The 121,896-nt window shown below is 39.1% G+C and overlaps 1 pseudogene; it reads right to left on the bottom strand.

Moving 5' to 3' along the window:
* Nucleotides 1-1,073: 1,073 nt before the first annotated feature.
* Atp5pf-ps3 (ATP synthase peripheral stalk subunit F6, pseudogene 3) lies at nt 1,074-103,243 on the bottom strand (annotated as a pseudogene).
* Between the last annotated feature and the right edge of the window lie 18,653 nt (nt 103,244-121,896).

Below are 121,896 nucleotides of genomic sequence, written 5' to 3'. Positions count from 1 at the left end.
GGTCTGGAGGATGGCCCTGAGTGAGCTGCGGGGAGATGTCTTCCTGCCAGACGTCCCATGAATCAGTCCCATTAACTCAGGCTGGTTCATGCACTCCTTTTCTTTATGGCTTGCCAGTCCTGCCTGGACAGTGTTTCCTGTGCTCCTTTATCTTTATGGCCTGCTAGTCCGGGCTGCAGGGCTTAGCCCTGGGTCTGTGGCCTTTTGGGGTTTATTCTTTTAATTTTATATTTCTAAACCTAGAATTCGTATAATTCTCTTTTCAGAATCATTGGGTCAATTAAATATACTATCATATCATCTCCTAATGGTTATATATTGACTTCCTCCTTTCCAATTTGTGTCAGTTTGACCTCAATTTGCTGTCTGATTGCTCTGACTGGACTTTGAGTACTATATTGAATAAGTAGGGAGAGAGTGTGCAGTCTTGTCTATTCCCTGATTATAGTGGGATTGTTTCAAGTTTCTCTCCATTTACCTTGATATTAGCTACTGTTTTGCTGTATATTGCTTTTATTATGTTTTGATTTGGATGTTGAATTCCTAATCTTTCCAGGACTTTTATCATGAAGTGGTGTTGAATTTTGTCAAATGCTTTCTCAGAATCTAATGAAATAATTATCTTTCTTTTTTCCTTTGATTTCATTTACATAGTGGATTATGTTTATGGATTTCTGTATATTAAACCATCCCTGCATCCCTGGGATGAAGCCAGCTTGATCATGATGGATGATTGTTTTGAATTGTTTTTGGGTTTGGTTTGCAAGAATTTTATTGAGTATTTTTGCATCGATATTCATAACGGAAACTGGTTTGCAATTCTTGCTCTTTGTTGGGTGTTTGGGTGTTTTAGTTATAAGCATAATTGTGGCTTCAGAAAATAAATTGTGTAGTGTTTCTTCTATTTCTTCTGTTCTGTGGTATAGTTTGGACGGTATTGGTATAAGGTCTTCGATGGAGTTATGATAGAATGCTGCACTGAACCCATTTTATCCTGGGTATTTTTCAGTTGAGAGACTTTTAGTAACTCCTTTTATTTCTTTAGAAGTTATGGGAATGTTTAGATGGTTTATTTGATCCTGATTTAATTTGATATCAGGTATCTGTCTAGAATATTTTCCACTTGATCCAGATTTTCCAGTTTTGTTGATTATTGGCTTTTTTAGTAGGATCTGATGATTTTGTAAATTTTCTCAGATTCTGCTGTTATGTCTCCCTTTTCATTTCTTAACTGTAAAGTGAATGTTTATTTGAATATTTTAGGTTAGTTTTACTACTAATTTATTAGAAATTGCCACATGGTATATGTTCCTCAAGACTGGGGTTTGTCAATGACTTCAAATTTGGGATCCTCAAAGATGAAGGTAGGAAACTTATCCATCTCTCCTTTACCAACATTTGTTTAAGGTTAAAAAGCTCTCTGTCCAGATATTGGTGATACTCTGGGCCAGTATCAACAGGTCCTCCAGATGTCTGTTGCTTTGTTTTGACCTCTTTAATCTTGTCCATGAAGTTTCTGTACAGGATCAAGTTCCTTATTAAACACCACAGCTATAACACCAATGTTCCTCCTCAATTGCACAGAGACTACTGAACAAAGGACAGAGGAGAGCCTGAAGATCCTCGAAACGATCTTGGTTTAGTCTGTGGTACTTGCACTGAGTCCCAAGTTGTTAGAGTCACCACCGCCACTACTGTTCAACTCCTCCCTTTCATTTTGTTAATTTGAATACATTCTTTGTGCCCTCTGGTTAGTCTGGTTAAGGGTTAATCTGTCATGTTGATTTTCTCAAACAACCAGCTCCTAGTTTTGTTGTTAATTTGTTTAGTTCTTTTTTGTTTTCACTTGGTTGATTTCAGCCCTGAGTTTAATTATTTCCTAAATCAGTGTATTTGATTCTTTTTTTTTTCTAGAGCTTTTATGGGTGCTATCAAGTTGTTAATGTATGCTCCCTCTAGTTTCTTTTTGGAAGCACTCAGAGTTATTAGTTTTCCTCTTAGCATTACTTTCATTGTATCCCATAATTTTGGGAATCTTGTACCTACATTTTCATTATATTCTAAAAAGTTCTTAATTTCCTTTCTCTTTTTTTATTTCTTCCTTGACAAAGCTATCATTGTGTAGAACATTGTTCAACTTCCATGTGTATATGGGCTTTCTGTGTTTTTTGCTGTTATTGAAGAGACAGCCTTTGTCTGTAGTAAGATGATATGATACATGGGATCATTTACATCTTCTTGTGTGTTTGTTTATGCCTGTTTTGTGACTGATTTTATGGTCAATTATGGAGAAGGTACCATGAGGTGCTGAGAAGAAGCTATATTCTTTTGTTTTAGGACGAAGTGTGCTAAAAATATATGTTAAATCCATTTGGCGGAAAATTTGTTAGTTTCTCTATGTCTCTCTTTAATTTTTGCTTCCATGATCTGTCCATTGATGAGAGGAGGGGTATTGAAATCTTCTACTATTATTGTGTGGTGTGCAATGTGTGCTTTGTGCTTTAGTAAGGTTCATTTTATGAATGTAGGTGTCCTTGCATTTGGAACAGAGGGACTCAGATTTGAGAGTACTTCTCAGTAAATTTTTCCTTTGATGAATATGAAATTCTTCCTCTTCTTTTTGAAAACTTTTAATGGAAAGTCAATTTTGTTTGATATTAGAATGGCTACCCCAACTTGTTTCTTAGGACCATTTGCTGAGAAAATTGTTCTCTAGTCTTTTACTCTGGGGTAGTGGCTGTCTTTGTCACTGAGGTGTGTTTTCCTTATGCAGCAAAACGCTGGGTCCTCTTTAAGTATCCAGTCTATTAGTCTATTTCTCTCTATTGGGAAATTGAGTCCTTTGATGTTAAGAGCTAGTAAGGAAAAATAATTGTTGTTTCCTGTTATTTTTGTTGTTTGAGGTGTAACTCTGCTTATGTCTCACTTCCTTTAGGCTTGATGCAAGAAAATAAATTTCTTTCTTTTCCCCGGTTGAAATTTCTCTCCTTCGGTTAGAGCTTACTCTCTATTATTTTTTGTAGGGCTGAATTTCTGGAAAGTTATTGTGTAACCTTGTTTTTTTTATGGAATATCTTGGTTTCTCCATGAATGTTGATTGAGAGGTTTGCTAGATACTGTAGCCTGGGCTGGCATTTGAATTCTCTTAGAGTCTATATGACTTCTGCCCAGGATCAGTCTCTGGTGAGAAGTCTGGTTAATTATGATAAGTCTGCCTATATATGTTACTTAACCTTTTTCCTTTACTGCTTTTAATATTCTTTGTTTTGTGCATTTAGTGTTTGGACTATTATGTGACAGGAGGAATTTCTTTTATGGTCCAATCTATTTGGAGTTCTGTAGGCTTCTTTTATGTTTGTGGGCTATCTCTTTCTTTAAGTTAGGGAATTTTCCATCTATAATTTTGTTGAAGATATTTAGCAGCCTTTTAATTTGGTAGTGTTAACTCTCTTTTATACTTCTTATTCTTGTTTGATCTTCTCATTGTGTCCTTGATTTTTCTGGATGATTTTAGTTAGGAGCTTTTTGCATTTTACTGTTTTTTTTTTTTTTTTTTTTTTTTTTTTTTTTTTTTTTAGCAGTTGTGTCCATGTTTTCTATGGTATCTTCTGTCCTCAGAATCTCTCTTCTATCTCTTATATTATATGTGATTCTTGCATCTATGACTCCTTATCTCTTTCTTAGGATTTCTATCTCCAGGGTTCTCTTCCTTTGTATTTGTTTATCGTTTATATATCTGTTTTTAAATCTTGGGTTGTTTTGTTAAATTCCTTTACCTGTTTGGTTGTGTTTTCCTGTAATTCTTTAAGGGATGTTTGTGTTTCTTCTTTAAGGGCATCTAAGTGTTTACCTCCGTTTTCCTTTATTTCTTTAAGGGACTTTTTTATGTCCTTCTTAAAGTCCTCTATCATCATTATGAGGTGTGATGTTAAATCTTAACCATGTTTTTCCAGTGTTTTTGGATATTCAGTATTTGCTTTGGAGGGAGAACTGAGCTCTAGTGGTATGAAATAGTCTTGGTTTCTTTTCTTAGCTTCCTACACTTGCCTTTCACCACCAGGTTGTCTCTGGTGTTAGCTTGTGTTGTTCTCTCTGTTAGTGTCTTGATCTTCTTGTAAGCCTGCGTGTCAGCACTCCTGTAGACCTGTTTATTAATAGCCAGATCTGTGTTCTGAGAGCTGTGTGACCACTCAGTTCTGGATGCAGGCAAAAACAAGAAGAGTCCTGTCCCAGACTTCTCCTTGATTTGTGTGTCTTGAGGACTGTAGGGGAGTCACTCAGAGAAGAAGAGTTTGTCTTCCCTCTGCTCTCAGGTGTATCAGCCTCTCGTTTCGTCCCATGAAGAGCATTTTAGTGAAAAATAGCAATTTGAAAAAGGAAAAAAAACATATAATATGTTTGGTTCAAGTGAAATTGACTTGACTCCTATTCAATGAGATAAATGTATTAAGAGAGTGATAATTTTTGGGCCAGACTTCACCCAGCTAAACTTTGTTCCACGCATGATGGAACACACCTTTAATACCAGGAGACTGAGGCAAGTAGATCTCTTGATTCCTAGGCCTGCCTTCTTTACACCATGTTCCAAGTAGAGAAACACTGAAATTCTGGCCTGTGGTACATGTTTTCATCCCAGCATTCAGGAGAGAGAGACATGCAGATCTCTGCGATCAAGGTTAATTATAGAGCAAGTTCTAGGATAGCAAATTTTAGGAAGTGAAGTAAATGAAAAACATAAAGCTGCTAATAATGCAGTAAGAAAAGAGGGTCATGTTCTAGTTGCAGAAAGCATCATAATTCTATAGATTCAGCCATGTGGATCTGGATTTAGAGTCAACAATATAAGGGATTCCTGTGACAATTGATGTCAGCTTGAACTAAGAAATTAACTCTGATTAGGAAGACATCATCATCCCTGTGAGAAAATCTGGAAAGTATTTTCTGAGATCACAATGAAGCTATGCTCCAGAGACAGCCAAGCTTTTACCTCATGATGACAGTGGAGTTGGTAATTTATAAGATTCATCCTGGTGGTGGTGGCTTTGAAGGTATAAAGAGAAAATGGAGAGTAGCTGAGACTTGGCACTGCGAGATTCCAGGGAGTATCATTGGTAAAGATGCAGTCTCAGTTTCAGTTGATTGCCAAAAACTGAAGGGAACGTGCAAATGAGTTAAAGAGGGTTTCCATGAAGAAAGCCTGTGAGAGGTTATTGATAAATTATAGTTGCTGTGGAAAACTACAGTGAATTGGAGATGCCAGTACCATGAGATGATGAACAGCAACAACAGCAGCAAGGGGAAGTCAATCAGAGCATAGATATGTGCATCACAGACTTTACAACTTGAAGCTGTAACATTTAATGTGCCTTGGAGACCCCATAATATTTGAGAAGGGAAGCAATGGTATATCTGTTGAGGAAAGCTGCTAACCAGGAATGGAAGCTCACAAAAAGAATTGTTGTGCAGTCAACAAAAAATGTCAAAATTTCTAATTTTGAACATGGTTTTGACATCAGACATGGGGATGCAGAGTTTAGAGTTTATCCAGAGAGGCTTTTTCCCAGTATTTATTCACTATGAGATTATTTGATGTACATAGCATACATCATCTAATTTTTGATTTTTACTTTAAAGGCAACTAAACTTATGTAATTGAATGAATCTCAGAAAAGACTTTGATCTTTTGACTTTTAATATTGATGAGACTGATAAATACTCTGGAGACTCTTGTAGTTAGACTAAATATAATTTACATTATGCTATGTTTAGGTATGACCTCCACATACTCATATATTTAAAGAAGCCTATGTGGACTAGGGCAAAAAATGTGTTTGTTTGGCCCAGAAAGTGGCAGTCTTTGGAGTTGTGACCCTGTTGGAGGAAGTGTGTCATTATTGGCTTGGGTTTGAGAGCTTCATCTTAGCTCCCTGAGGATGACAGTCTTGTTCTTTTTGGCTATAGAACAAGATGTTGCACTTTTTTCTTCTCTTGTGCCATGCCTACCTGGGCATTCCTATTCTGCTGTCTTAATGATAATGGACTGATTCTCTGAATCTGTAAGCTGGCACCCTTAAAAGATGTCCCAACAAAAGTTAGCTTAGTCATGTTGTTTGCTCTCAGAAGTAAAATCCTAAGACAGCCCTCAGGCTTGAATACTTGTTTCTGAGTTGGTTGATCTATTCTGGAAGGTTGTGAAATCTGTAGTAGATCTTGTATTGAGAGAGGGGTTATAACGTATATTAGTTATGGTAATTTAGGGTCACAGAACTTGTAGAATGAACCTTTCTCTCCATGTAAAGCTAATGTATTGGAACGGCTTACAATCTAGAGTCCAACTAATCCCACAATGGCTATAGAAAGTACAAAAATGTAATAATTTCTTAGTTGAACAAAGTTCGATGTTTCAGGTGGTCTTAAGTAATGGCGCCAAAGTGGCCACAGTACCAAGAATCAGGAGTAGGCCTGGTTAATTTTAAGAAAAGGCAGAGACTCTAATCATTTGTGCTAAGAGAATGCCAATGCTTTACTGAGCTTCACAGTACATATAACCAAAATTCACTGGGTGGAAAATCTCAGGAAGCACAGTGGAAAAATGAGTTTACATTCTCAGCAGGAAAACAGAAACTGAAACCAAGAACTGACATCAAAGATGTTAAAGCCCAGGTGTTACAGCCCAGGTCCAAACAGAAAGTTCAGGATGTTCCTTTCTAAAGAGAAAGGGCTTTCAAATGCATCAGAAAGGCTCAGCAGTGGGTAAACACTGAGGGTCCCCAGAGGGTCCAACACTTCAGTATATGATGGAATCCAGAAAAATTGGGATCCAGTGTCAGTGAAGAAATCAATGAACTTACAAGTTGGAGGAAACAGGCAAATAACAAAACCTTCATTGTTTGATCTCCTTATATAGCCTTCCATCAATAGTTATGTCCTAGATTGAAAGATAATCTTTCTACTTCAAGATTTGAATCAAAATCCTGTAGTCTTTCCACCTCAAATGTCTAGACTAGAAGCAGATTCAACCACTTGAAACCAAGCAGAAAATTTCTCACAGATGTACCTTCCATTACCGGATTATAGTTTAGTTCATGTATAGTCAAGTTGACAATCATGAATAGCCATCAAAGAGCAGATGCACACTGTGTTCTGACTTAGTTTCTTGACTGTTGATGCAATATGACAAGTTGATCTCTTTCCAGCTTCTGTGATGGGATTATCCCCTTGGATTTCTAGGAAGGATAAGCACTTCTTCCTCTAAATTGTCTATTTCTAGTATTTGTTCACAGCAATAAAATGAACAGCTGGTTCACTTGGATAGTTGACAATACTGCAGGTTTGATGCTAACATTGTATGCATTGGAAAGACAAAAGAGACAATTAGAAGGGAGGGGATAAGTTCAGGATATTTATCAATCCCTGCAATAGGCAGACAGTCTTGGGGCACTCTGCCTCTGCCTCTTCTACAGAGTTCACCATGAGACAAAAAGGAACAGCTGGGTCCTTCCACATCACAGAATGACAAATTTGGCTTCTCACATCAGCCTTTTACAGTGAAAAGCATCTTATCCTATCCAGTGCTCAAAAGAAGGATATGGTGAACATTTTGATATTTATTTAGCCATTACTATCAGCACAGTTACACTAATAGTAATTACCAGTAACCTAGTACATAGGTGCTGGCTGTTCAACAAAGTGCATTGAGTAGCATGCCATTTTTTTTAAATCTTCTTTTTATAAGGATTCTAGCTCTCCTCTAGCCCCACACCAAACAGAAGTATTGGAAAAGTTATTAGGATACAGTGAGCCTGTTTTGCAATAGTTCTTTGAGGGCAAGCTCTATCTTCTTTGGCAGCTGTTCAGTCCTGTAGGGAACATCAAACAGAACTCAACAGCTGAAAATCAGTCCTCTAGGCAGGCAGACAGCAGGCATAAATTGGTAGCTATAGTCTTCTCCTCAAGCAGGCAGACTCCAGACAGCTATAGTTCAATTCTAAAGAAACTGATGGGCTCACTGACCAAAATAAGGGGAGATTGTGGAAGTAGCAAGCCACCATAGGAACCCCATAAGAAGTTATTTGGAGAGTTTCTCTTAATGGCTGCTTATTACAAGTTGAACTTAGCAATGCTAGGTAAGGTGAACCAATGCACGTGTATTGTTAGCAAAGAATAGTGAGGTGCAGCAAATCAAATAAATGCTCAGTGCTCAATTCCCAGTGTTGTGGGTCCCTATTTATACTCCTTATTTCCAAGGTTCTATCATGTGTTTGCTATATCAAATCATATTTTCACTTGTGTCTGCTTCAGGAAAACATTCTCCAACATATATGTTCCAGATAAATATCCCTTTACCTGTGTGTTCCAGCAGAATATTCTTTGCTATAACTAACTTTCCAAAGAAACTAGAAGTATCCACTTTAGCAGAGGCAGTATGTAATTCCACCTATTACTACTTCAAATGACAAAGTGAAAGAAAGGAGCAGGTCTTGTAGTCATTGTGCAATTGAATTGTGCTCTCTGGGCTGTTGTAGAGAAGCCAAAATATTTATTTTTCTTACTCATTTATTATTTATTAAATGTATATGCATTGAGGTGATTCCTGCAGGTGCCATGGCAGGAAGAGAATAGATCTATAAAGAGCTCAGACTGAAAACTAACTTTAGCCTGACTTGCAGGATCAAATTTTGGGAGTCTGATATCATGCACTTTATTCTCATATATTTAAATACCATATAATTTGGGGGAAAAGTTTCCTGGTGTTACACAATCTCCAGTGCACATGAAGACACAATTGCAATGACATTTAACTCAAATATTTATTTTTTTCAAAGAAGATGGATTCTTTCTATCGACTGCCTGTATTAGCTTAGTGACATAGAAAAGGACGTGGCATGGCTTCATTCATGGAGATAGCTTAAAAGTTGTTTGGGTTATTATCTACATCTAATCCTTGTTGAGGGAGTATGAGAGGGTTCCTGTTAATCCAAACACCGTAAGAGTTATTTTGAATATTATTAATTTCTGTGCATCTGTTAATCCAAATAAGGTAAGAGTTATTTGAATATTATTCATCTCTGAGTCTGGTTGTCGAAGCTTGATATGGCCTGGTATAGCAGATATTGCAAATCACCAGATTATTAATCACACCAATCCCCAGCTTTCCAGGTTCTTTGTCCTTTCCATGGAGTCAATTACCCTGCATGCTCCTGGATTCCATGAAGACATGTAGGTAAAAGGGCTTTTGTGCTACCAATCATGTATGTAGGTACAAATATGTATTAAGTGCATGTGTATATGTGAACATATGTGTAGAAGCCAGAGAGCAACTTTAAATTTGTCTTTCCTCAAGAGAAAACCACTTATTGGTTTTTTTTTAGTTTTTTTTTCAGACAGAGTTAAGAACTGGTTTGGTGTTCAACTATACTATCTGGGAAGTGACCCACAGGAATATGCCTGGCTCTTACTCCTCAGTACTTGAGTCACAGGTGTGTACTTGAACACCCATTTTGTTTTGTTTTAACATAGGTTCTGTGTTTGAACTGGGGTCCTAATACTTGCTCAGCAAGTATTTTACAGAACAAATATAATTCTCTCCCCAGCCCTGCTTTTATTTATTTATGTAACATTGCTGATGGCCTGCAAAAGGAGATAAATTTATGTAGGGAAATATAACAAGGTGGTAATTAAAATATATTTCCATGTTTGTTCATGTTTCGGAAGCTGGGTCAGGTGATTGATGTTGGATTGGAGGTTGGAGTAGTGTGTTCAGCAAGCAAATCTGAGGTCTGCAGAACCTGTAATCTCAGGTGGGAGTACTTATTGTAGTCTTAAGATTGAGAACTGTAGAGTGTGCCAATGACCTGGAAATATATAAATCGTGGGGCTTCTGTTGAGTAGTCCTGAGGATGGGTTCTTTCTTTTGAAAGTCCACATTCCCATCTGAGACTTGCTGAAATTAGATGAATCCATACATATTGAACTAGGATACCCTGGTTTACTCTGAGCCTCTGACTTCAGTGGTAAAGACATCTAAAATGCAAAACATGTGCTCCTGTGCACAAAACATCTGGGCACTAACTTTCTAGGGGATTTTCATATATATTAATTCTTGTCTCCTTAAAGATCATATGATTTGATTCTTAGTAGTGGAGAGGTTATTAGTGGTGCCACTTTCTGCCTCACTACTATGTACAAGTGTTTCAATCTTAGCTTCTATAGGCACCTCCCATTGCATATATTCAAGGATCCCCCTTGCAAGGTGGGCTGAGTGGTTGCCACTTGATACTGGATTCCTGCCTACCACTGACATGCTGAATTGTGTATTTTCCTTCAGAATCTAGGTAAAGTGTACAGATACTTGGCTGACTGCTTGCCATTGACTTGTAGTTGTCCGAGAACTTGTCTGTTACTAGCTCCCAGTTTACTCTGCTCTTACTAGGATATTTGAATCTTTTAATATTGATTGTGGCTTTTCAGCATGTGTGGGAATGAATTTCTGTGAAAGGTATTTAATTTTTTCTTATGTATATAGATTTGTGTTGTTTTGTGGTGTGTGTGTGTGTGTGTGTGTGTGTGTGTGTGTGTGTTTTGCATGAGTGTGAAGGTATGTCTTCCATGTGCGATGGTAAACATATTCATGTTCATTCATTCATTAGGGTAGACATTGTGTGAGTTCCTGGATTCCTTTGTAACTTATTCATTGAGGCAATGTTTTAAAATGAACCTCAGAGCTGCTGGAAAACCAGTTCGTCAAGAAAGCCAGTTTGTTCCTGAGGTACAATGCTGTCTGAATAACAGGTAGGTTGCCATGCCCATTCAGTCTTTCTCTTGATACAGGAATTTTGATCTCCAATCTACAAACTTGTGCCGCATGTACCATATTCACTAATCCATAAATCAGCTCATGAAAGTGGTTTTTCGGGCGAGTGGGAAGCCCTAGAGGGGATGCTACCTTGTGAGGGTAAACAAGGTGAGAGATAGCTGGGGTGACTAAGGCTTTATTTTTTGTGTCCATGGTAACTCTGGCATCTAAATGAAAACATACCCCTCATAGGGAATGCTCATTTGGAGCTTGGTGTTGAGAGCACAGAGTGAACAAATATTCTGAAGACAGAGTGAAAATGTGCCTGTGACCTTAAAATTTACTCAATGATCCAGAAACTTCAACAGTAAAGCCATTAATCACAATGCTGTCAGGTAAAACAGAAAGAAAGTCTTAGGATTCTCTTGGAACAAACTGCACACAATGCCTGTTTCAAATCCAAACGTCCTGGACTTCAATGGGTGATGCAATTTTTGTTTGCTCTCAGTGACACAACAAAGTGTCAGGGAGGGATCTGACTTGCTGAGATGAAATTGACTAATTTCTTCTGGGTTTGTAGCCTGGTCTTCCTTGCATGCTCGTAACACTTGTCTCACAGTTGAACCTTTTTCAGAGATTCAAAGGTAAGACAGTAAAATAATGTTAGAATAGGACAGCAGAGTCGGGAACTCTGCCTTACAATGAATGGCAGCCTTGGTAGTGTAGTAATGACTCTTTAATCATTCCTTCCTTTAATTTCTTCTGTCTTTGCTTCTGTCCTTTTTTCCTATTTTCCTTTCTTTATTCTGAGTATGTTCTGTGTGTCATGTACATTCTTGTTTGTATGTCATACTTGCATATGAATATTTATGTACAGAAGCATATGGAATTTCAAAACTGATAAAAGATACTTTAATTGATTACTCTGTACATAATTTTCTGAAGTGTGCTCGCTGAACCCATAGTTCACCAAATTTATGTACCTAAGCTAAAACTCTTTCCTTGAGACCCATGGTACAAGGACCTTCATACTGCCACTATAAAGGCGAGCTGCTATACCCACTCAGCTTATTTATTTGTTTTGTGGAATCTGCAATATAGACTTCCATCCTCACTCTTTGAGGTAAGCACATGATTCTTTGAAGCCGACTCCTCTGCAACACCTCCTGGATTTATAAATAATATATTGAATACTAAATTGATTTCTAAATGGCACCTTCCATGTGGCCCAAAATACCTACAAATGGGTCCCAAAACAAAATTATGGGCTTACTTAAAGGATTATGAAAGAAAACATAAAGAGAAAGGAAAACAAAATGAAACAACAATAAATCGCCTATTTAATGTTTCACAAAGTGATGCCAATAATTGGTTAAGATAACCAAAGGCAGATGTTTTTATTTTTGACCCTCTCCCTCAATTAAATCCCCACAGATTGCAGGATTTTGTTTTGAATTTACAGTATGATAATTTTTTAAAAGATTTCTTAAATAGTATTTTTGTAAATTGTTATAGTCAATTTTGGCATATATATATTTGTACTGTTATAGTAGAAGTATGCCCCAAAGACCTCACCATATATTTAAAATACCAGAAGATCCGTCTCATACACCTAACCTTCCAGCAGTAATAGTATTGGAGACAAGGGTTATTTTGAGATTTGCTTAATGTGACCAAGTTTCTTCTATATTCATTTCATACATGCACATAATGGATAATGACTGCTTTCCCACCCTCTGAACCACCATCTGGCTAATGTTGAGCACCCTCCCTATAAGTCCTTTTCCTTCATCCATGTGTTATGGTATTTCTTGTTTTGTGACCCAAAGAGACTAGGAGGTACTCTATGTTACCAGGGTTTGGAACTATTTACTGGGGGCTGTTGATGTCACCAGGGCATACCTAAGAAAAATGAAAACTGTCTTTCTTCTAGAAAGAGTCAAAATATCACTATTTGCAGAAGATATGATAGTATATTTAAGTGATCCCTAAAGTTCCACCAGAGAAACTACTAAAGCTGATAAACAACTTCAGCAAAGTGGCTGAGGATAAAATTAACTCAAACAAATTAATAGACTTCCTTTACACAAAAGAGAAACAAGCTGAGAAAGAAATTAGGGAAATGACACCCTTCGTAATATTCCCAAATAATATAAAGTACCTCGGAGTGACTTTATACAAGCAAGTAAAAGATCTGTACAATAAGAACTTCAAGACACTGAAGAAAGAAATTGAAGAAGACCTCAGAAGATGGAAAGATCTCCCATGCTCATGGATTGGCAGGATTAATATAGTAAAAATGGCCATTTTACCAAAACTGATCTACAGATTCAATGCAATCCCCAACAAAATACCAATCCAATTCTTCAAAGAGTTAGACAGAAAAATTTGCAAAATTCATCTGGAATAACAAAAAACCCAGGATAGCTAAAACAATCCTCAGCAATAAAATGACTTCAGGGGTAATCACTACCCCTGAACTCAAGCAGTATTACAGAACAATAGTGATAAAAACTGCATGGTATTGGTACAGAGACAGACAGATAGACCAATGTAATGGAATTGAAGACCCAGAAATTAACCCACACACCTATGGTCACTTGATATTTGATAAAGGAGCCAAAAACACCCAATGGAAAAAAGATAGCATTTTCAGGAAATGGTGCTGGTTCCACTGGAGGTCAACATGAAGAAGAATGCAGATCGATCCAAGCTTATCACCCTGTGCAAAGCTTATGTCCAAGTGGACCTCCACATCAAACCTGATACACTCAAACTAATAGAAGAAAAACTGGGGAAGCATCTTGAACACATGGGCACTGGAAAAAATTTCCTGAACAAAACAGCCACAGCTTATGCTGAAGATCAAGAATCAACAAATGGGACCTCATAAAACTGCAAAGGTTATGTAAGGAAAAGTACACTGTGGTTAGGACAAAATGGCAACCAATAGATTCGGAAAAAAAATCTTTACCAAGCCTACAACACACAGAGGGCTTCTATCCAAAATATACAAAGAACTCAAAAAGTTATACCGCAGGGAGACAAATAATCCTATTAAAAAATGGGGTTCACAGGTAAACAAAGAATTCACAGCTGAGGAATCCCGAACACCTAAAGAAATGTTCAACATCTTTAGTCATAAGTAAAATGCAAATCAAAACAACCCTGAGATTTCACCTCACACCAGTGAGAATGGCTAAGATCAAAAACTCAGGTGACAGCAAATGCTGGCGAGGATATGGAGAAAGAGGAACACTCCTCTGTTGTTGGTGGGATTGTAGACATGTACAACCATTCTGGAAATCAGTCTGGAGGTTTCTCAGAATATTGGACATTGAACTACCTGAGGACCCACATATACCTCTCTTGGGCATATACCCAAAAGATGCCCCAACATATAAAAAAGACACGTGCCTCACTATGTTCATAACAGCCTTATTTATAATAGCCCGAAGCTGGAAAGAACCCAGATGCCCTTCAACAGAGGAATGGATAAAGAAAATATAGTATATCTACACAATGGAATATTACTCAGCTATCAATGCCTTTATGAAATTCATAGGCAAATGGTTGGAACTGGAATATATCACCCTGAGTGAGGTAAGCCAATGACAGAAAAAAAAAACACATGGTATGCACTCATTGATAGGTGGCTGTTAGCCCAAATGCTTGAATTACCCTAGATACCTAGAACAAATGAAACTCAAGACGGATGATCAAAATGTGAATGCTTCACTCCTTCTTTAAAAGGGGAACAAGAATACCCTTGGCAGGGAATAGAGAGGCAAAGATTAAACCAGAGACAGAGGAACAGCCATTCAGATCCTGCTCCACGTGTGGCCCATACATATACAGCCACCCAATTAGACAAGATGGATGAAGCAAAGAAGTGCAGACCGACAGGAACCGGATGTAGATTGCTCCTGAGAGACACAGCCAGAATACAGCAAATACAGAGGTGAATGCCAGCAGCAAACCACTGAACCGAGAACAGGACCCCCGTTGAAGGAATCAGAGAAAGGACTGGTAGAGCTTGAAAGAGCTCGAGACCCCATATGAACAACAATGCCAACCAACCAGAGCTTCCAGGGACTAAGCCACTACCCAAAGACTATACATGGACTAACCCTGGGCTCCAACCTCATAGGTAACAATGAATAGCCTAGTAAGAGCGCCAGTGGAAGGGGAAACCCTTGGTCCTGCCAAGACTGAACTCCTAGTGAACATGATTTTGGGGGGAGAGTGGTAATGGGAGGATGATTGGGAGGGGAACGCCCATAGAGAAGGAGAGGGGGAGGGATTAGGGGGTTGTTGGCCCGGAAACCAAGAAAGGGAGAAACAATCGAAATGTAATGTAAATAAGAAATACCCAAGTTAATAAAGATGAAAAAATAGAATAAAAAATAGAATAAAAATTATAAGAAAATAAAAAGAACTACAAAAAAAGAGAAAATATGCGATTTTCAAATGTCAGAGCGTGCTGATGGTATAATATCCTCTGAGCGCGGAAGGAATGAAAACTGCAGCTCTCTCCTCTCTCCTCTACAATTGTGACATTTGTACAGTAAATAGTGACATTTAAGATTTAGCTGACCCTTTTCACCATAGCTAAATTTATCAGTATATGTCTTCATACAAATAAATGTTCATTTGTTTTGCTCATAATTATAAATCTTCTCAAATTAACAGTCAAGATTCACCATAATAGTGAATGTTAAGATGATAAACACAGGTGTCAGAAAATACAAAGTTAGTGTTATACTAGATTGACCACATGGCCTTGTATATTATGTTCCTAATCAACAATGTTTCATAAACTCGTCCTTAACTCATTAAGATTCCAAATTATTTTAACACTATGCTAATTCTCAGACGAAAATGTAAACACATTTGCCTTCTAAAGGTATAATCTTTCATTTCTTTAATTTATTTTTAATTTTTTAATTGTTTATTTTATTTATTTACATTTCAAATATTATTCCCCTTTCCAGTTTCTGATAAGCAAGCCCCCATAACATTCTCCCTTCCCCTGTTTCTTTGATGGTACTACCCTACCTACCCACCACCTCACTCTCTCCTCCTGGCCATGGCATTCTCCTATAATGGGGCATCAAGCCTACAGAGGACCAAGGGCCTCTTTTCCCATTGAAACAAAATAAGGCCATCCTGTGCTACATATGTGGTTGGAGCCAGAGTTCCCTCCATGTGTATTATTTCGTTAGTAGTTTAGTCCCTGAGAACTCTGTGTTGTTTGGTTGATTGATATTGTTGTTCTTCCTATGGGGTTGAAATCCTCTTCAGCTCCTTCAGTCCTTCCACCATCTCCTTCATTGTGTTCCCCGTCAGATATTTGGCTGTATAGGTATCAGAGTCTGGCAAAGTCTCTTGGGGGACAGCTATATCAGGTTCCTGTCAACAAGTACTTCTTGGCATCAGCCATAGTGTCAAGGTCTGGTAGCTGCATGGAATGAATTCCTAGGTGAAGCACTTTCTGGATGACCTTTCCTTTAGTCTCTGCTCCATTCTTTGTCTCTGTATTTCCTTTACACAGGAGCAATTCTATGTCAATATTTTCAAAATGTGTGGTGGCGCCATCTCTCAACCAGGGGCCACGTGTAATCTCTGGATATAATCTTTATAGGTTCTCCCTCCGCTTTGTTGGGTATTTCAAGTAATGTCATCCCCATTGGGTCCTGGGAGTCTTTTGCTTTCCTGACATCTGGGACTTATTGGTGGCTAGCCCCAGTTCCTCATCCTGCATTACTCCACACAAACTTTTAAGTAACTCTAGGTGTTAATAACAATACTTCACCCTTCACTGCATAATATTCAAAACTCTGTTTTTATGATTTTTTTTAATAAAACACTGAACATTAGATGACACTTTTTTTCATTCTTCTTAGGTCCCTCAGTCTGTATATAGTGAGAGTTGTGGGCCTGGATTCAGTTAAGTGACCCTAGAGGGCAAGCCCATCTGCTGCTACAAGTGCACACCTTGTGCAGACAATGAGATTTCTAATGAGATGGCTAAATACAATTTTATGGGTAACTTCCTATTTCTCCATAGGATTCCACAGCATGCTAGAAAATGAAAAAGGTCTGAGTAGAAGTTAGATATAAATCTTTTTGTTTCTCTTTTAAAAAATTTTAATGTCATAATTCATTGCAATCCCCTTTAAAACCTCACCACAGCCATTACAAGTCATGCTTGACATATCTTTACTCCAGTGCCAATATTGGTATAGGAAGATACAATACTTTCTTCTGTACTTTTTAGTATTTTTCATTTCTCTTTTTCATTTAACATGTATTAATAAAGTATCAAAGATCGTTTTTCAAAATATACTTCAATGATTTTAAGAATCATTTGAGGCTCAGATCTGTTGCAACTTCAAGGGATTATTAACAACATATTTCTTATTTTTAGTTGTTTGACAATTTCGTACAATGCATTTTCATCACATTTCCTACTCACACTCCTTGTAGGTATCTTTTCCCTTCCCTAATTGCCAAAATATGTAATTATAGTATCTAATACACCTCATGATACTTATCTATACTTATTTGGGTGCATGTCACTTAAAAAGGTAGGTAACTGACCATATTCTGCACATTGAAAAGAACTTATTCTCCTGCTAGTACCGCATTTTCTAGGGGTTGGAGTGTCTTCAAAGATCCCTGCAATATCTATGCTGAAATTTGGTCTTGATTAAGCGAGCATGCATCTAATACACTTTTTCATTTGTTGTGAATTTATGAAATCAATTTCTATGTGTTCAGAAAACAGTGTTATTTTGTAGTTTTCTATACACTGAAGATCTTGGTAACTTTCTGGCTTCTCTTGGATTAGAGTTTTACAGAACTATTTATTTTGTTACTGGACCCTTTAGGAAAGATTAGGGTTTGTGGTCTTTTACGGAGTTGTACTGCTAGGGTCTGGCTTTAGGTTTTAAACTTTCATGTGACATTCTTTTTTCTGCTGCTGCTTTCAAATCAGCATTTAAGCATTCAACTTGTGTTCTAATGTGATCTGTCCTTTGCTGCTTCTATGTTTCCTGCTAGTGTGGAAATGAACAAATACTCCAATTCTATAAGCACATACCATATTAATTAATTAATTAATTAATTAACAATCCTGTCATGGTCCCCACTCTGTGGCTGGCCTCCAGCAGTCATTGTGGTCACTGGGCTGCCTTTCCTCTATCCTTAGTCTCTTCTTCATTTTTCCCTGCAGTTCTCCTACACAGGAATATTTCTGGGTCAGAATTCAACAGAGGTCTGAAGCAGTGGGGGTTGAGAAACTGGGAGTAGCCACTAGAAAGTCCCAGATGTCAGGAAAGTAATAATTTCTCATGACCAAATGGAGATGAAATTTACTAAAATAACCAATGAAAGGGGAGAAAGTACCTAGAGACCATATTCAGAATTTAGTCAAAGCCCCCTGGTTGAGAGATTGGGCCTCCCACCCATCTCAAAAAGAAAAAAAATTCCAGTCCAAAGGAAATGCAGGAACTGAGAGTGGAGCAGAGACAGAAGGAAAGACTATCCAGAGATTCCCTCACCTAGGAATTCACCCTATCTGCTGATGCCAAATTCATATACAATTGCTGATGCCAAGAAGCATTTGCAGGCAAGAGGCTGTTATAGCAGTACCCTGAGATGCTCTGCCAGAGCCTGACTAATATAGACACAGATACTCTAGCTGACAACCATTGAACTGGCACAAGTATCCCAATGGAGGAGTTAGGACAAGGATTGAAGAAGCTGAAGGTGTCTGTTACCTCACAGGAAGAACAAAAATATCAGCCAACTAGACTCCCCTCCCCAATCCCACATACATACACACAGATCGTAGGAACTAAACCGCCAAGCAAAGAGTACACATGGAGGGAACCAGAGCTCCAGCTGCATTTGTAACAGAAGATTGCTTAATCTGGCATCAATGGGAGAGGAGATCCTTGGTCAATTGGAGGCTCAATGACTCATTGTAAAGGAATTCTAGGGCAGTTAGGAAAGAGTGGGTAGGTGGGTCAGGGAGCTCCCTTATAGAAGTTGGGGGTCCGGGGTACGATAGGGGCTTTGAAGAGGGGGAACTAGAAAGTAGGATAACATTTCAAGTGTATGGATGTTATTTTATATAATATAAAATACACATATATACATGCAAGAGGAAAGCAAAAGTTAAGTTAATGGTTTGACTACCAGTACTAGGCAATTTTATTAAAGGTCGTAATGCCTCCCCCCTCATCAGATGTTTATCCAGCTAGATACCATCTTCTTGTCTCTATCAGTGCATGCCCAAACTAGGCTCATGGCTCCACCTTCTTGCTCTGTCAGGGTTGGTGGAGAGCAGAAGCTCCAGGTTTAATAAGAGACCATATGGAGATTGCATTTGGTTCCTTGGTGGGCTTTTAGGATTCATAAACATTTCCTCGCACAACAGAATCTTTAATTTGGTGTCCTGTCAGAGGTGGTTAGAATGCATTTTCACGTAACAACAAACATAACAAAAGCCCAACTTTGTCAGGGATTACTCCTCTAGGAGACTGTATTTAAACAATGTCCCTGACTTAAGCAGGGGAGGTATTTGAACCTCCTCATCCAGCCCCTGCACAGCTTGCTAATGTACACCACCTGACCTGAATGGTCCTCTTCTCACTAAAATGTGGAGTCATTCTCTTTTGTAAGGGACTATTTCAGAAGTATACACTTGCTTAACAATGCATTTTATGCTGAAAATGGAAACAATTTGTTCTGTACAATGGAGCTTTTTTTGCTTTTTCGTTTCATTAGTTCATTCTCATAACAGCAAGTTTTTATCCAAATATAGTTTCCTTTGCCCTAAGGGAAAAGATACACTTTACATGTACAAATAAATAAAAGCTATATTAGTCTAATGATCAGATATGTTTGGAAAAATCCTCCAAATGTAGATGACCTCTTGTGTCCTTTCAAAAGTGCACTTTAAGTAATTTTATTGTATTATTTATTAATGTTGTTACTTTGTGTTGCTTAAGATGAATATATCGACCACTACTTTATGCCAGTCAGACATTCTGCTCAATTCTTTATTTCAGCAATGTAGGCTTAGCAATCAGGAACCCAAAGAGGATTCAGAACTTTCCTCTATCTACATAACAGCTATGATACCTGAAGTACAATAAGCTCCCCGAGTTTCTGTTTCTTCACCGTTGGAGATAAACCTCCATGTTCATGAATGGTTTGTCAGCAAAGGTTTCCTGTACTAGACTTTATCCCTAGTATGGTGATGCTGTAAAATGACAATCCTTTAGAATTGCTGCTTAATGACACTACAGAATCTGCTCTCATAAATGGATAAAAGTAGCTGTCATGGCAGGACTGAGATATTTTAAGGGTGAGTTGTTACAAATTCAGCTTCTGATTGTTCTCTGCCCATGGTTTGATGTTGAAACTTTTCCAACCACACACACACACACACACACACACACACACACACACACACACACACACCACTCTGTTACCACAACTTCCTCATTGAAGTCAGCTAATATTGATACTACTTTTGAATTTCAAAAAGGAGTGAGCTAAATAACCTCCTTTCTATTAATTTTTTTAACCTACCTAGGTATTAGTAAAAAACACAGTATAACACCTAAAGAAATGTTTAACATCTTTAGTCGTAAGGGAAATGCAAATCAAAACAACCCTGAGATTTCACCTCACACCATTGAGAATGGCTAAGATCAAAAACTCAGGTGACAGCAGATGCTGGCGAGGATGCGGAGAAAGAAGAACACTCCTCCATTGTTGGTGGGATTGCAGACTGGTACAACCATTCTGGAAATCCGTCTGGAGGTTCCTCAGAAAATTGGACATTGAACTGCCTGAGGACCCAGCTATACGTCTCTTGGGCATATACCCAAAAGATGCCCCAACATATAAAGAAAACACGTGCCTCACTATGTTCATCGCAGCCTTATTTATAATAGCCAGAAGCTGGAAAGAACCCAGATGCCCTTCAACAGAGGAATGGATATAGAAAATGTGGTACATCTACACAATAGAATATTACTCAGCTATCAAAAACAACGATTTTAAGAAATTCGTAGGCAAATGGTTGGAACTGGAAAATATCATCCTGAGTGAGCTAACCCAATCACAGAAAGACATACATGGTATGCACTCATTGATAAGCGGCTATTAGCCCAAATGCTTGAATTACCCTAGATGCATAGAACAAATGAAACTCAAGACTGATGATCAAAATGTGAATGCTTCACTCCTTCTTTAAAAGGGGAACAAGAATAACCTTGGCAGGGAAGAGAGAGGCAAAGATTAAAACAGAGACTGAAGGAACACCCATTCAGAGCCTGCCCCACATGTGGCCCATACATATACAGCCACCCAATTAGACAAGATGGATGAAGCAAAGAAATGCAGACCGACAGGAGCCGGATGTAGATCGATCCTGAGAGACACAGCCAGAATACAGCAAATACAGAGGTGAATGCCAGCAACAAAACACTGAACTGAGAATAGGACCCCCGTTGAAGGAATCAGAGAAAGAACTGGAAGAGCTTGAAGGGGCTCGAGACCCCATATGTACAACAATGCCAAGTAACCAGAGCTTCCAGGGACTAAGCCACTACCCAAAGACTATACATGGACTGACCCTGGACTCTGATCTGATAGGTAGCAATGAATATCCTAGTAAAATTACCAGTGGAAGGGGAAGCCCTTGGTCCTGCTAAGACTGAACCCCCAGTGAATGTGATTTTTGGGGGTAGGGCAGTAATGGGGGGAGGCTGGGGAGGGGAACACCCATAAAGAAGGGGAGGCGGAGGGTTAGGGGGATGTTGGCCCGGAAACCGGGAAAGGCAATATTATTGGAAATGTAAATAAGAAATATTCAAGTTAATAAAAAAAAAGAAAAACAGAAAAAGAAAAAGAGGAGAGGCTAAATGAAAAGTTCCTTGAAGTTGAAAGAGCACAACTGATTCCCTAAACAACTTGGACTTCATTTTTCTGGTTGATTCTCATCTTTATGTTTGTCCCCAACCATTATGACAAAGGTTTCTGTCTTACTTTTTACTCTCTTTGTGAAACTCAGATTTAATATTTGAAGGCTCCATTTCACCTACATATTAAACTTACAGAGCAATGGAGATATATTTGAGTCAGAAAGGGAAAGTGGATGTGGTAACCTATTAAGTTGCTGAAGGAAACACGAATGATATGGCTAAGAATTGAACGACTTTGATAATTTTGTGGGGTTCCCAAAATAATAGCAGCTGCTCTTCTATCTCTTATTGAAGCACATTATTAAAGTTATGGGCTTTTACTGTCTTAATTTTAATGTCTTTTTTTAAGCCTGCAGAGAGAAATATTAATTTTTGAAGAACGCATAGTGTTGGACACTCATATCCCAGGACTCTGGGAATAGAGACAGGAGGACAATAAATGAAACGTCAATCTGCGTGACACAGTGAAATACTCCTAAGAAATCAGGAAACAAAACAAAGAACCAAAATTAACTTTGTAGAGAGCATGACTTGAAATTATTGATTTGCAAAGCACCATAAAGCATTGACTCACAATGACTGGTTGTTTTTTTCTTTCTTCTTTTGTGCTTCTGATACATCCATAATTCTCTGTGAGTGTGTGGAATCTGTTCACATAACTTTTTGAGAAAGGGTCTCTCCCTAAAAGCAACCTTAAGGGATGACCATGTCTCTATCTCAAATTGGCTGGGATTGCATGTAAGTACATGACTCTGAACCTTCCATTTGCTGAGGGGTTATGGTCTGCACTTGGAGTTACATATACTTGCTGACCAAGCCATGTACAAGTCCCTCACAATCATTTAAAAAATATTTTTATATTATGTATATCATTGAGTGCTGTTGTCCTAAGAGGCCAGATGATGGCATCAGCTGGGGTTAAATGGGGTTGTGAACTGGCGTACGTGTTTGCCTGAAACCAAAGTAATTTTCTCTTGAAGAGCAACAATTGTTCTTTATTACTTAGCCATTCGTCTAGCCCCAATATCTTAGTTTTGAGTGTTAGAGGATCACAGGTATGTACTGTTATTATTAGACATCAGAGAGATAGAAAAAGCGGTGTGTGGGAGAACTGAGTCCTTTTTGGCCATGTATAAGTGATGACAGGAAAGTGTTCCTGTTACTATAACAGAACCAGCATGGCTTGGGCTTGCATGAGGATTGATTTGTAAGTTTAGTATGTAGAACAGTGTAGATGTACCCTTTTCGAACTTCCTCCTTGGAGGAATTTCCTTTCTATCAAGGGTACTGACTCCATGATAATCAGAGACAGCCTGAGTCAAGCAAGCAAGATGTGGCTAATGTCTCAACAAACTGTAGACTTTTATAGACATGTAACTCCCAGAAGCACAAACCTTGTTGAGAAATCCTTAGAATGATTAGGAGAGCTAATATAGTTTATTTAGGATGTTTTCTAGCAGCTATGCAAAGAAAGTTTTATGAAGAGTGAACACACACACTTTTAGAATATTTTCTAGCTTTCTAATTTTGATCAGAAAATCCAACAATCATTTTTAGAATTTTTATAATAGGATTTCTGACTTGGGAAGGAAAATCCAATAATTTTTATAGAAACTTTTCTAACTTTGGTCAGAAAATACTTGATCTATCCAGATAGCTTTTACAAACAGACAGTAGAGTCTCAACCAGAGAGTTCTGTCTCAAGAGAGAGCTGTCTTTACCGCAAAGTTATGTGGAACAGACTATAGAGTCAAGACTATCTATAGAAAGCAGAGTAGGGAGCCATCTTGAGCAGAACATAGGCCCCCAGCTTCATGAATTGATTTAAAGTCATTTGTTTTGGAACTCACAAATAACCCTTCTCTTAGAAACCTGGATCTAACCAAGGTGAGTCCTTGACACCATGGCATGGTTAAGGATACAGAGGGATGATGGATGTGGGCTTCAGGCAGATGGCAGGAAACCTTATGTTTCAGATTTTAGAGACTCTCATCTACTCCAAATTGGGAGTAGGGACAAGGGAGTAAGGACTAGGGTGTAATGTGTAGGGAAGAGTCCAATCCACATGTAAGAATCAAACAAAGCTAGTTGTAGGGACTGTTCAGAAAAGGTATAAACACATTGCCATAAGGTGAGACATGAATCCATCTGAAATGTAAGATGAAGGGGAAGAAGCAATTTGGAAGATAGATGAAGAATGTTAGAAGAAACCAAAGAAAACACATATCTGTAGTGCTGAGCTTGGCAGAGGATGACATGTGATGTGTCTCTTTGACTGTCCAATACAACAATCTGCAATTCTGATGCCTAGGTAATTCTCAAAGAATTTATTCTGTTTCCCTTTGTCTTGCACATTTATGTGCCTGGCAGATTTTGACCTACATTGTTATAGTCTTTGTCACTCCCAGAAAGACAAAATGTGACTAAATTTACCCAACATTACCCTGAGTGTTTCTGTGCCTGGTGCTTGGGTGAGGTGAAAAGAGAGAAGTTCTGCACTTACCTGTCTTTAGGTTACCCATATTCAGTTTAATATTTTTATTGTCAGATGTCTGCAAACTCCTAGTTTATTTTCCTGTATAGGAATCCCTAAACATTTTAAAGCAGTACTTCCTCAATATATCTGTTTATGGAATATTTTTGAGGGGGCAGTCACAAGGCATGACGATCAGGGTACACCATATATGTTTGGTTCAGAAAAATTGTCCTCTTCATTTATGGCAGGCCCACTTATTGACCCGGAACTCACAATCGTGGCTATCGGTTATCCAGAGAGCCCCCAGGGATCTTCCTATCTCTGTTGCCCAATGTTGGGATTGGAAATGTGTACCATCATGATTGATATTTTTCTGTGGTTTATGGAGCTCATGCTTGCATAGCAAGTACTTTAGTGAATGAATTGAATCCTAAGCACAGTAACAGCTTTCTAACTGTACTATGTTAAGTAAAGATAGTTGATAACAAGAAAACCTTTCATGATGATTATGAACAATAATTTTCTATTTTTTCACCAAATTACTCTAAGAGAACAGATTTTAAGTGCTCTATGGACCCAAGCATTTACATATTTGGTAAGTATGAGAGAGTTATGGTAATTTGACAATCAACATATATCTAAATCAGGTACATTACATGCCTTCAATACTAGTTTTACCTATTCTACATGATAGGAGTCCTGGAGGTCTGAGTGCTAGTTTATTGCTCTATCACTAACGGCTCATGCTCTAAGATCAAGAATCAAGAGATGAGGATCTTAAAAAGCTAAAAAGCTTCTGCAAGGCATAGGACACTGTTGTTAGGACAAAATGGCAACCAGTAGTTTGGGAAAAGATCTTTACCAATCCTATATCTGATAGAAGGCTTATATCAAAAATATATGAAGAACACACTCAAACAATCAGGAGACAAATAACCCTATTAAAAATGGGGTTCAGAGCTTAACAAACAATTCTCAGCTGAGGAATATTGAATTAAAGAGATGTTCAACACCTTTAGTCATAAGGGAAATGCAAATCAAAACAACACTGAGATTCCTCCTCACACCAGTCTGAATGACTAAGATAAAAAATTCCGGTGACAGCAGATGCTGGTGAGGGTGTGGATAAAGAACACTGCTCCATTGTTGATGGGATTGCAGACTTGTACAACCATTCTGGAAATCAGTCTGTAGGTTCCCCAGAAAATTGGACATTGCACTACCTGAGGACCCAGCTATACCTCTCTTGGGCTTATACCCAAAGGATGCTCCAACATACAACAAAGACACATGCTCTACTATGTTCAGAGCAGCCTTATTTATAATATCAAAAAGCTGGAAAGATCCCAGATGCCCTTCAACAGAGGAATGGATACAGAAAATGTGGTATGTCTACACAATGGAATACTACTCAGCTGTCAAAAACAATGACTTCAAGAAATTCATAGGTAAATGGATGGAACTAGAAAATAACAACGTGAGTGAGGTAATCCAATCACAGAAAGTCACACATGGTATTCACTAATTGATATGTGGATATTAGCCGAAATGCTAGGATTACCCAAGATGCACAGATCACATAAAACTCAAGAAGGATGACCAAATTGCAGATGCTTCACTCCTTCTTTAAAAGGGGAACAAGAATAAACTTAGGAGGGGATAGGGAGACAAAGTATAGAACAGAGATTGAACGAACGCCCATTCAGAGCCTGCCCCACATGTGCCCCATAGATGTACAGTCACCAAATTCGATAAGACGGATGAAGCAAAGAAGGGCAGGTTGACAGGAAGCGGATGTAGATCTCTCCTGAGAGACACAGCCAGAATATGACAAATACGGAAGAGAATACCAGCATCAAACCACTAACCTGAGAATGGCACCATCGTTGAAGGAATCAAAGAAAGGACGGAAAGAGCTGAAGGTACTTGAGACCCCATTTGAACAACAACGCCAACCAACTAGAGATTCCAGGGACTAAGCCACTCCCCCAAGACTATACATGATCTGAGCCGAGGCTCCAAATTCATACGTAGCAATGAATAGCCTAGTAGGGACACCAGTGGAAGGGGAAGTCCTTGGTACTGCCAAGGCTGGACCCCCAATGAATGGGATTGTTGGGGGGAGGGCAGTAATGGGGGTAGAGTTGGGAGGGGAACACCCATATCGAAGGGGAGGGGGAGGGTTAGGGGGATGTTGGCCTGGATACTGCGAAAGGGAATAAAATTTGAAATGTAAATAAGAAATGCCCAATTTAATAAAGATGGGAAACAATTAAATGGTTGTTGTGTGTGTTTGTAATTTCCACAATGGAGAAATCAAGTGCAATTGATCCTTGAGGTTCATGTCCACCCATCTTAGCCTGCTTGTCAAGTCTTATGCCAATAAGAAACCATGTCTCTATTGCCTTGAAAAGAAAGAAAGAAAGAAAGAAAGAAAGAAAGAAAGAAAGAAAGAAAGAAAGAAAGAAAGGAGGAAGGAAGGAAGGAAGGAAGGAAGGAAGGAAGGAAGGAAGGAAAGAAAGGTGGATGGTGTCTGAGGAAAAACAATCCTTTGCTTTCCATACACATGCATGAACACACAGACACACAGACACACAGACACACACACACACAGACACACACACACACACACACACACACACACAGGTGTGCAAATACATACATGCTATATGGTACCGGGTAAGGACTTTTTAAGAATCTTAGAAGACCTATAAGAGCCCTGTGGGTGGAGCTCCTCATTCTATTATTTTTAAAAACATTTTCTGAGTATATGCTATCTGCATATATGACTGTATACTGTCTGCATGCCTGGTGCCCATAGAAAAGAACACACAGGTTCATGTGCAACTTTAGTTACAAATGTTTTAATCTTTCTTTTGTATGGGAGTTGAGAATTGAACTCGTGTCTTTTGGAAGATCAACCAATGTTCTTAACCACTGAGCCATCTCTTGACCCTTCTTTATTTTTTTTATTTTAATCTCTTTATGGTAACTTCTTTGTATAATCTCCATGGTGACTTGCTTTTCTTTCTGAAAGGGGTACCAGAGAGAGGGAAAGCCTTTCAGATGCACCCATTATTAGTTTCATCATGGGTACCTCCAAGGTAAAGGAGGTGATGATGATAGAAGATTTAGGAAGTTAGACAAAAGTGTCTGATCATCTGACATAAAAACAAATCAAAACAAAACAAACAAATAGAAACCCACCTCCCAATCATACTATATTTCTGAACCCAAAACAACTTTAAGAGTCATAAATTCTGAGGCTGAGAGATAGAGGGAGACAACTACAGAAGAAAAAACAAAAAAACAAAAACAAAACAACAACAACAAAAAAAAAACAAGCTCCACAAGGTGATGTCTTTATTGCTCCTGGTAGAAACTAACCAAGCCAATGTCCATTCAGTGAACTCCCATCCTTAGGCTGCCACTTTCCATTTTTTTCTGCAGCTTGGTCTTCTGTCTTTCCTGGATGTTCATTTCTTTGTACATGCAAACAAGTGAGCTTAGAAATCTGTAGGCTTTCTGCTCTAGCTGCAGTGCCACAGAGGATTGACACAGGATCTGGTTTGAGAAATTAAGGAGTAATGTGAACTGTTACAAATGAAATTTACCTAAGAACACTGACATGTTAAAAGTTTTGTTTCATTCAATTTTATTTACATTATGTGGTGTGTTTGTGTGTGCGTGTGCGTGTGTGTGTGTGTGTGTGTATGTGTGTGTGTGTGTGTGTGTGTGTATGTTAGTTTGTGTGTGTTTTCAGGTAAGAGTGACCGTTGAGTTTAGAAAAGAGCATCACATTCCCTTGATCAGGAGTTGTAGTGTTTGTAGGCAATCAGTCATGAGTTCTGCAATCTGTACAGGGCTCTGTATAAAACTTTTTTCCTAAGAAACATCTCTATAGGCCCACACTCATATTTATTCTTGAAGAAATTCTAGTTATGCAAACCAAACATTATGCATAGTTCTCTTATCTTTTTTTCCTCCATCTTTATTAACTTGGGTATTTTAGTTCTCCTATCTTATAGTCAATCATCTTTGATGCTCACAGCATCTGTGAAATACCAGGCATGGAAGGGATAAACATGTTTAATTAAGTTTTGATATTTGTTCATTATAACTTTAATGATAAAGCAAAATCCATCAAACTATTTGTATTAATTTTAATGTTCTCATCTTTTTTTTTCTTTCTTTTTTTTTTTTTTTTTCGGAGCTGGGGACCGAACCCAGGGCCTTGCGCTTCCTAGGTAAGCGCTCTACCACTGAACTAAATCCCCAGCCCCTCATCTTTTTTTTCTTAAGAACTCTAAAATTAAAAATTATATTTTATAAATTCTTTGAGAATTTCACACCCTTTAATTTGGTCATATTTGGGATAAAGATATTTTAAAGAGATGTTTGTGCCTCTCATTGTGGCTATCAGACCACTGATACAATAAGCCTTGAGAAATTGGAATTTTCCCAGGAATTTCATGCTGAGATGGGAGAAAGCTTGGGACAGCCACGTGAAAATTCTACTCTAGGAAAGATTCCACTCTTTCATATGTTCCCAAAGAGACAATGATAGCTCAGTGATAGGTAAGGATATCCTGGACTGAGTCTGTATAGAGATGCATTTCTGTGACCTTCTGTTTAACACTTAAGTCCACTTTAGAACCCTGAATATAGGCCTGGGTAAGTTGTGGGTATTTAATGGGTCTCTTTGTAGCTCTTTCCAGTATGGTTCCCATTTAATCTCCATTTTCTACTTTTCATATTAACTTGGCTACACAGACTTAACTTTCCTTCAAATGTGGTTAAAGAAGTACCTTGATTGATTTTCTCTTTCTTTGTCTAAATTGACCAACCAAATTTAGGAGAGTTGTATAAGTCTATGTTAATTAAACCACTTGGGAGACAGACCTAGCTCTCTAAGGAAAAATATATATTTCAGCTTTGCAGTTTTGAGCCATCTTTCTGTTCTTCAGGGAAACTTTATGTGTTTTGCTCTCTCTCTCTCTCTCTCTCTCTCGCTCTCTCGCTCTCTCTCTCTCTCTCTCTGTGTGTGTGTGTGTGTGTGTGTGTGTGTGACTCACTCTCTTACACAATTTAAAACAACATTAATATTTTTTTAAAACCAACAAGCATCAAAAGAGGTACCGGATCTTCACCCTTTCTCCCACATGAAATACATGGATTATTATTTTCGAGTACATAAATTTTGATTACTATTTATTTATTTTCTAAAACGCAGGTAATGGGTTTTAGTTTACTTTTTAAGAAACATTTAAACAATGACTTGACAGAAAAATTGAATATATCCTGAGATCATTATAGCTTACTTTCCAAGTGGTTAAAGTTTTTGACAAATTTGCAAGAAAAGTTAAGTAGTTATTAAATCTTAGTCTGTTCTTATGACTTTTATAAAAATCAAATGGATGTTAGAAGAAAGACGTGGTTTTAAGTAGTGGACTTTTTCAATCAACATATTTAATTGCTACCTCAGGAAATTTGGTAACTTATAGTCAAGCAAAGGCTATCTTTAAGTTTTTTGTTTTGTTTTGTTTTGTTTTGTTTTCAAATATCTCTGATTTACCTGGGCCTTCTGTAAAATAAAGGAAGTTCCTGGTTTTATCTTCATCTTTCCTTTTCCATTTTGGAAAATCAATTTATTTTATCTAATGTAAATATTATCCTTTCCATAAAATTCATATTGAGGTTTGTTCTATTGTTCAGTATTTTAATGCTGGCCCCTAAGCTCTGGATTACATCAAAGACTAGACAATCATCACATGCTCACAAAATTAAGTAATCCTATGTGACCTTTTCTCATAATTTAAAACTATTGGTTGAATAAAAATGCCAACACTCTGTAGCTGATCAGAAGATATGTAGATTGGGTGGGATAGGAGAAAGGAGATCGGGTAGAGAGAGGAGAATACATCATGGAGTAGGAATCCTGAAAATATGGCTTTGAGAGCTGTACACTCGAAATACGAGTGGCCTAGAGAGAAGATTGTAAGTCATATCATGGGTTTATTGGTCAGGAAGTAAATATAAGTAGCATAGAGTAAATATCTTCCTAGCCCTAATGCTGTCTGAATCTTATAAACATAAAGATTTTTTTTTATCAGGGTAGAAACCTGTGATTACAATTATTGCAAAATTGTCATGCTTTAGTTAAAAGACACTTCTTTCTTTTAAACTTTTTAATACAATATGTATTTATATTTATACCCTTCTATCATTCCATCCCTCTACTCTTTACTGGGTTCACATTTTGTGATTCATTTTAAATTAGATATGTCTCTGTGTGCATATGTAATGTGTTTGTGGGTTCCAGTGGAAGTCAGAGTGAGGTTTTGAGTCCTTTAAAACGTGAGCTGTAGGCAGTTGTAATTCATGCATGAGTGTTGTAAACAAAACTGCGGTCCTCTGGAGGAACAGTATGGACTCTTCATTGCTATTTTCTCCATTAGTAAAATAAAATATTTTATACTAATAAACAACAAAACAGCATAAGATATTTGCTGGTTTACAAAAAGAAGATTGAATTCAAATTACAATTATGAAATAAAGTAACAAACTACGGTTATCTGTTTTAGACTTTGTAAAAATATGAAATTCTTGTATATTGGTTATATAAGGCAAGTTTTTTTTTGCCACTTGATTTTTATATATTCATTTGATTACCGTATGTAGTCTGAATATTGCCTTGGCCCAAGAGTTTGGCCTTGAGTAAATAAATAGCATTGTTGACTATATTCAAAAATGGCTCAGGACAACTATGAATCTTAACCTGGCATCCACCTTTTCAAGTACATAACCTTTGTGCCTGACTTCCATTACATTAGGTAATGCAATTGACATTCAGGGATGATGGTGCCTGACTCAAAGATTTCACAATCCTGTAAAATATTTACGGAATTTTGAAATTTCTGTATCTCTGTCTTGATCTCCCTTTTTTTTTATTTCTGTGCGGGTACTGGTAATGATTATGTGTGTGTGTGCGTGTGTGTGTGTGTGTGTGTGTGTGTGTGTGTGTGTGTGTGTGTGTGTTTATATTTCTAAGGTGTCATATCTCTTCTTCCATCTTAAGAATCACTATCTCATAACATCGCCATGGTGAACTGTGTCTCTCTGAAACCAGAAGTCAAATAAACTACTCTTATATTTTATCTGTTAGGCATTGTGTCATAGAGGCAGGAAAGAAAAAATAAATCCTTAGCTCACAGACTGGAGTGCTCCTTAAGGCATTTAAACTCAATGTGGTGATTCATATTCTACTATTCTCCAGTTTGGACCATCCTTTAGAAACATATGTGAGTTTCTCTGTTTGTTTCTTTGTTTTTTTTTTTCATTATGCCTCTGTATTGAAGCATATTTTAAATCTTTTCATGGAACCGTAGATATACCAGAGTACAGGGCACTTGTGCCACTTTTGCAGCCTTGTTATGAACTGTGATCATGCTCTCTTGTTCTAGTAGGTATGGAGAACTGAGTGTGTTCTTCATATTGTGATTTAGAAGGTGGTCCCTTCATTCTTATGTATATGTTTGTGTATGTATGTGTATGTGTGCATGTGTGTGCATTTGTGTGTGTGTGTTTGTGATGAAATCTTGGGGGTATGTGGGATGAATTTGCAGGAGAGAGAGTCAGTGAGAGTTGTATTCCTCTCAAATTCTCTACTATATTATGTAAAGTATTTTATTACTATATTTATTTGTATGATATTTTGTCTTAAATGTATGTCTATGTACGATATTTGTTCCTGGTGCCAATGGAGAACAGAATATGGCCTTTGATCCCCTTTAAATTGGCATGATTGACAATTGTAGCCTATCCCTTGTATGCTAAAAACGGAACTGAGATCCCCTGGAAGAGTAATCAGTGTTCTATTTAGCCGTTTCTTCAGTGTCATTCTTTACATTTCTTGAGATTCTCATTTAAGCTTGAATTTCTCATTTAATTAGGTAAGACTAGATGGCCACTGTGTACCAAGAAGCTTATCTCTGCCTCCTTATGACTGAGATTAGGTGTGTTTTGTTTTTGTTTTTGTTTTAGTTTTTTTTTGGGGGGAGCAGAGGTTGTTTATTTGTTTTGAATTAGAAATCTAAGTATTTATCTTCATGATTGAATGCAAATTTGTACCTTCTTAACTAATCCATCTTTCCCACAGTGGGATTCTTAATTGTAGCATCTTAACACAAGTACATCCTACCTCAACTGCAGCCATAACCCTGTTTTTTTGGGACAGATGTCCTTGACTTTCTGGCTGATGTTTTTGGCTCCAGAAGCTCCTTTACCTAGCCTTCTCTGGAATTAGGCTCTCTTTTTTTCCTCCCTGGATGCACGAATATCTCCATTGTTAGTATTTTCCTGATTTATATTTCCAAGGTGGAAATCAAGATGTATTGTCTACTTGTGCCCATCTCCTCCAGCTGAAGGATAATATTCATTCCTCCATGAAAGTCAGTAGGTAAGAGACACAGTAAATCTTTATCAAATTGTAAAAATCCATTTTGTGTTCATGGATATGAAGAAGAAACCTCTTGTGCTGAGAATGAGGTATTTATTATAAGAAAGTCATTCATATTTCCCAAAAACTTTTTGTGTGGAGAGTTTGAGGTTTCAATGTGTAGCTGGCATGAAACCTTGAGAGCCTCATGTGTTAATTCTATGACACGAATGTTTCCTACTCTTCATGAAAGGCAAAAATTGTTATCATCAATGAGGATTTTCAAAAACTAGTTTTAAAAAAAAATCTCCTTTCTATACATTTGGATATGGATGTATTTGCAAGACTGTCTATTAAAGGAGAACCCCAGAGTGAAAATCTGTGTAACTTCTCTGACCAGCCATCTCTCTTCCATTATATTGGCACTCAAGAAAACACGAGTCTTGAAGTTTGACTTTGAGTGTTTCTTTCTATCTCGGTTAAGGGAAATATCACTTATAATATGATAGAGATGTTATTTTTTAATGATACACAATAAATCCTTCACATTCATGCACTATTGCTGAAGCATACATTGTAATCTTTAGCTCAGTGAAGTGTTCATAAGGTGAGGAAACCTAAGGCTGGGTTTATTAGTGGCAGTTAGTATAGACCTCAGTTTAACCTGCTTTCACCTTCAGTGTCCCAGCCCTTTCAATTGATGTCAGTTCAATATAAAGTTTTATGGAAAAGTGAACAAGGATTTAATAATAGTCCACTGACATGGAGAAAATACTCATCTATGTTCCAATATGTCCAACATAAAGCCCTATATTCAACATGCCTCGTTGTGCTGTGTGCCTGTTTTAAAAATTGCATGTTCCGTTACCTGGCTTCACGGAGCTTTGTTAACATTAAGGTAGAGGCAAAGACAGGGATGATACTTCACAGTTAGTCTCACAAGGACAAATATCTGCATATTCACATTGAGTGAGAACTATTTCCAATCTGTCCTCCAGAATTCTACTGCTGAATTCTTATTTTAAATTACTCCACACTGTCTTTCTGTTTTGGGGTCCTAACTCCCCTCCTTTGAGCCTTATCCTTCTCTTTTCTTATTCATGGAGATCCCTGAAAAGATGGTACAAATGGTATTCTACATCATTACAGGTGGAACTTTGGTTTCACACAATAATGGCCATTGTGGCTAATCCTTCTTTCAGAAATCCTACTCCTATCTGGATCGGAACTGGAAGCTCCTGTGTTGTTTAATGGAACATCCTCAGAATCTGGACACTTTCTTCCATAGAGCAATATCCACTATGATGCATCAAACTAAATAGGTTTATTTCAGAAGACACCTCTTGCTTGTTATGATTCAATTTATCCTCTGGCTTCTGGCTTGAGATTCTGCAGCTCAGAGACATTTGATCTTCTCAAAGATCACTAAAATGGTACATACTACAGTACCTCGGGCCAAATTAGAGGACATCATAGATTCCTGCACTCTCTAACATCTTTTTTTACCTGTAGAATCTGCTTTCAGAGCTTATAGATCTATGTGACTCCTCAAACTGAGAGACCAAGTCATTTGGGAACAGACTCCATCTTAGAGAACCTGACCTAAGTTTGACCCAAAGCCAGTATCTAGCATTACTTTCCAAGTTACCACCCCCAAGACAAACAAACAAACAAACAAACAAACACATAACAGTGCCTAACTCCATTTCCTAGGCTAACCCCAAGAAGACCTGCATTTTCATGTTAATATCTTTAACAAACCTGTATCCAGCACCAGTTTTCAGGTTATTTTCCCCAACAAATTTGCACCATCAGGTACAAATCTACCACTGCATAACAACCATCAATAAGAAATAAAGTTTAAGTTTTGGCTCCCCACATCAGCTAGTTATGCTTAAGGCCACAAAGCATTGGACACAGATGGTAGACAGGCAAGAAACACCCCTTGCTAGCTGTTATTTATAAAATTGTGCAATCTTCCTTGCTGCTCTCTATAAAACCTTGTCCCAATGAGTGTATAGGGATCTTCTTCACCAAAAACCATCCTGCAGCTCAGCAGTGTATTGAGCCTGAGCTATCCCCAATAAACAAATTGGATTGCATCAGATTTGTTCCTGACAGGTCTTTTAGGGTTCACAAGCAGTTTCTTGGTACTATAAAATGTCCTTGGTGTTTTCCAACCCTTTTCTGGTGTTCTCTCCTTTAGTAATCTCACTCTACATTGCAGAGCTGGTGCCCAACTGTTTTCACAAACCCAGCTCCTGGTCTTTTCCAGACTATCACAGATCTGATTCTGTTTTCGTTACCCTCACACTGCTTTGTAGTGGATAGATTATTAGTGGTGCCACTTTCTGCCTCACTACTATGTACAAGAGTTTCAATCTTAGCTTCTATAGGCACCTCCCATTGCATATATCCAAGGATCCCCCTTGCAAGGTGGGCTGAGTGGTTGCCACTTGATAGTTGATACCTGCCTACCACTGACATGCTGAATTGTGTATTTTCCTTCAGAATCTAGGCAAAGTGTACAGATGCTTGGCTGACTGCTTGCCATTGACTTGTAGTTGTCCAAGAACTTGTCTGTTACTAGCTCCCAGTTTACTCTGCTCTTACTAGGATATTTGAATCTTTTAATATTGATTGTGGCTTTTCAGCATGTGTGGGAATGGATTTCTGTGAAAGGTATTTAATTTTTCTTATGTATATAGATTTGTGTTGTTTTGTGGTGTGTGTGTGTGTGTGTGTGTGTGTGTGTGTGTGTTTTGCATGAATGTGAAGGTATGTCTTCCATGTGCGATGGCAAATATATTCATGCTCATTCATTCATTAGGGTAGACATTGTGTGCGTTCCTGGATTCCTTTGTAACTTATTCATGGAGGCAAGGTCTTAAAATGAAACTCAGAGCTGCTGGAAAACCAGTACATCAAGAAAGCCAGTTTGTTCCTGGGGTACAATGCTGTCTGAATAACAGGTAGGTTGCCATGCCCATTCAGTCTTTCTCTTGGTACAGGAATTTTGATATCCAATCTACAAACTTGTGCCGCATGTACCATATTCACTAATCCATAAATCAGCTCATGAAAGAGGTTTTTCTGGCGAGGGGGAAGCCCTAGAGTGGATGCTACCTTGTGAGGGTAGACAAGGTGAATGATAGCTAGGGTGATTAAGGCTTTATATTTTGTGTCCATGGTAACTGTGGCATCTAAATGGAAACATACCCTTCATAGGGGATGCTCATTTGGAGCTTGGTGTTGAGAGCACAGAGTGAGCAAATGTTTTGAAGACAGAGTGATAATGTGCCTGTGACCTTAAAATTTACTCAATGATCCTTCAACAGTAAAGCCATTAATCACAATGCTGTCAGGTAAAAAAGAAAGAACGTCTTAGGATTCTCTTGGAACAAACTGCACACAATGCCTGTTTCAAATCCAAACGTCCTGGACTTCAATGGGTAATGCAATTTTTGTTCGCTCTCAGTGATACAACAAGGTGTCAGGGAGAGATCTGACCTGTTGAGATGAAATTGAGTAATTTCTTCTGGGTTTGTAGCCTGGTCTTCCTTGCATGCTTGCAACACTTGTCTCACAGTTGAACCTTTGTCAGAGATTCAAAGGTAAGACAGTAAAATAATGTTAGAATAGGACAGCAGAGTCAGGAACTGAGCCTTACATTGAATGGCAGCCTCGGTAGTGTAATAATGACTCCTTAATCATTCCTTCCTTTAATTTCTCCCTTCTTTGCTTCTGTCCTTTTTTCCTACTTTCCTTTCTTTATTCTGAGTATGTTCTGTGTTTCATGTACATTCTTGTTTGTATGTCATACTTGCATATGAATATTTATGTACATAAGCATGTGGAATTTCAAAACTGATACCAGTCACTTTAATTGATTACTCTGTACATAATTTTCTGAAGTGGGCTCGCTGAACCCATAGTTCAACAATTTTTTCCCTATCTTTATTAACTTGAGTATTTTTTTTCCTGTTAGCTTTTATTTTCACATGCCTATACTGTTGCTTTTTTTTTTTTTTTTTTTACTAACTTGAGTATTTCTTGTTTACATTTCGAATGTTTTTCCCTTTCCCGGTTTCCAGGCAAACATTCCCCTAATCCCTCCCCCTCCCATTCTTTATGGGTATTCTCCTCCCCATCCTCCCCCTATTGCCGTCCTCCCCCCAACAATCACGTTCACTGGGGTTTCAGTCTTAGCAGGACCAAGGGCTTCCCCTTCCACTGGTGATCTTACTAGGATATTCATTGCTACCTATGAGGTCAGAGTCCAGGGTCAGTCCATGTATAGTCTTTAGGTAATGGCTTAGTCCCTGGAAGCTCTGGTTGCTTGGCATTGTTGTTCATAAGGGGTCTCGAGCTCCTTCAAGCTCTTCCAGTTCTTTCTCAGATTCCTTCAAAGGGGGTCCCGTTTCAGTTCAGTGGTTTGCTGCTGGCATTCGCCTCTGTATTTGCTGTATTCTGGCTGTGTCTCTCAGGAGAGATCTACATCCGTCTCCTGTCAGCCTGCACTTCTTTGCTTCATCCATCTTGTCTAATTGGATGGCTGTATATGTATGGGTCACACATGTGGGGCAGGCTCTGAATGGGTTTTCCTTCTGTGTCTGTTTTAATCTTTGCCTCTCTATTCCCTGCCAAGGGTATTCTTGTTCCCCATTTAAAGAAGGAGTGAAGCATTCACATTTTGATCATCCTTCTTGAGTTTCATGTGTTCTATGCATCTAGGGTAATTAAATCATTTGGGCTAGTAGCCACTTATCAATGAGTGCTTACCATGTGTGTTTTTCTGTGATTGGGTTACCTCACTCAGGATGATATTTTCCAGTGCCAACCATTTGCCTATGAATTTCATAAAGTCATTGTTTTTGATTGAGTAATATTCCATTGTGTAAATGTACCACATTTTCTGTATCCATTCCTCTGTTGAAGGGCATCTGGGTTCTTTCCAACTTCTGGGTATTATAAATAAGGCTGCTATGAACATAGTGGAGCACTTGTCTTTTTTTTATATGTTGTGGAATCTTTTGGGTATATGCCCAAGAGAGGTATAGCTGGATCCTCAGGCAGTTCAATGTCCAATTTTCTGAGGAACCTCCAGACTGATTTCCAGAATGGTTGTGCCAGTCTGCAATCCCACCAACAATGGAGGAGTGTTCCTCTTTTTCCGCATTCTCCCTAGAATCTCCTGTCACCTAAGTTTTTGATCTTAGCCATTCTAACTGGTGTGAGGTGAAGTCTCAGGGTTGTTTTTATTTCCATTTCCCTTATGACTAAAGATGTTGAACATTTCTTTAGGTGTTTCTCAGCCATTCGGGATTCCTTAGCTGTGAATTCTTTGTTTAGCTCTGAACCCCATTTTTTAATAGGGTTATTTTTCTGCCTGCAGTCTAACTTCTTGAGTTCTTTGTATATTTTGGATATAAGGCCTCTATCTTTTGTAGGATTGGAAAGATCTTTTCGCAATCTGTTGGTTGCCATTTTGTCCTAACCACAGTGTCCTTTGCCTTACAGAAGCTTTGCAGTTTTATGAGATCCCACTTGTCGATTCTTGATCTTAGAGCATAAGCCATTGGTGTTTTGTTCAGGAAATTTTTTCCAGTGCCCATATGTTCCAGATGCTTCCCTAGTTTTTCTTCTATTATTTTGAGTGTGTCTGGTTTGATGTGGAGGTCCTTGATCCACTTGGACTTAAGTTTTGTACAGGGTGATAAGCATGGATCGATCTGCATTCTTCTACATGTTGACCTCCAGTTGAACAAGCACCATTTACTGAAAATGCTATCTTTTTGCCAGTTGATGGTTTTGGCTCCTTTGTCAAAAATCAAGTGACTATAGGTGTGTGGGTTCATTTCTGGGTCTTCAATTCTGTTCCATTGGTCTATCTGTCTGTCTCTGTACCAATACCATCCAGTTTTTATCACTATTGCTCTGTAATACTACTTGAGTTCAGGGATAGTGAGTCCCCCTGAAGTCCTTTTATTGTTGAGGATAGCTTTAGCTATCCTGGGTTTTTTGTTATTCCAGATGAATTTGCAAATTTTTCTGTCTAACTCTTTGAAGAATTGGATTGGTGTTTTGATGGGGATTGCATTGAATCTGTAGATCGCTTTTGGTAAAATGGCCATGTTTACTATATTAATCCTGCCAATCCATGAGCATGGGAGATCTTTCCATCTTCTGAGGTCTTCTAAAATTTCTGTCTTCAGTGTCTTGAAGTTCTTATTGTACAGATCTTTTACTTGCTTGGTTAAAGTCACACCGAGGTACTTTATATTATTTGGGTCTATTATGAAGGGTGTCTTTTCCTTAATTTCTTTCTCGGCTTCTTTCTCTTTTGTGTAGAGGAAGGCTACTGATTTATTTGAGTTAATTTTATCACCAGCCACTTGGCTGAAGTTGTTTATCAGCTTTAGTAGTTCTCTGGTGGAACTTTTGGCATCACTTAAATATACTATCATATCATCTGCAAATAGTGATATTTTGACTTCTTCTTTACCAATCTGTATCCCCTTGACCTCCTTTTGTTGTCTGATTGCTCTGGCTAGAACTTCAAGAACTATATTGAATAAGTAGGGAGAGAGTGGGCAGCCTTGTCTAGTCCCTGATTTTAGTGGGATTGCTTCAAGTTTCTCTCCATTTAGTTTAATGTTACCAACTGGTTTGCTGTATATGGCCTTTACTATGTTTAGGTATGGACCTTGAATTCCTATTATTTCCAGGACTTTTATCATGAAAGGGTGTTGAATTTTGTCAAATGCTTTCTCAGCATCTAATGAAATGATCGTGTGGCTTTGTTCTTTCAGTTTTTATGTAATGGATCACGTTGATGGTTTTCCGTATATTAAACCATCCCTGCATGCCTGGGATGAAGCCTACTTGATCATGGTGGATGATTGTGTTGATGTGCTCTTGGATTCGGTTTGCCATAATTTTATTGAGTATTTTTGCGTCGATAATCATAAGGGAAATTGGTCTGAAGTTCTCTTTCTTTGTTGGGTCTTTGTGTGGTTTAGGTATAAGTGTAATTGTGGCTTCATAGAAGGAATTCGGTAGTGCTCCATCTGTTTCAATTTTGTGGAATAGTTTGGATAATATTGGTATGAGGTCTTCTATGAAGGTCTGATAGAATTCTGCACTAAACCCGTCTGGACCTGGGCTCTTTTTGGTTGGGAGACCTTTAATGACTGCTTCTATTTACTTAGGAGTTATGGGGTTGTTTACCTGGTTCATCTGTTCTTGATTTAGCTTCGGTACGTGGTATCTGTCTAGGAAATTGTCCATTTCCTACAGATTTTCAAGTTTTGTTGAATATAGGCTTTTATATTAAAATCTGATGATTTTTTGAATTTCCTCTGAATCTGTAGTTATGTCTCCCTTTTCATTTCTGATTTTGTTAATTTGGACACACTCTCTATGTCCTCTCATTACTCTGGCTAAGGGTTTATCTATCTTGTTGAGTTTCTCAAAAACCATTTATGTACCTAAGCTAAACCTCTTTCCTTGAAACCCATGGTACAACGACCTTCAGACTGCCACTATAAAGGCGACCTGCTATACCCACTCGGCTTATTTATTTGTTTTGTGTAATCTGCTCTATAGACTTCCATGCTAAATCTTTGAGGTAAGCACATGACTCTTTGAAGCCATCTCCTGTGCAACACCTCCTGGATTTGTAAATAATATACTGAATTGATTTCTAAATGGCACCTTCCATGTGGCCCAAATGGGTCCCAAAACAAAATTATGGGCTTACTTAAAGGATTATGAAAGAAAACATAAAAAAAGAAAACAAAAATGAACAACAATAAATCGTCTATTTAATGTTTCACAAAGTGATGCCAATAATTTGTTAAGATAACCAAAGGCAGATGTTTTATTTTTTCACCCTCTCCCTCAATTAAATCCCCACAGATTGCAGGATTTCGTTTTTAATTTACAGTATGATAATTTTTTAAAAGATTTCTTAAATAGTATTTTTGTAAATTGTCATATTCAATTTTGGCAAATATATATATTTGTGCTGTTATAGTAGAAGTATGCCCCAAAGACCTCACCATATATTTAAAATACCAGAAGATCCGTCTCATACACCCCACCTTCCAGCAGTCATAGTATTGGAGACAAGGGTCATTTTGAGATTTGTTTAATGCGACTAAGCTTCTTCTATATTCATTTCATAGATGCACATAATGGATATTGACTGCTTTCCCACACTCTGAACCCCCATCTGGCTAATGTTGAGCACCCTCCCTATAAGTCCTTTTCCTTCATCCATGTGTTATGGTATTTCTTGTTTTGTGACCCAAAGAGACTAGGAGGTACTCTATGTTACCAGGGTTTGGAACTATTTACTGGGGCCTGTTGATGTCACCAGGGTATACCTAAGAAAAATGAAAACTGTCTATCTTCTAGAATTCATGCAGTAGCCCCAGTGCAAAAGGGATAAGTGGAGATTCATGTCACCTTGTTTTTGTAGCTTAGAAAATGAAAGAGATTTTCTTGGTATATTTATTTATTAATTTATTTATGTATTTATTTATTTATTCTGTGTCTGTGTGTGTGTGTGTGTGTGTGTGTGTGTGTATGTGTGTGTGTGTGATACATGTGGAGGTGGCAAGAGAATAATGGGGAGTTAGTTTGTTTTTCCCACACTTTAGGTCCTAGGGATTGAAAACTGGTTCCCAGATTTGGAGTTAGGCATCTTTACCAAATAAGCATTTCAGCAGCTCTTAAAAAGAACAATTTTATACTATTGTGTGTAGACTCATTGAAGAAATGTCCACAACTTTCATGGTTTCAGGTGATTTTAGAGACACATTGACTAGGAAAGACTTCGGAAAACCTTCGTACCCATCCACATAACCATGCATACCTGTATACAACAATGTATATTCATAGAAAATTATGTAAATAAATAAATAAATATATAAAATTTTGAAACAAAACAAAACCAAGAAAATCTCTATCCTCATATAAGAGAGGCTCACTATTCCTTAATATCTCTCAACATCAATAGTCTCAACTCCCCAATAAAAAGACATAGATCAACAAACTGGATATACAATGAGGGCCCTGCATTCTGCTGCCTTCAGGAAACACACCTCAGAGACAAAGACAGATACTACCTCAGAGTGAAAGCCTAGAAAACAACTTTCCAAGCATATAGTCGGAAGAAGCAAGCTGGAGCAGGCATTCTAATATCAAATAACATCAATTTTCAAGTAAAAGTCATCAAAAAAGATAAGTCATATTCATAAATGGAAAAATCCACCAAGATGAACTCAGAATCCTAAATATCTATGCCCCAAATACAAGGGCACCTACATATGTAAAGGAAAACTTACTAAAGCTCAAAACAAACATTGAACCTCACACAATAATAGTAGGAGATTTCAACACCCCACTCTCATCAATGGACAGGTCATGGAAACAGAAATTAAACAGAGATGTAGACAGACTAAGAGAAGTCATGAACCAAATGGACTTAACAGATATTAATAGAACATTCTATCCTAAAGCAAAAGGATAAACATTCTTCTAAGCTCCTCATGGTACTTTCTCCAAAATTGATCATATAATTGGTCAAAAAACGGGCCTCAACAGGTACAGAAAGATAGAAATAATCCCATGCGTGCTATCAGACCACCACGACCTAAAGCTGTTCTACAATAACAATAAGGGAAGAACGCCCACATATATGTGGAAGTTGAGCAATGCTCTACTCAATGATAAACCTATTCAAGGAAGAAGTAAAGAAAGAAATTAAAGACTTCTTAGAATTTAATGAAAATGAAGGTACAACATACCCAAACTTATGGGACACAATGAAAGCTGTGCTAAGAGAAAAAGTCATAGCTCTGAGTGGCTGCAGAAAGAAAGAGGAGAGAGTATATGTCACCAGCTTGACAGCACACATAAAAGCTCTAGAACAAAAAGAAGCAAAGACTCTCAGGAGGAGGAGAAGGCAGGAAACAATCAAACTCAGAGCTGAAATCAACCAAGTAGAAACAAAAAGGACCATAGAAAGAATCAACAGAACCAAAAGTTGGTTCTTTGAGAAAATCAACAAGATAGATAAACCCTTAGCCAGACTAACGAGAAGGCACGGAGAGTTTGTCCAAATTAACAAAATCAGAAATGAAAAGGGAGACATAACTACAGATTCAGAGGAAATTCAAAAAATCATCAGATCTTACTATAAAAACCTATATTCAACAAAACTTGAAAATCTGCAGGTAATAGACAATTTCCTAGACAGATACCAGTTACCGAACTTAAATCAGGAACAGATAAACCATTTAAACAACCCCATAACTACTAAGTAAATAGAAGCAGTCCTTAAAGGTCTCCCAACCAAAAGGAGCCCAGGTCCACACGGGTTTAGTGCACAGTTCTATCAGACATTCATAGAAGTCCTCACACCAATACTATCATAATTAATACAGAAAATTGAAACAGATGGAGCATTACCGAATTCCTTCTATGAAGCCACAATTACTCTTATACCTAAACCACACAAAGACCCAACAAAGAAAGAGAACTTCAGACCAATTTCCCTTATGAATATCGATGCAAAAATACTCAATACTCAAAAATACTCAGTAAAACTCTGGATTCGGTTGAATCCAAGAGCACATCAAAACAATCATCCAGCATGATCAAGTAGGCTTCATCACAGGCATGCCGGTATGGTTTAATATACGGAAAACCATCAATGTGATCCATTATATAAACAAACTGAAAGAAGAAAACCACATGATCATTTCACTAGATGCTGCGAAAGCATTTGACAAAATTCAACACCCCTTCATGATAAAAGTCCTGGAAAGAATATGAATTGAAAGCCCATACCTAAACATACTAAAAGCCATATAGAGCAAACCAGTTGTTAAAATTAAAGTAAATGGAGATAAACTTGAAGCAATCCCACTAAAATTAGGGACTAGACAAGGCTGCCCACTCTCTCCCTACTTATTCAATATTGTTCTTGAAATTCTAGCCAGAGCAATCAGACAACAAAAGGAAATCAAGCGGATACAGATTGGTAAAGAAGAAGTCAAAATATCACTATTTGCAGATGATATGATAGTATATTTAAGTGATCCCTAAAGTTCCACCAGAGAACTACTAAAGCTGATAAACAACTTCAGCAAAGTGGCTGGGGATAAAATTAACTCAAACAAATGAATAGACTTCCTCTACACAAAAAAGAAACAAGCCGAGAAAGAAATTAGGGAAACGATATCCTTCATAATATCCCCAAATAATATAAACTACCTCGGAGTGACTTTAAACAAGCAAGTAAAAGATCCGTACAATAAGAACTTCAAGACTCTGAAGAAAGAAATTGAAGAAGACCTCAGAAGATGGAAAGATCTCCCATGCTCATGGATGGGCAGGATTAATATAGTAAAAATGGTCATTTTACCGAAATTTATCTACAGATTCAAGGCAATCCCCAACAAAATACCAATCCAATTCTTCAAAGAGTTAGACAGAAAAATTTGCAAAATTCATCTGGAACAACAAAAAACCCAGGATAGCTCAACAATAAAAGGGGAGACCTCACCGCCTGGTCAGGTGGGCACTGCTGAGGCTGCAGAGCAGAAGAGACCACCAACACTGCCCACCCATGCCCACATCCCTGGCCCAAGAGGAAACTGTATAAGGCCTCTGGGGTCCCATGGGGAGGGCCCAGGAGCGGCAGGACCCCTGCGCCTGAGATACCACCGGAACCTGAAGGAACAGACCGGATAAACAGTTCTCTGCACCCAATTCCCGTGGGAGGGAGAGCTAAACCTTCAGAGAGGCAGACACGCCTGGGAAACCAGAAGAGACTTCACTCTGCACACATTACTGATTCCAGAGGAAAACACCAAATGCCATCTGGAAACCTGGTGCACTGAAGCTCCCGGAAACGGCGGCGCAGATCTTCCTGGTTGCTACTGCCGCAGAGAGCTCGAGGGAAGCACCCCGAGAGCGAACTTGAGCCTCGGGACCACAGGTAAGACCAAATTTTCTGCTGCAAGTGACCTGCCTGGTGAACTCAAGACACAGGCCCACAGGAACAGCTGAAGACCTGAAGAGAGGAAAAACTACACGCCCGAAAGCAGAATACTCTGTCCCCATAACTGGCTGAAAGAAAAAAGGAAAACAGGTCTACAGCACTCCTGACACACAGGCTTATAGGACAGTCTAGCCACTGTGAGAAATAGCAGAACAAAGTAACACTAGAGATAATCTGATGGTGAGAGGAAAGCACAGGAACCCAAGCAACAGAAACCAAGACTACATGGCATCATCGGAGCCAAATCTCCCATCAAAACAAACATGGAATATCCAAACAGACCAGAAAAGCAAGATCTAGTTTCATTTGATCATGATGCTGGAGGACTTCAAGAAAGACGTGAAGAACTCCCTTAGAGAACAAGTAGAAGCCTACAGAGAGGAATCGCAAAAACGCCTGAAAGAATTCCAGGACAACATAAATAAACAAGTAGAAGCCCATAGAGAGGAGACACAAAAATCCCTGAAAGAATTCCAGGAAAACACAATCAAACAGTTGAAGGAATTAAAAATGGAAATAGAAGCAATCAAGAAAGAACACATGGAAAAAACCCTGGATATAGAAAACCAAAAGAAGAGACAAGGAGCTGTAGATACAAGCTTCACCAACAGAATACAAGAGATGGAAGAGAGAATCTCAGGAGCAGAAGATTCCATAGAAATTATTAACTCAACTGTCAAAAAACATGTAAAGCAGAAAAAGCTACTGGTCCAAAACATACAGGAAATCCAGGAATCAATGAGAAGATCAAACCTAAGGCTAATAGGTATAGAAGAGAGTGAAGACTCCCAGCTCAAAGGACCAGTAAATATCTTCAACAAAATCATAGAAGAAAACTCCCCTAACCTAAGAAAAGAGATACCCATAGGCATACAAGAAGCCTACAGAACTCCAAATAGATTGGACCAGAAAAGAAACACCTCCTGTCATATAATAGTCAAAACACCAAACGCACAAAGTAAAGAAAGAATATTAAATGCAGTAAGGGAAAAAGTCAAGTAACATATAAAGGCAGACCTATCAGAATCACACCAGACTTTTCGCCAGAAACTATGAAGGCCAGAAGATCCTGGACAGATGTCATACAGACCCTAAGAAAATAAAAATGCCAGCCCTGGTTACTGTATCCAGCAAAATTCTCAATTAACATAGATGGAGAAACCAAGATATTCCATGACAAAACCAAATTTCCACAATGTCTTTCTCCAAATCCAGCCCTACAAAGGATAATAAATGGTAAAGCCCAACATAAGGAGGCAAGCTACACCCTAGAAGAAGCAAGAAACTAATCGTCTTGGCAACAAAACAAAGAGAAGAAAAGCACACAAACATAACCTCACATCCAAATATGAATACAACAGGAAGCAATAATCACTATTCCTTAATATCTCTCAACATCAATGGCCTCAACTCCCCAATAAAAAGACATAGATTAACAAACTGGATACACAACGAGGACCCTGCATTCTGCTGCCTACAGGAAACACACCTCAGAGACAAAGACAGATGCTACCTCAGAGTGGAAGGCTGGAAAACAACTTTCCAAGCAAATGGTTGGAAGAAGCAAGCTGGAGTAGCCATTCTAATATCAACTAAAATCAATTTTCAACTAAAAGTCATCAAAAAAGATAAGGAAGGACACTTCATATTCATCAAAGGAAAAATCCACCAAGATGAACTCTCAATCCTAAATATCTATGCCCCAAATACAAGGGCACCTACATACGTAAAAGAAACCTTACTAAAGCTCAAAACACACATTGCACCTCACACAATAATAGTGGGAGATTTCAACACCCCACTCTCATCAATGGACAGATCATGGAAACAGAAATTAAACAGAGACGTAAACAGACTAAGAGAAGTCATGAGCTAAATGCACTTAACTGATATTTATAGAACATTCCATCCTAAAGCAAAAGGATATACCTTCTTCTCAGCTCCTCATGGTACTTTCTCCAAAATTGACCATATAATTGGTCAAAAAACGGGCCTCAACAGGTACAGAAAGATAGAAATAATCCCATGCGTGCTATCAGACCACCACGGCCTAAAACTGGTCTTCAATAACAATAAAGGAAGAATGCCCACATATACGTGGAAATTGAACAATGCTCTACTCAATGATAACCTGGTCAAGGAAGAAATAAAGAAAGAAATTAAAAACTTTTTAGAATTTAATGAAAATGAAGGTACAACATATCCAAACTTATGGGACACAATGAAAGCTGTGCTAAGAGGAAAACTCATAGCGCTCAGTGCCTGCAGAGGGAAACAGGAAAGAGCATATTTCAGCAGATTGACACCACACCTAAAAGCTCTAGAACAAAAAGAAGCAAATACACCCAGGATGAGTACAAGTCAGGAAATAATCAAACTCAGAGCTGAAATCAACCAAGTAGAAACAAAAAGGACCATAGAAAGAATCAACAGAACCAAAGTTGATTCTTTGAGAAAATCAACAAGATAGATAAACCCTTAGGCAGACTAACGAGAGGACACAGAGAGTGTGTCACAATTAACAAAAGGAGAAATGAAAAGGGAGACATAACTACAGATTCAGAGGAAATTCAAAAAATCATCAGATTTTAATATAAAAGCCTATATTCAACAAAACTTGAAAATCTGTAGGAAATGGACAATTTCCTAGACAGATACCAGGTACCGAAGTTAAATCAGGAACAGATAAACCAGTTAAACAACCCCATATCTCCTAAGGAAATAGAAGCAGACATTAAAGGTCTCCCAACCAAAAAGAGCCCATGTCCAGATTGGTTTAGTGCAGAATTCTATCAGACCTTCATAGAAGACATCGAGGTAACCCGATCACAGAAAAACACACATGGTATGCACTCATTGATAAGTGGCTGTTAGCCCAAATGCTTGAATTACCCTAGATGCACAGAACACATGAAACTCAAGACGGATGATCAAAATGTGAATGCTTCACTCCTTCTTTAAAAGGGGAACAAGAATACCCTTGGCAGGGAAGAGAGAGGCAAAGATTAAAACAGAGGCAGAAGGAACACCCTTTCAGATCCTGCCCCACATGTGGCCCATACATATACAGCCACCCAATTAGACAAGATGGATGAAGCAAAGAAGTGCAGGCTGACAGGAGCCAGATGTAGATCTCTCCTGAGAGACACAGCCAGAATACCGCAAATACAGAGGTGAATGCCAGCAGCAAACCACTGAACCGAGAACAGGACCCCTGTTGAAGGAATCAGAGAAAGGACTGGAAGAGCTTGAAAGGGCTCGAACCCCATATGAACAACAATGCCAGCCTACCAGAGCTTCCAGGGACTAAGCCACTACCCAAAGACTATACATGGACTGACCCTGGACTCTGACTTCATAGGTAGCAATGAATATCCTAGTAAAATCACCAGTGGAAGGGGAAGCCCTTGGTCCTGCTAAGACTGAATCCCCAGTGAATATGATTTTTGGGGGGAGGGCGGTAATGGGGGAAGGATGGGGAGGGGAACACCCATAAAGAAGGGGAGGGGGAGGGGTTAGGGGGATGTTGGTCCGGAAACTGGGAAAGGCAATATTATTGGATTTTAAGTGCTCTATGGACACAAGCATTTACATATTTGGTAAGTAGGAGAGAGTTATGCCAATTTGATAATCAACATATATCTAAATCAGGTACATTACATGCCTTGAATACTAGTTTTACCTACTCTGGATGATAGGAGTCCTGGACGTCTGAGTGCTAGTTTATTGCTCTATCACTAATGGCTCATGCTCTAAGATCAAGAATTGAGAAATGAGGATCTTAAAAAGCCACAAAGCTTCTGCAAGGCATAGGACACTGTTGTTAGGACAAAATGGCAACCAGTAGTTTGGGAAAAGATCTTTACCAATCCTATATCTGATAGAGGGCTTATATCGAAAATATGCAAAGAGCACACTCAAACTGCCAGGAGACAAATAAGCCTATTAAAAATGGGGTTCAGAGCTTAACAAAGAATTCTCAGCTGAGGAATATTGAATTAAAGAGATGTTCAACACGTTGGTCATAAGGGAAATGCTAATCAAAACAACCTTGAGATTTCACCTCACACCAGTGAGAATGGCTAAGATCAAAAACTCAGGTAACAGCAGATGCTGGCGAGGATGCGGAGAAAGTGGAACACTCCTCCATTGTTGGTGGGATTGCAGACTGGTACAACCATTCTGGAAATCAGTCTGGAGGTTCCCCAGAAAATTGGACATTGCACTACCTGAGGACCCAGCTATACCTCTCTTGGGCTTATACCCAAAGGATGCTCCAACATACAAGAAAGATACATGCTCCACTATGCTCAGAGCAGACTTATTTATAATATCAAAAAGTTGGAAAGATCCCAGGTGCCCTTCAACAGAGGAATGGATACAGAAAATGTGGTATGTCTACACAATGGAATACTACTCAGCTGTCAAAAACAATGACTTCAAGAAATTCGTAGGTAAATGGATGGAACTAGAAAATAACAACCTGAGTGAGGTAATTCAATCACAGAAACTCACACATGGTATTCACTAATTGATATGTGGATATTAGCCGAAATGCTAGGATTGCCCAAGATGCACAGATCACATAAAACTCAAGAAGGATGACCAAATTGGAGATGCTTCACTCCTTCTTTAAAAGGGGAACAAGAAAAAACTTAGCAGGGGATAGGGAGACAAAGTATAGAACAGAAATTGAATGAATGCCCATTCAGAGCCTGCCCCACATGTGCCCCATAGATATACAGTCACCAAATTAGATAAGACAGATGAAGCAAAGAAGGGCAGGTTAACAGGAAGCGGATGTAGATCTCTCCTGAGAGACACAGCCAGAATATAACAAATACGGAAGCAAATGCCAGCAGCAAACAACTAACCTGAGAATGGCACCCCCGTTGAAGTAATCAAAGAAAGGACGGAAAGAGCTGAAGGGACTTTAGACCCCATTCGAACAACACTGCCAACCAACTAGAGCTTCCAGGGACTAAGCCACTCCCCCAAGACTATACATTGTCTGAGCCTAGGCTCCAAATTCATACGTAGCAATGAATATCCTAGTAGGGGCACCAATGGAAGGGTAAGTCCTTGTTACTGCCAAGGCTGGACCCTCAGTGAATGGTATTGTTGGGGGGAGGGCAGTAATGGGGGTAGAGTTGGGAGGGGAACACCCATATCGAAGGGGAGGGGGAAGGGTTAGGGGGATGTTTGCCTGGATAGTGCGAAAGGGAATAAAATTTGAAATGTAAATAAGAAATGCCCAATTTAATAAAATGGAAAACAGTTCAAGTGTTGTTGTGTGTGTTTGTAATTTCCACAATGGAGAAATGAAGTCCAGTTGATCCTTGAGGTTGATGTCGACCCATCTTAGCCTGCTTGTCAATTCTTATGCCAATAAGACACCATGTCTCTATTGCCTTGAAAAGGAAGGAAGAAAGAAAGAAAGAAAGAAAGAAAGGAAGGAAGGAAGGAAGGAAGGAAGGAAGGAAGGAAGGAAGGAAGGAAGGAAGGAAGGAAGACAGGAAGGAAAGAAAGAAAGAAAGGTGGATGGTGTCTGAGGAAAAACAATCCTTTGCTTTCCATACACATGCACAAACACACACACACACACACACACACACACACACACACACACACACACACACACACAGGAGTGCAAATACGTACATGCTATATGGTACCGGGTAAGGGTTTTTAAGAGTCTTAGAAGACCTATAAGAGCCCTGTGGGTGGAGCTCCTCATTCTATTATTTTTAAAAACATTTTCCGAGTATATGCTATCTGCATATATGACTGTATACTGTCTGCATGCCTGGTGCCCATAGAAAAGAACACACAGGTTCATGTGCAACTTTAGTTACAAATGTTTTAATCTTTCTTTTGTATGGGAGTTGAGAATTGAACTCGTGTCTTTTGGAAGATCAACCAATGTTCTTAACCACTGAGCCATCTCTTGACCCTTCTTTATTTTTTTTTTATTCTAAGTTCCTTATGGTAACTTCTTTGTATAATCTCCATGGTGACTTGCTTTGCTTTCTGAAAGGGGTACCAGAGAGAGGGAAAGCCTTTCAGATGCACCCATTATTAGTTTCATCATGGGTACCTCCAAGGTAAAGGAGGTGATGATGATAGAAGATTTAGGAAGTTAGACAAAAGTGTCTGATCATCTGACATAAAAACAAATCAAAACAAAACAAACAAAAAGAAACCCACCTCCCAATCATACTATTTTACTGAACCCAAAACAACTTTAAGAGTCATAAATTCTGAGGCTGAGAGTTAGAGGGAGACAACTACACAAGAAAAAAACAAAAAAACAAAAACAAAACAACAAAAAAACAATCTCCACAAGATGATGGCTTTATTGCTCCTGGTAGAAACTAACCAAGCCAATGTCCACTCAGTGAACTCCCATCCTTAGGCTGTCACTTACCATTTTTTTCTGCGGCTTGGTCTTCTGTCTTTCCTGGATGTTCATTTCTTTGTACATGTAAACAAGTGAGCTTAGAAATCTGTAGGCTTTCTGCTCTAGCTGCAGTGCCACAGAGGATTGACACAGGATCTGGTTTGAGAAATTAAGGAGCAATGTGAACTGTTACAAACTAAATTTACCTAAGAACACTGACATGTTAAAAGTTTTCTTTCATTCAATTTTATTTACATTATGTGGTGTGTGTTTGTGTTTGTGTGTGTGTGTGTGTGCGTGTGTGCGTGCGTGTGTGTGTGTGTGTGTGTTTGAGTTTGTGTGTGTTGTCAGGTAAGGGTGACTATTGAGTTTAGAAAAGAGCATCACATTCCCTGGATCAGGAGTTGTAGTGTTTGCAGGCAATCAGTCATGAGTTCTGCAATCAGTACAGGGCTCTGTATAAAATTTTTACCTCAGAAACATCTCTATAGGCCCACACTCATATTTATTCCTGAAAAATTCTAGTTATGCAAACCAAACATTATGCATAGTTCTCTTATCTTTTTTTCCTCCATCTTTATTAACTTGGGTATTTTAGTTCTCCTATCTTATAGTCAATCATCTTTGATGCTCACAGCATCTGTGAAATACCAGGCATGGAAGGGATAAACATGTTTAATTAAGTTTTGATATTTGTTCATTATAACTTTAATGATAAAGCAAAATCCATCAAACTATTTGTATTAATTTTAATGTTCTCATCTTTTTTTTTCTTTCTTTTTTTTTTTTTTCGGAGCTGGGGACCGAACCCAGGGCCTTGCGCTTCCTAGGTAAGCGCTCTACCACTGAACTAAATCCCCAGCCCCTCATCTTTTTTTTCTTAAGAACTCTAAAATTAAAAATTATATTTTATAAATTCTTTGAGAATTTCACACCCTTTAATTTGGTCATATTTGGGATAAAGATATTTTAAAGAGATGTTTGTGCCTCTCATTGTGGCTATCAGACCACTGATACAATAGGCCTTGAGAAATTGGAATTTTCCCAGGAATTTCATGCTGAGATGGGAGAAAGCTTTGGACAGCCACGTGAAAATTCTACTCTAGGAAAGATTCCACTCTTTCATATGTTTCCAAAGAGACAGTGATAGCTCAGTGATAGGCAAGGAGATCCTGGGCTGAGACTGTATAGAGATGCATCTCTGTGACCTTCTGTTTAACACTTAAGTCCACTTTAGAACCCTGAATATAGACCTGGGTAGGTTGTGGGTATTTAATTCGTCTCTTTGTAGCTCTTTCCAGTATGGTTCCCATTTAATCTCCATTTTCTACTTTTCATATTTACTTGGCTGCACAGACTTAACTTTCCTTCAAGTGTGGTTAAAGAAGTACCTTGATTGATTTTCTCTTTCTTTGTCTAAATTGACCAACCAAATTTAGGAGAGTTGTATAAGTCTATGTTAATTAAACCACTTGGGAGACAGACCTAGCTCTCTAAGGAAAAATATATATTTCAGCTTTGCAGTTTTGAGCCATCTTTCTGTTCTTCAGGGAAACTTTATGTGTTTCTCTCTCTCTCTCTCTCTCTCTCTCTCTCTCTCTCTCTCTCTCTTTCTCTCTATCTCCATGTGTGTGTGTGTGTGTGTGTGTGTGTGTGTGTGTGTGTGACTCTCTCTCTTACACAATTTAAAACAACATAAATATTTTTTAAAACCAACAAGCATCAAAAGAGGTACCGGATCTTCACCCTTTCTCCCACATGGAATACATGGATTATTATTTTAGGGTACATAAATTTTGATTACTATTTATTTATTTTCTAAAATGCAGGTAATGGGTTTTAGTTTACTTTTTAAGAAACATTTAAACAATGACTAGACAGAAAAATTGAATATATCCTGAGATCATTATACCTTACTTTCTAAGTGGTTAAAGTTTTTGACAAATTTGCAAGAAAAGTTAAGTAGTTATTAAATCTGAGTCTGTTCTTATGTGTTTTAGAAAAATCAAATGAATGTTAGAAGAAAGACTTATGGTTTTAAGTAGTGGACTTTTTTTAATCAACGTATTTAATTGCTACCTCAGGAAATTTGGTAACTTATAGTCAAGCAAAGGCTATCTTTAAGTTTTTTTTTAAATATCTCTGTTTTACTTGGGCCTTCTGTAAAATAAAAGAAGTTCCTGGTTTTGTCTCCATCTTTCCTTTTTCATTTTGGAAAATCAATTTATTTTATCTAATGTAAATATTATCATTTCCATAAAATTCATATTGAGATTTGTTCTATTGTTCAGTATTTTAATGCTGGCCCCCAAGGTCTGGATTACATCAAGGACTAGACAATCATCACATGCTCACAAAACTAAGTAATGCTATGTGACCTTTTCTCATAATTTAAAACTATTGGTTGAATAAAAATGCCAACACTCTGTAGCTGATCAGAAGATATGTAGATTGGGTGGGATAGGAGAAAGGAGATCGGGTAGAGAGAGGAGAATACGTCATGGAGTAGGAATCCTGAAAATATGGCTTTGAGAGCTGTACACTTGAAATACGAGTGGCCTAGAGAGAAGATTGTAAGTCATATCATGGGGTTATTGGCCAGGAAGTAAACATAAGTGGCATAGAGTAAATATCTTCCTAGCCCTAATGCTGTCTGAATCTTATAAACATAAAGATTTTTTATCTTTTATCTGAATGATCAAAGTCAGGGTAGAAACCTGTGATTACAATTATTCCAAAATTACTCTGGAAGAGTAATCAGTGTTCTACTTAGCCATTTCTTCAGTGTCATTCTTTACATTTCTTGAGTTTGTCATTTGAGCTTGAATTTCTCATTTAATTAAGTAAGACTAGCTGGCCATTGTGTACCAAGAAGCTTATCTCTGCCTCCTTATGACTGAGATTAGGTGTGTTTTGTTTTTGTTTTTGATTTTGTTTTTTTTTTGGGGGGGGCAGAGGTTGTTTATTTGTTTTGAATTAGAAATCTAAGTACTTATCTTCATGAATGAATGCAAACTTATACCTTCTTAACTAATCCATCTTTCACCCCGTGGGATTCTTAATTGTAACATCTTAACACAAGTACATCCTACCTCAACTGCAGCCATAACCCTGTTTTTTTTGGGACAGATGTCCTTGACTTTCTGGCTGATGTTTTTGGCTCCAGAAGCTCCTTTACCTAGCCTTCTCTGGATTTCGGATCTCATTTTTTCTCCCTGGATGCACCAATATCTCCGTTGTTAGTATTTTCCTGATCTATATTTCCAAGGAGGAAATCAAGGTGTATTATCCACTTGTGCCAATCTCCTCCAGCTGAAGGATAATATTCATTCATCCATGAAAGTCAGTAAGTAAGAGACACAGTAAATCTTTATCAAATTGTAAAAATCCATTTTGTGTTCATGGATATGAAGAAGAAACCTCTTGTGCTGAGAATGAGGTTCTGAAGTATTTATTATATGAAAGCCATTCATATTTCCCAAAAACTTTTTGTGTTGAGAGTTTGAGGTTTCAATGTGTAGCTGGCATGAAACCTTGAGAGCCTGACGTGTTATTCTATGACACGAATGTTTCCTGCTGTTCATGGAGGGCAAAAATTGTTATCATCAATGAGAATTTTCAAAAACAAGTTTTAAAAAAAATCTCCTTTCTATACATTTGGATATGGATGTATTTGCAAGACTGTCTATTAAAGGAGAACCCCAGAGTGAAAATCTGTGTAACTTCTCTGACCAGCCATCTCTCTTCCATTATATTGGCACTCAAGAAAACACGAGTCTTGAAGTTTGACTTTGAGTGCTTCTTTCTATCTCGGTTAAGGGAAATATCACTTATAATATGATAGAGATATTATTTTTTAATGATACACAATAAATCCTTCATATTCGTGCACTATTGCTGAAGCATACATTGTAATCTTTAGCTCAGTGAAGTGTTCATAAGGTGAGGAAACCTAAGGCTGGGTTTATTAGAGGCAATTAGTATAGACCTCAGTTTAACCTGCTTTCTACCTTCAGTGTCCCAGCCCTTTCCATTGATGTCAGTTCAATATAAAGTTTTATGGAAAAGTGAACAAGGATTTAATAATAGTCCACTGACATGGAGAAAATACTCATCTATGTTCCAATATGTCCAACATAAAGCCCTATATTCAACATGCCTCGTTGTGCTGTGTGCCTGTTTTAAAAATTGCATGTTCCGTTACCTGGCTTCACGGAGCTTTGTTAACATTAAGGTAGAGGCAAAGACAGGGATGATACTTTACAGTTAGTCTCACAGGGCCAAATATCTGCATATTCACATTGAGTGAGAACTATTTCCAATCTGTCCTCCAGAATTCTACTGCTGAATTCTTATTTTAAATTACTCCACACTGTCTTTCTGTTTCGGGGTCCTAACTCCCCTCCTTTGAGCCTTATCCTTCTCTTTTCTTATTCATGGAGATCACTGAAAGGATGGTACAAATGGTATTCTACATCATTACAGATGGAACTTTGGTTTCACACAATAATGGCCATTGTGACTAATCATTCTTTCAGAGATCCTACTCCTGTCTGGATCCAAGCTCCTGTGTTGTTTAATGGAACATCCTCAGAATCTGGACACTTTCCTCCATAGAGCAATATCCACTATGATGCATCAAACTAAATAGATTTATTTCAGAAGACACCTCTTGCTTGTTATGATTCAATTTATCCTCTGGCTTCTGACTTGAGATGCTGCAGCTCAGAGACATTTGATCTTCTCAAAGATCACTAAAATGGTACATACTACAGTGCCTCGGGCCAAATTAGAGGACGTCATAGATTCCTGCACTCTTTAACGTCTTTTCTTACCTGCACAATCTGCTTTCAGAGCTTATAGATCTATGCGACTCCTCAAACTGAGAGACCAAGTCTTTTGGGAACAGACTCCACCTTAGAGAACCTGACCTATGTTTGACCCAAAGCCAGTATCTAGCATTACTTTCCAAGTTACCACCCCCAAGACAAACAAACAAACAAACAAACAAACAAACAAACAAACGCAAAACAGTGCCTAACTCCATTTCCTAGGCTAACCCCAAGAAGACCTGCATTTTCATATTAATATCTTTAACAAACCTGTATCCAGCGCCAGTTTTCAGGTTATTTTCCCCAACAAATTTGCACCATCAGGTACAAATCTACCCCTGCATAACAACCATCAATAAGAAATAAAGTTTAAGTTTTGGCTCCCAACATCAGCTAGTTATGCTTAAGGCCACAAATCATAGGACATAGATGGTAGACAGCCAAGAAACACTCACCCCTTGCTAGCTGTTATTTATAAAATCTTGCAATCTTCCTTGCTGCTTTCTATAAAACCTTGTCCCAATGAGTGTATAGGGATCTTCTTCCTGCAGCTCAGCAGTGTATTGAGCCTGAGCTATCTCCAATAAACAAATTGGATTGCATCAGATTTGTTCCTGACAGGTATTTTAGGGTTCAAAAGCACTTTCTTGGTACTATAAAACGTCCTTGGTGTTTTCCAACTCTTTTCTGGTGTTCTTTAGTAATCTCACTCTACATTGTAGAGCTGGTGCCCAACTGTTTTCACAAACCCAGCTCCTGGTCCTTTCCATACTATCACAGATCTGATTCTGTTTTCGTTACCCTCACACTGCTTTGCATTTGCACTCATTCATACAGAGAGGACAGATCTCAGATGGGGCAGGAGCCTTAAATATTTCTTTTGTTATTGTTATGGAATCGTTAATCGTATTTATATGAATAAGGCAGGATTGTGATTCTTCGAGACATCTACACATTATGTAACAACTGAAAAACAGTGTAATTAGCCTATATATGACTTTCATTATTCCCAATTTATTTGGAGCAAAATAGCCTCCAGGCACATAGAGTGGGAGACTAGAAGTGGGTGGCTATTTACAACATATAAAAGGTGATCTTTCAATTATGTGAAAATGACAGTAAAAGCCTTGCCTGCAGCCTATGTAAACTCTGTCCTGGTTCCTATATCTGATTTTGTCCTGAGTTTTTTTTTGTTTCAGTTACCCCTAAAGCCAAATGGTAGGGTAATAACTTGCTCTCTCTATGTTGATTGTGCATTTCTTAGAAACACGGATTATGTTTTGGTACCATATCAGGTACCGCATCTTTTTTTTTCTTATTATTGAAATCAATGTGATCAAGAGATGTAAACTCTGTGGAATGCTTGTCTTCTGGGATTTCCAACAAAATTGCTGGCTGTGTGGGTTAATCTTAATAGTCAACTAGACAGGATCTAGAATCTCCATGGAAGCAAATTATTTGGCTTGTTTTTGGCTTCTCTGAGAGGAGAAGACCAGCCAGAGTTGTACATAGCACCATTGAGTGGGTTGGGGTCCTGGACAGCATAAAAAGAACGGGATCATCACCAATGCTCATATTTCATACCTGAGTGCAGGTGAAGTATGACCACCTCTGCCTCCCACCCCTGTCCCATGTTTCTCTTGCTCTGAAGGGCTCTACCCTCAAAGTGTGAGTCAAAGTAATCCCCTCCTTCATTAAGTTACCTTTTTCAGGCATTTTATCATAGTAACAATAAAAATACCATTGATTACATATTAATTTATAGGTCTCTCTTATACTATCGTTGAAACCGATATATAGATATCGTTGAAACCAAGAAACGTTTTGAAATCACGTGTTAAGTCATGTGATGAGAAGAGATGGGGATGCAATTATTACCATGCATAGGTTCACAGAAATACTTACCAATACATACATAAATATATGGATACATAGATACAAATTTCTTTAGTTTGGCTATATGGAAAGGACCTTGCCAGAGAGCACCTTATATATAACTAGGAATAGACACGTATTCTAAAATGTTAGCTGCGGACATTAGATATGCAGAGATTCTTCTTGTAATGGGCCATAAACTAACATTTTTAAACTGGTCTAGATCCCAAAAAAGAAGCATCCAAGAATGACTTTGTTTCAGATGTTACTAAACTATTCTTCATAGCATTTGGCTCAATACTTAAGTCCCTCTTATGAAAGTGGGCTAATTATTACACAGTCAGGAGGCTTGTCGTTTTCATATTCTGAGGCATTCATTTTCTTGGTTGTCATATCACTTCTGAGTACTTTCTTGGTGAGTCCTTAATTTCTGATTCCTCTGACATGTAAGACTTCATTATCTTTTGTCTCAGATTTTAGTTTCCCATCCTTGGGTAGTATGCCACTGTTTCCCTATGCTCTAACACCTGTCCCTGTTGGGTGACTGCATGGGTTAAGCGAAGTCAATGTCCCACATCCTGGCTCACCAAGCAAGCTCCCTAAGGTATAGTAGATGTGGGATACACAACCCTACAACAAATGCTACAACATGGGGACAAACCCAATTGTTGTCCCACACATAGACCCACATTGGAACTCCACATGTCTCAAGTACCTGATTAACCCCTGACCTAGTTCAAAAGACCTAGGCTTTAATTCTCAGCTATACTCTCCAAATCTACCTGCAAATAGCCCTCACTCTCTGCCCCTCCCACAAAACCACAACAAGTGCTCCTACACAGTAACAGCTGCTTTTCAGAAAGTAGCACCAGCTCTGAGCTTTCTGCTTCACCTGCCTGTCACCTTGAGCTCAACCAGTGGACTCCTTCAGTCCTCATGGGCCCAAAACACTAGATCTGCCCTTGCCCTGTCACACTGGCCAGTGGACTGCTGCAGCTTCAGCTAGAAACACAGAGAGAACATAGGTATGTGTGCTGCCTCTCACTCTCTCTGGCCCTCGTGATAACTGTGCTTTCCAGTCTCTGTGGTTCTTCCTTTGAGGTTTTCATCAAAGTTGGTCTTTCATCTTCTGCTTCTGCTCTACATTTAGTATATGCCAGCCAATAAATAAATAAATAACTGGGCAAAACAAGGGGTCCAGTCTGCAAGAGGACACAGTAGCAGCATAGTAGAGCAGGCCTTCCTTCATGCACCTAGAAGCTGCTAAAAATATATATATATATATATATAAGATCTTGCTGCTAAGGAGTGAAAGGAAAAACACACCTGAATAACTCAAAAGTTTTCCGGCTTTGTTTAAATGCCTGTTCTCCCTAACAGGAGCACTTATAACAGTGTTTGTGCATTTCAACTCCAAATTTTTCAGGCTTTTTTATTTTTTTTATTTTTTTTTATTAACTTGAGTATTTCTTATATACATTTCGAGTGTTATTCCCTTTCCCGGTTTCCGGGCAAACATCCCCCTCCCCCCTTCCCTTCCTTATGGGTGTTCCCCTCCCAACCCTCCCCCCATTGCCGTCCTCCCCCCATAGTCTAGTTCACTGGGGGTTCAGTCTTAGCAGGACCCAGGGCTTCCCCTTCCACTGGTGCTCTTACTAGGATATTCATTGCTACCTATGGGGTCAGTCCATGTATAGTCTTTAGGTAGTGGCTTAGTCCCTGGAAGCTCTGGTTGCTTGGCATTGTTGTACTTTTGGGGTCTCGAGCCCCTTCAAGCTCTTCCAGTTCTTTCTCTGATTCCTTCAATAGGGGACCTATTCTCAGTTCAGTGGTTTGCTGCTGGCATTCGCCTCTATATTTGCTGTATTCTGGCTGTGTCTCTCAGGAGCGATCTACATCCGGCTCCTGTCGGTCTGCACTTCTTTGCTTCATCCATCTTGTCTAATTGGGTGGCTGTATATGTATGGGCCACATGTGGGGCAGGCTCTGAATGGGTGTTCCTTCAGTCTCTGTTTTAATCTTTGCCTCTCCCTTCCCTGCCAAGGGTATTTTTTTCCTCATTTAAAGAAGGAGTGAAGCATTCGCATTTTGATCATCCGTCTTGAGTTTCGTTTGTTCTAGGGATCTAGGGTAATTCAAGCATTTGGGCTAATAGCCACTTATCAATGAGTGCATACCATGTATGTCTTTCTGTGATTGGGTTAGCTCACTCAGGATGATATTTTCCAGTTCCAACCATTTGCCTACGAATTTCATAGACTCGTTCTTTTTGATAGCTGAGTAATATTCCATTGTGTAGATGTACCACATTTTCTGTATCCATTCCTCTGTTGAAGGGCATCTGGGTTCTTTCCAGCTTCTGGCTATTATAAATAAGGCTGCGATGAACATAGTGGAGCACGTGTCTCTTTTATATGTTGAGGCATCTTTTGGGTATATGCCCAAGAGAGGTAGAGCTGGATCCTCAGGCAGTTCAATGTCCAATTTTCTGAGGAACCTCCAGACTGATTTCCAGAATGGTTTTACCAGTCTGCAATCCCACCAACAATGGAGGAGTGTTCCTCTTTCTCCACATCCTCGCCAGCATCTGCTGTCACCTGAGTTTTTGATCTTAGCCATTCTCACTGGTGTGAGGTGAAATCTCAGGGTTGTTTTGATTTGCATTTCCCTTATGACTAAAGATGTTGAACATTTCTTTAGGTGTTTCTCAGCCATTCGGCATTCCTCAGCTGTGAATTCTTTGTTTAGCTCTGAACCCCATTTTTTAATAGGGTTATTTGTTTCCCTGCGGTCTAACTTCTTGAGTTCTTTGTATATTTTGGATATAAGGCCTCTATCTGTTGTAGGATTGGTAAAGATCTTTTCCCAATCTGTTGGTTGCCGTTTTGTCCTAACCACCGTGTCCTTTGCCTTACAGAAGCTTTGCAGTTTTATGAGATCCCATTTGTCGATTCTTGATCTTAGAGCATAAGCCATTGGTGTTTTGTTCAGGAAATTTTTTCCAGTGCCCATGTGTTCCAGATGCTTCCCTAGTTTTTCTTCTATCAGTTTGAGTGTGTATGGTTTGATGTGGAGGTCCTTGATCCACTTGGACTTAAGCTTTGTACAGGGTGATAAGCATGGATCGATCTGCATTCTTCTACATGTTGCCCTCCAGTTGAACCAGCACAATTTGCTGAAAATGCTATCTTTTTTCCATTGGATGGTTTTGGCTCCTTTGTCAAAAATCAAGTGACCATAGGTGTGTGGGTTCATTTCTGGGTCTTCAATTCTATTCCATTGGTCTATCTGTCTGTCTCTGTACCAATACCATGCAGTTTTTATCACTATTGCTCTGTAATACTGCTTGAGTTCAGGGATAGTGATTCCCCCTGAAGTCCTTTTATTGTTGAGGATAGCTTTAGCTATCCTGGGTTTTTTGTTATTCCAGATGAATTTGCAAATTGTTCTGTCTAACTCTTTGAAGAATTGGATTGGTATTTTGATGGGGATTGCATTGAATCTGTAGATTGCTTTTGGTAAAATGGCCATTTTTACTATATTAATCCTGCCAATCCATGAGCATGGGAGATCTTTCCATCTTCTGAGGTCTTCTTCAATTTCTTTCCTCAGTGTCTTGAAGTTCTTATTGTACAGATCTTTTACTTGCTTGGTTAAAGTCACACCGAGGTACTTTATATTATTTGGGTCTATTATGAAGGGTGTCGTTTCCCTAATTTCTTTCTCGGCTTGTTTCTCTTTTGTATAGAGGAAGGCTACTGATTTATTTGAGTTAATTTTATACCCAGCCACTTTGCTGAAGTTGTTTATCAGCTTTAGTAGTTCTCTGGTGGAACTTTTGGGATCACTTAAATATACTATCATGTCATCTGCAAATAGTGATATTTTGACCTCTTCTTTTCGGATCTGTATCCCCTTGATCTCCTTTTGTTGTCTGATTGCTCTGGCTAGAACTTCAAGAACTATATTGAATAAGTAGGGAGAGAGTGGGCAGCCTTGTCTAGTCCCTGATTTTAGTGGGATTGCTTCAAGTTTCTCTCCATTTAGTTTAATGTTAGCAACTGGTTTGCTGTATATGGCTTTTACTATGTTTAGGTATGGGCCTTGAATTCCTATTCTTTCCAGGACTTTTATCATGAAGGGGTGTTGAATTTTGTCAAATGCTTTCTCAGCATCTAATGAAATGATCATGTGGTTCTGTTCTTTCAGTTTGTTTATATAATGGATCACGTTGATGGTTTTCCGTATATTAAACCATCCCTGCATGCCTGGGATGAAGCCTACTTGATCATGGTGGATGATTGTTTTGATGTGCTCTTGAATTCGGTTTGCCAGAATTTTATTGAGTATTTTTGCGTCGATATTCATAAGGGAAATTGGTCTGAAGTTCTCTTTCTTTGTTGTGTCTTTGTGTGGTTTAGGTATAAGAGTAATTGTGGCTTCGTAGAAGGAATTCGGTATGGCTCCATCTGTTTCAATTTTGTGGAATAGTTTGGATAATATTGGTATGAGGTCTTCTATGAAGGTTTGATAGAATTCTGCACTAAACCCGTCTGGACCTGGGCTCTTTTTGGTTGGGAGACCTTTAATGACTGCTTCTATTTCCTTAGGAGTTATGGGGTTGTTTAACTGGTTTATCTGTTCCTGATTTAACTTCGATACCTGGTATCTGTCTAGGAAATTGTCCATTTCCTGAAGATTTTCAAATTTTGTTGAATATAGGTTTTTATAGTAAGATCTGATGATTTTTTGAATTTCCTCTGAATCTGTAGTTATGTCTCCCTTTTCATTTCTGATTTTGTTAATTTGGACGCACTCTCTGTGTCCTCTCGTTAGTCTGCCTAAGGGTTTATCTATCTTGTTGATTTTCTCAAAGAACCAACTTTTGGTTCTGTTGATTCTTTCTATGGTCCTTTTTGTTTCTACTTGGTTGATTTCAGCTCTGAGTTTGATTATTTCCTGCCTTCTACTCCTCCTGGGTGTATTTGCTTCTTTTTGCTCTAGAGCTTTTAGGTGTGCTGTCAAGCTGCTGACATATGCTCTTTCCTGTTTCTTTCTGCAGGCACTCAGCGCTATGAGTTTTCCTCTTAGCACAGCTTTCATTGTGTCCCATAAGTTTGAGTATGTTGTATCTTCATTTTCATTAAATTCTAAAAAGTTTTTAATTTCTTTCTTTATTTCTTCCTTGACCAGGTTATCATTGAGTAGAGCATTGTTCAATTTCCACGTATATGTGGGCATTCTTCCCTTATTGTTATTGAAGACCAGTTTTAGGCCGTGGTGGTCCGATAGCACGCATGGGATTATTTCTATCTTTCTGTACCTGTTGAGGCCCGTTTTTTGACCAATTATATGGTCAATTTTGGAGAAAGTACCATGAGGAGCTGAGAAGAAGGTATATCCTTTTGCTTTAGGATAGAATGTTCTATAAATATCCGTTAAGTCCATTTGGCTCATGACTTCTCTTAGTCTGTCGACATCACTGTTTAATTTCTGTTTCCATGATCTGTCCATTGATGAGAGTGGGGTGTTGAAATCTCCCACTATTATTGTGTGAGGTGCAATGTGTGTTTTGAGCTTCAGTAAGGTTTCTTTTACGTATGTAGGTGCCCTTGTATTTGGGGCATAGATATTTAGAATTGAGAGTTCATCTTGGTGGATTTTTCCTTTGATGAATATGAAGTGTCCTTCCTTATATTTTTTGATGACTTTTAGTTGAAAGTTGATTTTATTTGATATTAGAATGGCTACTCCAGCTTGCTTCTTCTGACCATTTGCTTGGAAAGTTGTTTTCCAGCCTTTCACTCTGAGGTAGTGTCTGTCTTTGTCTCTGAGGTGTGTTTCCTGTAGGCAGCAGAATGCAGGGTCCTCGTTGCATATCCAGTTTGTTAATCTATGTCTTTTTATTGGGGAGTTGAGGCCATTGATATTGAGAGATATTAAGGAATAGTGATTACTGTTTCCCTTTATATTCATATTTGGATGTGAGGTTATGTTTGTGTGCTTTCATTCTCTTTGTTTTGTTGCCAAGACGATTAGTTTCTTGCTTCTTCTAGGGTGTAGCTTGCCTCCTTATGTTGGGCTTTACCATTTATTATCCTTTGTAGTGCTGGATTTGTGGAAAGATATTGTGTAAATTTGGTTTTGTCATGGAATATCTTGGTTTCTCCATCAATGTTAATTGAGAGTTTTGCTGGATACAGTAACCAGGGCTGGCATTTGTGTTCTCTTAGGGTCTGTATGACATCAGTCCAGGATCTTCTGGCCTTCATAGTTTCTGGCGAGAAGTCTGGTGTGATTCTGATAGGTCTCCCTTTATGTGTTACTTGACCTTTTTCCCTTACTGCTTTTAATATTCTTTCTTTATTTTGTGCGTTTGGTGTTTTGACAATTATGTGACGGGAGGTGTTTCTTTTCTGGTCCAATCTATTTGGAGTTCTGTAGGCTTCTTGTATGTCTATGGGTATCTCTTTTTTTAGGTTAGGGAAGTTTTCTTCTATGATTTTGTTGAAGATATTTACTGGTCCTTTGAGCTGGGAGTCTTCACTCTCTTCTATACCTATTATCCTTAGGTTTGATCTTCTCATTGAGTCCTGGATTTCCTGTATGTTTTGGACCAGTAGCTTTTTCCGCTTTACATTATCTTTGACAGTTGAGTCAATGATTTCTATGGAATCTTCAGCTCCTGAGATTCTCTCTTCCATCTCTTGTATTCTGTTGGTGAAGCTTGTATCTACAGCTCCTTGTCTCTTCTTTTGGTTTTCTATATCCAGGGTTGTTTCCATGTGTTCTTTCTTGATTGCTTCTATTTCCAATTTTAATTCCTTCAACTGTTTGATTGTGTTTTCCTGGAATTCTCTCAGGGATTTTTGTGTCTCCTCTCTATGGGCTTCTACTTTTTTATTTATGTTTTCCTGGAATTCTTTCATGGATTTTTGAGATTCTTTCAGGCATTTTTGCGATTCCTCTCTGTAGGCTTCTACTTGTTCTCTAAGGGAGTTCTTCATGTCTTTCTTGAAGTCCTCCAGCATCATGATCAAATATGATTTTGAAACTAGATCTTGCTTTTCTGGTGTGTTTGGATATTCCGTGTTTGCTTTGGTGGGAGAATTGGGCTCCGATGATGCCATGTAGTCTTGGTTTCTGTTGCTTGTGTTCCTGCGCTTGCCTCTCGCCATCAGATTATCTCTAGTGTTACTTTGTTCTGCTATTTCTGACAGTGGCTAGACTGTCCTATAAGCCTGTGTGTCAGGAGTGCTGTAGACATGTTTTCCTCTCTTTCAGTCAGTTATGGGGACAGAGTGTTCTGCTTTCGGGCGTGTAGTTTTTCCTCTCTACAGGTCTTCAGCTGTTCCTGTGGGCCTGTGTCTTGAGTTCACCAGGCAGCTTTCTTGCAGCAGAAAATTTGGTCTTACCTGTGGTCCTGAGGCTCAAGTTTGCTCGTGGGGTGCTGCCCATGGGCTCTCTGCACCGGCAGCAACCAGGAAGACCTGTGCCGCCCCTTCCGGGAGCTTCAGTGCACCAGGGTTCCAGATGGTCTTTGGCTTTGTCCTCTGGCGTCCGAGATGTGTGTGCAGGGAGCAGTCTCTTCTGGTTTCCCAGGCTTGTTTGCCTCTCTGAAGGTTTAGCTCTCCCTCCCACGGGATTTGGGTGCAGAGAACTGTTTATCCGGTCTGTTTCCCTCAGGTTCCGGCGGTGTCTCAGGCACAGGGGTCCTGCCGCTCCTGGGCCCTCCCCCACGGGAGCCCAGAGGCCTTATACACTTTCCTCTTGGGCCAGGGATGTGGGCAGGGGTGAGCAGTGTTGGTGGTCTCTTCCGCTCTGCAGCCTCAGGAGTGCCCACCTGACCAGGCGGTTGGGTCTCTCTCTCACCGGGTCTGGGAGCAGAGAGCTGCTGCGGGCCGGGATCCGCGGGTGTGGGACTTCCGGTAAACACAGAACGTGCCCGGTCCTAGAGAAATTCTGCTTCCGTGTGTCCCAAGCTCACCAGGCAGCTTTCTTGCAGCAGAAAATTTGGTCTTACCTGTGGTCCTGAGGCTCAAGTTCGCTCGTGGGGTGCTGCCCACGGGCTCTCTGCACCGGCAGCAACCAGAAAGACCTGTGCCGCCCCTTCCGGGAGCTTCAGTGCACCAGGGTTCCAGATGGTCTTTGGCTTTTTCCTCTGGCGTCCGAGATGTGTGTGCAGGGAGCAGTCTCTTCTGGTTTCCCCAGGCTTTTTTATTTAAATGTTGTTTTCCCTAGCATTTACGACTTATGTCCAAGAATTTTCAATTTGTTTAAGATTTCTTTTAAGGTTCAAAATCATACTTAATCTACTCCCATAGTTCAAACCAACTATACTAATAACCAGTATTTGATATTTAATTAACAACCATTTTTCTTTTACAGACAAACTATTACTGCTTATCCCACATACATAATTAACATAATAAATATTCATCAGACATACAAAGCAGAGTTAAAGGTTTCATTCCATGTCTAAAATCCTCAAACACACTTGATTTTTTGGATCATAAAAATGGACCATGATTTCCTCTCAAGCAAACCATTAGAGGCTTAACACACACTAACCACCATATGCAATGCAAACATCACCTTTGGGGCTCTTCTTCTATGTTGTGATTACCCTACAGGCTTATCTCTACAAAAGAAAAGGATAATGTTGCTGTCACACATCCAGACTGAGCACCATCTCCTTGCTGACAGAAGACTCCTGAGACAAACGTGATGAGATCTATATATGACAGCTCAGACCCACAGAGGACAGACTTGGGAACTCCCAGCTACAGATAGACTCTCTTGCCAAAGTCAAATGGCTACTAAACTTGGGGACAGTTACATGATAGTAAACAAAACACGATGCCCACTTAGATTAATCAAATGTTTAAAACTGATGTTAATACTCTTATAAACTGTACAACCCACAGAACAATTAATTGGTGCAACAATCCTTTGTATTCCCAACCCCCAACTCCACCTCTCATTACTCTTCTGGCTTATTTGTGCTATCCCTCCAACCCAGGTTTTATAGTTATACCCTACTCAAATATGCACTATAATTGAAACAGTCACTCAGTGATGCCTCGCATTAAAAAAAAAAAAAAGTAGAAGGGGGAGATGTGATCATAAAAGGTATCATGGTTCTCCACTAAGCTAAGGCTAGAAGCTTCAGAGAGCTTGAAGGTTTGGTAGAATATTTGCCTGGTCCCAGGTACCAAGCCACTGTCACTAACTGGAGACCCCCACAGATTTGTAGCCATGTGTCATGTTAGGGTAATGTCCCAAGCCCTTCCACATGTAACCTTAACATCTCAGACAATAAGAAAAGAGGCATGACCACAGGTCACATTAGCACAAGACAGAGATCTCCATTTTAATGAGGTACCTAAAAGTCTGGAGGGGTTAGACAATAAACTTTCTTTCACAGATATTCCTCCCAGCAAAAGGTATTTAATCTTGGGCCCACCCTGAGAAGTGGAGTATGGTTTTACCTATCTACTTTCTACCATGACAATAAAGGTCTTAAAACCGTGGACTGTCTCTTTTCAACTGAATACACCATGATTAGCTACAGAGATGGCCTTTACACACAGAGCTGCTGTCTAATCTCCCATAGAGTCCTCTCTGCAGTCCCGGACACAACCACCACCAAGCCAAAACCTGGAGTAAAGCCAAGCACTCTCCCACATGGGAGCAGCTGGAGCTCCAATTTGCTCCCCGGCTCAGGGCAAGATCCAGTCCTCAGGCTCAGATCACAAATTCAGCTCTTCAATGACTTACAGCAGTGCCTGGTTGTATAAAAGCCTATGAGGGGGGAGGGGGATGTTTGCCCGGAAACTGGGAAAGGGAATAACACTCAAAATGTATATAAGAAATACTCAAGTTAATAAAAAAAAATCCCAAAAGGAGGGAATCTGTATCAAAAAGTGGAGCATCCTGACCTGGGAATGACTTTTTTTCTTAGCCCACTCTCTTATTCTTAACTAGCTGCAGCTACTTTGTCTCTTTTGCAGCTACCAGGGACATTTCCTGATTTTCTCAGACATCAAAGGTAGAGGCCATGTGTTTATGTTAATGATGGGTCAGTTATTGACCAGACTATCCCTGGATCAGAAACACACACACACATTCTCTCTCTCTCTCTCTCTCTCTCTCTCTCTCTCTCTCTCTCTCTCTCCCTCTCTCTCTCTCTCTTTTCCTTCCTTCTCTTCTTCCTCTTCTTTCTTTCTTTTTTCCTCTTCTCTTCTCCCCCTCCTCCTCCTCCTCCTCCTCCTCCTCCTCCTCCTCCTCCTTCTCCTCCTCTTTCTTCATTCTGAGGCTGCATTGAATAGTCCTGATTTTCTTGCTTTCACTATTATCTATTTGCCAACAGAGATTGTATAGCTAAGCCTATCTTTTTAGGGATGCTCAGACTCTAATGCATACCTTTAACACACATTTTGTGAGGTGGAGTAGTTCAGAGACATGTTGCCCAGGATCATTATAATGTGAATGTGGGTTATTGGAGGCCATATTTCCAATCTGTAATGCTTTTAAATGTTCTGGAACGGAGCCTATCAGATGAAAGATTCCTAGTGAGATATGACTGAACACAGAGTTTACCCATTCTCAAAAACCGTGTATCTACAGACTCTTATCCTGAGTACACAAAGTATAAATCAGGGGTTATTTACAACTTGGAATGTAGTTTTGACATTTTCAAGTGCCCATGGAGGGAGTAAAATTGAAAAAGATATTGCCTTGGGGAATATTCTTCCACATGACATTGAACCTCAAAGGCTGACTGCCTCTCCATCTTTTCTTATTTAACTTCTCTACTTTCAGGTTTTCACTTGATCTGATTATTTATCATAAATTATTTTCAGTTTCTAGAACTAATATCTTGAGATTGCAGCTCAGGTTCTGGCAGTACATGTAAACACATCCCTGCAGTTGGAGGCTGGGAAACTTTAGAGCATGCAAATCAAGGGCTGCCCATGTCTGTGAAATTCCTGATGGCTCTGTTATTTAGTTTTCAACAGTGTAACTATGGATGAATAAAGGCCCTTAAGAAATTCATTTCAAAGAGTATCCTCAGAGATTATTATTCCGTGAAAATGATTAGTCACTAAAAAGGGAAAATGTTTATTGGACAGCCATTGAGTGCTTATTACAGCACGTTATATGGGGATTAGGGTGTAATACTCTATAGACTTTAGAACAGTTCTGTTTACCTTATCCTGTACCTCCATGAAGATAGATCAGTTAGAGCATCTCCAGTTGGTGATGGCACAAAATGCATCACTTGCATTCATCTATAAAGAAATTTGGTGACTTATTTAGGTGCTCAAAGATAAGGTGTGAACTTGATAGTATTTACAATTGTCATGAATATCCAGCTCTGGATGTATAACTTGAAGGTGAGTTTAACTTTATCCAGCTACATGGTTAATATCAGGGAGAGAAGAGAACGCAAGTATAGGGAAGGAGTGGAATTTGCATGTAGATTCCTGTGGATGGCACAAGACTGGCCAATAAGGGCCAGACCTATATTCTTTTTCAGGTTCACATGATAAGGGGAAGGCACTCATTGGGAATTTCTTCCTTTCTACCACTGTATGGTCAGTTCATTTAGAACCTATCTTACACATTCTGTTTGTATCAGTGGCTCTGAGACTTAGCATAATGTAACATACTGGGGAAGAGAATAATTAACACGTATGAAATAAACCACATTGGTACAAGTATTGGTTAAAATGGTAGCCTAGTATAGGAGGTACCACCTACATTCTGATTAGATTTGAGATTTGCTCCACAGATGGTAAGTAGTTCATGCCTTGAGAAATTCCAAATCCTAAGAGAATTACATCTCCACAGCCAGATAGCTAAAGCAAGATTCACCTTGTCTCTTTAGAATATCTTTATTCCTGCCAAGGACATTACATAGAGATTGAAGCATTGATAGTTTTACTTGACATGAGGGTGTGCTGTGACAGCAATGAGGTAGTCATACAGCCATTAAATGCATGGAGTCAGATACTTTGTTCAGTAGTATGACCCATTAGGAAGTGTTGTAGACAGATGGTACTTCTCAAGCTTCTCTGTGCCCGGGTCTAGATAAAGCCTTTGCTGCCTTTCTACAAGCTCAGGATGTGTGTGATGGCTGATCTTGCTTGTCAACTTGGCTACAAGTAGAATCAACTTAAACCCAAGTGTCTGGACTATGTTTTGGTGTGACAGCTAACACAAAGGACATAGAAGAGAATGAGTTGATTTTTCCTGATGGCTCTTACTTTTGCTGGCAAGTTCAAGTATTTTATTGCTGAGACATGCATTCTTTGTAGTTCAAATCTATCTCTTATTACACAATCATAGACTGCAAACTAGATTATGGTTGTTTGGATGAGGATGGGCTCTATCGGCTCCTATTTTGAATATATGGTCTCAATTTGAAGGAACCATTTGAGCAGTATTAGTAGAGGAGGTCTTTTGTTATAGGTATGTCATTTAGCACAATCTTTGAGGTCCAAAATAATCTCAACATTCTCAGTTAGCATTCTCTGTCTCCAACTTACAGAACAAGATATGACCTGTACCTTTTCCCAGCTCTTTACTCAGTAACCATAGATTCTGACTCTCAAAAATAATACGTTAAATGTTAAGTGCTTTTTTCTATTTGATCTAGGTGTTTTATCTCAGCAATAGAAAGAATTGGGATATACATATATAAGGTCCCAGGTCTCCAAATTGTAAACAAGACTTCATTCCCCATCACAGTTCAATTGAGATCTGTTTTTCCTTCCTTTACATTTTCAAAGGTCTAAGCTGTGGGACTCAAGGGGAACACTGGGCTGGGTTGTTGGTGGTAAGATGTTGTTAAAAGGTTTATTATCAGTGTGGACAGAGAGACAGACAGGCACATAGATAAATTATCCTAATAGGTGTCTGAGGAGATTTCTAGTCACAGTGCCAGAGATAAACAACATATGGTAGGGACTCCAAAAAAGAGTCTGGGCTACATGGCAGAATTGTGCATCTCTTCTCAGAGATTTCTGAAGAAGGTTTCAGAATGTCCTTCTGCGTGTTCTCACTGATTCCCTAGAAGGTAGTATGGAAAATATGGAAACAGGAATTGTGACCACCATCACCCTTTTGATTTTTCTAAGCCAGGTAACATATAAATTCTCTTCCTCAGATGAGAAACTCAGTCACCAGGAAACCTGTTACCTAGAGATTCATGGACAGTGGTACTAGTAATGGTGAGGCAAGGACTCTCATTATTTATGACATGGACTTCAGATATTGTGGACAGGACAACAGTTTGCTAAGATGTCTACCCGATTTACATGACAAGAAATTATATCTGAAACCCTCGTTTTTCAGGGTGAGATGAGGGAATGTAAGGAGCTGAGTTGTTGGGAGCAGAGTCCTCTGCTTTTCTGGCTTGTGCGTACATCAAAAGAAGTTGACCTAGGCCTCCCAGTGCCTACTACTTTACCATCCTCTTGCTGAGGATGATATTAGCGACATGTAGAGGATGGAGCAAATGTCTTCAGCTGCCTTTATTCCAGTGAACTCTTTCCTCATCAGGGTCTTCCTGGAGCTCAACTCGTGAGTTGGAGGAAGGTCAGCGATAGTTATGACTTGCTGCAAAGCCAATTGTCCTGATTCCACTTCAAGGAATTAGAGAAAATTGAGATTGCTCGGTAGCCTCTAGATGTCAGTGACAGTCCTATATTTTTTTTCTTTATGGATTCCAAATAATTTTCAGGTCACATTCTATAACCCTCATTGTAGGACCAAAGGAATTCTTAAGGGAGAGTTTTGTTCTCCTCACTTTAGCTATCATGCATTTGAGAAAGAAAGTCACAAGAACCTGCCATTTCTCTAGGTAACTAGCTTAGGAAATTCAAAAGCTGAGGCACTAATGCCTCCCAGAGGGGCTGCTTGTTTCCCAGGAGGAGATTTTGAGTAGTTCTAACAGCTTGTCAGTCCCCTTTCAGGAGAGGCTAAGATAATGATGGCTGTTGATAGGCAGGCCTACACCTGTACCAGAACTGCTTAATTATGCATAGTTCTCACTGTGGTGTAATGTGGATCATTAGACCTCTAAATTTCTTCCCTTCCTGGTTTGGCCACATTGAGTAAACCTTTCTCTGCATTTCACTATTCCTTAACTATTTAATAGACCTTTTATGACTTCCAGGAACTTTTAGGGATGTTAGGCCAGCCACCTAGTTGAACAACTCTGAACACTGTGAGCATAAATACCTAGTTCAGACTAATATCACATGTCAACAAGATAGGTTTCTCTATTATACTGTTTTTTTTTTTTAACTTGAGTATTTCTTATATACATTTCGAGTGTTAATCCCTTTCCCGGTTTCCGGGCAAACATCCTCCTCCCCCCTCCCCTTCCTTATGGGTGTTCCCCTCCCAATCCTCCCCCCATTGCCGCCCTCCCCCCAACAGTCTAGTTCACTGGGGGTTCAGTCTTAGCAGGACCCAGGGCTTCCCCTTCCACTGGTGCTCTTACTAGGATATTCATTGCTACCTATGAGTTCAGAGTTCAGGGTCAGTCCATGTATAGTCTTTAGGTAGTGGCTTAGTCCCTGGAAGCTCTGGTTGCTTGGCATTGTTGTACATATGGGGTCTCGAGCCCCTTCAAGCTCTTCCAGTTCTTTCTCTGATTCCTTCAACGGGGGTCCTATTCTCAGTTCAGTGTTTTGTTGCTGGCATTCACCTCTGTATTTGCTGTATTCTGGCTGTGTCTCTCAGGATCGATCTACATCCGGCTCCTGTCGGTCTGCATTTCTTTGCTTCATCCATCTTGTCTAATTGGGTGGCTGTATATGTATGGGCCACATGTGGGGCAGGCTCTGAATGGGTGTTCCTTCAGTCTCTGTTTTAATCTTTGCCTCTCCCTTCCCTGCCAAGGGTATTCTTTTTCCTCATTTAAAGAAGGAGTGAAGCATTCACATTTTGATCATCAGTCTTGAGTTTCATTTGTTCTAGGCATCTAGAGTAATTCAAGCATTTGGGCTAATAGCCGCTTATCAATGAGTGCATACCATGTATGTCTTTCTGTGATTGGGTTAGCTCACTCAGGATGATATTTTCCAGTTCCAACCATTTGCCTACGAATTTCTTAAAATCGTTGTTTTTGATAGCTGAGTAATATTCTATTGTGTAGATGTACCACATTTTCTATATCCATTCCTCTGTTGAAGGGCATCTGGGTTCTTTCCAGCTTCTGGCTATTATAAATAAGGCTGCGATGAACATAGTGAGGCACGTGTTTTCTTTATATGTTGGGGCATCTTTTGGGTATATGCCCAAGAGACGTATAGCTGGGTCCTCAGGCAGTTCAATGTCCAATTTTCTGAGGAACCTCCAGACGGATTTCCAGAATGGTTGTACCAGTCTGCAATCCCACCAACAATGGAGGAGTGTTCTTCTTTCTCCGCATCCTCGCCAGCATCTGCTGTCACCTGAGTTTTTGATCTTAGCCATTCTCAATGGTGTGAGGTGAAATCTCAGGGTTGTTTTGATTTGCATTTCCCTTACGACTAAAGATGTTAAACATTTCTTTAGGTGTTATACTGTGTTTTTTACTAATACCTAGGTAGGTTAAAAAAATTAATAGAAAGGAGGTTATTTAGCTCACTCCTTTTTGAAATTCAAAAGTAGTATCAATATTAGCTGACTTCAATGAGGAAGTTGTGATAACAGAGTGGTGTGTGTGTGTGTGTGTGTGTGTGTGTGTGTGGTTGGAAAAGTTTCAACATCAAACCATGGGCAGAGAACAATCAGAAGCTGAATTTGTAACAACTCACCCTTAAAATATCTCAGTCCTGCCATGACAGCTACTTTTATCCATTTATGAGAGCAGATTCTGTAGTGTCATTAAGCAGCAATTCTAAAGGATTGTCATTTTACAGCATCACCATACTAGGGATAAAGTCTAGTACAGGAAACCTTTGCTGACAAACCATTCATGAACATGGAGGTTTATCTCCAACGGTGAAGATACAGAAACTCGGGGAGCTTATTGTACTTCAGGTATCATAGCTGTTATGTAGATAGAGGAAAGTTCTGAATCCTCTTTGGGTTCCTGATTGCTAAGCCTACATTACTGAAATAAAGAATTGAGCAGAATGTCTGACTGGCATAAAGTAGTGGTCGATATATTCATCTTAAGCAACACAAAGTAACAACATTAATAAATAATACAATAAAATTACTTAAAGTGCACTTTTGAAAGGACACAAGAGGTCATCTACATTTGGAGGATTTTTCCAAACATATCTGATCATTAGACTAATATAGCTTTTATTTATTTGTACATGTAAAGTGTATCTTTTCCCTTAGGGCAAAGGAAACTATATTTGGATAAAAACTTGCTGTTATGAGAATGAACTAATGAAACGAAAAAGCAAAAAAAGCTCCATTGTACAGAACAAATTGTTTCCATTTTCAGCATAAAATGCATTGTTAAGCAAGTGTATACTTCTGAAATAGTCCCTTACAAAAGAGAATGACTCCACATTTTAGTGAGAAGAGGACCATTCAAGTCAGGTGGTGTACATTAGCAAGCTGTGCAGGGGCTGGATGAGGAGGTTCAAATACCTCCCCTGCTTAAGTCAGGGACATTGTTTAAATACAGTCTCCTAGAGGAGTAATCCCTGACAAAGTTGGGCTTTTGTTATGTTTGTTGTTACGTGAAAATGCATTCTAACCACCTCTGACAGGACACCAAATTAAAGATTCTGTTGTGCAAGGAAATGTTTATGAATCCTAAAAGCCCACCAAGGAACCAAATGCAGTCTCCATATGGTCTCTTACTAAACCTGGAGCTTCTGCTCTCCACCAACCCTGACAGAGCAAGAAGGTGGAGCCATGAGCCTAGTTTGGGCATGCATTGATAGAGACAAGAAGATGGTATCTAGCTGGATAAACATCTGATGAGGGGGGAGGCATTACGACCTTTAATAAAATTGCCTAGTACTGGTAGTCAAACCATTAACTTAACTTTTGCTTTCCTCTTGCATGTATATATGTGTATTTTATATTATATAAAATAACATCCATACACTTGAAATGTTATCCTACTTTCTAGTTCCCCCTCTTCAAAGCCCCTATCGTACCCCGGACCCCCAACTTCTATAAGGGAGCTCCCTGACCCACCTACCCACTCTTTCCTAACTACCCTAGAATTCCTTTACAATGAGTCATTGAGCCTCCAATTGACCAAGGGTCTCCTCTCCCATTGATGCCAGATTAAGCAATCTTCTGTTACAAATGCAGCTGGAGCTCTGGTTCCCTCCATGTGTACTCTTTGCTTGGCGGTTTTTTTCCTACGATCTGTGTGTATGTATGTGGGATTGGGGAGGGGAGTCTAGTTGGCTGATATTTTTGTTCTTCCTGTGAGGTAACAGACACCTTCAGCTTCTTCAGTCCTTGTCCTAACTCCTCCATTGGGATACTTGTGCCAGTTCAATGGTTGTCAGCTAGAGTATCTGTGTCTATATTAGTCAGGCTCTGGCAGAGCATCTCAGGGTACTGCTATAACAGCCTCTTGCCTGCAAATGCTTCTTGGCATCAGCAATTGTATATGAATTTGGCATCAGCAGATAGGGTGAATTCCTAGGTGAGGGAATCTCTGGATAGTCTTTCCTTCTGTCTCTGCTCCACTCTCAGTTCCTGCATTTCCTTTGGACTGGAATTTTTTTTTCTTTTTGAGATGGGTGGGAGGCCCAATCTCTCAACCAGGGGGCTTTGACTAAACTCTGAATATGGTCTCTAGGTACTTTCTCCCCTTTCATTGGTTATTTTAGTAAATTTCATCTCCATTTGGTCATGAGAAATTATTACTTTCCTGACATCTGGGACTTTCTAGTGGCTACTCCCAGTTTCTCAACCCCCACTGCTTCAGACCTCTGTTGAATTCTGACCCAGAAATATTCCTGTGTAGGAGAACTGCAGGGAAAAATGAAGAAGAGACTAAGGATAGAGGAAAGGCAGCCCAGTGACCACAATGACTGCTGGAGGCCAGCCACAGAGTGGGGACCATGACAGGATTGTTAATTAATTAATTAATTAATTAATTAATTAATATGGTATGTGCTTATAGAATTGGAGTATTTGTTCATTTCCACACTAGCAGGAAACATAGAAGCAGCAAAGGACAGATCACATTAGAACACAAGTTGAATGCTTAAATGCTGATTTGAAAGCAGCAGCAGAAAAAAGAATGTCACATGAAAGTTTAAAACCTAAAGCCAGACCCTAGCAGTACAACTCCGTAAAAGACCACAAACCCTAATCTTTCCTAAAGGGTCCAGTAACAAAATAAATAGTTCTGTAAAACTCTAATCCAAGAGAAGCCAGAAAGTTACCAAGATCTTCAGTGTATAGAAAACTACAAAATAACACTGTTTTCTGAACACATAGAAATTGATTTCATAAATTCACAACAAATGAAAAAGTGTATTAGATGCATGCTCGCTTAATCAAGACCAAATTTCAGCATAGATATTGCAGGGATCTTTGAAGACACTCCAACCCCTAGAAAATGCGGTACTAGCAGGAGAATAAGTTCTTTTCAATGTGCAGAATATGGTCAGTTACCTACCTTTTTAAGTGACATGCACCCAAATAAGTATAGATAAGTATCATGAGGTGTATTAGATACTATAATTACATATTTTGGCAATTAGGGAAGGGAAAAGATACCTACAAGGAGTGTGAGTAGGAAATGTGATGAAAATGCATTGTACGAAATTGTCAAACAACTAAAAATAAGAAATATGTTGTTAATAATCCCTTGAAGTTGCAACAGATCTGAGCCTCAAATGATTCTTAAAATCATTGAAGTATATTTTGAAAAACGATCTTTGATACTTTATTAATACATGTTAAATGAAAAAGAGAAATGAAAAATACTAAAAAGTACAGAAGAAAGTATTGTATCTTCCTATACCAATATTGGCACTGGAGTAAAGATATGTCAAGCATGACTTGTAATGGCTGTGGTGAGGTTTTAAAGGGGATTGCAATGAATTATGACATTAAAATTTTTTAAAAGAGAAACAAAAAGATTTATATCTAACTTCTACTCAGACCTTTTTCATTTTCTAGCATGCTGTGGAATCCTATGGAGAAATAGGAAGTTACCCATAAAATTGTATTTAGCCATCTCATTAGAAATCTCATTGTCTGCACAAGGTGTGCACTTGTAGCAGCAGATGGGCTTGCCCTCTAGGGTCACTTAACTGAATCCAGGCCCACAACTCTCACTATATACAGACTGAGGGACCTAAGAAGAATGAAAAAAAGTGTCATCTAATGTTCAGTGTTTTATTAAAAAAAATCATAAAAACAGAGTTTTGAATATTATGCAGTGAAGGGTGAAGTATTGTTATTAACACCTAGAGTTACTTAAAAGTTTGTGTGGAGTAATGCAGGATGAGGAACTGGGGCTAGCCACCAATAAGTCCCAGATGTCAGGAAAGCAAAAGACTCCCAGGACCCAATGGGGATGACATTACTTGAAATACCCAACAAAGCGGAGGGAGAACCTATAAAGATTATATCCAGAGATTACACGTGGCCCCTGGTTGAGAGATGGCGCCACCACACATTTTGAAAATATTGACATAGAATTGCTCCTGTGTAAAGGAAATACAGAGACAAAGAATGGAGCAGAGACTAAAGGAAAGGTCATCCAGAAAGTGCTTCACCTAGGAATTCATTCCATGCAGCTACCAGACCTTGACACTATGGCTGATGCCAAGAAGTACTTGTTGACAGGAACCTGATATAGCTGTCCCCCAAGAGACTTTGCCAGACTCTGATACCTATACAGCCAAATATCTGACGGGGAACACAATGAAGGAGATGGTGGAAGGACTGAAGGAGCTGAAGAGGATTTCAACCCCATAGGAAGAACAACAATATCAATCAACCAAACAACACAGAGTTCTCAGGGACTAAACTACTAACGAAATAATACACATGGAGGGAACTCTGGCTCCAGCCACATATGTAGCACAGGATGGCCTTATTTTGTTTCAATGGGAAAAGAGGCCCTTGGTCCTCTGTAGGCTTGATGCCCCATTATAGGAGAATGCCATGGCCAGGAGGAGAGAGTGAGTTGGTGGGTAGGTAGGGTAGTACCATCAAAGAAACAGGGGAAGGGAGAATGTTATGGGGGCTTGCTTATCAGAAACTGGAAAGGGGAATAATATTTGAAATGTAAATAAATAAAATAAACAATTAAAAAATTAAAAATAAATTAAAGAAATAAAAGATTATACCTTTAGAAGGCAAATGTGTTTACATTTTTGTCTGAGAATTAGCATAGTGTTAAAATAATTTGGAATCTTAATGAGTTAAGGACGAGTTTATGAAACATTGTTGATTAGGAACATAATATACAAGGCCATGTGGTCAATCTAGTATAACACTAACTTTGTATTTTCTGACACCTGTGTTTATCATCTTAACATTCACTATTATGGTGAATCTTGACTGTTAATTTGAGAAGATTTATAATTATGAGCGAAACAAATGAACATTTATTTGTATGAAGACATATACTGATAAATTTAGCTATGGTGAAAAGGGTCAGCTAAATCTTAAATGTCACTATTTACTGTACAAATGTCACAATTGTAGAGGAGAGAGGAGAGAGCTGCAGTTTTCATTCCTTCCGCGCTCAGAGGATATTATACCATCAGCACGCTCTGACATTTGAAAATCGCATATTTTCTCTTTTTTTGTAGTTCTTTTATTTTCTTATAATTTTTATTCTATTTTTTCATCTTTATTAACTTGGGTATTTCTTATTTACATTTCGATTGTTTCTCCCTTTCTTGGTTTCTGGGCCAACAACCCCCTAATCCCTCCCCCTCTCCTTCTCTATGGGCGTTCCCCTCCCAATCATCCTCCCATTACCACTCTCCCCCCAAAATCATGTTCACTAGGAGTTCAGTCTTGGCAGGACCAAGGGTTTCCCCTTCCACTGGCGCTCTTACTAGGCTATTCATTGTTACCTATGAGGTTGGAGCCCAGGGTTAGTCCATGTATAGTCTTTGGGTAGTGGCTTAGTCCCTGGAAGCTCTGGTTGGTTGGCATTGTTGTTCATATGGGGTCTCTATCCCCTTCAAGCTCTTTCAGTCCTTTCTAAGATTCCTTCAACGGGGGTTCCGCTCTCAGTTCAGTTGTTTAATGATGGCATTTGCCTAGGTATTTGCTGTATTCTGGCTGTGTCTGTCAGGAAATATCTGCCTTGGGGTTCCTGTTGGCTTGCACTTCTTTGCTTCATCTATCATATTTAGTTTGGTGGCTGTATATGTATGGGCCACATGTGGGGCAGGCTCTGAATTTTCAAATTAATGCCCCACATTCTTAAATTGTTCAAGTTATTTGAAGTTATTATTAAACATTGGATGACATAGGACATAATAAGACTTGAAAGACAATTTATCCATGCTAATGGAGTTATTTTATTACATATTGAAATAGACTAGAGCATGTGAGTACTTATTTCCTTTTTGGTAACATTTTATGGGAAGTTATTGAAACTTTAAGGGATGCAGACTTCATGATGAAATTATGGCACAGTGGTTGGGAATTGATATATTATGTTTCCTCAATGCCAGGTTTTTTTCTTTCTTTCTTTCCTCCTTTCTTTCTTTCTTTCTTTCTTTCTTTCTTTCTTCCTTCCTTCCTTCCTTCCTTCCTTTCTTCCTTCCTTCCTTCCTTCCTCTCTCTCTCTCTCTCTCTCTCTCTCTCTCTCTTTTTCTTTCTTTCTTTCTACTGTTAATATGAGTGGATATAAAGATTTTATTCCTTTTACTATTCCTGTCTCCACTATAAGCATTTGTTGTCATGCTTCTATCTTTTGCAGGCTCAGATACTTTTGGAATCATAAAGCAAAATATAATCTTTATTCTAAAAGTCATTCTCGTCATGGTACTTGACCATACAATAAAAAATAAATTTCAGGCAGTCCCCACTGTGCCTGGATCTGAGCGAACTCAGTCAGAGTGCTCCCTGCATGCAAATCCTGTGAGAGGAGAGCTGGACATTCAGAGGAGCAGACATGATTCGGAAATCAGAGAATACACTCTGTCCGCATTTCTGACCTAGTGCCATCTGGGCCCCTTGTTCACAGGGACCCAGGGGACGTGGGGGAAGGGCCTTCTGGTTTCTGCCCACACAGAGAGATGAAACCCAGCTCCAAGGAGTGACTTCAGGCCCAAGACCAGAAGTAAGACCAATGTTTCTGCCCCAAGTGGCCTGCCTTGTGTACTCAGGGCACACAAAGTCAAACTTCCTCTGGGACCAGATCTTTCTGGTTTCTATCTGGTACCCAAAACTCGCTGATCAAGGCCCACAAGTCCCTGCTCCCAAACCCCGTGGGAGAGATACCTGATTGCCTAGAACTGTGTGCAATCCTGATACTGTAGTGCAGGAGAGACCACCACATCTGCCCACCTTTGCCCACATCCTTGGCCCAAGAGGAAACTGAATATTGCCTCTGGGCATGGGAAGTTGGGAGAAGTCAAGCTGCAGGAGCCCTGTTGTCCAGATAGCACCCAGATATGAGTGGAACAGGTCACAGAGCTCTCTCAACACAAATACCGTGGGAGGGAGAGATGGACCTTCAGAGGTTCATACATGCTTGGGAAACCAGAGGAGACTACTCTCTGCCCACATTTCTGACTCTAGAGGAAAACGCTTAGCACAGTCTGGGCCCCCTGCACACAGGGACCCAGAAGAAGTAGGGGCAGACCCTTGTTGTTCCTGCTCACAGGGACAGCTGAAAGCCAATGAACAGGAATGACTACAAGCTTGAGAGCAAAACACTGTGTTCCCATTACTGCCTGAAAGAAAACAGGAAAACAGGTCTACAGCACTCCTGACACACAGGCCTATAAGGAAGGTCAAGTCACTGTCAGAAATGGCAAAACATGGTAATACCAGAGGCAACCTGATGGTGAGATGCAAGCACAGGAGCACAATCAACAGAAATCAAGACTACATGGCATCATAAGAGCCCAATTGTCCCACCAAAGCAAACAGTGAATATCCAAAAACAAAATAAAAGCAAGATCTTGATCTAAAATCACATTTCATCATGATGATGGAGGACATTAAGAAAGACATACAGAACTCCCTTAGAGAAATGCAGGAAAACACAAGTAAACAAGTAGAAGCCCTTGGAGGTAAAATACAAATATCCCTGAAAGAATTACAAGAAAACACAATTAAACAGGTAAAGGAATTAAAAATGGAAATGAAAACAATAAAGAAAGCACAAAGTGAGTCAACACTGGATATAGAAAACCAAAGGAATAGACAAGGAACCATAGATACAAGCATCACCAGCAGAATGCAAGAGATAGAAGTGAGAATCTCAGGAGCAGAAGATTCCATAGATATCATGGACACAACTGTCAATGTTAATGTAAAATGGAAAAAACTAGTGGCCCAAAACATACAGGAAATCCAGGACTCAATGAGAAGATCAAACCTAAAGATAATAGGTAAAGAAGAGAGTGAAGACTCCCAACTCAAAGGTCCAGTAAATATCTTCAACAAAATCATAGAAAAAAGGCCCTAACCTAAAGAAAGAGATGCCTATAAACATTCAAGAAGTCTACAGAACTCTAAACAAATTGGACCAGAAAAGAAACTCTTCCTGTCACATAAGAGTCAAAACACCAAATGCACAAACAAGGAAAGAATATTGAAAGCAGTAAGGTAAAAAGGTCAAGTAACATATAAAGAAAGACCTATCAGAATTACATGAGATTTCCCACCAGAGACCATGAAAGCCAGAAGATCCTGGACAGATGTCATACAGACCCCCATAGAACAAAAATGATAGCCCAGGTTACTGTATCCAGCAAAACTCTAAATTAGCATAGATGGAGAAACCAAGATATTCCATGACAAAACCAAATTTACACAATATCTTTCTACACATCCAACCCTACAATGGTAAAGCCCAAAAGAGGAAAGCAAACTACCCCCTAGAAAAAGCAAGAAATGAATCATTCTGCAACAAAACAAAGGGAAGAGAAGCTTACAAACATAATCTCACCTTCAAATATGAAGATAACAGGAAGCAACAATCACTATTTTTAATATCTCTCAAGATCAATGGACTCAATTCCCAAATAAAAAGACACAGATTAACAAACTGGATATGTAATGAGGACACAGCATTTTGCTGCCTACAGTTAACACATCTCAGAGAAAAAGACAGTTACTATCTCAGAGAAAAAAGGCTGGAAAACAACTTTCCAAGCAAATGGTCTGAAGAGGCAAGCTGGAGTAATCACTCTAATACGGAATGAAGTCAAATTTCAACCAAAAGTAATCAAAAAAGATACAGAAGGACACTTCATGTTCATCAAAGGAAAAATCAACCAAGATGAACTCTCAATCCTGGAAATCAATGCTGCAAATAAAAGAGCACGTACATACATAAAAGAAACTTTACTAAAGCTAAAAGCACACATTGCACCTAACACAATAAAAGTAGTAGATTACAATATCCCAACCTCATCAATGGAAGAATCATGGAAACAGGAATTAAACAGAGACATAGACAGACTAACAGCGGTTGTGAACCAAATAGACTTAACAGTTATTTATAGAACATTCTATCCTAAAACAAAAGGATATACCTTCTTCTCACCACCTCATGGTACTTTCTCCAAAATAGACCATATAATCCGTCACAAAACAGGCCTCAACAGATATAGAAATATTGAAAAACATCTCATGTGTCCTATCAGACCACCATGGGCTAAAGCTGGTTTGTAATAAAAATAAAGAAAGAATGCCCACATATACATGGAAGTTGAACAATGCTCTACTCAATGATAACCTGGTAAAGGAATAAAGAAAGAAAGAAATTAAAGACTTCTTAGAATTTAATGAAAATGAAGGTACAACATACCCAGACTTATGAGACACAATGAAAGCTGGGCAAAGATGAAAACACATAGCTGTGAGTGCCTACAGAAAGAAACAGGAGAGAGCATATGTCAGCAGCTTGACAGCACACCTAAAAGCTCTAGAACAAAAAGAAGCAAAAACACCCAGGAGGAGTAGAAGTCAGAAAATAATCAAACTCAAAGCTGAAATCAACCAAGCAGATATGAAAAGGAGTATACAAAGAATCTACAGAAACATAAGCTGATTCTTTGAGAAAATCAACAAGATAGGTAAACACTTAGCCACACTAATCAGAGGACACCGAGCATGTGTCAAAATTAACAAAAGCAGAAATGAAAAGTGAGACAAAACAGAATCAGAGGAAATTCAAAAAAAATCATCAGATCCTACTACAAAATCCTATATTCACCAAAACTTGAAAATCTGGAAGAAATAGACAATTTCCTAAACAGATACCAGGAACTGAAGTTAAATCATGAACAGATCTGGGGCTGGGGATTTAGCTCAATGGTAGAGCGCTTACCTAGGAAGCGCAAGGCCCTCGGTTCGGTCCCCAGCTCCAAAAAAAAAAAAAAAAAATCATGAACAGATCAACCACTTAAGCAACCCCATAATTCCTAAAGAAAGGGAAGCAGTCATTAAAAGACTCCCAACCAAAAAGAGCCCAGGTCCAGATAGGTTCAGTGCAGAAATCTATCAGATCTTCATAGAAGACCTCATACAAATATTATCCAAATTATTCCACAGATCTGAAACAGCGAGAGCACTACTGAATTCCTTCTATGAAGCCACAATTACTTTTGAACCTAAACCACACAAAGACCCAACAAAGAAAGAGAACTTCAGAGCAAATTCCCCTTATGAATACTGACACAAAAATACTCAATAAAATTCTCGCAAACCAAATGAAAGAATGCATCAAAACAATCATCCATCATGATCGAGTAGGCTTCATCCCAGGCATTTGGGAATGGTTTAATATATGGAAAAACATCAACATAATCCACTATAAAAACAAACTGTAAGATTAAAAACCACATGATGATTTCATTAGATACTGAGAAAGCATTTGACAAAATTCAATACCCCTGCATGATAAAAGTCCTGAAAAGAACAGGAATTCAAGGACCATACCTAAACATAGTAAAAGCCATATGCAGCAACCAGTAGCTAACATTAAACTAAATGGAGAGAAACTTGAAGAAATCCCACTAAAATCAGGGACTAGACAATGCTGCCCACTTTCACCCTACTAATTCAATATAGTTGTCGAAGCCCCAATCAGAGCAATCAGACACTGAAAGAAGATCAAAGGGATACAGAGAGGAAACAAAGAAGTCAAAATATCTCTATTTGCACATGATAAGATTGTATATTTAAGTGATCCAAAAGTTCCACCAAAAAACTACTAAACCTGAAAAACACCTTCAGCAAAATGGCTGGGTATAAAATTAACTCAAATAAATTAGTAGAGTTCCTCTACACACACACACACACACACACACACACACACACACACACACACACACAAAACCAAGCTGAGGAAGAAATTAGGGAACTGAAAACATTCATAATAGTCCCAAATAATATAAAATACCTCAGTGTGACTTTAACCAAGCAAGTGAAAGATCTGTATGATAAGAACATCACGTCTCTGAAGAAAGAAATTGAAGACGATCTCATGAGATGGAATGATCTCTTCTGCTCAAGGATTGGCAGGATTAATACAGTGAAAATGGCCATTTTATGAAAAGCAATCTACAGATGCAATGCATTACCCATCAAAATTCCAATCCAATTCTTAGAGTTAGCAAGAAAAATTTGCAAATTCATCTGGAATAACAAAAATCCCAGGATAGCTAAAACTATCCTCAACTATAAAAGGAATTCTGGGGGAATCACTAGCCCTGAACTCAAGCAGTGTTACAGAGCAGTAGTGTTAAAACTGTATGGTATTGGTACCGATACTGGCAGATAGACCAGTGGAATAGAAGTGAAGACACAAAAATGACCCCACACACCTATGGTCACTTGATTTTTGAAAAAGGAGCCAAAGCCATCCAATGAAAAAAAGATTTGCATTTTCAACAAATGGTGCAGATTCAGCAATGGAGGTCAGCATGTAGAAGAATGCATATCGATCCATTCTTATTACCCTGTACAAAGCTTAAGTCCAAGTAGATTAAGGATCTCCACATCAAAGCAGATACACTCAAACTAATAGAAGTAAAAGTGGGGAAGAATCTCAAACACATGGGCACTGGAGAAAATTTCCTGAACAAAACACCAATGGCTTATGCTCTAAGATCAAGAATTGACAAATGTGACCTCATAAAGCTACAAAGTTTCTGTAAGGCAAAGGACACTGATGTTAGGGCAAAATGGCAACCAACAGATTGGGAAAAAATCTTGACCAATCCTTCAAATGATAAAGGGCTTATATTCAAAATATACAAAGAACTCATGAAGTTAGACTCTAGGGAGACAAATAACCGTATCAAAAAATGGGGTTCAGAGGTAAACAAAGAATTCACAGCTGAGGAATATCAAATGGCTGAGAAGTACCTAAAGAAATGTCCAACATCTTTAGTCATAAGGGAAATGCAAATAAAAACAACCCCGAGACTCCACCTCACACCAGTCAGAATGACTAAGGTAAAAATCTCTGACAACAGCAGATGCTGGTGTGGATGTGTAGAAAGAGGAACACTGCTTCATTGCTGGTGGGATTGCAGACTGGTACAACCATTTTGAAAATCAGTCCACAGGTTCCTCAGAAAATTGGACATTACACTACCTGAGGATGCAGCTATACCTCTCTTAAGCATATGCCCAAAAATTGCTCCAACATACAACAAAGACACATGCTCCACTATATTCATAACAGCCTTATTTATAATGGCCAGAAGCTGGAAAGACCCCATCTGCCCTTCAACAGAGGAATGGATACAGAATATGTGGTACATCTACACAATGGAATACTACAGAGCTATCAAAAACAATGACTTCATGAAATTCATAGCCAAATGGACGGAACTGAAAAATATAATCCTGAGTGAGGTAACCCAAACACATAAAACCACACATGGTATGCACTCGTTGGTAAATGGATATTAGCCCAAATGCTCAAATTACTGAGGATTCAGAGAACACATGAAGCTCAAGAAGGATGACCAAAATGTGGATTCTTCACTCCTCCTTTAAAAGGGGACAAGAATACTCTTAGGATGGGATAGGGAGGCAAATTTTAGTACAGAGACTGAAGGAATGCCCATTCAGAGTCTGCTTCATATGTGGTCGCATATGTACAGCCACCAAACTAGATCAGATGGATAAAGCAAAGAGGTGCAGGCTGACAGGAACTGGATGTATATCTCTCCTGAGAGACACAGTCAGAATATTGCAAATACATAGGTGAATGCCAGCCGCAAACCGTTGAACTGAGAATGGCCGTTATGTTGAAGGAATCAGAAAAAGGACTGAAAGAGCTGAATGGGCTCGAGTCCCCATATGAACAGCAATGCCAACCAACCAGATCTTCCAGGGATTAAGCCACTACCCAAAGAGTATACATGGACTGACCCTGGACTCTGAATTCATAGGTATCAAGGAATAGCCTAGTAGGGGCACCAGTGGAAGGGGAATTCCTTGGCCCTGCCATGGCCGGACCCTCAGTGAAAGGGATTGTTGTGGGGATGGCGGTCGTGGGAGGATGATGGGGAGGGGAACAGTCACCTATAAGGGGAGGGGAGGAGTGAGGGGAATGTTTGCCTATAAACATGGAAAAGTAATAAGTTTTGAAATGTAAATAAGAAATATCCAATTTAATAAAGATGGTGGAAAAACTTAAATTTCAATATTGTTTCATTATATTAATCCCACATGAGAGATCTTTTTCCAGCACATTAATACATAAGTCATTTGGAGATGGAAATTTCTTCTTATCATGTGTCCAATCCCTAATTTGTGACAAATAAAGGAAACCTAATCTTCATATGAATAAACAGTGGGGGACTTATTGACCACTATATACTTCCATTGATCTGAATCATGGAACCCAAATAGTCAGTATACTAGTATGGTATTTCATACTGATAGTGGAATTATAAAGGAACTTGAGTCAGGTATCATTATATCAGAAAACATAATTGTGTCAGCACAAAGCATTTAGATAATGCATAACATACCTTTGAAAATATTTCTGGCTGTTGAATCATCTGTTCAGATAAAGACAACTGTTGACCCTTGGGAGCATTTGCAAAAAGGGATCCCATTTTCACTTCTAGTGCAAGACCCTTTGGTAAATACAAAGGTTAAGAATATCATATTCTGCGTCTATTCTCTGTTTCCAATCTAAACTCCTATTGGCTCTTACATCAAGGTCCTTCAGGAAATTGTTAAGCTGAAGATATTGTGCCCAAGGGGCATAACAAGCTGTGGGTTTTGGAATGTGTCTTACTGTTTTTAACTTCTGATTTGATCATCAACAATAATGAAGCTTCAAGTATTGTTGAGTAAGTGACAAGCTGAGTGTATAGAATATCACTTTGCTTCTTGATTATTGATCTTTTTTTTTTATTTTTATTTTTTATTTTTTTTTTTATTAACTTGAGTATTTCTTATATACATTTCGAGTGTTATTCCCTTTCCCGGTTTCCGGGCAAACATCCCCCTCCCCCCTCCCCTTCCTTATGGGTGTTCCCCTCCCAACCCTCCCACCATTGCCGCCCTCCCCCCATAGACTAGTTCACTGGGGGTTCAGTCTTAGCAGGACCCAGGGCTTCCCCTTCCACTGGTGCTCTTACTAGGATATTCATTGCTACCTATGGGGTCAGAGTCCAGGGTCAGTCCATGTATAGTCTTTAGGTAGTGGCTTAGTCCCTGGAAGCTCTGGTTGCTTGGCATTGTTGTACATATGGGGTCTCGAGCCCCTTCAAGCTCTTCCAGTTCTTTCTCTGATTCCTTCAATAGGGGACCTATTCTCAGTTCAGTGGTTTGCTGCTGGCATTCGCCTCTGTATTTGCTGTATTCTGGCTGTGTCTCTCAGGAGCGATCTACATCCGGCTCCTGTCGGTCTGCACTTCTTTGCTTCATCCATCTAGTCCAATTGGGTGGCTGTATATGTATGGGCCAAATGTGGGACAGGCTCTGAATGGGTGTTCCTTCAGTCTCTGTTTTAATCTTTGCCTCTCCCTTCCCTGCCAAGGGTATTCTTTTTCCTCATTTAAAGAAGGAGTGAAGCATTCACATTTTGATCATCCGTCTTGAGTTTCGTTTGTTCTAGGGATCTAGGGTAATTCAAGCATTTGGGCTAATAGCCACTTATCAATGAGTGCATACCATGTATGTCTTTCTGTGATTGGGTTAGTTCACTCAGGATGATATTTTCCAGTTCCAACCATTTGCCTACGAATTTCATAGACTCGTTCTTTTTGATAGCTGTGTAGTATTCCATTGTGTAGATGTACCACATTTTCTGTATCCATTCCTCTGTTGAAGGGCATCTGGGTTCTTTCCATTTTCTGGCTATTATAAATAAGGCTGCGATGAACATAGTGGAGCACGTGTCTCTTTTATATGTTGAGGCATCTTTTGGGTATATGCCCAAGAGAGGTATAGCTGGATCCTCAGGCAGTTCAATGTCCAATTTTCTGAGGAACCTCCAGACTGATTTCCAGAATGGTTTTACCAGTCTGCAATCCCACCAACAATGGAGGAGTGTTCCTCTTTCTCCACATCCTCGCCAGCATCTGCTGTCACCTGAGTTTTTGATCTTAGCCAATCGCACTGGTGTGAGGTGAAATCTCAGGGTTGTTTTGATTTGCATTTCCCTTATGACTAAAGATGTTGAACATTTCTTTAGGTGTTTCTCAGCCATTCGGCATTCCTCAGCTGTGAATTCTTTGTTTAGCTCTGAACCCCATTTTTTAATAGGGTTATTTGTTTCCCTGCGGTCTAACTTCTTGAGTTCTTTGTATATTTTGGATATAAGGCCTCTATCTGTTGTAGGGTTGGTAAAGATCTTTTCCCAATCTGTTGGTTGCCGTTCTGTCCTAACCACAGTGTCCTTTGCCTTACAGAAGCTTTGCAGTTTTATGAGATCCCATTTGTCAATTCTTGATCTTAGAGCATAAGCCATTGGTGTTTTGTTCAGGAAATTTTTTCCAGTGCCCATGTGTTCCAGATGCTTCCCTAGTTTTTCTTCTATTAGTTTGAGTGTGTCTGGTTTGATGTGGAGGTCCTTGATCCACTTCGACTTAAGCTTTGTACAGGGTGATAAGCATGGATCGATCTGCATTCTTCTACATGTTGCCCTCCAGTTGAACCAGCACCATTTGCTGAAAATGCTATCTTTTTTCCATTGGATGGTTTTGGCTCCTTTGTCAAAAATCAAGTGACCATAGGTGTGTGGGTTCATTTCTGGGTCTTCAATTCTATTCCATTGGTCTATCTGTCTGTCTCTGTACCAATACCATGCAGTTTTTATCACTATTGCTCTGTAATACTGCTTGAGTTCAGGGATAGTGATTCCCCCTGAAGTCCTTTTATTGTTGAGGATAGCTTTAGCTATCCTGGGTTTTTTGTTATTCCAGATGAATTTTCAAATTGTTCTGTCTAACTCTTTGAAGAATTGGATTGGTATTTTGATGGGGATTGCATTGAATCTGTAGATTGCTTTTGGTAAAATGGCCATTTTTACTATATTAATCCTGCCAATCCATGAGCATGGGAGATCTTTCCATCTTCTGAGGTCTTATTCAATTTCTTTCTTCAGTGTCTTGAAGTTCTTATTGTACAGATCTTTTACTTGCTTGGTTAAAGTCACACCGAGGTACTTTATATTATTTGGGTCTATTATGAAGGGTGTCGTTTCCCTAATTTCTTTCTCGGCTTGTTTCTCTTTTGTATAGAGGAAGGCAAATGATTTATTTGAGTTAATTTTATACCCAGCCACTTTGCTGAAGTTGTTTATCAGCTTTAGTAGTTCTCTGGTGGAACTTTTGGGATCACTTAAATATACTATCATATCATCTGCAAATAGTGATATTTTGACCTCTTCTTTTCCGATCTGTATCCCTTTGATCTCCTTTTGTTGTCTGATTGCTCTGGCTAGAACTTCAAGAACTATATTGAATAAGTAGGGAGAGAGTGGGCAGCCTTGTCTAGTCCCTGATTTTAGTGGGATTGCTTCAAGTTTCTCTCCATTTAGTTTAATGTTAGCAACTGGTTTGCTGTATATGGCTTTTACTATGTTTAGGTATGGGCCTTGAATTCCTATTCTTTCCAGGACTTTTATCATGAAGGGGTGTTGAATTTTGTCAAATGCTTTCTCAGCATCTAATGAAATGATCATGTGGTTCTGTTCTTTCAGTTTGTTTATATAATGGATCACGTTGATGGTTTTCCGTATATTAAACCATCCCTGCATGCCTGGGATGAAGCCTACTTGATCATGGTGGATGATTGTTTTGATGTGCTCTTGAATTCGGTTTTCCAGAATTTTATTGAGTATTTTTGCGTCGATATTCATAAGGGAAATTGGTCTGAAGTTCTCTTTCTTTGTTGTGTCTTTGTGTGGTTTAGGTATAAGAGTAATTGTAGCTTCGTAGAAGGAATTCGGTAGGGCTCCATCTGTTTCAATTTTGTGGAATAGTTTGGATAATATTGGTATGAGGTCTTCTATGAAGGTTTGATAGAATTCTGCACTAAACCCATCTGGACCTGGGCTCTTTTTGGTTGGGAGACCTTTAATGACTGCTTCTATTTCCTTAGGAGTTATGGGGTTGTTTAACTGGTTTATCTATTCCTGATTTAACTTTGATACCTGGTATCTGTCTAGGAAATTGTCCATTTCCTGAAGATTTTCAAATTTTGTTGAATATAGGTTTTTATAGTAAGATCTGATGATTTTTTGAATTTCCTCTGAATCTGTAGTTATGTCTCCCGTTTCATTTCTGATTTTGTTAATTTGGACGCACTCTCTGTGTCCTCTCGTTAGTCTGGCTAAGGGTTTATCTATCTTGTTGATTTTCTCAAAGAACCAACTTTTGATCCTGTTGATTCTTTCTATGGTCCTTTTTGTTTCTACTTGGTTGATTTCAGCTTTGAGTTTGATTATTTCCTGCCTTCTACTCCTCCTGGGTGTATTTGCTTCTTTTTGTTCTAGAGCTTTTAGGTGTGCTGTCAAGCTGCTGACATATGCTCTTTCCTGTTTCTTTCTGCAGGCACTCAGCGCTATGAGTTTTCCTCTTAGCACAGCTTTCATTGTGTCCCATAAGTTTGAGTATGTTGTATCTTCATTTTCATTAAATTCTAAAAAGTTTTTAATTTCTTTCTTTATTTCTTCCTTGACCAGGTTATCATTGAGTAGAGCATTGTTCAATTTCCACGTATATGTGGGCATTCTTCCCTTATTGTTATTGAAGACCAGTTTTAGGCCGTGGTGGTCCGATAGCACGCATGGGATTATTTCTATCTTTCTGTACCTGTTGAGGCCCGTTTTTTGACCAATTATATGGTCAATTTTGGAGAAAGTACCATGAGGAGCTGAGAAGAAGGTATATCCTTTTGCTTTAGGATAGAATGTTCTATAAATATCCGTTAAGTCCATTTGGCTCATGACTACTCTTAGTCTGTCGACATCACTGTTTAATTTCTGTTTCCATGATCTGTCCATTGATGAGAGTGGGGTGTTAAAATCTCCCACTATTATTGTGTGAGGTGCAATGTGTGTTTTGAGCTTTAGTAAGGTTTCTTTTACGTATGTAGGTGCCCTTGTATTTGGGGCATAGATATTTAGGATTGAGAGTTCATCTTGGTGGATTTTTCCTTTGATGAATATGAAGTGTCCTTCCTTATCTTTTTTGATGACTTTTAGTTGGAAATTGATTTTATTTGATATTAGAATGGCTACTCCAGCTTGCTTCTTCTGACCATTTGCTTGGAAAGTTGTTTTCCAGCCTTTCACTCTGAGGTAGTGTCTGTCTTTGTCTCTGAGGTGTGTTTCCTGTAGGCAGCAGAATGCAGGGTCCTCGTTGCGTATCCAGTTTGTTAATCTATGTCTTTTTATTGGGGAGTTGAGGCCATTGATATTGAGAGATATTAAGGAATAGTGATTATTGTTTCCCTTTATATTCATATTTGGATGTGAGGTTATGTTTGTGTGCTTTCATTCTCTTTGTTTTGTTGCCAAGACGATTAGTTTCTTGCTTCTTCTAGGGTATAGCTTGCCTCCTTATGTTGGGCTTTACCATTTATTATCCTTTGTAGTGCTGGATTTGTAGAAAGATATTGTGTAAATTTGGTTTTGTCATGGAATATCTTGGTTTCTCCATCAATGTTAATTGAGAGTTTTGCTGGATACAGTAACCTGGGCTGGCATTTGTGTTCTCTTAGGGTCTGTATGACATCAGTCCAGGTTCTTCTGGCCTTCATAGTTTCTGGCGAGAAGTCTGGTGTGATTCTGATAGGTCTCCCTTTATATGTTACTTGACTTTTTTCCCTTACTGCTTTTAACATTCTTTCTTTATTTTGTGCGTTTGGTGTTTTGACAATTATGTGACGGGAGGTGTTTCTTTTCTGGTCCAATCTATTTGGAGTTCTGTAGGCTTCTTGTATGCCTATGGGTATCTCTTTTTTTAGGTTAGGGAAGTTTTCTTCTATGATTTTGTTGAAGATATTTACTGGTCCTTTGAGCTGGGAGTCTTCACTCTCTTCTATACCTATTATCCTTAGGTTTGATCTTCTCATTGAGTCCTGGATTTCCTGTATGTTTTGGACCAGTAGCTTTTTCCGCTTTACATTATCTTTGACAGTTGAGTCAATGATTTCTATGGAATCTTCTGCTCCAGAGATTCTCTCTTCCATCTCTTGTATTCTGTTGGTCAAGCTTGTATCTACAGCTCCTTGTCTCTTCTTTTGGTTTTCTATATCCAGGGTTGTTTCCATGTGTTCTTTCTTGATTGCTTCTATTTCCATTTTTAATTCCTTCATCTGTTTGATTGTGTTTTCCTGGAATTCTTTCAGGGATTTTTGCCATTCCTCTCTGTAGGCTTCTACTTGTTTATTAATGATTTCCTGTGTTTCCCTAAGTGTGTTCATGTCTTTCTTGAAGTCCTCCAGCATCATGATCAAATATGATTTTGAAACTAGATCTTGCTTTTCTGGTGTGTTTGGATATTCCATGTTTGTTTTGGTGGGAGAATTGGGCTCCGATGATGGCATGCAGTCTTGGTTTCTGTTGCTTGGGTTCCTGCGCTTGCCTCTCGCCATCAGATTATCTCTAGTGTTACTTTGTTCTGCTATTTCTGACAGTGGCTAGACTGACCTATAAGCCTGTGTGTCAGGAGTGCTGTAGACCTGTTTTCCTCTCTTTCAGTCAGTTATGGGGACAGTGTGTTCTGCTTTCGGGCGTGTAGTTTTTCCTCTCTACAGGTCTTCAGCTGTTCCTGTGGGCCTGTGTCTTGAGTTCACCAGGCAGCTTTCTTGCAGCAGAAAATTTGGTCTTACCTGTGGTCCCGAGGCTCAGGTTCGCTCGTGGGGTGCTGCCCAGGGGCTCTCTGCAGCGGCAGCAACCAGGAAGACCTGTGCCGCCCCTTCCGGGAGCTTTAGTGCACCAGGGTTCCAGATGGTCTTTGGCTTTTTCCTCTGGCGTCCGAGATGTGTGCGCAGGGAGCAGTCTCTTCTGGTTTCCCAGGCTTGTCTGCCTCTCTGAAGGTTTAGCTCTCCCTCCCACGGGATTTGGGTGCAGAGAACTGTTTATCCAGTCTGTTTCTTTCAGGTTCCGGCGGTGTCTCAGGCGCAGAAGTCCTGCCGCTCCTGGGCCCTCCCCCACGGGAGCCCAGAGGCCTTATACAGTTTCCTCTTGGGCCAGGGATGTGGGCAGGGGTGAGCAGTGTTGGTGGTCTCTTCCGCTCTGCAGCCTCAGGAGTGCCCACCTGACCAGGCGGTTGGGTCTCTCTCTCACCGGGTCTGGGAGCAGCTTGATTATTGATCTTTAAGTGAAAATTTTGAACCAAGCTCAAGTAAGCAATTGGTGACAAATGACCCATGAAAAGCTCAAATTTCTTGAAACCTACCCACAAACATTTGCTTTCAGAATACCTTCAGAGGTTCAGTGTCTAAAATGAGAGTGGTGATATTTAGAAATTAAGGGCATCATTTAAGTATAAATCAACAATTGGTGTTTCACATAAATGTTTCTGTTTCTATTTTACTTGTAAGAAATATATAAAGTGTTATTTTTATTGTAACTATTATCATGATTAGATTATAGAGCTATAAATTGATGAAATGAACTTAATGTTGAATAAGGAGATTTGCTTCTAGTAAATACACATCTTTTCACAGCAATGTATTGTTGAAGCTGCATTGATGTCTAAATAAGGTTAGAAACACAAAATTTTCTGTAACTGTGGACAACATAAACTGATTTTTTAAGACGTAAGTTAGTGTCATTGAAAATCTCATATGTTAGTGTGGTGTCAATAAAATACATAGCAGTTATTACCTGCCATAGGGAGAAAACATCCCTTCTCCATTTTCATATAGTTGCATTTGGACTTGATGAAGTCTCATATCATGGAGGCTGTGCACTACAGCATACACACCATTGTAAATACTAATGCTCTCTTCACTCATGGCTACATCAAATATATTACTAGGTAACACATCCAATGAAGTGTTGATTTGACAGTTGTCCAAGAGATGAAAATTAATATCAGAAAATGAGCACTTGAAGAACAAATTCCACAACTTCAGAAGATAAATTTCTTCTGGGTATCTATTAAGATTAAATGTTCGAATGAATTTGGTAAACTCAAAATTTTCTCTATAATTGTGCTTAAAAATTAGGTTTCCATGGAATGAGTCAAACATGGAATAATCAGTAACTTCAGTAGCATGGTGATCAATGCTCATGTCCAAGACTTTCCATGTCAATAATTTTTGCCCAATATTTTCATTAGATCTTCTAGAGAATCAATGTCACCATAAACAATTATTACATTTGTCTCATCCATGTTTACCAGAATCTTGGAAAATATGAAGCCCATGTGGCTGTGATCATTTTTACAAAAGCAAAGCAGACTCTTTGTCTCCCCATCTCCTCTCTAAAATCTAATAGAATTTTATTTCCTTTGTGGTCATCAAGGAGGATGAGACCTACCCATGACCACCTAAAATGAACCATCAAAAAACAATGGCAAGGGAAAGAGATGTGTCCTTGGGGACCATTTGGTAGAGAGAAGAATATAGACCATGGTCATTCAAGGCAGGATCACAAAGTCCAAAAGTAATCTGAACCATATTGGTGAAAAGAGGAAGAAAATTAATATCAAATAAAAATTCATTCCTGAAGCAATAGACGAAAACAGGAGAAGATTTTAAAAAAACATTCCATTTACTAGATTTTACAGAAATTTCCGTTAAGTCTGTAATTTTTAAGGACTTACTTGGTTTCATTTACTACACCAACCTTTCTTTTACAAGCAAAATATATCTGGATTGAACTCTGGGTATGTTTTGATGTTTGGATAATTTATAAATGGCTCTTTCAGTTTAAAGACACCTATAATACGAACTAAGAAAATTGACTCTCAGTGTGCACATCCAAATTTTCTCACCTGGGGACATTTCAAGAGCTGAAGCAATGGCCCAATTTGGGCAGATGTTATCCATAATGTTCCTGTGAGTGCAGCAGAAAATTTTTTCTTTTTACAATTGGAATTAGGCAAATCCTTTCTCTGCCTATGAGCAGTGAGCCCAACAACAGTATTCATAAGTGTTTCCTTCTCAGTGAATCTCACAGGGTAGAAATCAAATCCAAGAGACATGTTGGGTAAAAGATTGGGGTTCCCATTGACCTCCTCAATGGCAAGTAGCAGAGCAAGAATATACTGGTAGTTCTTAAAGTTATACCTGTGTAAGTGACATAAAAACATAATAATATAGTCATATATACCATATATACCACACACATTCACATATTTAGTACACTAAATGTTCTAGTTCAATTTGATTCTATAAAACATGTAATTTAATGTCTTCATTATGAATTGATGAACTACCTTAGGTAAATGTGTTAGGATTAGGTAATATCTCATTAGTTATAGATCCTCAAATCACATATTATTTATATTTTATAAGTTGATTCCTTACACATTCTGTTTACAAATCAGGAATCATATTTCTCCCAATAGCAGATTTGTTAATATCTAGCCTTCTCAGGTTCTTTATAAAAATCCACTATTCTATTATCAACTCAACAACTTTTAAAAAACAATATGTTAATTAAATAATATTTCAAAGATAATTTTATTTCATATGTGGCCATTGTAGTTATTTATCTGATATAATTTTTTATTATGGTAGCATGGAATTACTAGTGTCATAGAACAAGCATAGAAAATCCTGCTTCTGTATGTGAATAGATAAGGTTAAAAAGAATGCAGCACCATACCCTTTATATTTTTATCATTATGAGTATTATGCTGTTTTTGTGTGTGACTGTATGCATGTTCATCTCTTAATATATACAGTTCTATGGATTTCAGGATATATGAATTCAAGACAAAACATACGCAGGTTGATTCCTAGCTATTCGCCTTATTTATAAAGAGTTCAATTTATTTATGTATGTATACATATATTTAATTATGCATTCATGAATCTATGCATTTCATTCATTTAGTGCTCAGTTGCTTGTTTGGTTTATTTAATAACACAGAGACACAACTTTACTGTATGTTGTTATGTATATCATGCTGGTCTTGTCAGAAATACCCACCTGTCTCTTTCTGTAGACTATTGGGAATAAAGTCTTGCACCAGCATATCTGCCTGATGGGTTTCTTTATTTTCTAATCACCTATACCTAGATTGCTATAGAGCAAACTTAGAGAGATTCTCTTTTTCTTTCTCTTGCTTTCCACATAATCACTAGATTACAAGTATATACTCATATTCTTTTGGGAGGTATGAAATCAGTTCCTCACAGTTATATTTCATTCTCAGCTTCTTACTTTTCTTTATATGTATTCATATGCGTAAGCACTAATAACTGCAGACAATGGTCAATAAGAGGCTATGTTGACATTTCCTCTACAAAGGGAATAAATCTATAGCTCTACACTTTAGCTTCAGGTACATATTTTAAACTACGTCAAAAATACAGTATCATTATTTTCCAAGATATATAAGCAGCAATCTCTATGTAACATACTAATTGTAATCGCCTCTGTGTCCACTTGAGCCAGGAACTCAAAGATCAAGTCATGCTCAGCAACATTTTGTTTCATATCCTTCCATGAATGGCTCATTAAGCAACATTTAAAAGTTTTCACTGTTGTCCTAAAAGAAAGTTCCAAAGTCAATATTCCTCCAAACTTTTAAAAAGAACAAGCCTATCTTCCTTGGGTTTATTGAATGTGAAGACACACAATGACCATAACAAATCTTAAGAAGGAAAACATTTAACTGCAGCTAACTTACATTTTGAGAGATCTTGTCCATTTCATGATGCTGGGAAACATTGTAGTATGGAGGCAGAAATGGAATGGGACAAGAAGCTGAAAGTTCTATATTTTTATCGACAAGCAGCAGAAGAAAAGACGGTGGACAAAATTGAACTGTTTGGAGTTCTAAACCATTCCTGCTTAGGGACATACTAACTCTAGCAAGGCCAATGGACTCCAACAAGTCCACTCAGTATGAGCCAAGCATTCATACAAATGAGGCTATGGGGTCCATTCTACTAAAAGCACAAAAATATTGCTGTTTGATTACTTGTAGAAGAAGTGTCAGGTTTCTTCAATGATGTGATTTTTTTTTCTAGACAAGTAAGATTCTGGGATGGCCCCACTCTCAAAGTTATTAGTGCAAAACAATATGAACTTGATTGAGAACAGTATTAAATTTTGTTAGGAGCAATTTCCCTGAGTGGAGAGGTGATTTGATGAGGTTGCAAGATTTTGCTAAGTTATTTTCCTAGCAAAAGCAACAATTTGCTGTTAATGAATTAAATTTTTCATTATCTTCATGCAAAGGATGAGAAATCAGAATAAACTCGAATATGTCCAATAGACAAAGGTAATTTCTAAACTGAACCAAGAATTGTAATTCTGAATATTGGGGCTAAACTTGTAAAATAGGTATAAAACAATGACATAGTATTTTTTTTTAAACAGTGGGCTTGTTTGTACTATTTAAAAGACAATAAATATTGTCACTACATTTGTTTGTTATACAAATGTTTCTTGTGTGAAAAAAAATTTAAGATGATAATAATCGAAGTAAGCTGTTTGAGGAGGTCATGAGTAAATATTGTTGTTGAGGTTCAGTCCTGTACTGCCAGGGTTTGCCTGCAGGAGCGGTTAGATAGTTTTTCAAGGACAAATGGATTGGTTTCCTGAGGCTCTTGAATTGCTTCTATTGTTTGAGGGGCCTGAGGTAGGACCCTCACAAAGTTTTTCTGATTTAATAAGATAACTGTATTATTGGGGCTTACAGCACCAGATAGGGCAGTGCCTTTTTTTTTTCAATCTCGTTTTATATTGGATATTTCCAGTGTGATTTTTATGATAGCTAGTTTGGAACTTTTTAAGCCAGAGGTACCCTTTCAGACAAGGAGGGCAACTAGTTTGAGTTTCTGCTCTGATTGGAGCAAGAAGCATTAAAATGTATGGTACCTCCTGCCTTACTGGGACATTATTGGATGATATGCCCAGTCTGGTTAATTGATTAATTTTTTGAGCAAACCCTAAATTAATAAATATTTTCTGTCCTTGATTAGTAAGAATCTGTTTGGTGTTTTAGCATTGTGTGGTTGTTGTTAGGGATACACACTAAAATTACGGAGTAAAAACCTCAGCATATGCTTTAAATAAATTAACAGATTTTTAAATTGTCTGTAGGAGAGAGTAACAAGTGGGTATAGGCAAGATGTTTTAAAATAATATCTTTGGCTTTAAAACCTCTATCATCTGGGCAAAAGAATTCTCAATTTTTTTTTCTGGTTTCTATATCATATTAACAAGTCTTTTGGTATTTGTATCTCTGTTAGGCAAGCATCTCCATGCTCTTAGAGCTACAGCTTCTATTTTTATTATAACTTCCTTTGTCATTTTGGGGGAGTTGTTTCTTCAAACTTTTTCCCCATACCCATAAACATTTCATATGTTTATGTTTTTGTTTTATAATTTTATTTTTCTTGAATAATTTATGGATTTATATTTCAAATTTTATCCCCTTTACCCTCCTTTCCGATACCTCCCTGCTTTTATGAGGAGGCTCCCATTCCCACCCACCTGGCTTTCCCCTTCATTGGGGAAATGTGCCTTCATGGGACCAAGGGCTTTTCCTCCTATTGAAGCTGGACAATACCATCCTGTGTTACATATGTGGCTGGAGTCATGGGTCCTTTCATGTGTACTCATTGGTTGGTGATTTAGACCCTGGGAATTCAGGTTGGGTTCTTTTTGGTTGATGTTGTTCTTCCTATGGTGTTGCAAACCCCTCTAGATCCTTCAGTCTTTAGTCTAACTCCTCAGTTGGTGTACCCTTGTTCAGTCCAATGATTAGCTTCAATCATTCTCGTCTGTATCAGTAGGGCTCTGGAAGAGCTTCTCAGGAGACACCTATATCTGGCTCCTGTTAGCAAGCACATCTTGGCTTCAGCAATAGTGATTGGCTTTGGTGGCTGTATATGGGATGAATCCCCAGGTGGGACATTCTTTGGATGACCTTTTCTTCAGTTCCTGCTCCACACGTTGTCCCTGTATTTCCTCTCATGAGTATTTAGTTCTACCACCAAAGAAGGAATGAAGCCTCCACAGTTTGGTCTTCCTTAATCTTGGGCTTCATATGATCTGCGATTTTTTTAAGTATTCCAAGCTTTTGGGCTAATATCCACTTATCAGTGAGTGCATACTATGTGTGTTCTGTGACTGGGTTACCTCACTCAAGATGATATTTTCTAGTTCTATCCATTGATGTGGAGAAATAGGAGCACTCCTCCATTGATGGTGGGATTGCAAGCTGGTAGAACCACTCTGGACATTGGTCTGGTGGTTTCTCAGAAAATTGGACATAGAACTACCTAAGGACCCAGCTATACCACTGCTTGGCATACACTCAAAATATCCTCCAACATATAACAAGGACACATACTCCACTATGTTCATAGCAGATTTATTTATAATAGCGAGAAGCTGGAAAGTACCCAGATGTCCTTCAACTGAAGAATGGATACAGAAAATTTGGTACTCTTACAACATGGAGTACTACTCAGATATTAAAAACAAAGACTACATAAAATTCCTAGGCAAATGTTAACTCTTTCTTTCTCATCCTTCTTTTTCAAACATCTTAGATAACTCTCTTTCCGACAATTACATATATAAATACATATATATATGGTAAAAATTTATCTTTAGTTTGGTGGGCTCTAGCTTCTTTAAATTGATCATGAGGAGTTGTAAGGAATTTAAATGACAATAATTCCCAAAAGGAATTTTTAACCTTTTTTATTCTCCATAATAACTGAAAAACAGCCTAACAATTTATCCTGTTGCAGAGCAGAGAGTACACCAGCAGCTGATCACAACCTGTTTGGACTCTTTTTATATTTATCAGGGAGTCTTTTTTTTTTTTCTATTTTTTTCCGGAACTGGGGATCAAACCCAGGGCCTTGCGCTTTCTAAGCAAGCGCTCTACCACTGAGCCAAATCCCCAACCCCTTATCAGGGAGTCTTATAGAATGACTTATTTTTAAATGCTGCAGGGTAGACCAGATATATTTATGATATTTTGTTAATTTCTTTTTTGAGTTAGATTGCTTCTCAGAGGTTGATGTTTTCTTTTTTGATTTATCACTACCTTCTTCTGAGCTACTTTTCTTAGATTTTTCTGTTGAAGTATAAACATTGAACTTAGATCCTAAGTGACACAGTAGGAAAGGAGTTTCCTCGCGCGGAGGTGAATCTATTGTCTCCTGAACATATGTGGCTTTTTTTTTTTTTTTTTTTTTGCTTATCATCGAATGCCTTCCTAAGCACATTCCAAATAGCAAATGCTATAGGGGACACACCTAATCCTCTGTTCACTTTAAACCAGTTTTCAGTCTCTAACCGTGTTTTCTCCCATGTACCCATATCTAAATTTCTCCTTCCTGGAAACTGAGGACTGACCATTTATACAAACTGAAGAAAGTCAATCAGCTGGCTAGAGCTAACCCTAATCCCTTTTTTCTTTAATAGTATGCTTAATAACATCTGTAAAGAACTCTATGTCAATAGGTTCACGTTGTTCCATCCTGAGAGATAAAAGAAATGCACATAACCTGAAACTGATGGTTCCAGACCTAATATTAGTGCTGATAGCTCCCAAAAGAAATGCTTTGAGAACTGCCTGGTGTAGCAGGCAATGAAAACCAGAGCTGATGATTCCTGATGTACCCTTGGCATTGATGGTACTCAACCCACCCAACCTGCCTGTGATGGCACCTACTATCCTGCCACTGCAGATGCCAGCAGTCAATTTACAGCCAGAGATGATGGCTTCTGGCACAAACCTCATGGTACCTAATTTCAACCTTTGCTGATGGCAGTTGGCAATATCAACTCCTATTTCTCACCCTCTATAAACAGGTCTGAAAGGTCCAATTGAGAGTCCAATCTGTGTAGACTTACCTTCTTCAAAGTCCCTGCCTCTTTTAAGGTGCCAATTTAGATGCCAGGAGCCTCCTGGCATGGAGAAGTTAGAGACAGTGCACAGAATAAGACTCTAGTGTGGCTTTGAAGTCTGAGGGTTTCAGACATTCTAGTTCTCTAATTATACTAAATTCTGACAATAACTTTGAAAAAGTCTTAAAAGTTTCTTGTTCTTTCTCTGTGCAAAAAGCTGATAGTTTAGGAGATTGGCATCTGTAGCCTGGCAGCAAGGAATTAAGTAATGTGGCCTTTGATCTATCTCACCAGGAACTGCATTGCTCTAACTTTTAGTCTGCTTGTTGGAAGTCACAGGAAGAAAAAAAGGAAGGAATGGATACGGAAAATGTGGTACATTTACACAATGGAGTACTACCCAGCTATTAAAGCCAATGACTTCATGAAACTCTTAGGGAAATAGATGGAACTAGAAAATATCAACCTGAGTCAAATAATCCAATCACAAAAGATCATACATGATATGCGCTCACTGATAACTGGAAATTAGACCAAAAGCTAAGAATACCCAAGGTATACCTTTTGTGAATTGTAATTCACAAACTACATGAAGCTCAAGAAGAAGGAAGACCAAAGCGTGGATATTTCAGTCCTTCTTAGAAGTGGGAACAAAACACTCACAAGAGAAATACACAAAATATAGAGCAGAGACTGAAGAAAAGGCCATCCAGAGACTGCCCCACCTGCAGATCCATCCCACATCCAAACACCAAACCCAGACAACTTTGATGATGCCAAGAAGTGCATGCTCAGAGGGGCCTGATATAACTGTCTCCTGAGAGGCTCTGCCAGAGGACAAGAAATACAAAGGAGGATGTTCACAGCAAACTATTGGACTGAGCACAGGGACCCAAATGGAGTAGTTAGAGAAAGGACTGAAGAAGCTGAAGGAATTTTCAAACCTATAGGAAGAAAAGCAATATCAACTAACCAGACTCATCAGAGATCTCAGGGCTTAAACAGCAACCAAAGAGTACACATGGAGCGATCTATATCTGCAGCTGCATATGCATCAGTGGATGGCCTTATCTGGAATCAACAGGAAAAGAGGCCCTTGGTTCTGTGAAGACTCAATGCTCCACTGTAGGGGAATGCCTGGGAATGGGGGAGGGAAGGAGGGAGTCCTTGAGTGGATAAACAACCTCTTAGAAGCAGGGCATGGGAGGAGGGTATACAAGGTTGTAGAAGTTGAAACCAGGAGCAAGAATAACATTTGAAATGTAAGTAAATAAAATATCCACTATCCACTAAAAGTAAAATAAGAAATGTAGGGCGCCCTCCTGTGGTGAACAACGGTACTGCACATGCACAGACTTTGCACCTGGCATCAGTTGGCCGGTAATATGCTAATGAGGGAGCAGCACCATGCTAATAAGATAACTGGTGCTCCGCCAATCCCTGAAGGACAATTTGCCTAGCCTCAGCCTGCTGTGTATATAAGGCAAGTGCTTGAGGTCCCCCTGTTCCTGTTCAAGAAAGCTGTACAGTAAACGCTTTGCTGGAAAAGGATCCTGGTGTCCGCGTGCGTTCTTGCTGGCGAGACGATAGCTCGGGACATTTGGTGCCGAAACCCGGAAAAAATCGCCTCACCATCGCCGGCGCCGAGGAGACCCTCCGTTCCCGGAGAGGATTCAGAATTGCAGGACGAAGGTAAGCTCTGAGAGGCATGTTTAGTCTTGATCTCTCTCATCTTTCTCCCCCATTAGAAGATGCGGTGGAAGCTTTTGTTATTGTTTTGGCAGCGCTCATTCTTTTTCTTTTGTTTTTTCATTTTGCGGCTGCCGCCAGGCACCGTCAGAAATCGTGCCCAGAAGATGAGAAATGCCGCCCAACAGTAATAGCATGACAAGGCGTTAGAGGAGTTACAGGACAGCATGTCAGAAACAGAGTGAGGTGAAAGATTAGAAGCTTTAAGAAGGAAAGGTGCACCTAAGAAAAGAGGCCCTTCCAAGGACCTTGGATCCTAGGAAGCGAGAGATAGGGGAAAGGACGCCCTGGGAGGCAAACAGGGGAAGGAGAAGAAAACCCTGAAAAAAAGCCTTTATCCGGTAGAGGAGTTAGAGGCTTTGGGGCTTGATAGTTCAGAAACAGATGAGCTTAGCCCCTCTGAGGAAGAGGATTTAGAAGATGAGGCAGCTCGCTATGAAGAAGAAAGATATGGGCCTAGGTGGAGAGCCACTGTGAAGAAACCGAACGTTATGGATCCTTTGTGGGCAAGGCTGGTAATTTTGTTTATTTTTTTCTTTGTGTGGGAAGCTGTTACAGTCGTTAGGACACGTCAGAGTGTCCTTGCAGAGCAACAAGAAAGTATGTCGGAGGGAGAAAAGGTCTCAAAAGAAAAAAAGAAAAGAAAAGGAGATAAAAGGAATACAGTATTTTGGGAGAAAAATTTTGTCTTTGTGCTTGTAAAAGGTGTGATTAGGCTCTGGAAACTTCACAGAGTCATACTGATCAGACTTGATAGAGGTAGACTGCCTGAAAAATTTATTCAGGAGAATCAAACAAAAAGATATCTCAATTCTAAACTTTTGTCTTCAAAGTTGTATTTTACAGAGTGTGCCTACTTGGATTCCTGGTCTCAAGGACTTTCAGCTGGGACCAGTCAGGACACATCAGCTACAGCATTAGTTTCATTTTTCCTACCCCCTACCCCCAAGGACATCTCAACGCCCATGCACAGCTTGATGGAGTTAATGTAATTGGGTTGTGAGTGGAAATATTCAGGACTGTGTTTCACTTCCATACCATTTGTGAATGTCAGTCGTGCTGCTCAGATATCCCGTATTATATCTCAGTATCTTACAGGAATTTGGTTTCAACACGTTGATGGACTAGTCCGGGAATTGAGACAATCCATCGTCCATATCAACTCCACTTGAGTGGATGGTCACCGTGGAAGTGGTGGGAAAGGGGAAATCCTACCTCTCTGCTGACTCCTATTGGAATCTGGGTCCCTTTGGTGGGACACCATCTAGTTTTTCCCCTCTGTCTATTATCTGTCCTTGGTGCATCAAGCTGTCCATGTATGTCAGTTTATGTCTGTGTTTTTTGTTTCTTGTTGCTTAAATGTTTTATGTTTCATGTTCAAAAGAGAAAATGGAAAAAAAAACTTTATCTGCTGGTCGTTCACACCTTGATTTGATTTTAACTCGTTTCAAAAAAGGAACAAATGAATAAAAAGCTGTTCAATCAGCCCTTGGAGCCTTGCACCTGTAGTAGGAGCCTGGGTCAGCTGGAGAAGCTACCCGGGGATGAGCGTCTGCCTGAGCTGATTATTAGACTTAGCAGGTGACAAGGTGCTTCTCTTAAAATCACAGCTAGAAAAGTCATAATGGTGTTTGGTCTAAATATTGAAGATATGTGTAGCCACTTCAATTTTGTTTCTGATTGGTTCTAAATGTATAATTATTCTCTACATGCCTTGGTTATGGACTATTGGCTTTTATGTTATTGGATATGGCTAAAAAATGTAACATTGGTAACAGAAAGTTGAGAAAAAAAGTGTAACATTGTTAACAAAGTTGACATAAAACTGTTAATTTGTATAGAGTTATTCTAGACAACATGTGGCATGAGTCAATGTAGGGAAACAGGTCTAAATTGAGATAATATTTTTATGGAACTCTTATTCTATAAACCAGGCTTCTAAAAGAATTTAGGGCAATGTCTCTTTGTTGAGGTATTGGAGACCGCACCATCATGCGTTCATATGTAAGAATTGACAGTCGAACCTTGTATAGACTCGGTGTCTTGGAGACTGGATTTTGGAGACTAGATTGTTTGTTGGAGTTTGAGTTTTGCTTTCCAAAGTTGTTTGCCCCTTTTGCCATTAGATAAGAATCAGACTGCAGCGTGGTTTAATTTGCCACGGGATTCATCTGGGCCCTGTAAAAGCTGAATGCCACCTGGATTTCTGGCTGGTGGCCGGCCAGACAGGGCAGGCCTACGCTGTCTCTACAGCCAAAGAAATTGGACTAGTGAATTTGACAATTTGATGGAGCAGCTGCGTGTGGCCATTGTAACCGTGAATTCCACAAGAGTTGATGCTTCTTTCACAGAGGGACTATCTTCATGGATCACCAATGCTTTCTCCCCTTTTTAAGGAGTGGGCAGGCATGTTTGCCTGGGAAGCTATTGTCCTCCTCGGATGCGGAGTAGGTCTCTGGCTTATCGGCCATTTAAAAAAGAGAACATGCCAGACACAAAGTGGTTGTTTACCAGGCTATGACCACCATTAAAAATGGTGCTTCTCCCAACATATGACTGGCCTCTTTGAAAGATTAAGAGTTCGCCCTAGATCATTTTTGCCACTGTCATGTGGAGTCATTGTATCCAGAGACGGGCAACTTTCCTCGAGCTTGGACCAACCTAAGACATGGGGCCCGGTGGCGATAGGTTAACTCTATGATGGGTAAGGCCGGGTTTGGATGAGAACGACCTAAGACAGGAGCAATGACAAGACTGACATGACACCCAGATCTAGACCAGTCATTTTATTAAACAAAAAAGGGGGAGAATGTACAGTGCCCTCCTGTGGTGAACAACAGTACTGCGCATGCGCAGGCTTTGCACCTGGCATCAGTTGGCCGGTAATAGGCTAATGAGGGAGCAGCACCATGCTAACAAGATAACTCATGCTCTGCCAATCCCTGAAGGACAATTAGCATAGCCTCAGCCTGCTGTCTATATAAGGCGAGTGCTTGAGGTCCCCCTGTCCCTGTTGAAGAAAGCAGTACAGTAAACACTTTGCTGCAAAAGGATCCTGGTGTCCGCGTGCATTCTTGCTGGCGAGACGATAGCACAGGACAGGTGCCTATTTCTGTGTGTGTGCCCGAAGTTCATGTTGAGTGTCTTGATTTTGTATTGTAACACACTTCTTTGTGTGACTCATCTCTCTCAAGCTTTGGGGATTGCAGGTACACACCATCAAGACCAGCTTTTCATAGGTTCTGGGGATTTAGCTCCAGCCCTCCTTTTTTTCAACAACACTCCCCTACCTCTCTAGCCCCAGAGTAATGAGATGTTATAGGAAAAATAGGAGAATTCAGCAAATAGATAGGAGTGACAAGATCCTCATGAATTTTCCTGCTGCTGTCCACAAGCAACTCCTGTTGAGTCCTTCTCCCAGACTCCTTGTGTTTTTCCTGTTGCTGAACACGAACAGCATTTGCTGAGCTCTCTTCAAGACCAATGTATAAATAACTCAATTCGATGATAGAAATTTCCAAAGAGATATCCATAGAGAATGGTAGAACTTTAAATTTAACTGTCTTCTATAGAAACTTAATTTCAAAATTTTCTAACTTCATCCTGCCTTTTCAGTGACATGACTTTCAAGCCCTTCCAGTTCTTTCTCTGATTCCTTAAACAGGGGTCCTGTTCTTTGCTGCTGGCATTCGCCTTTGTATTTGCTGTATTCCTGCTGTGTCTCTCAGGAGAGATCTACATCGGGCTCCTGTCTGCCTGTACTTCTTTGCTTCATCCATCTTGTCTAATTGGGTGGCTGTATATGTATAGGCCACATGTGGGGCAGGCTCTGAATGGGTATTCCTTCTGTCTCTGTTTTAATCTTTGCCTCTCTATTCCCTGCCAAGGGTATTCTTGTTCCCCTTTAGAAGAAGGAGTGAAGCATTAACATTTTGATCATCCATCTTGAGTTTCATGTATTCTAGGCATCTAGGGTAATTCAAGCCTTTGGGCTAATAGCCACTTATTAATGAGTGCATACCATGTGTGTTTTTCTGTGATTGGGTTACCTCACTCATGATGATGTTTTCCAGTCCAACCATTTGCCTATGAATTTAATAAAGGCATTGGTTTTGATAGCTGAGTAATATTCCATTGTGTAGATGTACCACATTTTCTGTATCCAGTCCTCTTAAACTCACTCCTCTTAATTGCTTCCTCCGCCACAAGTCTGTGTTGTCCTGAGGCAGTCTATTTTCTGGTTCTTCTTTTCAAAATTTACATGTGGTGAAAGGATAATAAAAAGAAATTATATCAGACAGGATTGGCAAGTCAAATAGCTTCTCTAATCATAAAAGTCTTAGAAAAAATAAAAAGTATGTTAGGAGAATGGTGTGAGGAAGTAAAATTTTCCAAATATTTGCTTGCAAGTGTGAGAGCCTAAGTTTAAACTCCCAAAACTAATGAAAATCAGGTTTGACAATATATATCTCTAATCCCAGTGTTGCTATCATAAAATGAGAGAAAGGACAGGAGAATCACAGAAGGTCTTGGGACAGTTACATTGCTGTATATAGAAAATACACTGTCTCAAAAAATGTAAAGGAAATGACATCTGAAATTGTCCTCTGATGTCTACAAGTTAGTAAATTTGTCATGTACATTCCCACTCTCACACATATGAATGCCGTACACACACACACACACACACACACACACACACACACACACACATGCACACTCACATGCTCATACCTAATAAACACAGAGAAATAAAAAATTTAAATTTTCCCAGTCTGGCTTGGCCATATAAAAGACTGTTTGACTTGGTTTACACCCCAGGAACTGAGCCAGCAAGTTGGCAGCTTCTGGTAGTGATGATCATTGCTGTAGGTATAAGGCTTGTTTACATAATAATGTAAGGATTTTCCTCATGCTAAGGTTAATTACTCCATAGTAATCATGGAGATAACGTGACTCTGGGAGGCCTTGGGAAAGATCTCTGAATATATGAATTCAAGAATATGTAATTCCTTAACTTTGCAAGATATAAGCATTCAATATGACTTGTAAAAGGAGCTGTGTAGACTGAGAAAATCAGAGGAAGCTGGACTATAAGCCAGCTTGTCATACAGATACAAAGACAGGCAGATTCCTGAGACCATGATCAGCCTGAGAAATAGTTAGGTTAATCCAGGCATAGTAAAAAAATCATAATATCAGGATGGTATCCCACACAGTGAGCTCATTATCTGTGCTTACAAAAAAAGGCAGGTCTATGGACTTATTTGCACTGTTTAAAAAAATGTTTTGTTCTAAGAATGAATCTGCTGGTGTCATGGGAAACATGGGACACTGATTAATGAGATAATCAAAAGAGAATCTCAGATATTAACTGAATTGTTATTTCAACAGAAGATTAGCTATTTGATCTACAAGACATGAATTTTATGTAATTGCAGGAGAAAATTTTCTCTAGAGGGAGAAGTCTGGAAACTTGTTGAGAGCAAACATAGGCCATCAGCTTTTAACTTAAAATTTGCCTTCAAGTTTGTTTGTTTTTTTTCCACCTCTCTTAAACGTCCCTCCTCTAAGGAACTCATCTCCCATCGGAGGCTGGTCTTTGGCATAAATTAAAGTTTGATGTTGAAGAAGAGATATGGCATTAAATAGATTGGACAGATGATTAGGCTACCTACTCTCACCTACAATGTCAAGCTGTGGCTGACATTTGACAACCATACTTGCATGTGTGTAAACCTCTGCATTTTCCAGCATATTGTCGGTAATGCTGATATGTGCTCCTTCTATTCTCACATAGAAAGTTACTAGGTGCATGTCCTGGCACATTCAATCACAACCTGCTTTGTATAACAAAATATCAAAGCCACATAATGAAACTTTCTTTTTGTTGTAAGCCTAGACAAATGATGCTCCAACATACAACAAAGAGAAATGATCCACTATGTTTATAGCAGACTTATTTATAATATCCAAAAGCTGGAAAAAAACCCAGATGCCCTGGGATCCAACAGAGGAATAGATACAGAAAATGTGGTACATCTACACCATGAAGTACTACTCAGCTATCAAAAACAATGACTTGATGAAATTCGTTGATGAAATGGATGGAATCAGAAAATATCATCCTGAGTGAGGTAACCCAATCATGAAAAAACACACATTGTATGCATTCATTGAGAAGTAGATATTAGTCTAAACACTTGAATTACCCAAGAAACAGTCCACAGACCACATGAAACTCAAAAAGAAGGGTAAGTAAAGTGAGGATTGTTTAGTCCTTCTTAAAAGAGGGAACAGAAATATTCATAGGAGGAAACATGGAGACAAAGTCTGGAGCAGAGACAGAAAGAATGGCCATTCAGAGCTTGCCCCACCTGTGGAATCTAGCATATATATATGTATCTAGACAAAATCTAGACAATATTGATGAAGCCTAGAAGTGCATGTGGACAATAGCCTACAGTTGTCTCCTGAGAAGCTCAGGCAGAACCTGACAAATACAGAGGCAAATGTTAGCACCAAACCATTGAACTGAGAAGGTGACCCCAAGTGGAGGAGTTAGAGAAAGGATTGAAGGAGCTGAAGGGTTTTGGACCCCCATAAGAATAACAATACCAACCAACCAGAGTTCCCAATGACGAAACCACTGCCCAAAGACTACACATGGACAGACCCATGGCTCCAGTTACATATTTAGTAGTGGATGGCCTTGCTGAACACCAACGGAAGGAGAAGCCCTTGGTCCTGCCAAGGTTGGCCCCCCATTGTAAGGGAATTTCAGGGGGTTTGGGCAGGAAGCAGGTGTCTGCTAGTATATTAGCTCAAGAAGAAGGGGAGGGGGATGAGGTAGGGGGCTTATGACCAGAAAACAGCGAAATGGAATAACATTCAAAATGCAAATTATAAATATCCTATTAGAAAAAGAAACTAAATGATGTCAAAAAATTAAAAAAAGGAAAAGGAAAACAAAGTTTATTGGGAATCTTGGAAGAGAATGTCCTCAAATGGGATGGAATGGGAGGGTAAATCTAGGAATAGTTATACAGCATACTTGGACATACAATTCCACTAAAAAGTTTTCTTAAAGTCACATTAATAGCAATACAGTCATTTAGATGTTTGTAAACTCTCTAACATTGACTTGAATCAGAAAGTGTGATGGTTACTATGTGGTGGCTACTTGACAAGATCTAGAATTGTCTTAAAGACAAATCACTGGGTGTGTCAGTGGGGAGGAGTTTCAAGATTATTAAAATTGGAAAGACCTATCATAAATGTCGGTGACAACATCCCATAGGACTGAACCCTAGAATGAATAAAAATAAACTGACCTGAACATGGAATCATCATTGTCTGCTAGATAACCAAGGACACAGTGGCACCAACTGCTTAATACTCCTGGAGCCATTCCTTCTGTGCCTTGATAGACTGTATCTACTGATATGGTATCAAACAGAACAAACCTTTTCTTCTTTATGTCGTTCTTGCTAGGTATTTTGTATAGCAAAAAGACAAATAATAAGAACAAAAGAAAAGTGATGTGGGAGGATCATTGAGATTAGAATCTCATGCTTCGTCTACTGTCCCATGTCGTGTGGTATTTTCCAGTTTCTCAGGACTTTAGACAGGTGTTGTTTGGAAGATTAAATGACATATATTTAAAAAGTAGCCCCAGTCTTGTTCAGTTATCAATCTTCCATATATTGGGAATATTACCTTTGACATAATCAGGATTCTCTCACCGATGTTCTCTGTAATTGGCAGGGAGCAGGTATCTGCTAGTATATTAGCTCAAGAAAAGTTCTCCTTCTTCATAGTTTGGCTTAAGAGTTAATGCTCACGGCCACTGCAGAGAGCCCGTGGGCAGCACCCCACGAGCGAACTTGAGCCTCGGGACCACAGGTAAGACCAACTTTTCTGCTGCAAGAAAGCTGCCTGGTGAGCTCGGGACACACGGAGGCAGAATTCCTCTAGGACCAGACAAGTCCTGTGTTTACCGGGAGTCCCACACCCGCGGATCCCGGCCCGCAGCAGCTCTCTGCTCCCAGACCCCATGAGAGAGAGACCCAACCGCCTGGTCAGGTGGGCACTCCTGAGGCTGCAGAGCTGAAGAGACCACCAACACGGCCCACCCCGGCCCACATCCCTGGCCCAAGAGGAAACTGTATAAGGCCTCTGGCCTCCCGTGGGTGAGGGCCCAGGAGCGGCAGGACCCCTGCCTGAGACACCGCTGGAACCTGAAGGAAACAGACCGGATAAACAGTTCTCTGCACCCAAATCCCGTGGGAGGGAGAGCTAAACCTTCAGAGAGGCAGACAAGCCTGGGAAACCAGAAGAGACTGCTCTCTGCACACACATCTTGGATGCCAGAGGAAAACACCAAAGGCCATCTGGAACCCTGATGCACTGAAGCTCCCGGAAAGGGTGGCGCAGATCTTCCTGGTTGCTGCCACCACAGAGAGCCAGAAGGCAGCACCCCGCGAGCGAACTTGAGCCTCAGGACCACAGGTAAGACCAACTTTTCTGCTGCAAGTGACCTGCCTGGTGAACTCAAGACACAGGCCCACAGGAACAGCTGAAGACATGTAGAGAGGAAAAACTACATGCCCGAAAGAAGAACACTCTGTCCCCATAACTGACTGAAAGAGAGGAAAACAGGTCTACAGCACTCCTGACACACAGGCTTATAGGACAGTCTGGCCACTGTCAGAAATAGCAGAACAAAGTAACACTAGAGATAATCTGATCGCGAGAGGCAAGCGCAGGAACCCAAGCAACAGAAAGCAAGACTACATGTCATCATCGGAGCCCAATTCTCCCACCAAAACAAACATGGAATATCCAAACACACCAGAAAAGCAAGATCTAGTTTCAAAATCATATTTGATCATGATGCTGAAGGACTTCAAGAAAGACGTGAAGAACTCCCTTAGAGAACAAGTAGAAGCCTACAAAAAGGAATCACAAAAATGCCTGAAAGAATTCCAGGAAAACATAATTAAACAAGTAGAAGGCCATAGAGAGGAGTCACAAAAATCCCTGAAAGAATTCCAGGAAATCATAAATAAACAAGTAGAAGCCCATAGAGAGGAGTCACAAAAATCCCTGAAAGAATTCCAGGAAAACACAATCAAACAGTTGAAGGAATTAAAAATGGAAATAGAAGCAATCAAGAAAGAACACAGGGAAACAACACTGGATGTAGAAAACCAAAAGAAGAGACAAGGAACTGTAGATTCAAGATTCACCAACAGAATACAAGAGATGGAAGAGAGAATCTCAGGAGCAGAAGATTCCATAGAAATCATTGACTCAACTCTCAAAGATAATGTAAAGCGGAAGAAGCTACTGGTCCAAAACATACAGGAAATCCAGGACTCAATGAGAAGATCAAACCTAAGGATAATAGGTATAGAAGAGAGTGAAGACTCCCAGCTCAAAGGACCAGTAAATATCTTCAACAAAATCATAGAAGAAAACTTCCCTAACCTAAAAAAAGAGATACCCATAGACATACAAGAAGCCTACAGAATTCCAAATAGATTGGACCAGAAAAGAAACACCTCCTGTCACATAATTGTCAAAACACCAAACGCACAAAATAAAGAAAGAATATTAAAAGCAATAAGGGAAAAAGGTCAAGTAACATATAAAGGCAGATCTATCAGAATCACACCAGACTTCTCGCCAGAAACTATGAAGGCCAGAAGATCCTGGACTGATGTCATACAGACCCTAAGAGAACACAAATGCCAGCCCAGGTTGCTGTAACCTGCAAAACTCTCAATTAACATAGATGGAGAAACCAAGATATTCCATGACAAAACCAAATTTACACAATACCTTTCTACAAATCCAGCACTACAAAGGATAATAAATGGTAAAGACCAACATAAGGAGGCAAGCTATACCCTAGAAGAAGCAATAAACTAATCGTCTTGGCAACAAAACAAAGAGAATGAAAGCACACAAACATAACCTCACATCCAAATATGAATATAACGGGAAGCAATAATCACTATTCCTTAATATCTCTCAACATCAATGGCCTCAACTCCCCAATAAAAAGAAATAGATTAACAAACTGGATACACAACGAGGACCCTGCATTCTGCTGCCTACAGGAAACACACCTCAGAGACAAAGACAGACACTACCTCAGAGTGAAAGGCTGGAAAACAACTTTCCAAGCAAATGGTCAGAAGAAGCAAGCTGGAGTAGCCATTCTAATATCAAATAAAGTCAATTTTCAACTAAAAGTCATTAAAAAAGATAAGGAAGGACACTTCATATTCATCAAAGGAAAAATCCACCAAGATGAACTCTCAATCCTAAATATCTATGCCCCAAATACAAGGGCACCTACATACGTAAAAGAAACCTTACAAAAGCTCAAAACACACATTGCACCTCACACAATAATAGTGGGAGATTTCAACACCCCACTCTCATCAATGGACAGATCATGGAAACAGAAATTAAACAGAGATGTAGACAGACTAAGAGAAGTCATGAGCCAAATGGACTTAACAGATATTTATAGAACATTCTATCATAAAGCAAAAGGATATACCTTCTTCTCAGCTCCTCATGGTACTTTCTCCAAAATTGATCATATAATTGGTCAAAAAACGGGCCTCAACAGGTACAGAAAGATAGAAATAATCCCATGCGTGCTATCGGACTACCATGGCCTAAAACTGGACTTCAATAACAATAAGGGAAGAATGCCCACATATACGTGGAAATTGAACAATGCTCTACTCAATGATAACCTGGTCAAGGAAGAAATAAAGAAAGAAATTAAAAACTTTTTAGAATTTAATGAAAATGAAGGTACAACATACCCAAACTTATGGGACACAATGAAAGCTGTGCTAAGAGGAAAACTCATAGCGCTGTGTGCCTGCAGAAAGAAACAGGAAAGAGCATATGTCAGCAGCTTTACAGCACACCTAAAAGCTCTAGAACAAAAAGAAGCAAATACACCCAGGAGGAGTAGAAGGCAGGAAATAATCAAACTCAGAGCTGAAATCAATCAAGTAGAAACAAAAAGGACCATAGAAAGAATCAACAGAACCAAAAGTTGGTTCTTTGAGAAAATCAACAAGATAGATAAACCCTTAGCCAGACTAACAAGAGGACACAGAGAGCGCGTCCAAATTAACAAAATCAGAAATGAAAAGGGACACATAACTACAGATTCAGAGAAAATTCTAAAAAATCATCAGATCTTACTATAAAAACCTATATTCAACAAAACTTGAAAAGCTACAGGAAATGGACAATTTCCTAGACAGATACCAGGTATCGAAGTTAAATCAGGAACAGATAAACCAGTTAAACAACCCCATAACTCCTAAGGAAATAGAAGCAGTCATTAAAGGTCTCCCAACCAAAAAGAGCCCAGGTCCAGACGGGTTTAGTGCAGAATTCTATCAGACCTTCAAAGAAGACCTCATACCAATATTATCCAAACTATTGCACAAAATTGAAACAGATGGATCACTACCGAATACCTTCTACAAAGGCACAATTACTCTTATACCTAAACCACACAAAGACACAACAAAGAAAGAGAACTTCAGACCAATTTCCCTTATGAATATCGACGCAAAAATACTCAATAAAATTCTGGAAAACCGAATTCAAGAGCACATCAAAACAATCATCCACCATGATCAAGTAGGCTTCATCCCAGGCATGCAGGGATGGTTTAATATACGGAAAACCATCAACATGATCCATTATATAAACAAACTGAAAGAACAAAACCACATGATCATTACATTAGATGCTGAGAAAGCATTTGAAAAATTCAACACCCCTTCATGATAAAAGTCCTGGAAAGAATAGGAATTCAAGGCCCATACCTAAACATAGTAAAAGCCATATACAGCAAACCAGTTGCTAACATTAAACTAAATGGAGAGAAACTTGAAGCAATCCCACTAAAATCAGGGACTAGACAAGGCTGCCCACTCTCTCCCTACTTATTCAATATAGTTCTTGAAGTTCTAGCCAGAGCAATCAGACAACAAAAGGAGATCAAAGGGATACAGATCGGAAAAGAAGAGGCCAAAATATCACTATTTGCAGATGATATGATAGTATATTTAAGTGATCCCAAAAGTTCCACCAGAGAACTACTAAAACTGATAAACAACTTCAGCAAAGTGGCTGGGTATAATATTAACTCAAATAAATCAGTAGCCTTCCTCTATACAAAAGAGAAACAAGCTGAGAAAGAAATTAGGGAAACGACACCCTTCATAATAGACCCAAATAATATAAAGTACCTCGGTGTGACTTTAACCAAGCAAGTAAAAGATCTGTACAATAAGAACTTCAAGACACTGAGGAGAGAAATTGAAGAAGACCTCAGAAGATGGAAAGATCTCCCATGCTCATGATTGGCAGGATTAATATAGTAAAAATGGCCATTTTACCAAAAGCAATCTACAGATTCAATGCAATCCCCATCAAAATGCCAATCCAATTCTTCAAAGAGTTAGACAGAACAATTTGCAAATTCATCTGGAATAACAAAAAACCCATGATAGCTAAAGCTATCCTCAACAATAAAAGGACTTCAGGGGGAATCACTATTCCTGAACTCAAGCAGTATTACAGAGCAATAGTGATAAAAACTGCATGGTATTGGTACAGAGACAGACAGATAGACCAATGGAATAGAATTGAAGACCCAGAAATGAACCCACACACCTATGTTCACTTGATTTTTGACAAAGGAGCCAAAACCATCCAATGGAAAAAAGATAGCATTTTCAGCAAATGGTGCTGGTTCAACTGGAGGGCAACATGTAGAAGAATGCATATCGATCCATGCTTATCACTCTGTACAAAGCTTAAGTCCAAGTGGATCAAGGACCTCCACATCAAACCAGACACACTCAAACTAATAGAAGAAAAACTAGGGAAGCATCTGGGACACATGGGCACTGGAAAAAATTTCCTGAACAAAACACCAATGGCTTACACTCTAAGATCAAGAATCGACAAATGGGATCTCATAAAACTGCAAAGCTTCTCTAAGGCAAAGGACACTGTGGTTAGGACAAAACGGCAACCAACAGATTGGGAAAAGATGTTTACCAATCCTACAATAGATAGAGGCCTTATATCCAACATATACAAAGAACTCAAGAAGTTAGACCGCAGGGAAACAAATAACCCTATTAAAAAATGGGGTTCAGACCTAAACAAAGAATTCACAGCTGAGGAATGCCGAATGGCTGAGAAACACCTAAAGAAATGTTCAACATTTTTAGTCATAAGGGAAATGCAAATCAAAACAACCCTGAGATTTCACCTCACACCAGTGAGAATGGCTAAGATCAAAAACTCAGGTGACAGCAGATGCTGGCGAGGATGTGGAGAAAGAGGAACACTCCTCCATTGTTGGTGGGATTGCAGACTGATACAACCATTCTGGAAATCAGTCTGGAGTTTCCTCAGAAAATTGGACATTGAACTGCCTGAGGATCCAGCTATACCTCTCTTGGGCATATACCCAAAAGATGCCTCAACATATAAAAGAGACACGTGCTCCACTATGTTCATCGCAGCCTTATTTATAATAGCCAGAAACTGGAAAGAACCCAGATCCCCTTCAACAGAGGAATGGATACAGAAAATGTGGTACATCTACACAATGGAATATTACTCAGCTATCAAAAACAACGAGTTTATGAAATTCGTAGGCAAATGGTTGGAACTGGAAAATATCATCCTGAGTGAGCTAACTCAATCACAGAAAGACATACATGGTATGCACTCATTGATAAGTGGCTATTAGCCCAAATGCTTGAATTACCCTAGATCCCTAGAACAAACGAAACTCAAGACGGATGATCAAAATGTGAATGCTTCACTCCTTCTTTAAATGAGGAAAAAGAATACCCTTGGCAGGGAAGGGAGACGCAAAGATTAAAACAGAGACTGATGTAACACCCATTCAGAGCCTGCCCCACATGTGGCCCATACATATACAGCCACCCAATTAGACAAGATGGATGAAGCAAAGAAATGCAGACCGACAGGAGCCGGATGTAGATCGCTCCTGAGAGACACAGCCAGAATACAGCAAATACAGAGGCAAATGCCAGCAGCAAACCACTGAACTGAGAATAGGACCCCCATTGAAGGAATCAGAGAAAGAACTGGAAGAGCTTGAAGGGGCTCGAGACCCCATATGTACAACAATGCCAAGCAACCAGAGCTTCCAGGGACTAAGCCACTACCTAAAGACTATACATGGACTGACCCTGGACTCTGACCTCATAGGTAGCAATGAATATCCTAGTAAGAGCACCAGTGGAAGGGGAAGCCCTGGGTCCTGCTAAGACTGAACCCCCAGTGAACTAGACTGTGGGGGGGAGGGCGGCAATGGGGGAAGGGTTGGGAGGGGAACACCCATAATGAAGGAGAGGGGGGAGGGGGATGTTTGCCCGGAATCCGGGAAAGGGAATAACACTCGAAATGTATATAAGAAATACTCAAGTTAATAAAAAAAAAAAAAAAGGAATTTGGACTGCAAAATGCATGTCGTGTAAGAAGTGATGGGACTCTACCAAAGATAAAGGAGAACTATTAGGTAGAATAAATATGACCGGATATAGTTAAAAATCCTTTCTTGCTCATAAAAATGCACAGTATCAACTCTATGATACCTTTTTTTTAAATAATAGATGATATGTAATTCTATGTAGGTTGGAAAATGGTAGGAAAAATGTCCAAACAATTGGATAACTATAGAATGCTCAAATGTCAAAGAGCAGTGATATCTAGGAAGGATCCATGCGTTATCTCTGGGTAATAAAATTGTAATTTCATAAAAAAAAGAGTTAATGCTCACTGAATAGCAATTGTGATGCCAAAAGAATGAGACCATTGCCTGCATGGTGTTTGCAGCAAGAAACCCAAGAGAACTGAATGTGGTACTCAGCTTACTTTCTGTTTTTCCTGTGTCTGGGATTCTAACCCATAGTAACACTAACATTTTGAGTAATTCTTCCTATAGTTAGCCTAATCTGGAAAAGCCCCCATAGAAACACCTTCAGATTTGTCCCCAGAGTATTTCAAGAGCATGTTGAGTTGGCTATCTGTATTATGCTGTCAATGAAGCACATGTGTTATATTGAATTGAATAACTACAATCCATGTGCTTGTAGAAATAAACTTGTTTGTAATGCGTTGGCTGACTCACCAAAGCAATGGTTCTTTGAAATAAACTGTTTGTAAGTTTAGAGGGAAGGAACACAGTGTGCTGGCCACTATCTGGTTGACAATTTAGAGCAACACTGCTCCAAATCAAAGGCACTTCATATTCTAAATGACACTCAGCAGGTTATATCTGATCTGTGTTAGTTTGCCATGCATAATTAGAAATAAAAAGAGATAGAAAGTGACTTAGTGGTAATGTGCTTGGTGAGCAAGTCTGGAGACCTGTGTTGAACCCCTAATCCCTGTAAAGATGGAATGAGAACTGACTACATCAAGCTGCCTTCTGAACTATACCTATGTAGCATGACATGTGCACCTAAACACACACACACACACACACACACACCATATATATTTACATACACACACCATATACATTTACACACACACACCATATACATTTACACACACACATACACACCATACACACAGACACACAGACACACACACACAATAACAGTTGTAAATAAATAAAATTTAAAAAGTATTTCCTTTTGATTTTTGTAATTCATGGATTATATATGCTACATGTGTAGAATAAAATAAAGGAGAAAGTTGGTTTGGTCAAGTTCTTGCCTTGCAAGGATGAGGACCAGAGATAATTCTCTCAGAACCCACACAAAAAACAAAAGCTGGTCATATTGGTGTGTACTTATAATCCATTTGTTGGAAGTAGAGATAAACAGACCACAAAGCTCTCTGGCCAGTCAGATTAATTTATATACCTGTTTCCAGGCCAGTAAAAGACACTGACTGTCCCCAAAAGTAGGAGATAATGTTGCTGACACCTGAGAAAAGAGACGCAGTTTCAGATGCTGGCTTCTGCATGCAGAAACACCTATAGGCCTGCACATACAATCTGTGTGAAGAGAAAGAAATAGAAACGTAGACAGAGAAGATGAACCTTAAATCAAATTTGCAATTGTTATCTCAGAGCTAAATATTCTCATGTTGAGTACAAAAAATGTTCTAGTTACAGACATTTAAAGCATACAGTGGCATAGGTAGATCACTCCATAAGGAGATAGTGCTGTTCAGCTAAACTCACAGCATCCTAAGGCATGAGCTTAAGGCACCTTTGGGGAGCTGACAGGCCGAGGAGCTCAATTTTGCAGTCTGATCTTAGACGTAAAGGGCAATCTCTGGTACCCAGCACTGCCCAATGACTCACATTCCATTTTGCTTAAAAATGTGCTTATAAAATTTTTATCTGATGCTCTGTATTACTGTTGTGAAATATTAAATGTTAATAAATTATTCAACCCAATGGAAAATACTGCAAATATTCTGGAATTTTATCAAGTGACTCTTGAGTGATGGGTCATTTAAAGACTATTTATGAGCAGAACCCTCTCATAAAGACTTCCATTCATTTTTCTCCCCATATATGACCTTATATTCTGGAATTTGAGCTGCAAATAAATATGCAAAGAATCAGCGTTTGGTAGTCAAGTGCTTTAAATATTTGGAGAGGAGTGTGATCGAGATATAAAATCCCCCTATGGTAAGAAACAAGAGATCTGAGCAAAACCAGGCCCAAATTTTGAAAAAACTGAAACTGTACGAGATGGTCTCCAAAATGTCCTTTACTCTTGATCCTTTTGGACACGGGTTGTGGTTAGGGAAGCTAGATGATAGCTATGAATAGATGTCTAAGGAAGTAGGTGTGTCTGTTTTCATGAGAGGTTAGGGGGATGCCAGAGAGCAAGTAAAACTGGAAGACAAACCCCGCTCATTTTAAGATTAGCTTTAAAGATGATATCAGTACATGAGCACATTTAGCCAAAGGTATTTGTTCACAGCCACAAAAGTATCGAATATAGATACCATATACATACCGTGGATGTCCCACTTTAGACTCATCCCTCCTATTTGTGGGTCTTCATGAGGGAGGAACTTCGTGTACAGATGAAAGCCATGGGCTTACCATCTTAACGTATGTAAGAGGCAGGGGCATATGGGGTTGCACAGGGAGCCAAAAACAGAGTATACTAGTAATGATCTAAGAAAGCACTTCTGAGCCCACTCACCCACAAATCCATCTTCACCAATTTGCTCTGCCTCACCAATACAGGGTGATACTCTCACGCAAATCAAAATATTTACCCTCTTAACATGCTTGGACTCTATTCATTAGGAAACTCATTATTTTCTAATTTATTGTGATGGAAAACTTGCTTTATATTTTTTACAATTGTCAAAATTAAGGTTTAAGTCTAAGCTCCCTCTGCCTATAATAGTGTTCTCCCACCCCCTCTGGAGCTGGGGACCGAACCGAGGGCTTTGGGCTTGCTAGGCAAGCGCCCTACATCTGAGCTAAATCCCCAACCCATAGTCGTCTTAAATATGTACACAGTACATACAGTACAGTACAGTTGATACAAGTGCTTTCAGAGACCCTTCCCAGATTAACTGCCCTCAAAGACACTGACCAGCTCCCTGTTTATTGAGATTGATCTTGTATCCAGAAGCCTAGTCTCTGTCTCTGTCTCAGTCTCTGTCTCTGTCTCTGTCTCTGTCTCTCTCTCTCTCTCTCTCTCTCTGTGTTTCTGTCTCTCTGTCTCCATCACTCTCTCTGTCTCTCTGTCTCTTGGTATCTGTCTCCCTCTCTCCCTGTCTGTCTCTGTTTCTGTCTCTCTCTGTTTCTCTCTCTGTTTCTCTCTCTGTTTCTCTCTCTCTCTCTCTCTCTCTCTCTCTCTCTCTGTGTGTGTGTGTGTGTGTGTGTGTGTTATTAAGTGTCTAGGTGCATGTGCACATATGCTTACATGAATGTGGAGATTAGAGGTCCACTTAAGCTATCATTCCAAAGGAGCCATCCACCTTCTTCCTGAGACAGTCTCTTAGAAACATAAACACGCCAAAATGTACTAGACAGGCTAACCAGGGATCTCCAAAAGTCCTTCTATCTCTGCCACTCCAACAATAAGTCAATGATGTTCTCTACTCATTACGGAGAGAAAGCTCCATTCCAGAATAATTAAGAGCTAATTAGCCCCAGATGCTTCGGATTACACTGACCAAGTTGACCCTAAAATGGATGTCATGTCCAGGAACAGAAATGCTTGTTTCACATTTTATGCACTTGGTGCAACACACAGGAATTCGAAAACTAGAGAACAGAAGTGTGAGGATAAGATTTTCTTTGTTAAGCACATAGGGAGCCAAAGGTTCATGAATGGATCTCAGTGCTGGGGACCATTTTAAGCAAACAAGGTATTCAGAGTGGGATCTATACTCTTCGGAGTGGCTCTCTTTCTTTGTGTCTCTTAAGTTTTGCTTTGCTAGGGAAGTGACTCAACTTGTTGCCACCCCTCAGTGAGCTGATATTCCATTGGTATGGGTTTTGTCATTCCTCTTGTCTCTCT

This window comes from Rattus norvegicus, chromosome 5 (genome assembly GCF_036323735.1).
Source record: "Rattus norvegicus strain BN/NHsdMcwi chromosome 5, GRCr8, whole genome shotgun sequence".
NCBI classification, from domain to species: domain Eukaryota; kingdom Metazoa; phylum Chordata; class Mammalia; order Rodentia; family Muridae; genus Rattus; species Rattus norvegicus.
The sequence above is the reverse complement of the archived record's forward strand: the minus strand, read 5'-3'. Positions and strand labels throughout refer to the sequence as shown.